The 144,179-nt window shown below is 42.1% G+C and overlaps 8 protein-coding genes across 8 annotated transcripts; 3 read left to right on the forward strand and 5 right to left on the reverse strand.

The window, feature by feature from the left end:
• Nucleotides 1–926: 926 nt before the first annotated feature.
• dync1li2 (dynein, cytoplasmic 1, light intermediate chain 2) lies at nt 927–16,261 on the forward strand. The gene is made up of 13 exons (XM_079216394.1): nt 927–1,029; nt 1,764–1,837; nt 2,389–2,505; nt 2,632–2,862; nt 5,729–5,892; nt 7,966–8,059; nt 8,256–8,391; nt 8,623–8,734; nt 9,795–9,854; nt 13,059–13,103; nt 13,251–13,368; nt 14,008–14,136; nt 15,710–16,261. The coding sequence occupies exons 1-13, from the start codon at nt 944–946 to the stop codon at nt 15,820–15,822; spliced, it is 1,479 nt and encodes a 492-aa protein (XP_079072520.1). The 5' UTR covers nt 927–943; the 3' UTR covers nt 15,823–16,261.
• A 4,435-nt stretch (nt 16,262–20,696) lies between these two features.
• On the forward strand, nt 20,697–36,539 carry cmtm4 (CKLF-like MARVEL transmembrane domain containing 4). The gene is made up of 4 exons (XM_079216944.1): nt 20,697–21,121; nt 28,058–28,234; nt 33,251–33,349; nt 33,968–36,539. The coding sequence occupies exons 1-4, from the start codon at nt 20,936–20,938 to the stop codon at nt 34,130–34,132; spliced, it is 627 nt and encodes a 208-aa protein (XP_079073070.1). The 5' UTR covers nt 20,697–20,935; the 3' UTR covers nt 34,133–36,539.
• A 1,478-nt stretch (nt 36,540–38,017) lies between these two features.
• On the reverse strand, nt 38,018–44,363 carry cmtm3 (CKLF-like MARVEL transmembrane domain containing 3; the record flags this gene model as incomplete). Its single annotated transcript, XM_079216437.1, has 5 exons — nt 38,018–38,089; nt 38,668–38,791; nt 38,901–38,996; nt 40,459–40,614; nt 44,247–44,363. 5 exons carry the CDS (start codon nt 44,361–44,363, stop codon nt 38,061–38,063), a joined length of 522 nt encoding a protein of 173 aa, XP_079072563.1. The 3' UTR covers nt 38,018–38,060.
• Nucleotides 44,364–44,751: 388 nt separating this feature from the next.
• On the reverse strand, nt 44,752–46,122 carry cklf (chemokine like factor). The gene is made up of 4 exons (XM_079216513.1): nt 46,014–46,122; nt 45,413–45,568; nt 45,229–45,324; nt 44,752–44,967 (listed from the first exon to the last, which is right to left on the reverse strand). The coding sequence occupies exons 1-4, from the start codon at nt 46,101–46,103 to the stop codon at nt 44,857–44,859; spliced, it is 453 nt and encodes a 150-aa protein (XP_079072639.1). The 5' UTR covers nt 46,104–46,122; the 3' UTR covers nt 44,752–44,856.
• Nucleotides 46,123–46,424: 302 nt separating this feature from the next.
• On the reverse strand, nt 46,425–62,291 carry galns (galactosamine (N-acetyl)-6-sulfatase; the record flags this gene model as incomplete). The annotated part of the gene is made up of 14 exons (XM_079217020.1): nt 46,425–46,867; nt 47,578–47,695; nt 51,482–51,603; nt 54,320–54,422; nt 54,906–55,048; nt 58,138–58,241; nt 58,334–58,473; nt 58,588–58,715; nt 59,357–59,423; nt 60,215–60,358; nt 60,679–60,781; nt 60,928–61,002; nt 61,777–61,900; nt 62,184–62,291. The coding sequence occupies 14 exons, from the start codon at nt 62,289–62,291 to the stop codon at nt 46,781–46,783; spliced, it is 1,566 nt and encodes a 521-aa protein (XP_079073146.1). The 3' UTR covers nt 46,425–46,780.
• Nucleotides 62,292–62,818: 527 nt separating this feature from the next.
• On the forward strand, nt 62,819–64,578 carry trappc2l (trafficking protein particle complex subunit 2L). The gene is made up of 5 exons (XM_079216426.1): nt 62,819–62,858; nt 63,140–63,312; nt 63,679–63,766; nt 64,241–64,320; nt 64,410–64,578. The coding sequence occupies exons 1-5, from the start codon at nt 62,826–62,828 to the stop codon at nt 64,453–64,455; spliced, it is 420 nt and encodes a 139-aa protein (XP_079072552.1). The 5' UTR covers nt 62,819–62,825; the 3' UTR covers nt 64,456–64,578.
• Nucleotides 64,579–64,901: 323 nt separating this feature from the next.
• Nucleotides 64,902–67,898, reverse strand: pabpn1l (PABPN1 like, cytoplasmic; the record flags this gene model as incomplete). Its single annotated transcript, XM_079217299.1, has 6 exons — nt 64,902–65,231; nt 65,777–65,864; nt 65,997–66,103; nt 66,195–66,262; nt 66,795–66,918; nt 67,827–67,898. 6 exons carry the CDS (start codon nt 67,896–67,898, stop codon nt 64,902–64,904), a joined length of 789 nt encoding a protein of 262 aa, XP_079073425.1.
• A 6,558-nt stretch (nt 67,899–74,456) lies between these two features.
• Nucleotides 74,457–88,849, reverse strand: cbfa2t3 (CBFA2/RUNX1 partner transcriptional co-repressor 3; the record flags this gene model as incomplete). Its single annotated transcript, XM_079217057.1, has 10 exons — nt 74,457–74,831; nt 75,356–75,546; nt 78,108–78,176; nt 78,782–78,971; nt 80,010–80,095; nt 80,744–81,027; nt 83,501–83,682; nt 85,752–85,841; nt 86,231–86,472; nt 88,729–88,849. The coding sequence occupies 10 exons, from the start codon at nt 88,847–88,849 to the stop codon at nt 74,457–74,459; spliced, it is 1,830 nt and encodes a 609-aa protein (XP_079073183.1).
• Nucleotides 88,850–144,179: the final 55,330 nt, after the last annotated feature.

Genomic DNA, 144,179 nt, shown 5'->3' on the forward strand with positions numbered 1-144,179 from the left:
ATTTGGATTGATAGTGGCACTAGTGCAATTGTTGTGAGAGGATCTGGGCTGGTGGGCAATCTCGCCCTTGCAATTACTTTGAATAAAAGTGAATAGCCATAACATGCCATACATGGACAATGAATATTTTTAATTGTGTACAATCGCTTTGCTAATCCTCTTAATATTGTTCATGAAAAATCAACATCCTGTGACATGGTCTTGAATCAGTGTGTTCAACTGTATCTATGATACCATCATGGTATGTGTTTATTGTACTGCTGGGCAACCATGATGCCGCCTCAAAGCCCACTGTCTTGCTTTTTATTGCATGCAGTGAAGACTAGTAGAGGATGTGGCCTACAAACGTGCTTTAAGAAAGGAAGAAACCCTCGGAAGAACACCCTAATTAGCTGCACTTGAGGTTGGACCCATTGGGACCAGTGTAACTGGTTGGTAAAATGATGTTTCGAGGGTCAAAGATTTAAGGTATATCCACACTGGACCACGCACTAGTGAAAACTGCTATAGGCTAAATATGACATTGGCTTTACATGTTGAATCTCTGGCCACAAGTCAATTATTGATGACACACAATGTTCTCTATCAGCTGGTAAAAAACCTGCAATGACATCACTTATTGGCATGTGGCCAGAGCGCTTGACGCTATGAACCCACGTTTGAACCACAACGAATAGTCAAATACTTTATTCGCATATCCCTATCACATTTGTATAAATGTATGTTTATACACATATAGTAATCATCAAGGCGATAAATAATGACACTTCATTGCTACTTTAGAAACGTCAGTTTGATGTGCAAGAGGCGCGCACCCACCCACCCCGTCGCGGCAGAGCAGTCAATGAATGCAACGCACCCTTAGCTACTTGGATGAGGGCGGTGCTAGTGGTGGTGCCCAAGCAGCAGCAGGGCCTTGCCTTTGTGGTTATAGAAAGAGAAGATGGCTCCCGTTCTGGAGAAGCAGCTCTCGGGCGCAGCCGGGGCAGGCGACAACAACAACGAAGAGGAAGAAGGACAAAACCTATGGCAAGTTGTGTTATTGTTTTTACCGACTTCGTGTCTGCCGGGGCCTTCTTAGAGGAACACAACCCGCTGTGGTTCTGCCTTGTCACTGACGGCAGTCAGACACCGGCCCGGCTAGCAGTGACATTAGCACCGAGCGAACAGGGCGGTCAGTGAGCTGACGGCTGCTAGCTGCTAGCTGCTCGGCTCCTTCTCACTACACACATTGACGTGAGCCAGGACTGTCATGTCCACTCATACAATAACTGGGTTTTGAATCCACGGGAGGTTTTGAGGGAGCCCTTCATAGTAGCCGGGCTTTGACACGTCCACGTCCAGACAACACCTCAATACTAGCTAGCTTCTTAATGCAGGATGCCACAAGCTAACAGGAACCTAACAAGCTAACCATGAACGACGTAATGCAGAAACATCCTTTTGTCTTTCGGCATCGCGGGTCACAAGGGCTCGTATTGTCACTGTCGTGAGGCTCAAGCTGCTCAGGTTTCATGTTTTCACAACCCTCGCTAACGTTTTTATTGGTCAGTTGAAATGACTTATCATTTCCTGATAGTGTTGTGGTGGATACATCACTGAGCTATAGCTGACTGAATAATCATCCTGAACCATAAACGTGGTAGTTACGACATGTGACGTGAATTGACCAATGTCAATTAACGTTGTCATTGTGTCCCGTGAATGTCAATGTAACGGTCATCTCTGTTGTTCTCAATATCTGTCTTGTTGTTTTCTTGTAGGACCTCTATTCTGAGTGAAGTTTCAACTACAACGAGTTCAAAGTTGCCGTCAGGAAAAAATATCCTGATATTTGGTCAGTACAACTTATTGCACATGTGTGAAAGTCTATGCTTTTGCAGTGTTTGCAGTGTATCTTTAGTGGTCAACCCTGAAGGGTGGGGAGGCCCCGCCAACTACACAACCACACCAGTCTCACAAACGCTAATGATTGCAACTCAATCTGACTTTTCAAACAGTCTGCACTTTCAGCTGTGTTTTCCCCCCCAACACTCTTGAAAGGAAGACATAATAAACACACAATACAGAGAGGTCTTCTTGTGTACGGATGTACTTATTTGAGTTGGCCTTGCACAAATGTGAGAAATACTGCTGTTGCCCAAAATATGTGTGTGAGCCTCTGACAGTAATGAGAACACAAGGGCAGTCCCTTTGCATTTGAGGTGGAAAGGTTGTAAAATCAAGATATGTTTGTGTATAAGCAGGAATACAGAGTGACGCTTTCTCAGCAAATCACATACATTATCATTGTAAAATGTCTATAATGATATAATGAACAATATTACCACTTTTACTAATAATAATGAATAAAATCATATGTAAGCTGATGAATAAAATGTCTTACAGGTGAGGATGGATCAGGAAAAACAGCTCTCATGGCTAAACTTCAAGGATCGGATCACAACAAGAGAGGCAGGGGACTGGAGTATCTGTACTTAAATGTCCATGATGAAGACAGAGATGGTGAGTTTACCTGCTGTAGCTTTACTTGTGGTTGTTTTACAGCAGGAGCCTTTATAAAAAAACAGTAGTTTAGAACAATGTGAAGATTGCTTGTATTAAACTCGTATTTTGTTTTCCTTTTTGAAGATCTGACTCGCTGCAATGTGTGGATCCTGGATGGAGACCTATACCACAAAGGCCTACTTAAGTTTGCTGTTTCAGCTCAGTCACTACCTGACTGTCTAGCTGTATTTGTTGCGGATATGTCACGTCCCTGGACCATTATGGAGTCGCTGCAGAAGTGGGCTAGTGTGCTACGTGACCACCTGGACAAGCTAAAGCTCTCTCCAGAGGACATGAGAGAAATGGAGCAGAAGAGTAAGTAACGTTTTACCTAATCTACTCTCGTGACTTGTATCCTGGATGTTATCAAAAGGAAACATCAACAAGGCTTTTATTTTAAAAATGTATTTGTTTATTGTAGAGGGTCAATTTTTACTGGTGGAATATTTGGCCAGCGTAAAATGAAGATGGACGTAATAAGATGAAGAAGCTTGAATTTGATTGACGAAGTGTTCAAATGTTATGAATCTCTTAATTCCAAACGGGTCTTTCTCTTGCTAAAGCAGTCAGTTTGTTAAGATTGACATAATTTGGTTATTTGTTACGGGGTAGTCATCTTATGTCTCAACATGCAAAAAAAAAAAAAAAGCATACATATTGTTGAATTGTATGTCTAAAGGACACTGCACTGTCTGAAGCACCTCAGGGTGGAATCAATGGGATGCTTCAATAATAAGAGCCACTATCCTTGCTGACTGGCTCCAAGGAAAAAAATAGACATTGGTAGCATAGAAGGCAAGCACGGTATAACATTGCACATTATCATGGATGTTTCTAGGTCATCATCAGAGGGGCCCATGATCCTCAGCTGTGTGTTCTGGCTGGAGGCGAGTTCTGCAGATCAATGTGTGTGATGCTCTCACGTTAATTTTAGAACTGGTTCTCTCTCACTTATGAACAGTTCTTTTGTGTTTCAGGAAAATGCTTTTAAAGGTTTCAAGTTGGTTCAGCCTGCTGGGTTTTACAGAATTTTCTTGTCCGCCACCAAATGTTGCTTGCTGCTGTTGCTCTTACAAGTCTGAAATGACTTATCACAACAACTGTCAAACTGTTTAATGGTTTCAGAGGAGTTTGACAGAACAGGTCTAAAAATGTTCCCAACATTTAACATGCTAATATAGTGACAAGTGGTAACAAGTCTGCTGGTAAACGTGACAAAGAAAAGGGAAGCTGGTAGCCAAGTGATGACTAAAGCACATTGTTAATTACAAACAAAAGTGAAATAATTACTTTTATTGGGGCCACATTTTCAACTTGCTTGACTGACTTCATTAAGTTCAAGTGGCTTCTTAGTGAAGCATAGTTGACATTGATTATAAAATGCAGTAGAAAGGACATATGTATATATTATAACTAAGATGTTTGCTTAATCACACATTAAAGTTGTAAGTTTGCTATGGTTGTGTTTACTGTAGAAATCTTCACAATTTGATACATATTTTTTTAGACTAAACTTACATTGTTTTTTCAGATTTCTTTTTTTTTTTTTTTATTTGTAAAAAATGTTTTTAGAGTTCCCTTCAACTTACTCTGTTTTTGGCTTTTGGACATTGTCAGATTTCCAGTTCAGCTGAAGCATATCATCAACAGAGAGTATCTTCCAGCATGTCATTTGTGATGTCAGCAGCAGATTGGTAAACCCTGGTCAGATACATATTTGTAGATATGACTGTGGTGTGAGAGTGAGACAAACAGTCTGACTGGACAGACTAGATGTGTGTGCGTGCTCTTGTCCAGGGAGTCTTGCAGGCGTCTTGCATCATGGTTCCCTCCCCTCCAACTGCAGCGTCAGAGAAAACTGAGTGGGTCTGAATTCAGTCAGTGGGCCAGACGTTCTGACTCCCGTTATGCTGTAGCTGAAGTAGTCTGGCTGCTGGAGTTGAATTACAGGATCAAGCTATTGCTGCCTGGACAACACCTTGAAAATAAAAATAATAATAAAGACAGGACCTTTTCTTTCCTCCCGTATCTGGGAATGGTGTGAAGGCAAACCTTGAGGGTATTTTGTTTTCTCTATAGGTTTGTTTCACTTTTTTATGAAAGGAAACAAGTATTCTGACAGCTGTAAAAACATTTTAGTCATGAGCCAACAGCATTAACTAGGGGACGGAGACTGATGTAAAACTTGGGCTTGTCTTACAATAGCTAGTTAGTCCAAATAAGCTTATTTGACATTTAGTTGACCAGAAATTAAACCTTTTATTCATAACTAAACTTGAGCTTTGAGCTCTGACATATTTCAAGAAATGGATATACCTTGGATCTCAATGATTTTAATGCTTGTTTTTTTTCTGTGAGGTACAGTGTCAGTACTTAGTGAAGGCTTAGCAATCCTCGATAATGTGTGCCGATGTATTTTGACCCCACCTTTATTTGTGGACAGATAGACTTTGTCTCTTTCACTTTTATTTTTTTGCTAGTAGCTTAGTAGTTTCTTTTCTCTTGTCTGTTTTTCTTTCAACAAATCTCCTGCCATGTCTTGGCTCAGCAGACCCCCTGTAAAGCTGAATGTTTCTGCATTAGAAAAGGATTAGATGAAAGTATGACATTTTTAGCTGTCATTCAAATCTTTGTCAAAATAGGTTTTGTTGTTCTCTGTTTATACACTTTAACTGGAAAATGTAAAACTTTGGTTGGTGTCAAAATAGCATGGTAAATTCTGGGTGTACAGATTATATTTGTGCTATGCACTGGATTTGTGTAATCCAGGAGGGTTTCCCCTTTAGATTGCTTGTAACACCAGTCCTCTCCCCATCCACTAAATCCCATGTTTGGAAGTGAAGGAGGTGGCTCAAAACAGCAAGTCAATCTGGCTTTGTGGCCTGTCCCCAACTACATTTCTGAGGCTCCTGAGGAAGTAGGCCAAAGCTTCCTGCATATACCCCCCCTCCCCTACACACACTCACACACTCCACCTCATACAGCGCTGCAATTGTCTGGACAGGATGAGCACATCAATTAACATTATTCTAACGAAACAAAACTTTACCAACAGTCCCACCAGAGATGATGGGTACCTTACATGTTGGGGCTTCAGAGATACTATGTGGAGACCACCATAACTTGTTCAGCTTTCAGCTGTCTGACCTCCTATCGTTTGCTCCCTTTGTCTCTACACTAGTGGTGAAAGCGTTCCAAGAGTACACAGAACCGGAGGATGCCACCCTGTCCTCCCCACAGAGACGTGCCCCAACAGCAGGCGAAGACGAGGCTGTTGTGCTACCACTCGGGGACAACACACTCACACACAACCTGGGCATTCCAGTGCTAATAGTTTGCACAAAGGTAAATAACTCCTACAGCCCCAAATGTCTTATGTGAAGCCATAGACTCTTATCTAGAGACAACTGTTTTTGTGTCACAATAATATATATATATATATTTTTTTTTTATTTTTTTTTAAATGAAGGTTTTTCAGAGGTTCTTCTATCTAACGTAGGACATTTGCTAATTCTCTAGATAATACTACAAACATACTTATGGCAGTTGTCATAAAGCGGTGAACCATGCTGACTACTTGGAAATTACAACTTCCCTGTAAATCCCACATACAGCCTCCACAATTAAATATTTAGAATCTATTTAGGTTGGATATTTATTTACGCCTAATGAGCCATGGTGTCCAACTTCAAATCATGAAGACTAAGACTAAATAAATAAATAAAATAAAACAAATTAAAATTGGTTTAAATAAGGTACCACTAAGTTGCTGCTGGGAAATGTAAATACACAGATGCAATATTGGACTTAACATTTGGATTTAACAATGTCATGGACATTCATGACCAATTTGAGCTCAAACACTTTATAGTTATCCATAACCTTTTTCGGACCATCTTTTTTGAGCCACCTGCGGCCATGACATAACTACTTTAAACCTTTCTAGCTTTTGCAGCCACTCGTTTGCAGTATGGGGGGCGGTATATGGTTTCATCGTGATCTGATTCACACTGATTCGTCCACAACAGGGATTTTGGAATATACTTTATTGCTGAGATACAGGTTGTTCAGCAGTGCAGTTCACTCGCAACTCAAAACAGCAGCAACAACATAGCTGTTACTAGACTACTGAATGAATTAATCTATCCCTCATTTTCATTCTTATTTGGAGCCAATAAACACAAAGGTTTTTAAAATATGTTTTGCTTTCCTAAGCTTACACTGCAAATGGGGTGAACATTTATAGATTTCTGTTTTGCGTCATATCCTCTTCAAATTTTGTAATGCCATGATAGAAAAAATGAGCGCTATATATTTTAAGTCATCCTAATCAGTGAAAATTATTATTGGGTGAACGCAAATATAACGTTCCTATGTGTTTAAAATGTAATCTTGTAAAATGTAGTTTTGAGGAGAAACTTGAATAAATCCAATAGTTTAAAGGTGTTTTCACAGCAATACAAAGTAGATATTGGAGAAGGAATTATATCCCGTCTATCTTTGAAGCAGCTTATAATACACCATTTAAAACTACTAATTTTCTTGCAAAAAACACTGTAGAAGACTAACAAAGTAAAAGGATAACATTGATCTATTTAAATTTATTCATATCTGATCCGTGACTCCAATCCGTGACACGATCTGAACTGTAAGGTGCACCCGTAACAGAGTCTCCTTTTAATGCCGTCCTCACTGCTGGTGGGTTCTTTATTTGCCTCCTTGATGAGCAGTAATAATAAAGTAATAAAAAGCTGTCATTATACTTACTTGTTAACCCTCCAGGCACAGACTAGTGCTGAGAAACACAGAGCTTCACATGCTACCCGTGACAAGAAAATGGAGAATGTGCCTTTTTTTTTTTAATCAGTGGGGCCTCTGTCTAGCCCGTGTCAGAGGAAAAAAAGTGGCACAAAAAGTTATTGTTCAAGACTATACTTTTATGTTTAAAACTATTCAAACTGCTGTCTGTCTTCTTTTGAACATGACTAATCATGGAAGCTTCACTGCTGACCCAGGGAAAGAAAGGACTGTATTTCAGTGCACGGAAATGTATGCTCCGGGTAGAAATTGTTGTGAATCCTTTCAATCACCACCAACTCATCTGCTGTCGCTGTCCTCGGTACCAGCTATAATTTCTGTGGGTGGCCAAATGGTTATCACGAGGCAGACTAGTATCAAAACCAACAACAACAAAACAACTGGTCTGTTAAAATGTTGATGGAACGTGAGCCCTTGAAGGAGAGCATGTGGGTTTGTGTATTGCACCCTCTGTCTCTCTCAGCCAGTGTGGTATGACAAAGAGAGAAGACGCCTCCATTATAGAATTGACTGATGCAGAGAGAGCAGTAACCTTGTTCATGTTCGTGAATACCATTAAAATATGCATCTCTTTCCCTCTCTCAATCTTGTATCCTTCAGTGTGACGCAATCGGCGTGCTAGAGAAGGAGCACGACTACAGAGAAGAGCACTTCGATTTCATCCAGTCCCACATTCGGCAATTTTGCTTGCAGTGTATCCTTTTTTTTTTTATGAATAATTGTTAGTTATTCTCTCACAGTGGTCATTATATTTTAAACATTGACAAATGTTTTTTTTTTTTTTTCTTTTTAGAAATGGCCCATATTTCATTCATTATCAATGAATTAATCATTCATTCAATCATCTATGTGATTACCACAATAAATGTTGCCTTAACTGAATTAAACAGATGGAGCTGGCCTGATCTACACTTCAGTCAAAGAGGAGAAGAACATGGATCTGCTTTACAAATATATAGTGCATAAGATGTATGAGTTCCAGTTCACCACACCTGCCTTAGTGGTGGAAAAGGATGCAGTGTTCATGTAAGTGGAGATGCACTAGTTTATTTAGTTCATTGCAACTCTGTTTTTTTTGGTCTGTCTGACATAATTGTAGCATTTGGGTAATTTTGATAATAACTGCCATTTTCCTTTCTGTATCTGTTGTGAATCATATACGATAAATCATTTTTCTTCCAAAGAACTAGTCCAACTCTGAGAGTCTACATCATTTCATCATTGCTGTAATTGGAACGGTCTTTTCTTTCCTTTCAGTCCCTCTGGATGGGATAATGAGAAGAAAATTGGGATTTTGCATGAAAACTTATCAACAGTCAGACCCGAGGATCCGTTTGAAGAATTTATCACGAAGCCTCCAGTACGAAAGGTAATGGCAATGCAGTGTACGGAGGAAATGTGAACTTTAGGTCAGTGTTTTTCAACCTTTTTTGAGCCGCGGCACATTTTCTACAATAAAAAAAATCTCGCAGCACACCAATAACCCAAAAAGTTACAAAATGTCACATTGTAACATAATACAGCATATATGGTAGGTCATTATTGCGCTACCTACTGGCATGGAAGAGTATTCAGTGTTTCAAGTAAACCAGATTGCTCCATCAGACAAAAAATAAAAATATATATAATAAGTAGCTTATTGTGGAAAATCGACAAGTCGCGCAAGCGTGACCTACTAACGGTGAACATTTCAAACCAGCATTTCCTCTTGCGCCCCACATGTAATAAATACCGCCCCAGTTTGATGAATACTGACTTAAAGGAAACATGGTGTTAATTTGAATGACAACCACAAAGTGTGCAGGCTTTGTCACTCAGTGTGTTTTTTGGGCTTTGGAAGAATATTTCCTGAGCCTCTCGATATGCGAAGTCAGAAACGTCATTGATGGAGCTGCGCAGGCTGTTTGTCTTGACCTGCAAATACATGAACTGTTGGGCTTTAAAAGTGAGAGCTCATAGCTTAAAATAGTGATAGCTTCAGCAGCAAATCCCATTGTGAAAAGCACATGAGACATATTTTTCCTCTCTGCCTCTCACCTGTGTGCAGGGCATCGGGGCGGAACTCCGCCGTGCGCAACACAGAGCGGAGAAGAGTTGTAGACGCGACCCAGAAATGACATGCTGTCTTGTAGATAAGATCAATAACATACATCTGTTTAGTTTGTTTAATAGCAGAACAAGGTGTAGACCTGTTCTATATTACTCTGCCAGCCACTATATTGCAGGCTCAGACGCTCAACAATAAAAAATATTTGCGGCAGCAAAATAATATTTTTTGGGACCAATTAAGTGAAATTGAACATTTTCCCACGGCATACCTGACGATCTCTCATGGCACACTGGTGTGCCGCGGCACAGTGGTTGACAATCACTGCTTTAGGTAAACCAATTACATAACTGCATGCCTTCTCCTTTGCTCTTCTGCACAGCTGGTTCATGAAAAAGAGATAAATGCAGAGGATGAACAGGTATTCCTGATGAAACAGCAGGTAAGTGTCAGTCTGTCCTACATATTTCATGATTTCTGTCACCAGCTGCTGAGATTGACAGTGTGTCGGAAAATGGCCGATGTTGAGTTTGAAGTCAAGCTGTCATGATAAAAATAAGTGTGTTATTGGTAGGATGAGAAAATCCAGTTATAAAGAGGACATTTTATCTGAGTTACAAAGATGCCTAAAAATAATTTAAAGTATTTGGCAGAAATTGTGTGAACCAGCTAGAACCAGTCCTTTGTAAATATATACTGTGGCTTGCAAAAGTATTCATACCCCTTGAACGTTTCCACATTTTGTCACATTACACGGCACAAACATAAATATATTTTATGTGAAAGACCAGCACAAAGTGTCACACAATTGTGAAGTACAAAGAAAATTATACATGATTTTAAAAAAAAATTCACAAATAAAAAACTGAAAAGTGCAGTGTGCAAAATTATTCAGCCCCCTTTTCTCTGAGTGCAACCAATTGCCTTCAGAAGTTGCCTGATGACTGCTGAATGATTGAATGTTGACCGAATGACTAAATAGTCCACCATGTGTAATCTAATCTCAGTACAAATACAGCTGTTCTGTGATGGCCTCAAAGGTTTGTTAAGAGAATATTGGGGAGCAAACAGGACCATGAAGTCCAAGGAACCCACCAGACAGGTCAGAGATAAAGTTGTGGAGAAGTTTCTCTTCAGCAAGGACAGGGAAGTCAGAGTTGATGGGACGATGGATGGAGCCAAATACAGGGCAATCTTGGAAGAAAACCTGTTGGAGTCTGCAAAAGACTTGAGACTGGGGCGGAGATTAACCTTCCAGCAGGACAACGACCCTAAACATAAAGCCAGGGCTACAATGGAATGGTTTACAACAAAACATATTCATGTGTTAGAATGGCCCAGTCAAAGTCCAGACCTAAATCCCATCGAGAATCTGTGGCAAGATCTGAAAACCGCCGTTCACAAACGCTCTCCATCTAATCTAACTGACCTTGAGCTGTTTTGCAAAGAAGAATGGGCAAAAATCTCAGTCTCTAGATGTGCAAAGCTGGTAGAGACATACCCCAAAAGACTTGCAGCTGTATTGCAGCAAAAGGCGGTTCCACAAAGTATTGACTCAGGGGGGCTGAATAATTTTTCACACTGCACTTTTCAGTTTTTTATTTGTGAAAATGTAAAAACATGTATAATTTTCTTTGTACTTCACAATTGTGTTGGTCTTTCACATACAATTCCAATAAAATATATTTATGTTTGTGGCGTGTAATGTGACAAATTGTGGAAACGTTCAAGGGGTATGAATTCTTTTGCAAGCCACTGTAAGTGACATCCTGAACTGGTATTTTCACTAAGACACATTTCTATTCTGAAACTTCCACATGGCAAGTAATTTAGCCTTCACTTCCTATTTTGTAGACAAACCTCTAATCCAGGAAGGCAATTGAAAAAAAGAGAAACACTCAACTGAGGCTTCAGTTTTGCAAGTTCGATAATTGTTTGTTGACGTTTCTTTCTTCCAAATTCCTTATCTGCACTGACTGCCCCTCTTTATATGGCTATTTTAATACATGTCTGTACAGAAGCTGTAGTTTTCAAAAATGTCACAAGAAAAAACAAACAAAACCAGTGCATTTCTTTAATTTTGCATCAGGAATGCAACAAAACACTGAGTATAACTAGAAATTGCATTTCCTGCTGAAAATGCGTTGGAAGCTTAAAGCTGAAATATTTGAAAAGATAGCTGAATATATTATTGAAAAGTGCTGGAAAAAAAACGGTTTCAAATTGAACCGGTATACCGCACAGCCCTGTGTAATGTTCTGGTCAAAAAATCGTATTGGTTCAAATAAATTCATTGCATATGAGTTCATACAAACTTTCCAAATAAGTTTAAATAATGAATATTTTTTAAGTTCAATACAAAGAATGGAATTGGTACTATTCATTTACTTAAGTATACCTAACAATAAATACTTGAGTTAGGAATCCTCGATTTAAGCATTTTTTTCCACTGAAAGGATTTGAGTTATTTAACTTAAATGGTTCAAGGCAATCGTTCAATTCCTTAAACTATTTGACTTGACGTTACTCATCAAGTTTTGCAGTGTGTTTTTGTCCATTTGTGTCTGTCTTTGTGTGTGAGTGTGTATTAGGGCTGTGCAGTACACAGGTTTCAGATTTCCATAAAACATGAATTTTTCACATATCGTCATACCAGTACTTAGAAATAACAACTGTTGTTGCTGTACAGCAGGCAGCATAATTTTTCACAGGTCAATGCTGAGAGCGCAGCGAAGCTACTTACCTGTCAGGTATGCAAGCTTCAGTCATGGTTCAAAATTACGCCGCCGAAGTGCATGCTGGGACAGGCCAGTTGTAGCAGGTTGAGCGGCGAATAGCTGTTTGTGTAGCGTGTCTTCTGGTCTGTTTCTTCCTATTTTGTGTGCGAGCTCTACCTAGCATGCCCGCGGTGTAATTTTATAACCACGAATAAAGTTTGAACCATGACTGAAGTTAGAACCCTGACAGATACGTAGCTCCACTGCGCTCTTAGCATTAAGTTGTGAAAATTAAATGTTGCTCTCTGCAGTAGTGATGGCTCGCTGACGGCACCGCTGTCTAGCGTTACTCGGTAAACAAATACTGTGATACTGCCAGAATCTTACAAAATACCGTCATATGAATTATTGGCCATACCACCCAGCCCTAGTGCGTGTGTGTGTCCTCTCTTTGTATGATATAGCAGTTTGAGTGTGTGAAGCTGCACTGATTAGCTAATTTGATGCACCTGTGTGATGAATGACAGACTGAGTTTTTGCTTTGAAGATGACCTCCATAGACTCCAATGCATTTTTTTTTCTTCATAAAAAGCTTAATATTTCAAGAATGTCAAAGGCCTGACGCCAAAATAAGGATACTTCCTAACCATGCTCACGATATACAAGTGTAACTGTTTACGTTTTAGCTCAACAAATAATAGCATTGCTATTAATGTAACTGTTGCATGTGTTTCTCAAAGAGGCTACCGGTAAAAGCAGGAAAGCTAAGACGTTATCTTGCTCATTGTGTGGTTTATTCGGGGACAGAACACAGGCTACTATAGGCCGTATACTTATAGCATTCCAACTAATTAGTTATTTCAGAAATACAAAATGAGTCAACCATTTTTGTTGGAATCATAAACGGTTTGAACTTTTTTTCTCTCCAGTCTTTGTTATCAAAGCAGCCGGCCACACCAACAAGAGGAGCAACAGTAAGTGTCTTAACATCCCTCAATGTGGGTTCTTGATCATGGATGGATTTATTAGATTGTTTTTGCACAGAATACTTTTTTCTCCTGGCCAGACAAACCAGGCTATTTGTTTGTGTCCACAGTTTTGACCTGGTTTCTGTGTTGCAGGAGTCTCCAGGACGGGCAGCCTCAGGGTCTCCCAGGCCTGCGGGTCGCACCGGCCAACCCAACGTGATCAGCGGCTCACCAATGGCTGCTGTCAAAAAGCCTGACCCAAACATGAAAGGTAGGAGCTCTATACACTGCTTTTTCATATCCGACCATTGATAATTCAACTTTGCGCCCTAGTTTGTTTAGGTTGTCACAGGGGCCTTAAGTTTAAAAAATATATATATATATATATATATATATATATATATATATATATATTATCCACATTTATTAAAACTAATGTTTTGTCCCTTGCAAGAAACTGCTCTGACTGCTGCAATATTGCCCCCAAGAGGTAACATCTAAAATGAATCGCATAACAACAGATTCCTGAGCTGACCTCGCTAAAACAGAAATGTTGACTTTCTCGTGGCTTTATTTTGTAACAAAGTCATTTATACGCGACAGGAGCAAAAGATATTAAGACCTCTATCTATTAACTAAAGATACCCAGCCTGCTAATCTGCAATCATAACATTATAAGATGTTGGGCATTAAAGCAAGATGATCTGTTAATAATCAGCATGTGTTCTCTGTCGGTGTTGAGAAGGTGACTAGAAACTCAATGTATAAGTATGGTGGCTGATGGCTATTATTATATATATTAACCTACTAAGAACTCCTCTTTATATTGTTATATTGGACTTGAATGTTTACCATCAAAGGGGGTTTCCTTAATGCAGATGTGATTTAAAACTCCATGTTTCTCCTGCAGCGGGGGCTGCCAATGAAGGAGTGCTGGCTAACTTCTTCAACAGCCTGTTGAGTAAAAAGACTGGAGCCCCAGGGAGCCCAGGAAGTGGAGCAGTAGGAGCTGGAGTCCAAGGGTCCGCCAAGAAAACAGGTACAATCTCTCATTCCAGTGCTCTCAGCTCTGATCTCGGCAGTATTTATACCTCTGTGCAGGCGACCGCCTTGGCCCTAGGCATTATTATTTCTTATTGTCCGTCCGGTCCATTCCCATAAACACATTATTATAATATCAAATTTGGCATAAGCATCCACCTGGAGGATTGAATCTCAAACCATGGCGTGACCCTGCAAATGTAACTGTTCCTTTTTGTAATTATTAATTAAGTTGTAGTTATTTAAGATGATCGAACTTTCTGATAGCCATAGCTTGTGTAGCACTTCGTAAGGCTCTGGTCGAACGGCACTCCTGAATGACATTTCCCCTTTATCACTCATGTTGTTATTATTGAATGTAGGCAACACCTGATTCAAGGAAGTGCTGTGCTTGTGTGTGTTAATAATGTCTGACATCTGTACATTCTTGACATATTATGCATTTAATTAAAAGTAAATATATAGGTTGTCATGAACATTGTTATGCTGAGTTCATCAAATTTGACAGTTCATCAAATACAGCGGCATAACAACACAATGAACAGCTGATGTAGCTGGTGACGGTTATAGAGCATCTTTGATGCAGCTGTGCCACGTGTCTCATTTAATTTACGTTGCTTAAAAATGCCGACTCTGAGCGAAGGAGGTCTCATTTGTGGGGCTAAGATGAGGAAAGGAACTGAGGATCTGCAAACTGCGTAACGTGAAAGGCATTTGGACTCAAAGGCTAAACTGATTAGATTTTGGAGGTCAAAGGTCAAGGTCACTGCGACTTTATTTGATCAAATCAATAATAAGGCACTACTGTTGGCTTTATCATCCTTAGTATTTGGCTATACCTCAGAGTATTGGCTTCAGGTACACTTAAGTCAAGACAGGTGGAGAGTTAGAAACGGGGCCTTTTGTTGACCACTTTGCTGTCTGGAGTTTCATCATCAGCCAGAGAGAGTGTTAAAGGAGAAAAAGAGAGGTTTTTCTTTGACTGAACTACTGACATCTGAAGAAACTTGTGACAGGCCTGTATGCACCAACCCTTCTATCACAAGTGCCCCTACACAACTAATGTCTCTCACTCCATGTCACACCTCTTTGCTCTCTTGCTCAACTAATTTATTTTTGCTTGAGTAACCGCAGCAGTTTTGCATGTCAACTGCTCTTGTATCTTGTATAAGCATATGCTTTTTTATTTTACTTTGTTATATCAGGTAAATATAACAAAGTCAAATACTGTTTGTTTAGTAAAATGACTGAATGTAACTGGTGAGACATTGAGGGAATCATCGCATAACTCATCTTTCCGTCTGGGACCACTTTCTCTCCCCGTGCTGAGCACTGTTAAGATTTATTTGAGACCCAGCTGAAGGGATAATGCATGAGTACATGTTCCTCACGTCTTATGATTAGTTTTGCATGAGTGTTAACTTTGGCAGTGAGCTGCCAAACTCCAGCATGGGACCTCTTCAGCATCAATCCCCACCCATCTGCTTGCTGGCCATAGAACAACAGTTTAATGAATACACACAGAGGCTACAGGAGATTACTTTTGGACTTTGTCTCCTGTTTTTCCCAAGGGCAGAAGCCGGGTTTGACTGATGTCCAGGCGGAGTTGGACCGGATGACTCGCAAACAAGACTCCATGGTTTCAACGAACAACATACCAGCGCCAACCGAGAACGAAGCGTGAAGGCAACAAAAACAGCTGCATCGCCCACTGCGTTAATACTCTGGAAATATACATGTACATGTGAGCATAAAACATTGACCAAATTCCCAACGTCTATATCAGTCAGCGCACACAGTGGTTTCACCAAAATGAGTTTATCAGAGCTATCAGATATTTTGGTGAAATGGGAGGAGAGACAGATAACGGAGATGGAGGTGTTAATGAGATGATATGTGCTGACGGCTTGGCTTTATTTCTGTCCTCTCTTCCACTGTAAATGTTATTCTGTGAGGGATGTCAGTTTACAGAAATGAGTGCACACTCCCGGCAGGCCCCCCAGTTTCTGGGGTCAAACGCCCTCTCCTCATGGGTTAAAGAGTGGAAATATACTGGTTCAGATTATCTCACTGAAGGAATTTGGTTATGATTTGACAGGTATTTCCTTTTTACATATATTCATTGATAAAAGTGATTGAAATACTTTCAAACACTTGTAGTATGTACAACATTTGGAATATGATACTGATGTATTCATACAAAGCTTCTTTTTATTTTATTTTGTGCACCATTTATCTGGTTAAGGAAGCATTCATCTGTATCACATAAAATGCCACTGACGTCATGACACTAATACGACAAGTCCAAGTCGCTGATATCATATCATTTGCCCTATTCATCTCGACTGATTCTGTAAATATAAATACAAAAAAAAACTATTCAGGTTAACTTTGATTTTGTATAAAATGCAATTCTGTCCAAATTCTTAAGTAGCTTGTTTGACTAAATGAGACTGGTTGGGATTTGATGGGCTTAAAAGTTGCAAAGGAACCTTTCGCTACAGATGTGTATATTTGGGGATGGGGGTTGGGCAGCATCTTTCCTACTATAACTCCTAAGTGCCTCGCACAGTTAGCGGTTTGTGTCATAGTGGAGGTGCTCGTCTACAAGAGAAAATGCACTGTAGCACCATCGGCTAAAAGGTTTTTGTCCATTTCTTGTCATCCAAATAATTTATTTAATTTTACATTTTTGTTAAAGTACAACAAGCCTATGGTCTGTTTTAGATTTCTGTGGCCTAGTTGATAGTATTCAGTAGAGCGATAGATTGAATGCCTCCATATAAACTGTAAAGGCTGCTGATATTAAGAAGAAACCACATGATGGAACTTTTGGATCCCCAGAAGATCGCTTACTGTGGTTTAAACCACTCGCTTTTCAGTCAAGACCCAATGCTTTGCTGTGGTTTGAACAAAATCAGATATTGTTTCCTTCGGTGGTTGACGGCACTGTCCTCCTTTTTTGGTTTCACATGTTTTATTCACACTGTGCTTCGCATGTCGGTTAAAACATTCCCAGTTTCTACATGAAGTAGTTGTAGAAACACATCCCTATGGTGACACCGGTTTGTCCAGTCAGGACCTATTTGTTAAGTCTTTCAGTGCCCATTTCACATAACAACCTTTGCCTTCAATTTACAGCTAACAGTCACACTGGGCACCCTGCCTTCACAGGAATGCTCCTAATTCATTTGTGTGTCCTTAAGGGGTTGCTTAATTGTGTTCTGTTGTTTTTCTCCTTTAAAATGAAACCATTATACTGTACCATATCAAATCTAATATTTGATGGTTTCATGACACAATCTAATCAAAATAATATTTTATGGTTTCATGACACAATCTAATCAAAATGATATAAGTGTACATTATCAACAACTCAAGGCCCTACTTAATCTTATGGAAAGTGTTCATCAGTAGCATTCACAGAATTAATGGCAAGTGTGACGAGAGCAGCCGTTTGCTATTCAAACGATGGCAAAAAAGGAAAACTGGAGTGAATTGGGACATGGAACCAAAGATGCATATTAGTCACTATTTTCTGCTTTTATAGTTGATATTTATCCATAAGATTAACCAGTGGCCATGTTCTGTCCTGCCCTTGCAATTCAAACGTCAGACCTGCCTATGAACTCTTGTTTTGAGTAACCGCCTCTAAAAATGGTAGAAATGGAAAACAAATACCATAACTCTAAACCGGTCTGTCTACAAATGCAATGCAATTAGGGTTTCACTTTTAAATTAGCTCTGTAAAGGAATAACCACCAGACCATATTGGTGTACAGTTAACTTGATGCACAATTTGATTTGTAAGCAAACTGATGCTACACATCTGTTCTGGATTTACTTTGGATTATGTTGAAGCTGTTCTTGTTTTTCCTTTTTAGTTATCTTTTTTGTGAGTGGGTGGGTGCGCCTGAGGGTCTGTTGCCCAAGTGGATGAAGCACAATTTAACGACGGCCAGGAGCAGTACCGCCACATGTTGAAATAAGCACTTTTCCTTGGACACTTGTATCAATTCCCTGTTGCTACAGTTTAAGATACAGAATGCATATGTTTCTTTTTGCCTTGCCTTTTTAGAACATGTAGTAATTCACCTAGAAATTAATCTACACAGTAAAACTGCATTATGTATCTGCATTTGCTGCTTAAGTTATGGAAGGTGCCCCTTGTGGTTAACTATGGAATGATCGCTTTCTGCTGGTGATTTTGTAAATTGAATCAATGCTTTTGAAATCAGTCATTACACCTTTTTCTAGGGATGTTTTAAAGACGTCGTTAAATAGATAAACCAAATAAATGTCTTCATTTTCAGGTTTTACCTTTTTTGCCCATGAAACTTCCCCTTGTTTATGTTTACATCTGAATTAGGCATGTTTTGTTTGTTGTCGTCAAATAAGGTTTTGCCCATAGACACTTTCTGTTTAAAAATGCCGACCTGACTGACCATACTGATATTTCATATCATTATATATCATACTTCGTGTAACATGGCCATACTTGTTAAATTCGGCATTTAGCTGCGTGGAATTAAGTGCTCTCATACTGCTTGGTTTCAAAGTTGCACTCGCTCTATGTTGCTCCCAATATTGAATAATGAACAGTTGTAACTTTTGTACTCAAACGTCAGTTGAAAGCAACTGCCTCCTCACATCCTAACTGAATTGCCTTCGACCACTATTGACAGTACATCTATACGAGACTCTGGGCTTCTGCTTCCAGTCCTTTTGTATTCCGGATAGCAAGACATTGTAATAAGCACATGGCTGGCTGCATTCTTGTGTCCTGAATTAATTCAGAAGTTTGATTGTATGACTTAACACAATTCTGTAGCCTTTGAGCTGCCATGTGGATTCTCGCTTCTTACGCCGACAAAGATAAGGAAAATGTTTATCAGACCCCTGGCTTCAATAAACCAAGAATCCAAACGTTGGTTGTCGTTCACATTTGTGTGTCTTTTTATACAATGTTCATTGATTTGATTGACTTTAATTAGTCCACAAACCCTAACTCCACCCTGCACGACAGCACAAAACTATATGGAATAGTGACGTTACTAATTAATGACAACCATTTTTCTCCCAATGCACTGTAACAAATGCAGTCAAACACTGAAATATCACAAGCATCACCAAAGATAAAAATGTTGTATAGATATTCATTTTGTAGTTTTACAAATGTGCTAATGGACCGTTTTTGATGGAATTGCATTGCAGCGTGGGTCTATGTTTACGTCTTGTTCGCTGATGTCATTCACTTTAACCGGAAATAAACTGGGACACATATGCTCCGTTTACATTTACAACTGTGAAATAGTCTACAGCCAGAAGAATTCCCTCCTGTATGCATCACATATTATGAAAGATGAAATTACTACAATCCCAATTAATGCCACCAGAATTGATTTTTCATAATTTTTCTGATTCAAGTCCTAAAAATGAAGCTTCCTCAAATCTTTTTTGTTTGAACTGAACTTGTTTCGTCTTTGTTTTAAAGCTAGTCATTCTGCTTAAATGTCCTTTATCCATCCTACGACTCCAAAATCCCCTGGTTTAAGCCTTAACAATTTGCGACACTGTACATTTCATAGGCACAGTCTTTATTCTTTGTCGTTGCCTAGCCGTTCAAGAGAGCTGAACTGAAAACACCGATTCACCACTTTATATAAAATGTCTGTTTGGATTCATCTCTAGCCATCTGCAATCAACTAGGCAACCTAATACCGCTAACTACCACAAGGGGGCAGTAAGGCACAGGGATTCTCTGTTCATTCAATTTCAAGAAAGTTAGGCCTAGCCCTGAAATCTGAAAGTTTACTTGACCTGACATCTGATGAAGAAGAAAACAATCCAGAATGTTTTGTTGTCGCACCTGCATCAATCAATTTAGAGCAGTTAGCTGGAGCAAACCAGTTATTTGTATCTCTCGTTATATTTTAATATTTAAGCTTTTGTTTTTAGAGTGATAGCTTAAATAACACAGCCCAAAAGATGTAACCCCGCAGGATAAAGTAGCTCCAGCTAAAGTCCATACTTCACTTCATCCACACTGTAATCCTGTGGCGAACATAAATGTCACCAGGCCTGTCTGGAGGCATTAACCAGCAGCGCTGTAGAAACAGAAGAGACGAGAGAAATCAAGCAGCAGAGCTCGGTCCCCTCGGCGTGGTTCCGGCTGGATTCGTTTCGCAGGCTGTTTGGGAACACTGAACACGGGCGCAGAGCCGAACACAAGAATGTGCCGTTTTCAGAGGGGCGGAGACAAGCTGGCCCCGCGTCCATAGCGAGCATAGCGGCGCACGGGCACAAGCCTCGCCGCGGGCTGCCGTAGAAACCAGCCGAAGTTCACAATAGGGAACAATACGGTTTTCTCGGTTCTTCTGGGCCACAATGATTGGGTGTTTTTTCGGCCGCGGAGAGGAGTCGCACCGCCGGGAGTCTCGGTGCTGCTGAACTAACCAGAACCGTCCACGGCGAAAGTGACGCTGGGATTCGAACAAGTGACCCCGGCTAACATAGTTAGAAGCGCGGCTATTTCAGAGAGACGCAGCATTGCACGCAGGAGGAAACGGCGCAGGGTTACATAAAAACAAAACGGATCCCAGTCGGGTATTTTAAAGAGCACCCCGTCGGGTGGCCATGAAGAGTGGTCCGCCTGCTTTTCTTTCCTCCATCCACGTCCAGGCTGCGTGGGACAAAGTGTGCTTTCTGAAACGTGACCTGCGCCCGTGAGGTGGATCCCAGGCGGGTTTGTGCGTCGTAACGTTGTCCAGCTTCTCCCGACGACCATCATCATCATCATGAGGACCACCGAGGAGGCAGAGGGCTTTGACGGCGAGGCCTCCAACACCTCCATGATCTCCGGGGCCAGCAGTCCGTACCAGCCCACCACCGAGCCCGTCCACTCACGCAACGTGTTGGGGGGCATACGGTGCGACACGGAGTACCTCAAGTCGTACTTTGGGATTTTAAAGATGGTTGAAGTGGTAAGTTTGATCGCATTACTGCAACGTTCATAGATGGTAGCTACAGCTAGCCTGCACATAAAAGTGAGTAAAACTAAACTATGATGACGCACCGCTGGTGGATCACATCCACCGAGCAGCCACTAACATATGGACAGCAGGACTGCGGGGAAAGTGCTTTTCTTCTTTAAAGCAATACTCCCCAAGGTTGACTAAAGTCTATCTCTGAAGTAGTAAGTCCCACTGTGTTAATTCAAATAGATGTGGCTCCACAGGTCCTGGTTTACTCTGCGCCACATCCCCTTTTGTGGTTAGTCAGGTTCCATAAGTGGTGCGTCTGCCACCTCCATGGCACGAAGAGGCACCCGGCTGAGGTTGCTGGGATCACAACTGTCAATTTAGAAAACTGCTTTGCTCAGCACACTTTGTCAGGATGTATAGTGGTTACTGTGGGGGGGAAATAAACACATTTTCACTGTTCTGTCAAATCAATATGTCTGAACTGGGACAGAGGAAACCAGCAAAGTGAGATGAGGGCTGCTCAATAAGCTGTGGCAAATCACCAGAGGAGGAAATATCTATGAGCCAGAGCCATTCCTTCTCTTGTGGTGCCAAACAACACAGGCCTGTGTGCTCGTGATGCAGTGTCCCCACAACAGGGAAAAACCAGGGAGTTGAGGAAGCTAGCAATTACATCTAACAATGTTTGTGGACAGCCTAGCAAACTAGGAGCCCAAACTGCAGAGTTCAGGCTTCACTTTTTTCTAAGTTGTGTTTAAACATTTGAAGAAAAAGGCTTGTGACTGACTTGAGTTTCCCACTTTTCTAACAGCAGTGCACACAGTCGTCCTGTGCAGTTGCACACACCTGTGATGTTTACCTCTGCGTACATGGGAAGGAAGGGTAGGAAGCCATCTGTCAACCGTGTGGGAGAAGTTTGGAGCAGGCAGAGATGAAGAAGAATATTCATATTCGCAGTCTTCATCAAACAATGTCACATTGTCTTTAACTTGCCTGCTGAATGACGGCACATTACTTATATTTTTCTGTATTTCTTACACATCCCCAAAGCTGTGTCTAAATGCAATACAATCTCAAATTGGTAACATGGTTTGAGGTTCTAAATCAGATTACAAGCTGACGAGACATTTGATGCAATTTGCGTCACAACCTGATACAAACAGAATGCAAATGCTGCAGCCAAACCAGCACAGCGTAGCACAGAAAGGTAGAGTGCCATGCACATATTGCAACTCTTCTAGTTACTTATTATTAGTACTTTTTACAGCAACGATGAACAAAACAAGTGCGCAGCCATCTCTCTTTGTTCCTGGAAGATCCAACAGATGTCTCATATGTGCAGTCAAACCTACTATGCTGCTATCTACTGCTATGGCACAGCTGAGGTAAATACATTTGTATAAGCATTATCTTAGTTCTTTCTGTTTGTACCTTACTATCTACTTGAATGGTTTGTTCAGCGCTAATACTGACTTTCCAGCGAAGCAAATCTCCTTCTCGCCAAAGACAGGACCACTGAAAGTCATCCAAGTTTACATTCTGTAGCTAAGAGGAGGCCTACGAGGCTGCTGTCAAGCGTTAATAGCTTCACTGGCTTGCATTTTTATTGTTCTGTCCTTCTAATTGTTTAGCTCTGTCCGACTCCCAGGTGAGGCTGTGTGACGATCTTTGAGAACTGATCGATGACTATACAAAGCCGGCTGCATGTGATGTACTTAAACGAGGACCGAACGCGGGACAGTTTCTGCTTAATCTGGAAACACTGCGAGGGCGGTTTGGTGCCTGTTATTCACATCACTGCGTTCACGGAAAGTTGCTCCGTGGCTGAAAGGGCGGTAGTCATTGTTAATGGATCATCTTTGTGAGTAATGATTAGCGTCAATGCACAATTGACTGGCACATTACATGCTGCATTGTAGCACATACTTCTGAAAAGTGGAGTTTCGCTGTATGAAATACAGGTTGAGTGTAAAGCTTTTGTGCTCTCAATACCTCACACAGCTTCTCAGGGAACGTCCATACTCAATGTGACTTTGCCAAGGAACTTTTTGCTGACACAGAATAAGGTGCTGAATAGAGCTGCGTAGTTATTGTTGTTTTTTACAGCGGAGCACTAAAATGCTTTTGCACAAGATTTTCTAGAGCCAGTCAACTTGTCATTCCTTGGATGAATATACAGATCAGGAACCGCCCCCAGTAGGATGTAACCTGAGCGAGGTGTGCCCATCTTTGTCTCTCTGCTGTGACTGGGTCAACAAAGACCAACTGATATTCAGCGTATGCTCCTCTACACTGAGAGGAATCTGATACCTTGTCAGACCCGACAGAACACCAATGAAACTCTCATTGTTTGTATGTCTTCATGATGAATAGCAGTTCACTCATCATGGTATGTGAACCCACACTTTTCTATTCTAACAAGTGGTAATTAAATATTATGGTAAGGTGGGTTTTCTTTTTCTTTTTTTCAATCTGTGGATGTTTTGTAATGAAGTTACCAGATGCTCCCAAATGTCAGCGAGCACTTCCTGCTCTGAGAAAGATGCCATATGCTCAATTTTCTTCTGGTCGAAACATTACTTACTCTCTGAGCTTGTTGGGAGACATGAAGACAACAAGGACATTGTGCTGTTGCCTGCACACACAGCAACACACGTTTACCTTATTCCCTGGGGGGAAATGGAAGCTGCATTCAGGCTGCTTTTTCCATCACATACATGATTGTGGGCGGCTGCTGAAGCATATTCAACAATTGTGGGCCATTTATTTTTGTGCATGAGTTCTCACAGCACTTGGAGTGCGACATATAACGTTGCGTAGTCTTCGCAGCGAGGCCTATTTTCTCCTCCGTTCATTGTCTGTCCAGAACAGATGGTGTATAAGCAGGGGATCTGACTTCTAGAGGCCTTTAAAGGCAACTAATAATATGCATAATCCTTAAAGATAAGGATTTGTGTGCATGAGGGGGAGAGAGAAGAGAAAGAGTTGATGAACAGGTTGTGCAGGGGTGAAGGATGACATAAAATCATTACTTATGAGATTATCCTGTAGTGCTTTGTGATCCCCTGCCTCCTCCCCTGTGGCTGCCTGACACCTGCTGCACAGGGACCTGGGAAAAGCAATATGATTTCTTCAAGAGATATGACATCACCCCGAGGCCCGTGCAGCCCTTCACTTCCATTTGGGTGTAACCTTTTTGGTTGTTACACACTCTAATTTGCCTTCAGCAGCTGCACAAAAGGGAACATTTGCCATAATGCTAGCCGGACAGCGGATCGGCCTTCGCTTGTCTTTGCTGTAGTGTGTCATTGGTAATGTGAAAGCTGGACTTGTTCTGTACATCTTGAGGTGTTTCCTGTGAGGTGGTGTCTTAGCCAGAGATTTGGGAGATTGGACCAAGAGTCTGTCACAAACAGGAGGGTCAGAAAGCGTAGACTCTGCTCATTAATCTGGATAAACAGGCTTGACTATTGAGCTGCTGAGAGGCGGGCTCTTCTGCTAATGAGACCGTTTTGGTTTGTTTGCTAAAGGGATTTGTCGAGCAAAGCAACTAGCTGTGGTGGATTTTAGATCGGAAGAAAATCTATATTGGGTTTCAGTGTCGTGGGTTCAAGCCCCACGTTGGGCGTCAGTATTTAGCAATACACCTGCAAGTTAAGGAAACCAACGTCTGCGGGTCGTTACTGCGGACGTTACAATATCAAAGTTTACACGAACATGTTTGGTAGCTGTCAAGCTTGAAATGACAACTAACGGTCGCGCAATTTAAATCTACCTGTTGTTTTTAAGTGCGCACTGATATGGAACGCTCTAAATGTAAACAGGCTGTACAGTACTTTATGGCTGAATAAACTACACCTCGTGACTCACTCTCAACCAATCAGAATGCTTGATTTGATCTACCCGTATTATAAAGATGTAATAAAGCACATTTGATCTGGTGGACATTCCGGAACAGAACTCAGACATCCCAGAACACGGACATTCCGGAACCAGTGCATTTTAGAACTTGGCAATTCCGGACATTCTGGAACCCAGAAGTAGGGACATTCCGGAACAGAACCCGGACATTCCAGTCATCAGTCACAGCTCTGTTGAGCCGTGTATTCCTATAGACCAGTAGTAATGACTTCATGAACTTCTTCAATGATAAGATTCCAACTATTAGAGACAAGAGTAATAATCTCCTGCCCTCAACCAGTACCAATGTATCCTTGAATTAAGTAACTTTTTTAACAGCTTTTAACCCTGATATATATATATATATATATATATATATATATATATATATATATATATATATATATATATATATATAGATGTGTGTGTATGTATGTATGTGTATGTATGTGTGTGTGTGTGTGTGTATTTTTTTATTTAGATGACTTTTCTTCCATCAACCTACACCAATTCACTGCAGCACTCCTGACATGTAGCATCACTACAGTATGATTCCTTGTGATGATATACATTACATATTCAGTATGATTACTTATATAATTCATTTAACTATTTAGTATGATTCCTTATATCATATGGCAGTATAATACACATTTAGCAGCACCCACTGCTTCTGAAGTAGGTTACATAGATATACTAACATAATACAGGAATATAATACAAGTTGTATGACTACTACTCTGTAGGGCCGAGCAAAGGATAAAGCATCTGACTACTATCTGAACATTCTAGGTTGAACTTTTGGCAAACTTGTAAATCACTTGCTGCTAATTTTCAAAGTTCCTGCTCTACTAACTGTTAAATCAAGTAAATATAGAGCTGGAAAGGGGCCCAATGATGTGTAAGCTGCCTTTTCATTATGCACTAAAGAGTCTGAAAACCTTTGCTTTCAGTCAGCCTCAGCTGTCATGAAGCAAGTGTTACTTGCAAATCAAGTTTCTTTGAAAAACAAAATTGTACATGAAGGACATAATCAGCATTACCAGAAAGCCACTGGTAGAACTGTCATTTGTCACAGGTCATTTACTAAAAACATTCCCAGTTTTAAAAAGTCTTTAACTTTTAAGCATGATAGACACTTTGGAGCCAGATTAGTGCCTTAATAAAGAAGTTTCCAAGTTATATATACGAGCGCTTCTGAGAATGTTTGACTTTTTTCTGCAAAAGAAATGTGACAAATGTCTTATCTCCAGAAAAGGCTGTAGAATTGGTGAAATTCAAATACTTTCAAAAGCGTTCTTCCAAAGATAGCTCGAGTTATCCCAAATAGGCACACCAAAAACTGGAGAAATATAAATGAGATAATAACATTCCCCTTAATTCAGTTTTTCACTTCTCAATAATGAACTTTGAGATTTGTGACCAGACCAGTCGCCATTGGCACAAATCATTGCCCTTCTTACATTTATAATTACTTTTATAAATGCAGCCTATTTTAATTATATACAAACAGTCGGTGGTGTCTCTCATTTCATCTTCATATCAGTAATGTTCAGAACGGAGCGTTGCATGGAGACCGTATAGGCCAATTATGTGTGTGTCTGTACGTTTATGCTTGTGTGACTGTATTATCGACTATTGTCAAGTCCTTTTTTATGGTGGCAAAACATTTGTAAAGATTTTCAAATTAATTTGAGATGGGGCTCATGTTGGAGCCTTCAGCGGCCCCATTTATGTCAAATCACAGTGTAATGTCATGTGTTAATGGGATTTATGGAATAATGTCTTGTATTGATTACCATTGGTGTTAAACAAAAAATGCATGGCATAGTTTTAGTCCATGGCCTTTATGCGTCTCAGTTTTCCTCTCCCCTTCTGGGTTAGCCGACCATGCTGATATTGCCTTCAGTTGCTCTTCCTCGTTGCTATGTCCATTCTACTGACACATGCAGCAGCCATGTGATCATCGTTGCCCCAAAGAGGTTGGTGCCCTTGTTTACCCCTGATTTGCTTGCTATAAGCTTGAGTGTAAATAGTGCTTATCCAAGCCAGAAGTTCCTATTTATCCAAAACTAATATGTGAAAAATATATACAACCCAAAATTACTCTTTGAGACTACAGCAAACCACAGACCAACCCCATATAATCCATATGCTAATGACTTTATGATCTTTATTTTTCAATAGCCATTTCATCAGAGACAGTATCAAGTCATCAAAGCAAATTGGAGTGTCTTGCGACATGAGAAGAAGCAGTTTATGAAGCCATAGTTCAGTCAACTCCGCCCTGTGCCTTAAGTGTATAGAGAAATAAACACAGATAAGACACAAGGCAAGCCGTAGTTGACATCTTGTGGGCACAAGTACAAAGTGTATTTGATACAAGGTCTAAAATAAAAATGAAAATATTATGCCAATTGTAAAAGCTCAAAATGTTGCCGTGGACTATTTTCTTGATCATACCCTTTTATTATACAATATATTGTATCAACATTTAATACAAAATGTCAAACCTGCTCTGGTAGACGAAGCAGATCTGGTCTAAACTGGTTTGAATTTGGCTGCTTCAGGTCGGTAATATGTTGCAGTGGCATTCTCCTGGTTCTGTTATGTCTCTGAGCCAATCGGTAATCTGTGTGTGGTTTTGTCGGAGGCTAGATGGCAAGAGGAACACCTCAATAGCAGAATTCTTCCCATACTGCGGTTTGTTGATGGATGTTGGCTGGAGGGAGGCCTCTTCTCCGGCTGCCAGGAGTGAGACATTAGAGATGGGCTCACGACCTCTGGTCTATTCATAGAACAATCCCTTCATCATCTGGAAAGACACTCACTTAAAGTTGCAGAAATGGCGAGAGTACCCCTTCATCCTCAAGAGCAGTATAACCAGGAATCATTTATTGTATGGCTGGACAGATTCCTGCCATACAAAGCTAACGTGTGGTGTCATTGTGAAAGGGTTTATGGGTTTGACTGATATTTAACATGCACATAAACGGTCTATTCAACATGACCTTCTCCTGTTATTCTTCACTTTAGGTCCTATCACTCATCGGATTCATCTGCATAGAGACGATCATGATGTGTTCTCCCTGTGGAGGAGTGTACTTCTTTGAGTTTGTCAGCTGCAGTGCTGTTGTGGTGACAGGAGTGCTCCTCCTCATCTTCAGCCTCAACCTGCACACCAAGGTGCCCCACGTCAACTGGAGCCTCACGGTAGGTACATGCAGACCTGATGTGTCATAGGACCAGACTCATGATATGTGTCTGTCTTAGACTAGAACAAAAGCTTCTTGATGAGGACTGTGACAAAAGTCTGAGACAAATAGGACATTCTGTGTATGCCGAGACTGCGTGAGAGGTTCCCTCAGCAGAACACATAGAACCTCTATGATGACGACGGCGGAAGTATGTTCGACATTTCCACGCTCAATTTTATATCGCGTAAGTTGTCGCAGCATTTTTTAGGTTGATACACAGATTGGATGCTAAATTTAACAATAATATTTACCGTACGATAATTGTATAATGATAAAAAAGTCACTCCATAAACCACTAAGACACCAGGACCTTCAGGAACTCCATACGCAAATCCATGCTGCGCTCAGAAACCCTGTATTGTCCATGTACCTAAAGCCATACATCCTCTGAAGGCCATAGGTCTGTAGTTTATGGTTGTAAAGTTCCATACGGCTGTGATTATCCTAGAGGTCACAACAGGTCATTGATTTAGCTTTTCACTTGGTGAAGTTTATTAATACTAAATGCGGCACGTGCCCAAATTGCACAACATTTTAATATAAAAAATATGCAACTCTACCGCATAGCTCCTTACTGTGTCCTTCTACTTCAGGGTAAAGCTTTGTAGTGTTAAATTAACCTGATGGTTAAGTTTCAGATTCACGTTTGACTCACAAAATGTAACTGTTAAAATATGATGCATTATTATTCATTACACTGTGCAGCATCATATTAGCGCTGCTCCTGTAGGCTATGTGCTCGTGCTCGTTGACTCCAGGGAAGTGAAGAATAGTTTGATTGTAACGTCATCCCACATTCGTAAGCACGCTATATCCAGCATCTGAACTGCAATCCATGAGCTGCTCGCTGTGGACGACATGCTGGCTTATGGTTAGGGTCAACCCCAACCCTGAGGCTCCGCCCCCGCTGCTGCACAGAGTGCTGTGTGCTTGTTTATTCAAAGTTTATCAAATAGGAAATCTTGCATGTCCAAATTGCACCAAATTCATACATCCGTAGTGTGCCATAAAAAGTCATAAAAAACGTCATAGCACCATACCCTTGTGTCTTGTGTATATTTCAGTTATTGTGGAGTCTTTACAGTTTTTTTTGTTTTTATTGACTTTTTGCTTATTTATAATACTTGTTTATTTTTTTATATGTCTCTATGTCTTTATTAGTCCCCGCTGCCGGACTAATAAAGACTTATCTTGTCTCTTGTTATCAGGCTTCACACAAGCTCATTCTACCAGCAAAACTGTAAAACGTTAGTGAGTATAGAGCCTGTTGGAAGTGCCTCCAGTGGCGGCAGTAGGTAAATGAGCTGGTAGGCGTTCTCCAGCAGATACTGGTAGCCTGTCAGTACTTGGCTACACACACTCGTTGTTGTGTTCTGAGCTAGTATCCTTTACAGAGAGGAGTGGGGAAAAAAATGACTTCAACTGTATTTCCAGAGGCCACACAGTGTACATACCGTAGTAAAGCTGTTGATGTTCAGCCAGATGTCCAAATCCAACCATAGCTATCAGATTGCTTCATGGCATCCTTAATACAGTATTCCACCTCACACATGAAGGGAGGGGAGAGGGTGCCTTTGGCTCATACTTTTGGTGGAATGACACCGAATTAAACCGCTTTATAGTCTCGGAGGCGGAGTCCTTTATAATCTGAAATCCTACCGTTGGCTCTTTTTCTTAGACGTTCTGTTCATTTTCTCCTGAGGCTCACCGCCATTTCTCATGTCAGCCCTCACAAGTTAATTATTTTCCCTCTCCAGTTATTAATTGTCAAGAAATGTGCATTTGTCAACATGTATTATTTGTGTGCACAGGCCTGTGCAGAAGTACGTTTGGTTGTCTGTTGCCATGAGACTCAGAGGAGGTTATTCTTCCAAGTTAGTTCAAGTTAGACTGGTGGGCTGCGGTTTGGCTCATTGTTATTGCTGGAAACATGCTGTTATGCAAGATATTGAGTCTTTCATATTTTGTAAAGAACATGAAATATATTTGGATGACAACAAATTCTGTGTTCCAACACAAAAACCCTGTTAACTTTTTGCTGAGTGAAAGACCGACTTGCAGTTTGATCTCACAGTCGGAGCCCTGACTCCAAACAGTTGTAATTAACAAGCACATGATGCTCAGCTCCACTCCACAGTTGTAGGCGATCCCCCACACTGTTTGTGCCTATCAAGTTCAAAGCTGCTCCAGTCACATTAGGCCTCTGGGAATTCCAATGTTAGAAAGCTTTTCAGAGTGTGAACCAAACGTTAACCCCTCTGCTGCCTCGCCCCGCTTCCAAACTCTAAACCGTGGACTGACGCTGCCTTTCCTCCTCTGTGAAGTCAGCTGTTTTATAATGCGGTCAAGGGAGGGTTTTGATCGTACAATTATGTGCTATGTGATCCCATCTCCTCCAATTCACCCTCTGTGATGACTTTGGCAGCACGGAGGGGGAAACACAGGTCCTGACCGCCGTTCCCTCCCCTTCAATGAGGAAATGAGTGCAGCCCTGGGATCGTGTTGGAAAGCCACTCTGTGACTTTTTAGTTTTTAAGTTGAACTTCGGGGTTTAGTTCACGTGAATAAACTATCTTTGCTCACATGGCTAGGAACATAAGGGCACACTACTCGGTTCATTGTTTTCCAAATAACTGTCGGCCACGCTGGTGGGGTTGTGTGACAGAAATGGGGCGACCCTTTAGGACACACACTGGGAAGAACATTCACAGCCTAAAGGGGAGGGACGGGGAGAGAGGGATAGTGTTGTTGTTGTTCTCTGATTTTAAAAGGAGAGCATCGGTTTGAAAACAGACAGTATCTCATCGCAGTTAATGCATGAATGAATTAGGAATAAATGACTGGACCTGTTGCAGCCTTATACACTAGGAAGTGTGACACAAAGCTGCTGTTTGCAGCTCTTTATGTTCCAAAAGTATCTCTATTAGCTGACGTTTTTAAATGTCGTCACATTTTCTGTTTTTAAATTCTAAGATATTATCTAAAGTCAGAGCTAAGAGCTAATTACCGAGTTTTATTTGGTCCCTTTTTTTGTAATTTCTAAACGTATTTATGGTTTATGTTTGTTTTTAATTATTCAAATGATGTATTTATATTATAGTATACATGTACATACCCACTACACACACCATCTACACAAAACATCCATCTGGACATATACTGGATAATGTTGCAACCTGTTTGGTTTTAACATGATAAAGTAAAAGTCCCAGTATGTTGTATGTTAATCCTTTCTCGGATGGCCCGTGCGATTCTGCCAGTAATGCGTCGACATCTGTCTGCTGAATCTGCACACACAGCTGAGGTTTGTGGTTATTATTAGCCGTAGTCATTAATCTATCATCAGTGCAGACCATCGACCACTTTGCTCATGTTGTATTTACTTTACCTACAAGCGGAATCCAATAAAAGCTTTCTTGGTTTTGACAGCTGAAGTTTGCCTCCCAAGCAGACAAAAAGCATGACATACTTCCCTACTATCTTTATTTGTCTTTCAAAAAGAGTCGGGCATAGATGTGAAAGCCGGAGAGACGTTGTGTTTTTGCATGAAGCTTTCTGGCTTTGTGGGACTTGCTTTTACTGTCGAGAGAATAGATGTCATAATTAGTCTTCTGCTGCGTCCTCCAGGGTTTCCATAGTCGCAGTCCAATGACTATTTCTAGCTTCTATCTTGAGAGCATAACAGAAACATAGAACCACATACATTTATATGGAACAATATTATAGGAACAAGCCCCCCAGGTGTAAAAACCTGATAGACAAGCGAAGAACAATATTATCATCAATATGATCACAGTCCTGATTCTGGTCTCTTCTGTAAGACAACTTTTTGAAGTTTATTATCAAAAAGACCACATGACACAGTTTAGGGTTTACAGAGGCACAAATGGGGTAAACATGTAGTTCAGTTTCCTGCTGCGGTGTGGATGCTGTCTTATTTCAAAATAAGCAACTGTTGTAGCTGGGATAAAAAAAAAAGAAGGTTTACACCGATAAAGTCATGGGGCTTTGTGCTTTGAGACAATGTAGACATAATTGGTCAAGGTTCCAGTTGAACAGGATTCAACTGGATTGTGGACAACTGGATCTTGAGAGAAAATGGGATCTGAAAACTGCAGAAAAGCCTTTATACACATGAGAATGGGACACTGGAATGTTAAACAGCATTTCCTGTCTAACCAGTTGGGCGAGATATATGGGAGCGTCGCGCCTGCGTCTGGTTCATCCTTTGCAACGCCGCTGTCGTACGAGCGCTGTGTGTCATACGAGAGACCACATCCTTCATGATCACTATCAGGCATCTGATCACGAGGGCCGTGGCCCAGTCATGCCAAGCGCCTCGTTATTAACCCTCCCCTAACGGCCTGTACTGCTGAGAACAAGAGAGTAAGACATCAAAGGGTAGAATGTCTTTCATTCCCCTTCTCATGTGTAAAAAAGGTGGGGGGTGGAGTTAGTTATGTGTGTTTGTGTGTAATATGAGGTGCTAGGTGGCTTTTAAGTATGTGCTGTTGGCTTCTTTGCCCTCCTGCCGTTTTAAAGTTGAAAGTCTAGCAGGATGTCCTACCTGGACGTGACCTTGTTGCTGAGACTAATACTGTGTCAAAAAAAAAGCTGCAAATGTGTGTGGAAAAAAATTTAAATCTTAAAAACAGGAGGACACTGTTATAACATTGTTGCTTTGAGGGCTTTAGGTACATTGAATTGAAGGGTTATGTTAAGGCTACTGAATTAATATATACTTTGTGTATATTATAGTTGAATTTGTGAGTTTAATTATGACATACTTTGTGTGGAGCTGGGGTTTGAACCATAAGACCATCTGTAAAAAAAAAAAATATATATATATATATATTATCTTCTCAGAAAAAATACATATGCATATTCTACAACGCATGTAAAAATACTTAACTAGTACTGCTGAACATCTGGTTTCTAATGTAATCCTGTTTGTTTCTGTGTCCCCCTGTAGGACCTGGTCAACACGGCTGCCAGCACCTTCTTTTTCTTCTTGTCGTCTCTCGTGTTGGCCTGCATCAACCACAACACTGGAGCTGAAATAGCAGCAGTGGTGAGTGGTCAAACCGTCCTCTCTTGCCAAGATATACAGATACAAAACATGACAGACACCTTTACAACCCTCCTCTTATCAGCCATGAAGTTTCGTATCAAGGCATATAATTAAGAATTCATACTGATGCATTGAAAAGTGCCAGCTAAGAGCTCGGCAAAGATCTCATTTAGGGACCTGACTCTTTAACTTATGTGTGTGGCCGAGCAGAGGAGAATGCAGGAACTGTTCCTGGGTCTGTTTTTGTTCTGAGCAGATCATTGAATTATCTGAGTGCTGCTGCCTGGTAGCTCCAGTTGCTATCTGATCCGAGTCACATGCTCCCTGCTTACTGAGCAGATGGCATGTGCTGCCAAAGCAAACCTGAATGCACATTTCTTTAGCAGCAGACCATTTCTGTGCATGAGTGTGTGTTTTCACTAAGCATGATTTAAAGTTATTGTTCTTTATGTCAATTCTTGCAATTTGCTTTTAAGCCTAATCGTATCAGTCTGTACATATTTCTGTGCCTAAATCAAGTTTGCATAGGATCTGTGTGGTCATGCAATCATTTAGTCCTTTGGTTCCCGTTCCAATTCAGACATTGTTATTGTACTTCCTGTTTCCACTTTTATGCAGATCTTTGGCTTCCTGGTGACAGGTGTGTATGGCATAAACACCTTCTTGGCGGTAAGACGGTGGCGCCTTGGCAATGGTTGTCAGGGGGCGGCGCAGACCAGCGAGTACATGCGAGCGCGCACCGCATCTCGTGGAGAAATGGAGGCAAGACCTGAGCTTGCGTGAGTGCTGGCAGACAGTGGGACTAAATGAAAGTATTCCATTCAAGTCTTGAGTGAAAGGGCCATCTCAAGCGCACCACATGCTTGTGACTTCTCCCGACATCATCTCAGCTGTGCTTTCTGCCGGCCCAGCCACTGTCGATGCCACAGTTGAGCTCTGATGCTTTGTTTAGCAGGCACCCTGTCTGCAGTGACATATAAAGACTCTGAAGTGAAGAGCTCCAGACCGAATTGAAGGTATTCTCTGTAAAACCTGTCATCTACATATCTTTCTAAGTCAGTATGAAGGATAACTTCCGAAGAAGAGCCAAAAGAAAGAAGAAGAAGAAAAAAAAAGACTGACTTCACTCCAACTGTGCACTAACTAGGTGTTGACTTTTCATAAGGTTTTGTGTTTCACTGTGAAAGAAGACGAGTTAAAGAAGGTCAACTTGTGTTTGCTTATTTCACGCCGCTGGCTGGGAAGTATGTGGTAATAGATGTGACCGTGGGTCCAGGAAACCTCTTGACCAGAAGCATACAGTTAACCTGCAGCACAACAGGAGCACCATAACTTTACTGTTCTTTCTTAGATACTGACATCAGCCTTTGGTTTGACTGTAAGCAAGGCTGTAGATATTCTAATCTCAAGATTACACGCGCTGATGTTTGTTTCTCCTACGTCTTGACTAACTTTACAAATGCCTTTAACATGTGACCTTTAGCCGCTATTAAGATCTCTCCTGCCAGCAGTTATACAGTAACAGTACAAGGTCATTCTTAACTGCAATAAAGACAGACGGCACAACAAAAGTTCAACATTTTGAAATGAGTTAGAAGGATCTACTTCTTTGCAGCACAATCCACTGGATTTGACACAATTTTGAGACCAAAATTAAAAATACCTCTTTCCATCTACTTTATCCCAGTATGTGTGTGTGTGTGTTAACTATCCCCAAAATATTCCCACTAGCATTCCTTACATTTTTATTTCAAGGTCTGTGTCCGGCAACACTGTGATGACGTCATTGGTAGCTTGTTACTTTTGCACATATCCACAGTTTCAGCTAACAGAAATGTTGACGGTGCATCAGTGAGATTAATTTTTAAATCAGTAGGTGACCTAAGACCAATGCCCTTAGCCTAATAGACTATTTCTCAGGTATTGACACACTCCTTCCGTCTTTGAAACCTTAAAAAAAAAAAGATTTGAAATGAAATCACAGGGTGCCTCGAACTGAACGCTGTATTTCTTAATGCCTTCCTAATTATTAGACATGATATGACTATCATAGAGAATAAAAATTACTGTAAATGATTCTTTCATTTAGTGAAAATTAATTTAAAAAGGACCAGTCAATTGAAGGTAGAGATGGTGGGATGAAAATGCGGTACTTTTAGCATTATTGTCACAGCTTTTATTCAAATGTGTGCATCTGTATTTACAGTATATTATCACACTTCATGTATTATGAAATGACTATCATTCCACATTGCAGCTGTTATAAAGCTCATACATGCAGAGCGCAAAACAGATTTTTAATGTCTTTCTGTTCGGCTAGTGTGCCTGACAAACTGAAGACGATGCTTTATCTTGAAAAATCACGTTTGTTTTTTACGAAGAAGGAAGAAATTTAAACTGAATTGTTGCTGTCTGATATCGTTTGAATGCATTGAATTTACACTACAGTTACACCTGTGTGCGGTTTCTTTGTTGTCTAAGACCTCTATGTAATTGGGCTGGGTTGAGTTTGTGCTGGGTCTAAATCGACTCAATGGCGCCACTTCCTGGTCGTCATCTAAAATGTTTTCTTGTGACTTTAGACGACTGTTGCAATACAGCCAGATAAGTGCAGTAGTGTGTGTACAAGAGAAGGACCAGAAATGTGTTTGACTGTGGGTTTAAATAAAAAAATAAAACATATGGCTTCTTAAACAGCCTCAGCAGTTTCCACATCACGCAGAATGTTTGATTAATCAGGCTTTTCTCATGTTTTTAGTAACTTGTCTTATCTACAACTGCTATTTGTCCTGGTATGGTGACCAAGCTACTTTTATGAATAGACCATAACATCTATTATATTTTCTCTGAGTGATGTGTAAATGTTCACACTTTGCAGGACAATCATGCAAGTGCATTATGCTATTTGATATCAATTGACCATCATATCAGTCAAACACTATCAAGCTGCAGCCGTGTATATACTTTTTGCTAGTGTGTTATGGTCTATTTCTAGAAGAGAATAAATGCTTTCCACTAGTTTCCCAATCACACTTTCAACAGTGAACATGCTCAGTCTGACTGTTTGGATTAAATTAGAGGTGAGATGCTCTTCTGTTTCCTTTTAATTATGTGTGCTTTGATTACATCAGGATGTCTTGAACAGCATGGAGCCGTACTAAGCTGTATTTTTTGCATTCAAAACATTTACAAAAGGCTTCACACAAATTTTATAGTGACAATTTAAATGAAGTAATTTAGACATTATTGAAAGTAGCAACATGTTTTTTATTCAAATTTTTTTTCTCATAAAATGGCAAAACAGTAAATAAAAACAAATCTTCATATTTCACCAACAATAGTTCAGCAAGGGACCTCCTTTACAACATGGTGCTTTGTTCATCTTTTTCAGAAATGTGTTTTTGAAAATGCATTTGTACAGCAAAAAAGTTTGGTTGAGTTTTGTAGCTGTCCAGTGGAAATCACAGATCTTCAGAGGAACTGAAGGGTTTTAGAATCAAGGATTCTTCCTGGGCACCATTCAAACAAAAAAAGCCACAGAAGCAACAAACTCCCGGAAAAAGCAAACCGTGGAAGTATTTTCTTAACCAATAATGTGCCAATTGCTCTCAACAAATGAAGTTCCACATGGAAGTTAGAGGCCACCGATGCATCCACTTTCATTCACAGTGCTGTTGTAGCACTCGTGCAGTGCCGTGTACATTACATAAACAGGCGCTGTGGCTAGTGCGGGTAATTCTTCAGTAGTGGCTGCAGAAGAACTGAAGACTCAAGGATACTTTTCAAAACAAAGCAAGATTCACATATCGGATATCACACATTTAACAGTATAATAATGCATCTACAATGCACTGTTATTGTCTCACACACACACACACACACACACAAACACACATACACATTGGTTGTAAGAAGCACATACAGAGAGCAAACTGAAACAAAAGAGCAGAGAGTCACTCAAACTCTGGGTTAGTTGAACAGTTTTTTGTAAATGGCAACATTTCAGTCACGTAGATTCATGACAGCTTTTAAACACGGGTCATCGGGTCATATTTAAAACTGTAACGATCCAGAAAAGGTTGTCATGTGGTACAGCAATTACAGGAATTCTGTTGAACCAAACGTCAAATTTATAGGAAGGTAGGTTAATATCATCCTCAAGCTATAGAACATGCTGTCTTGTAGAGTTTAGAGACAATTGGACAGAGGTTGTAACCAGCCAACCTGCCATCTTTCTGTTCTATGTCCTGGACATGTTTTTTTATAGTACTAAAAATGTATAAATGGTGATAATGCCCCACTTACATCCTTCATTATTGGCACACCATACAATTATTCAATAATGACATTAGTTTAGTGTTGTAGTTCAATATGTCTGTAAATATGGTCACAGTACATGCACAAAAGTCTATATGAATCATTATTTCAGGTTTACACATGCTCCCACAAGCAGATCATATAAACAGCGTCTGAGAATCCAATATCATGAGACCAAACAATGTTCCAGCCCCAATAAATGCACATAATAATTAGGATTAAACAACAAGCAATGTGACCTTGTGCTGCATAGAGTATCAAAGTAACCTTGAGATACAATGAAACACTTGTAGATTTTTGCAGATGCTAACTTAGAAGTGAAAAGCTCTCCTGCAAAGTTGTATGTTACATGATCTTCTCAGCTGGTGATCTCCTAGTGCTGGTGGTCCGCATCTCAGTCGGAATCAGAGTCTGAAAACTCATCTAAAATATGAAAATGTGTTACATTAACAAGTACAACTTTGGTTAGTCTACTGCTTTTTGTGCAAAGAAATTACAAAAACATTTAAAAAAATGATATATTGCATCTTCTGGCATGTATGATGTGCCAGAAGATGTAATACAAGTCAAACTATACTATGCCTTAAAATGTCATAGTATAGTATGCTATAACAATAAATGAACAGGACAAACAAAAAGTATAGATGTGGTTAAAAAAAATCTCTAAAAATGTCAAAGTATAATATGCCATAAAGAAAGTTGTTGTATAGTATGTCATGAATCTCATAAAATAGTCTGCCGTAAAAAAATGTAATTACAATGTCATTGTATAGCATGCCATAAAATATACATAATTTAACATATTATGTCATAAAGTCATTGATAAAGCCATAGTATAGTAGTCATACAAATGTCATAGTATATAGTATGCAAAAAAGTAGTGCTTCATGTCACAAAGAATGTCATAGTATAGTAGGTCATAAAAATGCAATTATAAAAGTCATAGTGTAGTATGACATAAAAGTCAGTATGCTATAATAATATCATAAAAAGGTCACAACCTTGGTTTCTTGATGGCTCCTCAGTGGACTCCCCTCCTCCTCCTTGCTTTAGGAAAGCGGCCAGCTCATTAAAAATTAGGTAAAAATCTAAAGCAAAAACGATGGTGGCAATGAACCCAAATATCTGTAAAAAAAAAAAAATGTAATCATGAAAGATGAAATCGTGAGATTTTGTTTGTGTTCTTCTTAATACATAAATAAGGGTGGTGTAGAATATGATGAGATGACTTTACCCCAGCAGCCTTAGAGGAACTGTCCACATATTTGGAGACAGAAATAATCGAGACGATGAAGAAGATAGTGGAGGCAGACACACATCTCAGGAAATCCTTTGAGAGAAAAGCAAGAAACACTGTAATTAATCCTCCTGTTATGTTCAGGTCAATTTGACCCGGCAGTGAAAGTGGAGGCTATAAGGGGTCAGAAGTGTCAAGTTTAGACCATTTCTTTCTTTGAAAATGTGAAAGACAGTCTTTCTTACTCCGTCCTACCATGTTTCACCACATTTCTCACGCACGCACGCACGCACGCACGCACACACACACACACACACACACACACACACACACACACACACACACACACACACACATACACACACACACACACACACACACACACACACACACACACACACACACACTTGTTCACAGCCCCATATATAAAGTTGTACACATTTCCAACTTCAAACAAAAAAATCATCTCTATCCTGCTTCATGTGCCCATCCCCCCACGTGAACCACACCTTCCAGACTAAACAATGTTTCTTATCTTCTCACTTTCCCCCTAAATACACCTTTATTGTACCGGGAACACTAAAGTAAGGGTTTCTTTCATGCCTCTTCTAATAAATATGGTACTATAGGATTTCTAATAGACTGACTGAGACACTGACTGAGAGTGACACACACCCTATTTCATCCCAATCTCAGACGCATGCACACTCTCTTTCTAACTACCCCACCTATGTGAAAAAATACAGATACTATTTTGATGGGAACCTTTTTTTTTCGATGGAAAACTCCGCCCACACTTAGCAGGGGAGGTGAAACATACAAAGGGGTTGCTTAGGAGTTCTACCAACTTTACACTGCAGATAGATACAACTCAGCAGCTTACTGTTGACAACATGAGCAACAGAAACAAAAGGATGGCAGCCCTGGAGGCTCTGGAGCACATCCTTAAACACAACAGTGAAATAGAGGAGTAAGTGTCTAAAGATGAAGACCATCTTAAGGTCAATTCAGATTTCTTAACACTATAAATAAACAGAAATAAAGTTGACTTTCAATATAAATCCTTATGACTCATTTGGCTTGATTTTGAGTGAACAGCAGAGGTTTCTCATCTCTATTTATCTACATCATCCCATGAAAAAAAAAGTTTCAAAATGCAAATCAAATTTAGGAAAAAATACATGTTATGGTAGACTAATGCAATTCATATCTAGGTTTTTCCAATGTACCAAAAAAATTGTTTGAACGTGTATTTTTCATTAAAATGAGTGAGTTAGCCTAATTGATCTATGGAGGGGTGAATAACTTCATTCCACTAAAAACTGATTGAATTGTTAGTAATGGTGTTGGTGATGAGGCAAAAACTATATTTATTGGGATTTTTTGGTTTCTGACAACTTTTTGATGATTCAACACGCACCGGGTCACATTGACCCGGGAACATCATTGCTGTAGAAACATAACAGGAGGGTTAAGTGGACACATCTAACTTCATATTACAACAGCATGTAAATCGACTTTAAAGTTTTGAATTGTATGTGAAGATTGCTCTCACCATCAGAGGCCAGAGGAAGCCTTTAAACCTCTCATTGAATTTGGTCGAGTAAGCGAACAACAAGAAGAGAGCAGCGAGGAACTCCAGCAGAGGAACGGTCGCAAAGGCTGCTACTGTGGAGGCCGCGAAGCACACAAAGGACACTAAGGACAGCGCCTGCAGAGACAATTAGAGAGACAAATATATGGAACATGTACAGTATGGGGACAGAAACAGTAACACTTAGCTCCTTTTAGCCCCTGCCATCAGTATATGGGTGAATGATACACAATACTGTACAAGTCCATTTACCATAGTATCATATTGTATGTCCAAATAGTCATGAAACAGTATGTAGAAACAAATATGTGAAAAGTCAAAGTATAGTATGTTGAAGAAAAGTCATAAACAATTCAATAGTATAGTATGTCGAAAGAACTCGTAATAAAGTCAAAGTATAGTAGGTACAAAGGTAATAAAAATACAAAGTAAAGTATGAAAATAAAAGTCATAACAAAGTCAAAGTATATTATGTCAAAAGATGATGTTATAATATAGCATGTCGATAAAGGTCTTAATTATACCACAGTATAGCATGTTGAAAAAAGTAATAATAGTATTTTCAAAAATGTCTTTAAAAAGTAGTATAGTATGTCGAAAAAAATAAAAAATGTCAGTTTAAAATGTCAGAAAAAGTTTGAAAAAGTCATAGTAGTATTTTGAAAAATGTCATGGTTTAGATAAATGAAGTATGAATTATTATTATCCAAGTGAGCTGTTTAAAGCCATGGGCAAATTGTTTTTTTAAACTCAACTGCCTAAATCAATAAAATGAATCTTCTCCTCCTGAGATAATGTAATACTGTCCCAAAATTGAAATCTGTGTGAAGTACAGTTCCAGGCTCACTTCCTATAACGAGATACAGCTGTTAAAAGACAATGTTTTTTCGGAGCAACTTGTACACTGTGACACTCTCATTCTCTCTCACACAAACATGCGTGTGCAAGCAAACCAAAACCATAAACTTGTTAAAATGAAAGAGGACGTTCAAAAGTGCTCTTTTTTTGCAACAAGAAGTCACGATGCGAGTAAATGAGGCCGCCCTGTGTTTGACGCTCTCCATTAGAAGTGCTGGACGGATTATATCAGTGCAAACGAAAGCAAGTCCCAACACTGTAATCTCAGGCAGGCCCGGCCATCTTGTCTTTGTCATAGTCAGTCATCCCACACTGGCCTGAGGCTAGGAACTCCCCCTGACTGAACCCAAACTGCTGCAGCTGCTATTACTTAAAAAAGCTGCTCCCGATGGAGAAAAGGGTCTGGGATGCCAGGAAAACAGATATGCTGGCATAGTTTTTTTACATTTTCTTGTACTGGACATAATCTGGAAGAAAAAAAATCTCACATCATATCAGAAAGGCAGATGCCTGGTAAGTGACACTGCATTAAGGCTGCACCTAACACTTATGTTTAGTTCCAATCATTTTTGAGGTGATAATGAAAATAGTGAAAATAGTGAAACATGTCCATCACAACTTCCCCAAGGGCCCAAGGTTACCTTTGAAAATCTCTTGTTTCATCCAAAAGCCAAAGATATATTATTTATAATAACATAAAACACAGAAGAAGCTGGAAACATTCATTATAATTGCAGTTTTGCTTGATAATAATTCCATCAAATGACTGATCATGTAATCATTTGTTTTGCAAACTCTATAAAAATGAACTGTACTATAACAAACTGTACAATGAAGTAGGGTCATACGGGGGAGAGCGTGTCTCCAAAGCTTTGCCCTTAGAAGGTATGCGATGAGTCTACTGAGTCTTGAAGGTAGTGAAACTTGCTGTGAGTGCATATGGGGGCTTTTAAACTCAAAAAAACATCATGAATCCTGAGGCCGCAAACACATTAGGCTGCACACTGAGCCCAGGATTCTGACAATCCAATCAGTTGCCACCACCTAGGCAGGAAGCACACTTTGCACACAGTTACCGCGCCATGCAGCCTTTATTAACAGCTTGTTTGCATTTTGAAAATATTTCAAACGCTACAAAAAAATTCTTTTTTCAGCAACATTAAGTTTACACCCTGTGATTTCACATTCCTTATTGGGCCTGTTGCTGGCTGGGACTGGGAATCCTAATGAGAAATATGCTGTGCTCTGACACTGTGTATAATAATGCATGCCCAGCAGGATCTGTGTCTGACTAATACTCCCAAGAATGGAAAAAAACTACGGGCTGTGTTCACTTCACTCACATCCAACAGTTGTGTTCATTAACTGTGAGCTTATATAGCACTACCTGTAAGCTTTAAACTGTATCAAAAATACAATATGTGATACTTTCAGGACACACAGTACAGTGAGGAGGTTGCAGTGCAAAACACATACCATACAATACAATACAGTACAATACCAGAGGTAAAAAGGCCATGGTTAAACTTGTGAATGCTTAAAGCTGAAACCAAATTAATAATAAAACCAAAATTTACAAGGCCACATATTACGATAGGTAAATTAAACATTATTTTTCGAATTTGGTATTCAAATCGACTCTTCATATCAAAGTTAAAAGTTCAACCAAACAAACCATACATTATGATACATAGGCCCTGTGCCACCTTACACTCTTACCACAAACACACAGCAGGATTTCCTCCAGAAATGACATTAGCAGGGGTGGTAAGACACACATGTACCTAACAACCACATTCATTTCAAATGATATATAGTTTGCAAATAACACCTCATCTCTGTTCCCTGAAGCCGAATGTCATCTTTCTAAACGTCTTTATGTTCTGTGGTTTTAACAGAGGTTTTGTCTGCAGTCACAAATGTCCTAAAGTGAGTCGTACCACTGTATTCAAGTTTAAACCAAGTGTACACTCTCACCCACACACACACACACACACACACACACACACACACACACACACACACACACACACACACTCTTCTGCTGTCTACTCTCAGTTAGAGGCCAATTGGCTTTTTAGGAGTGAAGATCGTGGTCTGTATTGTGTGTGTGTGTGTGTGTGTGTGTGTGTGTGTGTGTGTGTGTGTGTGTGTGTGTGTGTGTGTGTGTGTGTGTGTGTGTGTGTGTGTGTGTGTGTGTGTGTGTGTGTGTGTAGGGAGGACTGTGCTCCAGGCTACACGTTTAGGCAACAGAGTGAAGAATGTGACTGTGAGGGAGATGACTGCTCTCTCACATGATACTAATTTAAGGGGGCATGCAACAGTTAGTGCAGAGACACTTCCTGTGAGAAACGCATGATGCTGGTAATCCCCTCACCCTCACCACTAACACACCATCACACACAGTCAGTCCCCTACTTTGTTGAAACCTACTTGAAAAGTGAATACAAAAGTAACTCCTCTATGAACGTTAATAAAAGCAGAGTTTTAAGCGACACTGACTAACACAGACAGCCCGGCTCGATCTGTAAATGGACACGATGGTTAGAGTGGTCTTCCTCGGTGTGTCTATAATCCATCAGAAATGTTCGTTCCAAGTTCTAGACGTTTACCTCATAGTTGATCCTCACTGCTCCTCCCTTTACGAATGGAAACCCGGTGAAGGAAACTGACTGACCCATATTCAAAATGACAATTAAAACAGTGCATTGCAGTTATTTCCAAACGTGTATTAAAGCAACACATTGCTCCAGCTGCCATGACGCTTAGAAAAGTGCAAATAAAAGTATCCAAAACGTCGCGCGCTTTGGGGATTTGTGCGTATTTGGCGAAACAATGGCACAGTAAGAGTTCCATTTGTTTCCGACGTGATCCCTTTGGTCATTTCTTACCACTTCAGCAATGAGTAGCATTCCTTTCCTTGAGGAGGCGAACTCTTTGCTCGGGAGAACAGAGAGTAGGACATTCTGGTGCGGCCGATTCGAGTTGGGAGCCTCGATGTCCCCCATGGCTGGAAAAAGATAAAAACTCTCCTCAAACTCCAGATAGCTCAGACCACTATGCAGCGTAATGGATTCAAGGCAAAACAAAAAAAAAAGATATGCGGAGGCGTGAGGCTCCTCGTTGGTGGAAACGGAAACAATGACAGCGCGGAAACGCAGCTCCCAAAAAGTGCAGCATCTGCTTTCTCCAGATGTGAAATGCGATGCCCCCCAGCTGCATGCAACACAATCCTGAGCCACTCATTGGAAACATTCAACTCATGGTGTCACGAGGCAAAGGAACAATGTTTATTGAATTTGTTCAATTAAAAACATATTTAAAAACATCTTTCAGAAACAAGTTGCATTATCAATTTGAATTACTACAACTGGAATCATAGTATGCTGAAAACTGGTACAAGCTTTGAATCATGAAGTAAAATGGGAAATAATCAGAAGAAGCTTTGACCCCGTTAATGCTCACGTCACACACTGCATTACTTTACTGTAACTGATCAATTCATTGGTTGTCTTGACCCTGAGCTTCGCTTCTGGGCTTGTTGAATGTGATGTTCTTGAAAAGCATGAAGCAGTCCACACACAGCAGCCCAGCTGACATGAAAGCCACTATCTGCAAATAAAGAACAGATTTCAAAATAAATGAACAACAAGTTGGACATGTAGTTGTATGTACATGTCAACAATGATGTGTGAGAGAGAGAAGCTGAGTCTCCAAACTGGATATTGTGTGGTTTTAACACATGTATACATGCAAAATCAAAGCTTGGATATTTATCATATTGACAGTTTTCAGGGGAAAACTACAATCCACATATCAAAAATGGGCCACACAACTGAGATTGCAATTATAGATTAAAGAAATATGTCTCACCCCTCCAACCAGTGTGCCTGTGACAGTGTATGTAGTCATTGCCAGCAGGCTCAAGACAATAAAGAAGACTGCTGCAAACGCCGAGTTAAAAACATCCTGAAGAGAAGAACAGAACAAGAACTTTCACAATGCAACATTGTACAATAGGCTGGAACTTGTATGTGTGCCGTTAAACATCACCCACAACGAGAGGCCAAAAGAAGAAGGTCAGTCTTTTGTTGAGTTTGAACACATACAGCAACAGCAGGAGTGCAGTGATCACAAACTCCAACACTGTGGCTGTGATGTACTTTGGTGTCGATGCTGCAGCGAAACACACAAAGGCCACAAACAGAGTCACCTGCAGCCAAAAAAAGAGACACACCAGAAGTATATATTTTTTACTGCCACAATAGAGTCTAAAACCTTATACATTTAACTATGAGCACATTATTGAATTGTGATACCATGAGTTGAGATGTTTTCCTAAATGTCAAGCTCATTGCCTTCCTTCATACGAAACAGGAACTGAGTCTCAGCTCATGTTGCCACATCACATTTTTTTATCCAGTCTCTCTTTCAGCCTCTTAAAAGTCTCGGTATGCCAATGTGGGTCACTGCTATCAACAATCTAGTTCTAATGACTATGTTGACTAATGCTTAAAGCTAATTTGTGATGGTACTTTGTTATTGCCTCATGTTTCTGTTCCCCTTTTTGTGCATATACGACACATCCTAGCTCTTTCAGTACTTCTGTTGGAAACCAACAAATGCTCAAACTTTTAGAGATGTGCAAAATGTCTCACCATCTCCGCTACTTTCAGGATCCCCCTCTTGGATTTGATGAAAGCAGTGTTCAGCTCTATGGTTGTTATTCTATTTTGATCCTCTGCCATGATGGTACGCTTTCTTTTGCAAAAGACAGCTCGTTGTTTCCTGGAACAAGCAGTTTCCTTTTAGCTTTAGGAAATGACTGTAGAAATATGCGCAATAATTTCACACCAGCAGCTATACTTGGCCCATCTACTGAAAAAGCTAAACAAGACCTACAGAAGTAATTATGTGCTCTGACTTTTACAGGACACACAGGGCTGTTGAATAATCTCCATCAGGAGGAATAGTAATCAGTCAAACTGAACAGAGAGTTTTGTTAACAGTCCCAAAAATAGTCATGGTACAATGTATTAAAAATATTTTTATTTTTGCAGTGTGCATGTGACAAGGATACAAAACTAATCTAATAATTCAACACGGTATAATTCATTACATTCGTCATGATCAAAATAAATACATTTCCCTATCTGCTCTATGTCATTTAATGAGTCCTGACTTCAACCAGTGGCTCGTGATGCAGTTTTTCCCCCAGAACAGGTCAAACTTGTGTCGGCTCATTAAAATCACAAATGTAAAAGCTATTTTCATAGTTTATATAATGTTGTTATATCAACATTATTCCCTTAATGTGTCCAAATCCATGTCCATTTTAGCATCGCACATGACCCAAGACATCTTTTGACGGTTTGTTTGTTGTTCTGTAGAAAGGCACATCTTTAGGTTTTGGTTCCTCCTTGTCTCAGTGTGGCCAGTCACACTTCCAGGGCTCAGACTTGGGCACTTTGAGACACTTTCCTAAATTCTCACAGCCTGCAGGGGCCCAATTCTGTAACAGAGAGCGGCCATCACATAAGAACAACATTATGATGTTATCAAAGATATTTGTTATATAAAGTAAAACGGTTATTGGGTTATCAGGAGGCCACAGTTTACTGTTTTGTGCGCTTAATGCTTCTCTTCAAAGTCTTTTCTTCTGGCTTAGCAATAGCATGTATCCTGTGTCATTGAAAATGATATGTTCCCACCTTGTTGAAGATGTATGAAAAGACAAGGTTTGTCTTATACTGGAAACATAATGTAGAAAAACAATAGGTGTTTTAAAAGCGCCCAAACATAATTCATTCTAACTGGGCTCATTTTCTTCACCACTAGGGGTCAGTGCGATGCCACAAATGAATCCACAGCAGTGAAGCCTCCAATGTGTGGTGCGTCTGTTGACAAAGCCAGTGTTCAATTTAGCTCCTTTAAATAATCCTAAATTAGATTTGATTCTCAGTTATTAATGTACGCGTTATCAATGTATGTAGTAATACATCTGATGAGAACTGTGATGGAGAGAACAGAGTTAAGGTGGAAGCCCCAAAAATAAATGTACAGTATCTGCTGTGAAAACTGAATTAGCTTTGGTCCACTTCCTCTGGATTAATTGGGAAAATAATTAATGCGACACACGCAACAAAGCCTCTTTTCACAACATCATTATTATATTTTGCAGTTTCAAGAATAAAGTGCATTATGATGTTTGGTAAATCTCACCATCACCGCCAGGTCACACATGTTGAGCTGGGGAACACCCGGCACCAGAGTCTTCTTATGCTGCTCCACAACTGGAGAGATCCTGCTCAGCACATCCTGGTACTCCTTAGTCAGAACACTGCAAACACAAAATGCACAGACTCATAGGTCTACAACTAAGTTTCATCATCCATTGTTTGACAATGTCTTTTTTGGATCAATCAAAATAAAAAATGAAAAAGGTGAAAAAAATGCCCTATTACAATTTTCATCTTTAGATGTCTTGTCTTGTTCGACCAAAAGTATATATATTTTTTAAAGATTTTCAAATTAAAATGATACATGACAAAGACAGGCAGCAAATCCTCACATCGCATTTAAAAAAAAAACTATTAATTGGCAATTAAATAAATTTGTCTGTCAATCAATTAATAAACCAATTTTGAGATCAGAATTTCAAGTTTTTAATAAACAAGTGAAACAATGGCTTTACCGTCAACAAAGATGACAGTTAGTTTATGAATGTAAATAAACACACACACTATACACACACTTCCTCACATCGGTTTTTATTCTAGTGCCGTTTTGTCCAATTGTTTCAGTTGTTTTGTAGTATTGTTGTAAGTATTGTAGTAAACGCCCATTGCACATGTATCCAGTCTAAGCTTTACTCATTATATCAGAGAGGGGACATGATGTAGCTTTCAACAACAAAAACAAAAACGCTCACACACACACATGCTGTCCACTCAGGCACCCTTTGGGAAAGTGCACTCAGCAGGCTGAACTATATAACCTCTATCCCATCCCGTCTCTCAATTACTGCGGTTGGACACCAGAGAGCCTGAGCACCTCTGTGCATTATTATATTCATTGTGTAAAACACAGGGGCCCCGAAGGCTTTCAAAGGAACGCCGCTCTCAATAGGACCTGTAGGGTTAATGGGCTACGTGTGCTTGTGTGTGTGTGTGTGCGTGTGTGTGTGTGTGTGTGTGTGTTGGGGGAGTGGGCGTCTGGTGGCGTGACACAGATAGACAAATATCAGCAGTGCAATTACACCCCTGATACACTCGCCGGCAGCACCTGTGCCAGCCTTCCATCCTCCCTCCACTGCAAACCCAGCCCTCTGATTGGCCCCTGGGGAACATGTGCATGTGTGTGAGGTGAAGTGTCAATTAGAGTAATAACCCCAGGCCCTGTCCAGCTCACACCTACCCTCCCTCTTAGATCTCCCACAGGGCAGCAAGGCTTCCTCCATCAGCCAGCACCTGCTCCTTTCCTTGATACTCTCAGTCTTTACTTTCCCCTACAATTACTCGACTGGTAGTGCACTGGCTGCAATTAGTCTCTCTCCTGGTGCGCCTTTTCCGTCATGAGCTAACTATCTACGCATTGTGACCCCGGCTGGATTACTCCCCTCGGTTACAAATCAGATATTCAGATAAAATTGCTTCAGCTATCTAAAAATCCCAATACGATATTTCATTCCCCTCCTATCTGTGCCCGCTACTGATTGCTGCGATTCATTTTGTGATAAGTGACGAAACAACTTAATAGACGTAAATGTAGGGGAGATTTATCAGACCGCTATAAGAATTCAATTCCCCACACAAGTCTGCAGGCAAAGCATGCCATGTGCGGATAAACTTGCACGAGACATTACGTTTTCTTTTGTTTTGTCTATGCACTCAAAATCGCACACTGCAGACCTCTAAATCAAAAACTAATAATATCATTTGTTTATGCCCCCGCTGCAAACAAATAACAAAAAGCCCCCAGTCAGCACGGCTCATTATCATGATTATAACCCTTAGCTTACTGGTGTGGAGACAAAAATCTGGAATAATAAGCAGGCTCTATGCAAATGGAGTCTTTTGATTTATAATGTATGGCACCCACGGGGGATGGGGGCATTGCTCAGGTGTGTCACCACTCTGATTACTGATTCATAACACTATTGCTGGAACACACACACACAGTAGCAGAAGGTGGGGGAATTGAGGAGACAATCAAATACATCTGTCCTGCCTACCCCTCCCCTCCACCACCTTCTCCACCCCAGTGGAAATTGAGCACTTCAGTAAGGACTATTGATTGGGGACACAAGAGCTTGGTGGCAGGCAGCAGATGAGGCCAGACTGTGCAGGGCGGCCTGCAGTGTTGGAGCTGGGACTACACTCTGGATGGCCGAGGCTCTGGGGACGTGAGCTGAGGTTGGTGGTGTGAAAGAAGGATGTGTTAACCTCGGGGCCTGAGGTCACAGATATGGAGGGCAAAGTGGAAGGCAGCAAAAAGGCTTTGAACGAATCCAGTGGGGGTCCAGAGTCGCTGAGCTGTGAGGGTGCAGATCTGGCTGGGTTTGTGCTGCATCATGGAATGATGGGCCATCAACGCAGGACCTCCAACTCCAATCAAATGGGTCTAGGCCTCTGTATTTTTGTTAGTACATCCTCTCCTGGATTGCATAATTATGATCTACTGATTTCATGGTTGACTGTTCTGGACTGGGGACTGTGTGCGAGTGTGCTCTTTGCTATATCACATCCTGCGACAGTAGTGAAGGTATGTGTGCAGACAGGCCCTACATCATCTTAAGTGGCTCTTTAGGTGTAGACAGAGATTAATGACGGCCAGGCAGCCAGTCCAGCTGGGGGACCGAGGAGCACACGGACAAAACGCACACATACACATGTGTACACACAAACACACACTTAACTAGGATGGAAGAGAACGGTCCCAGTGGATGCAGAGGGACAGCAGCTGACTGGTGAGAAGTGAGTTGAGGTGCACAGCAGTAGGTGGAGAGAGAGAAGTAACAAGGGAAAAGGTAAGACAAAAGTTTGGAGAGGAAGGGGAACGTATAGTGCTGATTAGAAAGAAGAAGAACAGTGAAGAGGTCATGCAGCTGGGGTGGGGGGTGACCTTGAAGACAAACGCTGCTGCAGAGGTGAAAAATGAGTGGGCATTTTTGGTTGGTTGTGTGTGCACATCTAACACTCCGCCCAACACATGGCTGCGTACTGATTGCTTTTTGCTTCTTTCTTCTTTCTTTTTTTTATTCTTTCAAGTGAATAGCAAGGCTAAAAGGTGAGCAATTGAAAAACAACATTAATGTTTTATCATCCAATCTCACTACAGAGCTGAACGAAGTTGGAGCAGGAGGCAAAGAGGAGATGAGTCCAGAGCAGAATGCGAGAGGCAGAGCTGCAGAAGGCAGAACAGAAAGGTCAATCGGCGAGGTTTTGTAGTGGGAGGGAGCCAAAGCGAACCCTAAGCACAGGAGAATATTCTCTAATTAAAGCGCTTTTTAGATTATCTTAATGTATTAGTCATGATGTCATATTTTCTAAAAGATCACATCAATATTCTGCACTGATGGTACGCAGTAAAAAGACGACGCTCATCTATCTCTGCACCCTTATTTAGTAATGGTCTGAGTTCAGCCTCGGTCGCCTGTGTTCCTGGTGTCACTCTCTCCTCTCGGTGATTCTTAACTCTCCTTTGGGCAAAGGCAGAGACATACAAAACTCTATTAAACAGCACTCACCCTCAATTTAGACCTGGACAATTTATCTTACAATTTTAACCTGCAGCGGTGCACTGGAGTGTTGAGAGCCAGATAGCGATCTTTAAGGAGCTGTTTGCAATCACAAAGAGAGAGGGTGTAATCAGGTGTGCTCTGGCTGAGCGGATCAATCCAAACACCTTCTTTTTCATGCCACTGAGCATTGATCTCATACACATACAGCTCGACCAACAGACAAACTGCTTTCCTATTCTCACTCCTCCAGTTCTTTTTGCAGCACCTCTTCATTTGCTCCTGTATGGCTGACTCCCTTCTCACCCCACTGCTCTCAATTGTTTTGTCTCCCCTCTCCTACTGGAAATCAGCTGGAAGCAGGGTTGAAGTTTTTAGGGAACCAACCTGATGGGGTACTTTTCCCCAGGATCCCGCCCCAGGTGGAAAATGATTGGCTCCAGTGTGTGCTCTTTCTGGTCGTGAGTAGTCACACCCGGGACCTCTTGACCTGGACAGAAGTTGATGCCCTGTAAGACACAAAAAGAGAGAAAAAAACCTTTGCCTCAATTGCACAATACAGGTGTGTACAATATTTGTTATGATGTAACTCAAGCAGAGTATGAATTAGGTTTGTGACTGGTAATACAGTATACTGAGAGTAAAATCTGGCATGTGAGGAGGAACGAATGAATCCTTCAGATCAGAGAGAAGCATTTCTTTCTCTCCATGTTTCTATATTATCTGATGTTATGCTACATGCCTGCTCTGGTTTATTTTTATACACCACTGAGAGCCTTTCACCACTCAGCCTGAGCCCTGTGGCCCGGTCTTCTGTATGTATGCTGGTACTTGTATAGTCCATTTATATATTATAGTCTCCCCCCATCTCTCCTTCGCTCCAACTCCATTCTCGTGAGTCTGGCAGTGATTGCAGCTGAATTGAGTCACACTCACTCCTCCAGAACTCCCTGGAGATCTGTCCCCTTCTTACACACACAAACAAACAAACAAACAAACACACAAACATTTTGATGAGCACAACTAATATTGAGAAAGCATTCATCTGTAAGGCATTGTTGCTGCCCCCCTCTGAGATCGCTCAACAGAGCACCTCAAAAATACATGAAGAAGAGCGAGAAAGTGAAAAGGATAGATGCCCCCCCCCCCCGCCCTGCACAGCCTCCTCTGATCAAAACTTGCCCTGTCTTTTGAAGCCAGAAGCTTAGCAATGCAGAAAAGAATGAAATAAATCCCAAAGGAGCAGCCAGAAAGGCCTGCTGTGTTGGTCTCTCTGTCTCTTATACATAAGACATAACAGCAAGGACTCCATATCTCCTCTAACATTAATGCTATAGATACAACTCGGCTGCTTTCAAACCGGAGCAGAGCAGTCGCTATTACAAGATAAGGTGCAGGAGCATCCAGCGGTGGCAGGATGGATCTTGGAAAAGGAAGTATTTTGTGCCTTTTTGATCAAAAAAGGAAAAAGTATGATTTGAAAGAATATTCACTTTACATAGCTTGTGGCTGATTATTCAAAACTATATATATGCTATCTATGTTCTACTTCATGGATAAAAAAAAGCAGTTTATTTATGGATGCTCCTTTCAAACTTCAGTAATGTACGTTGGCCCTTTTTGCCATGAAGTCAGTGAATCTGTGTCTCTGTATCTCGTGCCAATTCCTGCAACACAATGCATGCATAATGTTATGACACAACAAGTGTTGGACTAACAGGGGTCTGGGGAAAAAGTCGTTTTTCATTCATCCAACAAGGTTAAAAAAGCTACCCCTGGTGCCATAAAGCTCCTAATGTATCGGAGGTTACTCAACAATACAGATACAAAGGAGCCACAGCTACGACAAACTATATTTTTGCAATATTAACATCACAACGCCGCCTCAAGAGAGTTTGATGAGGGCAATTTAAGCCTGTGAAATTTCTCATTTTCCTCATGGCTGAGCTGAACACAACCCAGACGGAGCGATATGTCCCTCGACTATTAACCTGTAATTTTGTTCTTCTTCACAGACACACATCTTCCCTTGTTTATTTTCCAACCATGGGGAAAACAATCAGATTTTAAAGTATTACCAAAGCTGAAGAATAAGCAGGAAAACATTACTTTTATTTCAGTAAAAAGAGGAGTGATGTATTTATGCTGCAAGGCAGATTAAAATGAAGCCTCTGTTTATTGGAGTTTTGAGGGTCCAGATGATTCAATAATTGCTGCAATTCCATCATTGCTGCAAGTGTAGGCCTAAATAGGGACCTTGAACCTTCTGAAGCTAATTTTCCAAACATGTCATGTGTAGTTTGACCAATAAGTCAGTTTGTTTACATTTCTCATGCTTATAAAATGTACTATGGGTTACATGAGATGGACAGTTTAAGCATTCAACCATAATGACACCAAGCATATTGAGAATTTAACTTTCCCTCGAAAGAACTCAACAGTCACTCCATAAAACACACACAGACATCTACGAACAACCGAACATTCATGTACACCTCTCTCTCTCTCTCTCTAATATACAATATACAAACGCACACACACCCGCACAAATCGATAGGCAACTCACAGGCAATCAGACGCCATTATTTGTGAAGTTCCACTTCAGTTCACATGAGTTGATAAAGGAGGCTGCTATTGATTCAGTGGCCCTGAAGGAGAGAGCAATTTAAGCGACCGATGGGGCATAAAACAAACTGGAAAACAGGAAAAGCAGAGCCATGATGGGAGGACAGGAGGACATGGTTTTCTGGACAGAGGAGAGGAAGAAGGACCACACTATCCTGCTTCTCAAGTGTCAGATTTCCCATCTTTCCTGATGCATTTAATCAGCATTGAGTTGATGTAATTACGGCCGAGACATACTGCTGACATCTGCCTTTCTTTCTTCCTTTTGAGCTCCTTGGTGCCAAGAGAACAAGTCTACAGCAGGGAATGTAGCTATGTAAATGGAGAGGAAGAAACTCTCCATGGAGTCAGAACAAACAAGTCAACTGGTTGATGAATGATGTAAGTTCGCTGATGTGGGGGTTCTTCATTAATATTCATTACGCTCTGATGTACACAGCAGTCAACTGATGAGCCATTTTCGAGATAACACCAACAGTGAAAGTGTTTGTGTGTTTGAGTAAGATTAGGAGAGACAAAGAGGGAGGATGTAGCAGTGCAAATCAAGAACTGAGGGAACAGAGACGGGGACAGAGTTGCTGTGATACAGAGGAGTCTTACGTGGTTAAACTCTTCCCATGAGTTGCTCCAGGTCCAGTAGTGTGCCTTGTATTGTCCGAGCCTCACAGCCATCAGCTCATTCCCACGGTAATAGAAGATCGGCCTGTTGAGGGTGAGACGAGGGAGTTTAAAAAAAAAGTGTTTTTATCTTGGCACGCTTACACTTGAGTCCACTCTCACTGTTTTATACCCATTCTCGCAATTTTTTAACAATCCAGCAACATGGATAGATAGATAGATACTTTATTTATCCCCAAGGGGAAATTAGTTTGTCACAGTAGCAGCAACTTACATAGACACACAAAAAAGACTATCAGAAATGCAAAATACTCTCAAAAAAAATCAGCGGAATTTTAAAATGATCTTCACTTACATGAAACAAAAAGGTTAAGCGTCTACAGCCATACTAATGGCTCTGTGGGGCTGTACTTTTAGGCAAAGTAGAGCTTTGAGCTGTACAGTAAGTACAATGTGAATGCTAACATCCGCATGCTTTAATGCTCAAAACTTAAGAAGATCTGGGCTCCAAAGTAAAGGCCACAAACACCAAACATCTCAAAGCAACAGCTAGTGTGCGTGTACTCACCTGCTTTGGAGTCCGTGTAAGCGGTTTAGCAGGACTGGTGTCAAGTCCAGTCCATCCAGGGCTCGGTCATCAGGAGGGCTGATGTCGGCCAGAGCCAGACTGGTGGTGAACAGGTCCATCACATTGGCCAACTGGTAATTCACCTGGAAAAGGAATTGAAATCCACAATCACTGTCTGGACGATGACAAGCAATTTCACACAAGCGTTAGGATTGGGGGGAAAAGTGAAGACCTTTGAAGAAATAAGGACTGGCCAAATGTCCTCTCAAGGACTAAAACATAAATTGTTCCTCATTGGTTCTTGGTTGTTTGCCATTGGTCGCAAATAATGACATACTCACAAATCAAGAAATAACTGTTTTATGGTTCAGGAATACCAAAAGCATGCTCTTTTATGCTGCATTTGCTTCGAGGCAACAATGCATAGTCATGATAGGATGTTTGTATGTGTCGTAGTGTGTACACATGTAGGAAAGAGGTGCATTTCTTCAGTCTCCTCTCTAATCTCTGCTTGCAGGTTTACTATAGAGCCTCCGAAATGCCTCTCGTTCTAAATTAGTTTTTTTTGGGGGGGGAGAAAGGAGGAGCGAAGAAAAAGAAGAGAGAAAGTAGGGAGAGGACGAGGCCCGGGCAAGCAGACGGCTGGAGTGAGCTGCTGTTTTATCTCTTTCTCCCAGTCCCAGTGAAAAGCTTTATTTTATTTATAAACTTTGAACTATTTTCAGATAAAATGACATTTTTTCGTTGTCATCCTTGATCTTCCCTTCCATTCTCTCCTGAGCGAGCCTTAGAGGGAGACGGCACGCTCACAATCAGATAGCGCTATCAGGCCTCTGCAGCTGCACCGCCATGTGCCGCTGTGCTCATATCGGCAACCAGCACACATATAGACACAGACACACACTCACACAAGCTCCTTAGCACTGAAATGAATTCCCCTTTCTTCTGTATCCACAGAACCAGCCACAGAAAAGGCTTTGCAATGCATTCCATGATCTATCTGCACATCCAGACACTCACCCTCTCTCTCTTTCTCTCTCACACACACAACAGATTTAGTCCTTCACTTCATTTTTTTAAGTAGCCCTCACACAGACACACACAAACCATTAAAAGAAGACAGGACAAAAGGACACAAGAAGAGGCAAAACTGACATTTACTTAGTAATAACTTGCACGACCAAAAAAGCAAAACTTTTAGACTCAGACTGCTCTGACAGGAATTTATCTAAGGAGTTGGCATCTTTTATTTCTGTCCTTCATTGGCTCTGCCCCCTTTTGCAGTCAACGCTGAACTTCCGTCTTTCTTCACCCTTTATTCTTTTCTTTTTCATTTTGACTGACTCATCCCTCTCTATTAATGTCACATTATTTTTCTTGCATTCCTCTCTGTGTTGTGAGTGGTGCTGTTGGTTATCTGAGGAGGCAGTTCTTCTATACCTCTCCCTGCCATTCTGCCTGTGTGTCTGCGGCCTGATAAAACACAACAAAGGGGATTGTGACCCTCGACAACATTGTCGGGCCCACACCCCACCCGCCTGCCAATCTTTATTCCTCCATCGTCCTGGCCCCTCGGCCCCCCACCGGCACCAGAAGAATGCTGAATCTGCACCTGCTTCAGACTGGCCATGCTCCTTCATTCCAGTACACCTCCAGCTACCCTCCTAAACACCAGTGAAGGAAAACGCTTTCCTGCACATTCAAACAAGTCAGTTAAATTAAGGTTAATCAAGACAAAGTCATCTTTCTATCATAAACTCCCCCAAAAGCGTATCTCTTCATCTCAATATTGTAAAGATGCATCTGTTCTCAGTCGCTACAATAAACCTGCTGAAATCGCCCCGAGCAAAGGCTTGCGTGACTGTTGTCTGCAGCATTTTGCTCAAAGAGCTTATGGACCTTTCAATGCACAGATCAACAGAGATTTCAGAAGACTACAAAACAAGAAGAGGCATCCCTGTGCCCGGTCTGCCCTCCTTTCCAGAGATGTAGAGTACTAGAGTATAGTAGCTCCAACAAAGCAGCATTGTCACCACAACCCCAAAGAGCTATATATATATATATATAGAAAATATATATGCAGGCATGTAGAATGAAACAAAAATGACAGAGACTTGATCTGCACACACAGACACAGACACACTGGTCAATTATGAAGTGGCACAGGTGCAGCAAAGCCCTGCGAACACAGCAACATTCCTAGCAGTGTGGCAGTGCCAGCGTCTTTAGCACTCTTCCTTTTCTCTTCTCTACACCAGCCACCTCTTTTACTTCTTCCTTGCTTCCTTCCCTGTACCCCCCCACCCCTCCCGTTCCTTTATCCTGAGCGCCTGGCATATTCAGATACTGAAGTCCTCATTACGGCTCAATCCAACCTCAGCAAACACACAAACAGATTAGCCGCTTAAGACGCTCCCAATCCCCCTCTCCCTCGCTACTCTGCTGTGCTATCAGGCCCCAGCACACCCCTGTGAGATGAGCCAGGGGCAAGGCTTACTGCAGACTGCAGCCTCCGCTCGCTCCTCCACCAAATCCCTCTGCGTCACAGCCCCGTGTCACAGCTGCCCCTAATACAATTAAAAGTCATTTGCAGAACGCACAGGCTTAGAGGATCACGGTGTGGGTGGGGGGTTAAATTGGGGAGGGGGAGGAAAGAGAGAGTTTGGAGCATTAATTCAAGCCCAAAAATATTTGAGGAAACAGTGGAAAAAGCACCCACACACTTTGTGGCCGCAATCACACAGTTCATCTCTACAGTTTCTGCGGTTTAATCACTCGATAGAAGTTGAACATATTCCAACTGGTTATAGCGCCACTAGGTCTGTGTGTGTGTGTGTGTGTGTGTGTGTGTGTGTGTGTGTGTGTGTGTGTGTGTGTCTGTGTGTCTGTGTGTCTGTGCGTGTGTCTGTGCATGTTAAAGTGGTAAATGATACACAAATTAAACAAAAAAGCAACAATCATTCAAAAGAGAGGATTAGTGAAATTATTATTCCTTTACTCTCAACCCTGTTTTGCAGTCCTCTCCATCCCCTGCAGCTTCACAGAGAACATATCAGCTCCTGGTACCTGTTGATAGGCAGAACATTAAGGCGCTTGGGGAAAAACTCGGCTCGGGATCCTGGGTCTAGTCTAGTCTCTAGAGAAGATGGTAGGGATTAAGTGAATGATCGTCTTGGATTTTCTTGTGGTGGCTTTATTTGGTAAAAGCTTTAAATCACAGGGGTATTCTCACCGTGCCTCCTTTGATGTGTCCAGGCCACCAGGCAATGGCTGGCTCCCTCATGCCCCCTTCAAAGGTGGTCTCCTTCCCGCAGAGGAATGGCCCATTGCTCCCGCCTGAGGAATCAGATGCACAAAACTAAAATTACACAAATACAGTCCAGAAGAGTGTGTGTGTGTGTGTGTGTGTGTGTGTGTGTGGCGCCCACCTTCGTTTGGACTAGATATCAAAGCAGCTCCGTTGTCCGAGGTGAAGAAGACAAAGGTATTATTTTTGATACCCTGACTCTGCAGCAAGGACAGGATCTGACCGATGCTGTAGTCTAGCTCCATCACTGCATCACCATACCTACACAACACAGACAACCACAGCTTGTATCATTCCCCACATGAAATAAATTAAGTTACAACCCCATGCAGCTGATAGACAACAATAAAGTCAGTAAGGTAGGATATAATGTACCGGCCTCGCTGGCTCCTCCCTAGGAAGCGTTTGGAGGCATAAACGGGGGCGTGAGTGGCGTCCGCGGCCCAGTAGAGGAAAAAGGGACGCTGGGCCTCAGTCTGACGGACTATGAAGTCAAGACCTTCCTGTAGAGGTGGGAGGTGTGAGAGAGTGTTACAACACTGGCAGTGCAGATGTCAAATGACTTACTGGAGCTTGATTTACAGTACTGATGCCCATTGATCCAAAGTAACCACTTTCTCGTTATCCTACCACACACAAATTCTACATTTTGTCTTTATTTAATTTTCCTAACAATCAGCCATATAAAGTATAACGCCACTGAAACCAGTCTAGTTCCATAACGCATTCTAATATGAGCTCTACTTGACCGATCTGGCTCTTGTGACGGCAGAGTACACCTTTCAAGCATGCAGTGCGTCTCTGCACGCTGCTTTTCATCCATTCAGGAACTGAACGGGAGGGACTGACGTAGGCAGCAGATAAAATCAAGAGTGTGCGCAAACGTCAACAATCCACTTCTGGCCAAAATTAGGCTTAAATTGTGCTTTTGATTTGTTAAATAGATGATTTATGTTTATGTCCTATTGTGTTTTGGTGAGCCAAAGACAATTTTCCACTCTGGCGAACAATATAATTGTATTATATTTCCTTATATTCTATTAATTGCTTTACAAGCTAAACTGTGAAACACAACGGGTGTGCCTGGCATACTCTGCTCCACTGAAAGGGTTGTATCATCTGAGCTAAGTGTGCCTTCACTTACCAGCAAGTACATCTGTGTGAGGTTGGACTCTCCAGTCTTCTTGTCAATCTTAAACTCCTCATAGTATCTGGAAAACAAGTAGGTTGACATGATTTATTAAATAAGCCTTCATTATTAGTTATCTATCATCCCATCTGAATACCTGCTGACCTCACATCATTCAATTTCTCCTCTGCTTATTCAACCGCATGAAATGATTTTTTTCACAACGACCTGATTGTATTGTCAGGGCTTTCAATTTCCCTCTCAATTGACTGGAACTACTGCAAACTAAATCATTAAGACAATGGAGGAAAATGTCCCTCTTGCGGACTGTGTTTGCAGCAGATTTGGTAAAAGATATATTCGGGAAGTCTCAGCAGAGCTGAGCAGAGGGAACTGTTATGAGGTGTTGCTGAAGCGTGGCGCGGCGAGCAGAGAAGCAGTGACAGGCATCTCCTTTTCTTACGCTTCACTTCCTCCAGGTGTCCTTGCACACAGACAACGCAACCTGCCGTCTCTTGAGGGTGAAAGTGTGTCTCTGTGTGTATATGTGTCTATGTGTGTGTGTGTCTGTCCAGGGCCCAGGTATGCAGCGCTGATTAAACCCACGGCTAAGCGAAAAACACGCCCGGCTGCCAGTTCCAATGACCCTGAATACACATATGGCTGTTTTGGGGAAAACAAATGGGCGGAAAATGGAATACACAAGCACAGCTGGTACAGAGAAGGAAGAGGAGGGGAGACACTCAAATCATCCAGAGAAGCAGCCTGACTAACTATTCCACTGAGTCACCAGGGAAAGAATATTTTTATAGATTTTCAGGCTCTGTTTCTGTCTGCTGTTATGTATATCTGAGTGCCTGTGTGCGATACTACCTGCCAAGCATCTCAGAGTTGTTGTAGACAGGGATGTTGGGTCTGGTGCTGCTGTTGTAAGGGCCAAAGTGGCAGTCCGGTGCACCAAACCATTCATCAAAACCCTTCTCCAGAGGCAAGTACTTAGGTCTGTGGCCCAGATGCCTGTAGTGACAAACAAAGTGCACTCACACATTGTAAGATCAATGTGACTGAAGGATCACTCTGCAGGTTTAAATTCAGATCATTACTACAAATCAAATGTACTTGTGCCAAGAAAACATAAAAAAGCTGGTATAAAATCAGCGTATCTTTCAAATTACCATCAGTAATACATCATTTGTAATTAATTGACTATAGCATGCAAACATGATTTTCTATTTGTTGAATTTATTCGACTAATTTATTTCACAGGCACCATCACCTGTCGTCCTCAACATACAGTAACCTCTGAAACAAAGATGACAGAAAGATATAGAGCTCACCATTTTCCAACTATCTTGCTGACATAGCCTTTTTTCTTCAACATCTGGGGTATCAAAATCTCATCCTTAGAAATTCCTCCCACTATCTCCTGTGGTGTGTATGCTACAGGAAACATCAAAATATTTAGTGTACAAGACTTCCCATGACTTTATTGCACATTGTACATTATAGACTAAGTAATCAGAAAGCTTTCAAGAAATTATTTGCAGCTGGATAATTTGCACATTAAGGATATATTGAGAGTGTACCGTTTCTGGCGTGGGCATTCGTGGTGTAGAAACCGTTTCTGATAGGCAGCCTCCCGGTGAGAAGAGCAGCTCTGGCTGTTGTTAAAATGATCAAAATTAATATATTATGATAATATATTATTATTATTATATTATAACTGTCTTCCACATGTTTTTTTGTTGTTGCTGGCAATCAAATAGTCACGCGTGCTCTATTCTTTGCAACAATGTCTCACAAATGAATTTGTCTAATTAGTGGAGAACTTTGGTTGAATACTTCAATCAAATATAACATTTGTACTTTAGTGTCATAGTAATAATAGTAATAAATATATGGATTTTACTGATATGAATCAGAGTTTTGACATACAGAATAGAATTGTGAAAATTAGTTTTCTGTAACTACCAAGACCAATACCTTTAATTGATCGACTGCTATGGATGGATGTGATTAATGTACACACACTAAGCACTGCTGTACCTCCACATTTCAACTCAAAAAGATACAAATCAGCTTTTCAGCTTGACTACCCGGCAATTCTAAGGTTATCCACAAGGTTTGTATAATTTCTGAATCCATAGCATTTTACAAGGAGACCTTCAGTGAAGCATGGAAATAATCAAGCTGGTGTTTGAAGGTTTCACACAACCGTAATGTGACAATAAATACCTTATATGTGATCTGTTTTGCATATCGTATTTAAATGAGGAAATGTGCAAATCACCCAATTGAGTTGGGTCAATTTTATTAAGTTTAATAAATTATCGATTCGTCAATAAGAACACTAGAGCTAGAAGGCTGTGATGAGAGACTAAAATTAGCCTAAAATCTTGCGAAACGTGAACTGCCGGTTATGGTTCTGTACGTACATGGGGAACAGAGTGGGTTTGCGGTGTAGAAATTTGGGAACAGCATGCCCTGAGCAGCCATGACATCCAGGTTAGGGGTCTCTTTAGAAGGCTGGCCAAACACCCCCAAGTCCCCCCAACCCATCTGAGTACCAGAGGGGAAGAATTGAGAGTTTATACATATGCATTCACACCAAGAAAGGTAAAACACAGAAACATTGTGAAAGCTGCAATGTTCAATGACATGTATAGTGACAGAGGGTGCTCCTCATAACCAACAGACAAAGAAAACCAGGACTGGGAGAAAGAAAGAGAGAAGGAGCCATGTTTTGAACTGTGAAACTGATTCAGTGCTCAAACTAAATTGTGCTGCTGATGTGATGAACTAAAGTCACAAGGACGCATATACTAAACAGGAAATAACTTACGTCATCCATGAGCATGATGATAATGTTTGGAGATGAAACATTTGACGTATTTTCTGTCACGGTGCAACATATTAATGCATAAAAGAGAGTCAGAGTTACAGTAGACATCAGTCGCATTGCTGTGCTGGAGCTTGCTCAAGTCACATGAGCATCGACTTCGGGAAGTGGTTTGTTTGCCTTCATGCGGGTCATCAGCGCAAAGGTTACGCATACACAGCAGAACGATTGTTTTAGTGTGTTTTTGCTTGGAATTTAGGTAGTACATTATTTTAGAGTAATGTTTTTTATTCATTTAAAATATGAATGTGTGTGATAGCGTAATGAATAATGTGTTCAACTGTGAGTAACTCCAACATTGTTCCTTGATAGCTGGTGGATTCAGGGACTTCTTATAAATGTAGGACGTACGATATAACATTCTAAATCGGTCGGAAGTTATAAAAAAAATGCACCATATATGTGAAAAAAAATCCTTTTGGTCAATAAAAGTACAACACACTAATACTTTTTATGAACAACACATGGCTTAAAAACACGTGCGTAATGAACTCGTGAATCGTCTCTGTTGCCACTTTTTCCAACGGCGTATGAATGCAGCGTGTCACGTGACAGCGTCTGACAGCTCAGAGGAGGAACACCAACATGGCGGTGTGCATAGCAGTGATCGCAAAAGAGGTAATGATTGCTGCCGTTAAACGTGCCAGTTTATCGTGGCCTGATTTTAATGGTTAACATTGTTTTCCCTTTTCTTATAATCGCCTCTCAGCAAATGTCAGCGTTCTCTGTTCGCCTGGAGGCCCGTGAGGTTTTAACACTTTAACAGCTAGCGTTAGAGAGCTAACAACATTAGCATACTTAGCTGCTGTTACAATGTGCTGCAACTATGTTGACATGTTGTGCAAGTGGTGAACATGTGATGCGTTTAAAGGGCTCATCCATTGTGTGTCCTGTCCCAGAACTACCCGCTGTACATCCGCAGTGTGCCCACTCAAAATGAGCTGAAGTTTCACTACACCGTGCACACCTCCCTGGATGTGGTGGAGGAGAAGATCTCAGCAGTGGGCAAATCTCTGGGAGACCAGAGAGAGCTGTACCTGGGTCTGCTCTACCCCACTGAAGACTACAAAGTGTATCCTTGTTTTTTAAAGGTTAAGGATCAGGACAATCCCACAAGAGAAGTACTCCAAGCGCCTGATTTATCTATTAATTAGATCATGCATCTTTGACAGGGTTTAGACTGATTTACGGTGCATTATCTTTTGATTGCCACCATATCTTTATTGCATCTGAAGAACTTAAATGTACACGCCTCTGCTCAAGAAATACCTCTAAAATCCATAGATTATACACACTATTGTATTTATATCCTATTGTTGTAGAATGGTTTATATCTGGATGTACAGTGTATAATTAATACTATAAAAAGTAAAATGGTATCTCTGCACATACTGTAAAGTCTTACGGGGAAACGGATTATCCTTGACTGGTGAACAAGATATGGGTATGTAACCAACTCCAAGGTGAAGTTTGTCATCGTTGTGGACTCGTCAAACACATCATTGCGGGACAATGAAATTAGAAGTGTAAGTTAAGCCGACATTGATCCTGTTGCATGTGTAATCACCAAATACATCCCTGCTGGTATAATTCTCAAAGCCAAATGTTTATGAAACATCTACAAATGTTGTTCGGTCAGGATGTTGATCTATTTATACAGCATAGGTGCAAGTGCTGAAATAAATCTTGTCGCCTTTTGCCTCGGCATACATTTTATGAACCAGTAAAAGTTCCGTCTCCCACAATGCGTTTCACTGTAATGATCCGATGGCTAAATGTAAACTTCTCAGAAAAAAAAAATAAATAAATAAATAAATCACAGAATTACAGTATTGCCAATGAGTCTTGCATCAGAGCTTTAGTTAGTTATGACACGAGTGCAGAATCTTTACATTTCGTACATGCACACATACATGACCCGAACCACAGTTGTTGATGTGCTTGTTAATGATTTTTTTTGGAAGAGTTTAATATCTCGTTTGCTTTTCCCCCCGCCCCAGATGTTCAGAAAATTACACAACTCTTTTACCGATGTAATGTGCAATCCATTTCACAATCCCGGGGACACCATTCAGTCCAAGTGAGTTCTTTACATGGTATTCAAAAAGATTTTATCCCTGAAATGTTCTTAATCTAGCAGTGTTTAAATTGACAAATCATATTCTCCAGGGCCTTCGATGGCATCGTATCTGGAATGATGGTGCAAACTGGCTGACTTCTTCCACCCTGTCTTCTGAGCCTTTACTGTACAGAACCCCCACCCTATTGTTGTTTACATGATGCCTTGATTAAATGCATAAGTAATAAAGCTTAATTGTTGCTGCACAATGGATCAGCAGATCATTGTTTTTATTTATTCACTTACATAGCAAAAGGCTTTATACAAGACATTGCGGGCAGCAACACAATACATTCGCATCAGTTTGTAAAAACAGTAAGAGATGCAACTGCATAACAATTTGAGGATTGTCCCATGCATTCACAGCAACATAAGCTTATAATGCAACACCTCTGGCCTTAGTCTTCATCCTCTTGAAGCACTGATGCAACTTAGAAAGTCATCTCTTCTGTCCATTCTGCTCAACTCAGTGTAATGCCTGGAAACTTCTTTAAAATGATCAGTTCCATTTGCCCACTTTAGTATGTATGCTGTGGGTAGTGCTAGCGCTGATGAGGGTAGTGCTGTCCACTCGCCCCCGCCCCCAACTCATCCGACGGTGGGGTGATGAGAAGAAGACACGGGTAACGTTTAGGCATCTGTTCCTGGTAGTCCATGTGTCCCCACTGTCTCTTCCCCACTGAGGGGCCTCCATAGTAAGGGTGGGGCGTTTGGTGTTGTGGCCTGATCGACTGGTACCGGAACCTACCTCGAGAGCTGTTCTGGTAGCGAGGTGGGCGGTAACCACGGCCTCTGCCTCTGGTGTGGCCGCCTCTGTGTCCTCCCCTGTCTGTGGTGCTGATACCTGGCATGTTGGTCCTTTTGGGCATTACCTGCAAGCCAAAGAACACCATTTTTTGGTGTACAGAAGAATGATCAGAGTTTGTTGAAAGCAAACATGGCATTTCCTTAACGATAATCTGGATGCAGAGACAAACAAGTTACATGTATTCAAATCTAAGAGACCAGCTCAAAACAAAGAACATTTTAACTTAACTGGTCTGGTGACTGGTTCACTTTAAAAAGAGGAACATTGGAGTGAAAATTAAGTGAAGCCCAAATGTTATGACCTTTTGAGTGAGGCTACAGGACATAGGACCAACTAGCGTGGTTTGAGAAAGTGTTCGATTACAGTTTACAAACAGTATGGGCATAAACTGAGCTCCACCAAGCAAAGTCTAGATAGATATTTGAAAATAAATAAACACTCCCATCCTTAAAAAAAAAAAAAAAAAAAAAACTCAACACATGCCCATACCTGCCATCCATCGTAAACTTCAGTGTCACTAGTACTGTAGGCTGTGTGGACTCCTATAATTTGACTGATAGTTGTGAGTAGTCAACTATTTTGATGGTTCAGTAGTGCAACGCTCCTCACCTTGAGGACTCTTCCTCTGAACAAGGTCTCATGCAGATCAATAGCACTCTGCACAGAGTCTCGATCGGTGAACTCAATGTAAGCAAAGCTGTAAAAGGGGAAGAATTTTTATTTTTAAAGACTTTGATGCCAAGATGTATAAGAGTTGTATTTTATGATCAAACAGTGTCAAGTAGAGAAGAAAAACAAATGATAAACTGTATGCACGAGCTGCACCCACCCTTTGGGATGGCCAGAGAACCGATCACACAGGATGGTAACTCTGTTGACAGGACCACAGCCGTTGAAATGGAGCTCCAGCTCATCCGCAGTAGCTCCATAGTCTACCTGGGATTTGTTCAGTGTGTCAGAACAGGAATGTGGAAAAACCAATAAAAGAAAACATGCTCAGTATAAGGAAAAGACAAACAAGTCTTACATTTCCCACATAGACGGATCTGTTGTCTGCATCTATCCTCTCTTCAGGAGTCATATTGTAGAAAGGGCCTGTGGAGGAAACAAAACAAACTGTATACACGGTTGTTGTGGATGCAATATGAAATAAATACTGCCTACACTGGGGTTCACTCCAGGTGAAATGAACACACTGATTATTTCATGTCTTTGTTAACACATCTCTCAGACTATGGCTCCCCTCTTATTACATCTCTGTTCTGAGGAGGAACCAAAAGGGAGGAAGCGGAAAGTGAAAGGGACGAGGACACGCGCACACAGGCAGAAACTAGCCACAGGCAGCAAGGAGGACCCTTCTGGTTCTCTGGAGCTCACTGCTTCGTCTCATTGGGCAGTGATGAGGCACATGCGAACACTGTTGTGACCACAGTGAAGAGTCCCAGGTGTTAGCCAGATGGTGAAGGATGCAGCTACCTCACCTGCCTGGAGGCTGTGATGCTACACAGACACACCTGGCTAAAAATACGCTGTCGAGGCGTCCCAAATGCATTATCAGTCTTTAACTGTACACCAATGTGACACTGTAACAAACCATGAGACAGATAAAACGCACGTGCAGTCTCACCAAGCCGAGGCCCGCTGGTCAGTAGCTGCATGTCTACTGCATCAAACCTCTCCTCTTCCCTCATTCTCTCAGTCTCTTCTTCCATCTCCAGCTCCTGAACTCTGGCCTTGATGGCCGCCAGCTCCTGAGACAAAGACACACGCAAGGAAATTTGAACATTGAAGCCACTGTGGCTTATACATAGAACTGACACTGAAAACCAGACTGGAGGAGACAAGTTAAAAAGGGAATAAATAAGTGCTGAAACAGAATAGATAAAGACGCTTCCACACAGGGAATACACTGATTTGGGAATGAAAATTATATGAATTGTATACTGTGGCCTTTATAGTGACAAAATCAACGCAATTGGATACTTAAGATATTGTTTTGTATCATCAAAACACACAAAAAAGAATCATGTTTCACATGAGCAGATGGAGTCTGACGAGGAGCATTAAAGCTGTTCTGGTGGCCCAACATCTTATGTATTGTAGACTTTTCCCCTTTTTTATTTGTCATCCAAGTGGGTATAGATTGTGATAAGATACAGACTGATATTGTATTTTTATTTTCTGGTTTACAATAAAACAAAAGTACGAGTTGGATATGAGAAAATGAACTGACTAGATTGGTATGGACAGCATTTACATAGCCAAATTAGCATTTACAATGTTAAATACCTAATGAAAGCACCAAATGGACTTATTGTGGGTTTAGCTGTCAGGACAGCATCTACACAGGAACGAGGGTTTCACCAGCAGTCATTTCAGCTTCAATACTTTAACCAGGTCAGGCGGTGCACCGGCTTGTTTCCCAAGACGAAGGAGTCACCCGGCATGTGGTACCGTTTCGGGCTGTGGCTCAATGAGGTCGTTCGTTGTACACCACGGACGTTCAGGGAAATAACGACCACCACATAGCATAGCTTTGCACCTGCTTGCCCAACGTCACAGCCCTCGTTTTTTATCCGCCCTACTGTAATGTTACGCGCGCGCAGACAAACAAAACGTGACGGCACCCTTTTCATTCACGTTAAACGATCATACCCACCGGGTCCTCGGCGTAATGCTGCCCGATGGACTCGCCCTCCAGGTAGCCGTACTCCAGATGATTTTCCGCCATGCTCACTGCTCAAACATGGCATCTGCAAGGCGGACTGCAGCTTGCCAAAAACCGCCACAAAAAAAGATCTCCCACAGGAAGGAGACGGTTTGATGGTCGACGGGCCACCTGACAGCATATGAGGTTAAGCTAATAGATATCACCTGTGAATGAGACCCATGACGCGCTAGATTGATTGACAGCGGCGCGCACGTGAGAAAGACGCTGGATGATGTCTTCCTCCCATTGGCGCATCGACACGGGGCCATCCCCCTCTCTGCCCCCTCCTCACCCCCACCATTACAGTAAATGGTATCATTCTTCAAAAATAAAACGGAAAATCTTGGATTGATTTGGTGGTGTTTGATTACAATTACACGATATTTCTAAGATACATTATAGGTGTTGCAGTGATCCCTGAGTGTCATTAAACAAATTGTAAAATGTAAAATTTAAAGCCAGAAGAATAAGGAAACGAGTAAAGGCTATACTTTATCACTGAGCAAGGTGTATTCACCGGTCCATTTCCTCCAGTTTTAGGATATCTGACAATATCTCATATATATTCAGTTGTTCATAGGGGCTATATGATGAGTATCACTCACAACACAACAGTTTCACGGCTGCACTATCCATTAAATGGAAATATTCTAGACATTTTCTACAAATTCAGTCTGACACTTTGGGATCTCCACAAAAATGTAAAACATCAGTCTGTGCATGAATAAAGTCCTGACTCTGTGAAGGCTTACCAGGCAGGTTAAAGGACCTGGCCAAAATGTTAAATGGATGTGATTACATTTATTTATAAAATGTGTGAACTTGCTTGATATACACTATGAATGTATGTTTTGAAGCATATACATACTTGTGACAATGGAGTGAGCTTGTTTGAGATTTGTATGTGTGGTATATATGTTTAGTAATGTTTTTGTAGAAATGTATAGGCCTGTTGTAATATCTATTTTCTTCTTTTCAGTATGTCATTAAGATATGCTGCATCATATTTCCAATGAGGGAATGAAGTTTACATAATACCTTTGAATGAGTATTGATTCTATAACAATGGATAATTTTCCTGTTCTGGGGACGTAGTCTGAGAATAAGACTGCACTTAAAGAAGAAAAGCAACAAGAGTGATGAATACTTCATTTCATGTTTTAATTACACAGTTACATTGTTCAACACAGACAATAACCTGAATTAGAATGTTTTACAGCTTCACACATCCAACAGAGCGAACAGTTAAAGAGCAGTATTAGCAACAGGGAGGAAAGCATGCAAGAAATAAATACAAATCAGAATTAAATTCTTCTGGCACAGTTAACTTCATCTAAAAACGGCAACAGGACCTTCTTGAAGAGGGAAATAAAACAAAAGGAGAAATATCTTCAAAGCGCCAAACTTTCCTACAGAAACATGTTTTTTTCTGTAATAATGTATTGCACAATACAGTATAGAATGCTTCCTTACACATAAAAAAAAAAAAAAACATAAACCTTTTTTTCAATTTATGTAAAGGTAAAATCAGGACCATCCTGAGCCATGGCTTTGGGGAAAACAAGTGCTGTTTGCCACTTTAGCTTTCTACTGTAGCTATTCATCAGTGCCTGTTTCACAGGAAGGACGTGTCACCATCACATCGGATGAGCGTTGAAATTTCATTGGTAGAGTTACTGGTTGGGATAGGGAGAGACAAATGCCAACTTGCTAATATTTGCCTTTTTTCTAAACATGCGTTTTGCCCATATCATGTACATAGTTAAAGAAACAGAAAAGTGGCTGACGTAAAGTGTTCGGAGACCCCTTGGATGATATTCACAACAGCAGAGCCCTTATGCGTTTGCCATCTATGATATCTTCACAGAGAAAAGTATATGACACCTCGGCACAAATATCATTTGACTTAATGAAGCTTGTGCCCAGCGTAACAGAACGTGTCTTTTGTGTCCTGTCTAATGAAATCAGGAGGGAGAATTTCAGTGAGAGACAACTGGATCTGTCCTGTACAGACTGCAGCCTCATGTCCCACACAATCGACCATGTTGACATTCTCTAATGCCGGGAATTAGGACAAAAAAAACATAACCAAAGTGAAATCAGAAAAGAAAGTTGTAAGTTTTGGTTGCATTTTGGTAATTTATACATGGTCTGCTGGGTTTGGCTTTGTTATAGTTTATCTGAGGGCTTACTTGCAGACAAGGAGACACACGCAAAGCATTAAAGAGTTGAATGGAACTGTCATTATGATGTTTTGATGTGGGTAGTGTGCGCAAACGTGGTATTTTACTGCACAAAAGCTGTTGCTACATATTGTGAATTGATCTGCCACTATAGTCTGTCTGGGATGTTTCATTAAAGCTCTGAAAGTTTCAAGTAGTTTGTACAGAGACAAGAAGAAAAAGGTATGATTTTTCTTCTATGTTTTTTTTTACAAAAGCACACACACCACCAGTCACACGCACACAAACACACACACCATGCATTCTATTTTTTTTTTGTTTTTATCTCTGCAAGGCTTTGTAACTGTAAGAACAGGCAATCAGTAGGCTTTTCTAACAAAGTTGCTTCTATTATTTTACAGAAGCAGTATTCAATATGTAGACAACAAGCGCTTTGATTGCTTGAATAAAAATTCTACACATTTGAAACTCAGCGAGTTCATTAAACATGCTCTTCACTCTTGTGCCCTGATTGTGTGTATTTCAGACACTTTGGTTAACTGGTGTAGTGGAGCTCTAACCTTATTATTTATGGTCTGTCAATACACACTGTGTCAAAGCCTATTATGGCAATAGAGTACTTTGGTCTGTGCTTTTATTGGTTTTGGACAACAAATGACATGTCATGGTTGATTCTGTGTTCAGTTTGGTAGTATGCAAGCTTCACTGTACAGTACGTGTACCTACTACTAAATTCTGGCAGTATCAGTTTGGTTAGTGGGATGTGATCAAAACTATGGATCAAACAGCTGAGGTCTGGTGAGGATATACTTTTCTACATCATAAGTAATGGCAATTCCTTTCAACAATTTAGTTTTTATGATTTTCAGACAGAATTATAAGATCACGTTTGAATGTGCGCCACCATGTCTGCTCTCAGCCCAGCTTTTCAAAGTCCAGGTCAACCTCTCCTGGTGGTTAGCTGTATGGTCACAGGAGGTAGCTAGTGTGAACAATGGTCTGGGGTAGTAGTGGAGGAGCTAGACATCAGGGGGAACAGAGGAAATGACAGAAAAAGGCTGAGGTCAACACAAATGACATATTACAATGATCATAACATACATACATAAATGTTACACACAGAGGCAGGGGCACCTCATAGCTTATCCCATTTGAATTATGTGTCTCAGATAGTCCAAATAAATGATTCACTTCATCCATCTGTTGATGAACATTTCATTCCAAGTTTGGTCCAAGTGTGTATGAGGCCAACTTTGTAGCGTTTACAATGATCAAACATAAATTGGGGTGAGCATGGCTGCTACAGGCCTTCTTAAAGGCCTGGGGACTGTTTAGTATTCATGTGTTGAGCAGAGGCGAGCATAGTGCTGGAGCATGTTGGGAAGGCTGTGGGAAAGAAAATGTGACACTACTCTCTTGGCCTGGAAATAGATCTTTAGCTCATGCTCAACCTGCAGCTTTACAAATAAACAGTAATCTGTAAAAAATAAGAAAAGATTGGGTAACAAAATTATTTTTTAGGTTTACTTCAGTTTAACACGGGCATATCACTTAATCCTACATTAATGGCTCACCCTGTACCTTGGGGGAAACAAATACTCCTAACCTCACACACACTCTCACGCGCGCACACACACACACACACACACACACACACACACACACACACACACACACACACACACGCACACACACACAGGTTGATGAGAGAGAGAGAGGGTCACTACAGTGGCAGAAACAGAACACTTGACATGATATATCAAGTTTGACAATTCTTGAATATGGTGTGGATGAGCTAAATTTGAAACTGAGCCACGACTTTTTCCTTTTTTTTTCAAACCTTTGAATATATTTGGGATTTTCTTTGTCAATACACACTGTTGAGTCCCCTCCTGCAGGATATACACTGACCTTCGGTGAATGAAGCACATGACACAATTTTGAGTCCCAATTGCACCATTGTATACTAATTAGAAAAGATTAAAGTGAAACATAAAAGTATTTTCTTGGTGTAATACAATGTGTATTTTGAAATATTGTAAATTAAGATCTAATTCATTATTTAGAAGTCCTGTAGTGTCCATCCACCTTTGATCTGTTTTCATCCATTTTCAGCTATGCATTGTATGAAGCCACTTTACCGCTGTTACCAACAGTCCCCTCCGCTCAGGGCCACATGACACTTTGATTTGAGTACAAATTGAAATTGATTAAGTTGTGTGAGAGAAAAAAAAAGGTTGATAAATTTGAGAAATAAAAGGTACTTTGAAAAAATCATAATCTGGACATTAAACTTTAACGGTTTCTGTTATTTGGCAAACACATTTTTGGACCTCTTTAAATACTATGTACATTCACATTAAGTTACTGATGTTACTTTAAATATATTTATATGTATCTATATTATATGACACCCTATGGGCAGTTGCTGAGGTTCCATTCAGTAGCTGAATTCTCTTCATATTGCACCTCCGTCCTCTCACTGTCTTACAATGCGAGCAATACAAAATATTCTACAAGAGGGGTTTCATCTCATTAATATAGATACAACAAATCAAACAATAAGTACAATGCTGGGCTTCCTCTCATAAGCGACTGTCCTCCTTGGTCTGACCTCACTGCTCAGCCCAAACTTAAAGGAGGAAAATTAAAGGAAACAAAACCAAAACAAAGTCCATCTTTCTGGATATACACAAGGGCGGCACATGTGGACATCGGCGACAAGAGACATTATTGAAATTTGAAAGAGGAACAATATCTACAAGCAGGTTCCGAACCCTTCCCACGAGACTGCTCCGCGGCTCTGTCCGAAGGGGCAGACTTGAGTCAAGTCATTGGGGAAGAGCACTAGAAGGGAGGTGTGGGGTGAGGGGAGGTAGAAAGAGAGAGGAGAACCAAGTCTACACCGCCCTTCACAAGGCTCTTTTTTTATCTGTTTGTCATGCTTTGGAAAAGGAGAGAGTGAATGTAAAGGTAACATCAATTCCTTGAAATATCCCCTTGTTGTGGAGCTTTACAAAACGTCATAGTATGCAATGTCTTCTTGGACAATGTTTTCAAGCTTGTTTTGAGGTTTTTGGCAGCTCCTTTGCCATTTATGTATCATCATCTCCGCCGTGTAGCTTTTACTTTCCTCTTTTTTCCTCACTGTCCTCTGGTACCATTCACTAAAACAAAAACAAAATCACACTGTGGCAGGGTTTCCATCCATTTCATGAAGTCTTTCTTGTAGGCAAGTTCACAGCATTGTCCTTATTCACTAGTCTGGGCCATCACTGAGGAATCACTGTAGTTTTGTGCAGACTACAGGAGGCAGCTGCAGGTCACAGGTTGTTTTTTTTTAAGTTTGACTATCTCAGGGTCCCGTTCTGCAGCTTCTCTGCAGCCTGGTCCTCTCAGGGTTGGCTTATCTGCTGAGGAGGTGATGTTGCTTTGCGTTTGGTTATAAGATGAGTGCTTCTCCTTATCGCTTACTTACTCACTTTGGCAGTGTAATACAAAGGTTTGGATCATGTTATTTTTCATTCATCTTTGAATTCATTTGGGTTCACAATGGTGCAGAGAGGTGAGTCCGGTGTAGATTTTCTTGGCTCGCTAGCAAGGTAGGTAGCAGTTTAAAATTAATTCATTTTCATATCATTATTATCGTTATTATCATCATCCGCATCATCACCACTACTATTCTTTAATTAGAATATTTGGACTTGTCTTTATTTTCCCTTAAAGCCAGAAAGAAACATTTCATAAATACTAAGGTGTGTTTATGAGGAATTAATCGCGTCACAGGTTTTTCCCTTTCCCTCATCCGTTTGAAAAAAAAGTATATTTTGTCCTTGCCTGTCCCCATTAGGACACTGTAAATTAAGTGCCACATCAGTGAATGCACTCGCATTGGTGCTAAATTAAAGGGAAATCCAATACAAGTGCTATTCAGCCTAGTCATCCCCCATCACTGTTGCCTACCACATCCCTGTCTTGTGTCCTCATGCAGACAGTATTTAACGTGCCTACATTACTGAGGACACATCTTCAAGTCAAAGCTCATGTTTTCAGCAAAACACATGTGACATGTTTCTGTGACTGAACACAGAGATAGGACACATGTTTTATGCTTTCCACTACACTGAGCCCCAGGCAGGAATCTTTGTATTTGTGGCTGTGATTGTAAAGGAGACAAAGACAGAACAAGTATTTTTGGGGGAGGGTGACCAGTTGAGTCAGTCTATCATCAGGTAGTGAGAAGATTTTCATAAGAGCTTAGGATAAGAGGGAAATAAGGACTGAAATATGGGAAGGAGGAAAGGGAGCAGTGTGCAATGAAGATTCCTCAGTTTGGTTTTGTGTTGAGTGTGGGCACCGTCGCATCAGTATGCAGGGAAGGGACAAGGTTCCGACGTCAGCGAGAGGTGGCCTCCAGTAAGGCGGGGGTAGCTGGAGTTGTGGAGCGAGAGGCACTGCTGGAACTGCTCTCCTTGGGGCTGACAGAGACACTTCCACTGCCGCTGCCAGCCCCTCCCGCAATACTGCTCTGGCCTGCCAAGGACAAGGCTCCTGGAGGAGTGCTCTCCGAGTGGGTGGGGGGCGCACCGGAGGACGCTGAGGAAGGGGGGCCTAGAGGGACACTGCTGCCCCCTGGCATCCCCTGCAGGCCTTGACCACAGACATGGTGGTGCTTCTCCCAGTCTTTGTGTTGGCAGAAGGAGCCGCAGTAGCGAGCCGTGTTGCAGCCGCTGCATGTCTCACTGGCTTTCCTCCCACAATTCCAGCAGCTCTGTTGAGACAGTGGGGAGAGAGTGGGTTGATAAAAATAAGTCTCTTTTTTGTCCCAGGAAAGTCTTCTCTTTCTTACATGAATATATTATTGAACCTAACATAAGTATTTTTTTTATAAACTTTTACAATATTAGCCTGATCACAATTTGTTACTCTTTGGACAAGGATTTGATTTGAAAGCTTTAAGTCCTGGTCCAAGGCCATTGGTTTGTGTTACCAGCAGGTGGTGGTCAACTGCTCAGTAATGACCTCAGCCTGGCACTCTGCTCCAACCATCTGGGTCCGTCTGCTTTTATTCACACAGACAACTGGATTGCTTCTACTAATAATGATGACAACATGACCAAGAGCAGCCAGCTGTATGGATTACACATTACAGCATAACTTGGAGGCTAAGGGGGACAAAGTGAAGGGTGATGGATGGAGAAAACGAGCATTGAAGAGTGATAGACAGAGTGAGGTATTAGAGAACAAGTGAGAGGAGAATTAAGCAACATGTTGTGGGGGGTCTGTGATACTCACTTCACTGGAGTCCTCCTGCTGGTTGATTACTGTTAGTGCCTCCTCAGAGGCTTGTCTCTTAGCCTCGGCCAGCGCCCTCTCCATTTTAGAGCGTTCTACTGAAATCATCTCATGGGCTTTCCTCTCAGCGTCTGACACTGCCTTCTGCAGCTCTGACATTGCCTGTCGCTTAACCTCATTCACTGCCTCCTCTGAGAAAAAAAAAGAGAGAGAGGTGTTAGTGCTGACGACCATCGTCCCGTCCTGCTTTGACATCCTTTGAGGCTCTTTAAGCTGCCATCTTGTTGTATCTCAGCGAACAGATGTACATCATCCAAGATTTAAAACTTTCTGCTAGAAAAGGGAAACAGCCAGACTTCAATAATTAATTAAAACACGTCTAGCCACAATAATTTCCAGTGCTGACAACAACAGATGTCTCCAAAGTTCTGTCTATAACTTGGTTGTTCAAACAACATCCTGGGATTCCCTGTTTGCCTGATTGTCATCTTGTCAGAAGAAGAATTTTAATAGAATTTGTAAGACAGATTTCACAGTGAAGAGAGAATAATTTCTCCACCGGTCGCCATCCGTATCCCCACTGCAGGGCTTCCTACGATGTAGATTTTATCATGGGGCCGTTTGTTCTTCCAGCAGAAGCACAAACTGTATGAGTGAGGAGGCCGTGTTTTTACAACAGACAGGTGTGTAGACTCTTTTCCAGATGGTAGTCAAAAAATAGAAACTTCCCGCAGTCTCCTCTCAGTAAGAGGCAGAAGTGATTACATTTTGCCATCTTTCATTATTGGCCTCACGGTGCACAACATATGTACAGTGCATGTTTTCTTGTTGATTTATAAATCACTTGAGATACAGGTTTCCAAATACACGTGTATACCACATAAAATGCTAATGTATTATCTTGTGATCACAACGACATGAATTCCTCTAAAATGTCAATTTTGTCTGCAATCAGATTTTTTTTCCAGAGAAAATGACTTTTAACCTCCTGCTCCATCTCTTCCAGATATGGATAGTTGACGCACTAAGACACACATATCACACATAGCTATCCAGGTGTGTCAGGCCAACCAAGTAGGAGGTGAGACTGACACTGTTCTCTCCACTGCTCCCTATTTCCTCCAGTCAATGTTTGTTTGAGTGGGAACTCATCAATAACTGTCACTTTTCCTTGCCGCTCCACTCAAACTACTGTGCAAAAAGATAGGCGGCGGAGGGAGCCTTATCCAACACTTTGCTGTGTATGTGCACATGGCTGCATGTGTATGTATGTCTGAGTGCTTGTGTGCATGTCTGAGCTTGATTCCTATGCTAAAAAGTTAATATTCTATCAATCCTGTCAACATACAGTCACACTCAGACACATGTCTTAGTGGTTTCCTTCATTCCATCATTCCCTCTCTACCTTTATCCTTCATTTCATTTCTGCTCCTTTTTCTTCTTATACCCCTCCTCCTCTTCTTTCTTCTCTTCGTTGCAAAACACTATCTGCATTATCCCGAGTTTCTCAATTATCTGGCCTAATGCATGCACAACTAAGATTAGTTTGCAAATTTAATTAATTCTTATCAAGGAGACTGCATAGCAGATGCTGGGGCAATTAGCACTTAATGGAAAACACGGGGACAGCAATATTAACGTTTTAATTCCACAGGGATTTGGCAAGTCCCTGAGACGTGTTATTCCTGCCTGCTTTTTCACACTTCAGATCTTATTTTTCAAAGGCACTGCAGTCTCTCAACCTGAACCAGACCAGAGAATACGTGTCTGGTTTTAATTAAAAGCAAGAGGTGCTGCAGCTACATCAGGCAGACTACCTGGCTGCTGAGATAGAGGTGACACATGCTCACACACACACACACACACACACACACACACACACACACACACACAGACACACACACACACACACACACACACACACACACACACACACACACACACACACACCAAGGTGAGATGCTGGGAGAAAGATATGTTTCTCACCCTGCCTGTTTTGGAGGTGCTTTAGTGCTGGGGAGAGCGGGATGCTTGTAGTACCTGTATGAAAAACAACTGCAATTAAAAGAGCTTTTTCTGCTGGTGAAAATGCAGCACGGTATTTTGCCGACAGCAGCAGCCAGCATATTTGCTCTGCAGGATATTGGAGTATGACTGCAACACAATAGTGCTGGGACTGGGGTGGAACAAGGGCTGAGCCAGATGACTCCTGGGATGGGCTCTATCTAACATGCAGTGTACAAGAAGGCCTATGCAATGCAACACCCCCGCCTGCTTCCCTTTGGCCTCAAACTGGGCCAAAAAATAATAACCATGGTCAAGATTATTTTGTCTGTATATCTAAATGTCTGTATTTGATTTACTTCAGTAATACATTACTTAACTGTGCATGAGGCTAGAAAACAAGCACAATAAAGTGTCTGTGTTTCTCAGGTCAATAGAGACCAGTTAAACTCTAATCTGTGGTGTGCTGCCACAACCTGCTTTGGGCCAGGTGACTGCATTTTCCCTGCAGCTGTAACTGCAGGGGCCTTTCATAGTGGTGACAGATGGAGAGCATTTAGCCCTAATGACACAGAGGGCCTCCAAGCCTCTGCCCTGATGGACCTACGGCTGTAAGGCCTCTGCTCTGTCTGTCTCTGTGGCCAGGGTGAGGGCCGTGAAGACTGATGACGCTGACTGTGTGTGTTTTGTTAGTCTGTGTGAGGTCAATCATGAAGACAATAGAGAGAAGGGGATGCTTGGCTCTTACCAGCTTTCCTCCAGATTTCTTCTGGCAGGTATCCTGAGGGAGGCCTGTGTAAGAAGTCTCTGTGGATCTCTGAAACACACAAGCAGGAGCACATTCAGTCTCAATTACACACACACACACACACACACACACACACACACACACACACACACACACACACACACACACACACACAGGTCTTTCCAATTCTTTTTTTTGGACCAATACACACGATACGTGTGGCATTATCAGTAAATAAGCTGTTGTCAATTTACTAAATTCTTAAGAATTTGTTTTTCTATTCTAATTACTGGGAAGCAATGAGAATATGAGAGTTAGATGTGAATACAAGTCTTGATTATGAATGACGTGCCGGTAGCATAAGGGTGCAGTAAGTTAGTTAAAGATCCAGGATGTTGCAACCAGATTTGTATTGCCTCGCAGTATGACCTTACATTTGTCCATTTGCAGAAGAATGAGATAATCTAAGTTACTTGTTGTGTCTAAATTGATAAATTTAAACATTTTCAGCATTTTAAAAAAGCCCTACCTTGCTGTGAGTGTTTTGTTTTACCAAGCATACCCTGTGTGCATTTGTCTACCTGTCTGTCTGCCTGTCTGCCTTTCAGCAGTCGAGGAAGTTCCTATGGGCAGTGACTCGCTGCTGCTAGCTGTGTTGGAGGAGGAGTTGTGGTGAGGAGTAGGAGGAGGAAGAGGAGGAGGAAGGCAGTGCTGTCCGTTGCTCCCACCTTTTTTCATCTCCTCCACGTCGCTGTAGCGCCGAATCCAGTGATTCATCTCTTCCCGGTCAGCTTCCTGGCAGCGGCGCAGCACCGTCAGAGAGCGGCGCGTCTTCTCCACCATATCCATGATGCAGTTCAGGAGCTGCAACGTTACAGGGTTGAGGATGAGTTAAACAGTGACTTTGTGATGAATCAACAGGAGACATTCAATAGTGCAATATTAAACAATTAGTTTTAAATGTAAATCTTTATGACTCAAACACATGACCAGGACAGTTCCCAAGAAAAGTAGAAAATAAACTTGATAATCTTCACAATACAGTAGTAGAGTTCTTTTTTAAATGAACCGAAATTGATAAATCCATTTGTACGCAATTCTGTGTTTCTGTCGCGGCCTTGTGTGCTTGTCAGTTAATTTCAATGTCTAAGAGCATTACAACAGCGATAATGTAACAGCTGGGCTGCTGATACAAAAGTTGAGCCAATTCCTTCCACCCTTCTGCTCCGTTCCCTGCCAACTCAACAGATTTCCACTCTTTTCTCCCCCCCACCTCTGTTGTAAACAGTGTCACTTTTTTCCACGGTGTCCAGTGTTTCCAGAGCCAGCCCGGTCTGCTAAATGGGTTTAGCATGGTTGACATTCAATCCATATCATTATTCCCATTCATCTTTCCCTGCCTTCTTTCCCCTGACTCTCCGCCCCCTCCCTCCCCTCTGAGTTAGCTATATTTATTTCAGTGAAGTGTTTCTAATTTGGCAGGGGTCCAGGCCTGGCCGGTTCTCTCCATGACTGCAGCTCTTGTCTCAGCTGCTCTCCCCAGCTGGAGCTGCGCTCTACTGGGTCCTGAGCTCCATCTGGGGCCCTGTTTCTGTGTGTGCGTGTCTGTCTGTGCGTGTCTGTGTGTCTAGTCAACGTGATTTTGTCTTCATGGAGTTGGGTGCCTCGAAGCCAGATAGGTGTCTGTTTGTTGTTAATTCAGCACACTGACACAGACCTCTTATTGTCAGATGTCCGTCAACTGCACACTCTGATGGGGTTGAGGTTTTTCTGTCTGTCAACAGTTCCCGTTTCACTAAAATTAACTTAAATCACCTGCTTTATTTCCCACTGCTCCACAATGTTTATGAATAAAACGAAGAGGTGGTCAGCTTTAAACTCGGCCACCATGCTGATACTTACATTATCTAGGTGCTTCCATTCCTCTGCCCACTCTCGATCTGTAAGACGATGGTCAATCACCTCCTCTTGGCGTGCTCCATGTACTGCTAAAAGACAAACAGATGGGTGAGATTCTGCACATACACACAATTCTGTATTATGCCTCCAAGCAGCAAAACACTCCAGTGCAGGGTGGATACTTAACTAGCTATGTTCATCTTTGACTAACTCTATATCCAGTCCATACTAATAAACAATATTAATCCTGAAAATGTTTCCATTTTCTGCCCATATTTGTGTTGGAGCAGATGACACTTCATTAATATCTTGTGATGGGTGCGATGGACTTTTTCCTCTTCTCCTCTACTTTGTTATTGTTTTATTGTATTTTTCTTTATTAATCGTCAAGTTAGTTACCAAAGTTGCATTTTAAAATAAAATAAAAGTCTGTCATGTGCCTATGCTATTACCTCGTATCTAATCAGTAAGACAACTTGGCGAAGAATTCTTTTTTTGGGAAAGCAGGAGGAAGGCATATATGGTTGCCACAGTTGTAGTCGCATATAAGCATGTATGGATGTGGTCTTTATATAGAAGCACTGCCACAAGGATTATCACACTAGACTGACAACTGGCCTTTGTTCTCTACGACAGCCCACAGCCCACATACATATATACCAGTCTATCATCTGACCATATAACTGAGGACCGTAGATCTATGGATGTATCTGACAATGTAAATGCAGTCGTCCTACCTGTCGGCCGGAGCCTGTCCCGGGTGTCGCGGTGTTCATTGTGTCTGTAAGCGTCTCTGTACTGGTGCGCCAGGGCCATGTCTTCTAAGCGATAGTGTTGGGGTCCCACTTGGGGGTTGGGTGGGTGGGGCAGGCCGTTGGGAGGGTGTGTGGGGAGGCCGTTGGCTGGTGGGTGAGCAGGAAGACCCGTGCTGGGGCTGAAGCGTTGACTCGGGCTGATGGTGCACGGCCTCTTGGCCATGTGCTCCGGGTGCAACCCATCTCTCTCTGAGCTGTCTTTGGTCCTGTAGAGGAGGACAGAGGAGTTGGTTAAAACAATAGTGAATGTTAAAACATTCAGTAATCATATGTAGTATATGGCATCATGGCTTACCATGATACTATATCATTTTGCGTTTTTAATAATGAGCAGTTTGTAGGAGCTTCTACGACTGATATATTTAAGAATATTAAGTCAGGCAGTAGATAATGTCAGCACTACGGAATTATTAGAATACAGTATCAGAAAGTAGACCCCGAGCCAACTGCTATGTTAATTCATGAAACATCCAGAATTCAAAAACATGGGATTAAAGTTGTACTGTTTAATCACAGGCTAAGGCCTGCAGTGCAGGGGGATGTTATGTGGTGTATTATGATCGACAACAACAACAGATCTTTGTTGTAAAATCCAGTGTTTATTTGCCCATATGCAATGCCCCTGCACAGGCAGACTGTATCTCTTAAGCTCCGTTTCCTACTACCACATGTACCCTTATTCCACAAATGTCAAACCAAGAATCCATTCAGCTGCTTCAGATGAACTCTGGGCCACTCCAAAATTGTGTTGATGCTAGCATGACTACCCTCATTAGTAAAACAAATCTGCCACTTCATGGCTCATTTCTCACCTCACTTGTGTTCAGAAACAGATTTGTGACACCATATTAAAGTCTGAAGAGAGAGAAATAACTTTTGTGCTGGCTACTTCATCTTTCTCCAGCTAGTCTATGGCCTTGCCAGACCACAATGAGTAATGTGAAAACCGTGCGATGGCTTTGCCAGGCTAAATATGCATTCCCAGTGTTTTACTTCATAGTTCAGGAAAACATACCCAAGCAAAGACCAGAATGCCCTTGAAATCAGATCAAGGGGCAAACAATTGCCCTGAGTAAAAATATGTCAAAGATTTTCATGATGTCTGATTGGTTGTGTTTGAGTTTGAGTTTGTCATAAACTGTCAGAACAATGTGTCTAGCAACATCTCCCACATGGTGTATGCAAACACACACACACGCACGCACGCACGCACGCACGCGCGCGCCCACACACACATGCACACACACACACACACACACACACACACATATCCCTGCTGAGTTACAGTAAGGCAATGCTCCTCCAAACAAAGCTTTTGCACAGCTGTACGCCATATGTATCAAACAAAGCCAAGTCCAACTGTACACTCTGAGTCTCAAACTCTTAATCTGAATAAGTATTTTTCCCTCCCACCCTTCTCTCTGTCTTAAGGGGCAATGTGGGCTGGACACTGTGTGTTTGACAGATGTTTAGTGGAACTCATTTGTGTCTGTGTGTACTTTTAGTGAGCGTGTGTGTATGTGTGTGTGTGTATGTGTGTGTGTGTGTGTGTGTGTGTGTGTGTGTGTGTGTGTGTGTGTGTGTGTGTGTGTGTGTGTGTGTGTGAGAGAGAGGCTGTTTTTTCAAGCCATCTGGACAGTTTAAATGGGAGTGTTGATATTAATCTGTTTAGCTGGATGGCAATAGCCAGGCATTCCGATGCAAATCACTCTTTTATCATCCAGGGGATCACAGACAAATAAATGCAACGCTGCCCTATGTAGATGCAGTGTTTATGCATTTGTGTGCAGTGTGCTCAGTTATCCATGTGTATATTTGTGTACGTCTGCTATACTCATCCCTGGCTCTATCTGACAACTCAGAGGAAAAGCTGGCACGATGTAGGCCCTGCTCCAGCCTGAACCGCCCTCCCCCTCCTCCACCGAACCTCTCCTGCTGTGTATAAACCACAGGTCAGGAGGCGGAGGTGTGCGGATTACAGTGGGATTGCACAGCTCCAACCCCTAGTACCATCTAAACCACCACCGCCCACCTCTCCACACCCCACTCAGGATGTGCTCAGTGTTACGGTCAGCACATCACCATCTGGACACATCCCTGACATATGGACAGCTGCTGGGAGCCCGTAGGGCCGGCAGCCGCAGAGAGAGAGAGAGAGAGAGAGAGAGAGAAAGAGAGAGAGAGAGAGAGAGAGAGAGAGAGAGAGAGAGAGATGAAGAAATTATCAGAAAAGAAAAAGGAGTATAGAAAAGAGAAATGCCAGCTAATAATGTCCTATGGATAAATGTTGGTCAATTGCAAACCATAGCTTTACTGTTGATCTTTCTGTCCGTCTTTGTTGTGCTGAGGACATTTACTGTACTTAACTCCCTCTTCTCTTCTGTATGTGTGTCTCTCTTTCTTTTCCTACAGTGCATTTATCTCACCCCTCCCTCTCAGACAGCTGGCAGAGCCAGCCTGGCATTGGGTTTGTCCAGACTTCCGCCTCCTGCACAGAGGATTTAAAGCCTTAACTTGGCATTCTGAAATACTCTGAAATAATTCATCTACAGTGTGTGTGTAAGAAAGAGAAAGAGAGAGAGAGAGAGAGAGAGAGAAAGAGAGAGAGAGAGAGAGAGAGAGAGAGAGAAATAGTCTGCCTATGTATATGCGTTCTTGTGTTATTTGGAGTTGTGCTACCTGTCAGGGGTCCTTCTTTTGCCGTGCTCATTCATCTCCAGCATGATCTCGGAGGAGTCGAGGGGCGAACTAGCATTGGCGTCCAGGAGGAGCTGCTCGTGTTGGGCCAGATACTGAGCTGGAGTCTGCTTGGCCAACCTGGCACAGTGGAGCAACTCTCTCTGCAGCAGGGGCAGGTTTGCCTTCAGTGGTAAAGAGAGGGAAGACAGACATGATTGGATTAGGAATAAAATAAACTGTTGCAGGAAGGTAATAGATTTATTGAGCTGATGTAAATGTAAAGGGTGTTAAGTGGACAAGAAGTGAGCTAGAGGCTCATGGTGGAATGACAGATAGATGTGGTGAGATAAAAATAATGCCAGATTAGGGCAAGAATAAAAACAAAGTAATAGATGAAGAGACAGGAGGAGATAAGACAATGCCCTTGACACCTTTCTCTGCCATGTCTCTCTCTCTCTCTTTCTCTTTCTTTCTCTCTCTCTTGCTCTTGCTCGCTCTCTGAGTGAGCTGATGTGTATGTTGTGTATGTGTGTGTGAGTGTCAATGCTGTCAAATAGCTCTCTCAGACCTGTTTGATTGATATAACACAGCCATTGCTGCAATGTCCCAGATGTGGAGGATCATCGCTTGCCAGTAGGTCACACACACAACACTTTTAACGAGCATTCACAAGCACAGCCAACCATTTGCTAGCACTACAAGCACAGTTAATACAGTATCACACACCTACAGGTTTCCAATCAAAACAAGGTTTCCCTGTGCGCCTCTCAGTGAACCCTTTCTGCTTGGAGGCAGACAGGGAAGGAGCACATAGGTAAGGTATACACAGAGGTGTCAAAAGTATTCACATTCATTACTCAAGTAGAAGTATAGATACTAGGGTTTAAAAATACTTCTGTAAAAGTTGAAGTATCAACTCAAGCTTTTTACTTAAGTAAAAGTACTGGTTTAAAAACTACTTAAAAGTATAAAAGTAATGTAAGGGGAATGTTTTTTTTCCATTAAGGACAAACTCTTAAGCCGCGTCTCAGGGGCCTATAGTGCACTACCCCACCTCCCCCCAAAACAATCATTTTTATAAAGGCCATAATGACTATAATGTTTTAAAATGTTATGTTGAAAAAAGTGGGATGCACTAGGCTACCCGTTTCAGCTGCATATATGCCCATTTAAAATGATCACATTTTATTACAATGCAAATACATTAAAGTACCATATGTGTACTACTGAGCATTAACATGCATTTCATGGAGCGGAAGACATGATAACTAGTTGCCTATAAGTATTGTAATAGTGCAAAATAGGCGGCGGCGGCGACTCCGACACAAACACTCAAAGCTGTGGTTCTCAAACTTTTTCTGTAAATAACATAATTGTGTGACTCATCTGTGCTTTTATAAATAACAGAATAAAGAAAATTGCAATCACTTTCAAGTAAATCAGATTGCCCCATCAGACAATGTTTTGTGTAAGTTCTATCTGTGCAAAAAAATTACTCATATTTAGTTACTACTAAATAGCTCATTGTGGAAAACAATAAGCTTTTAATTTTTTTTGCCAAACAAAACAGAATGAGTGCAGATATGTGAGCCATCAGGTTGTATCAGTATTAGTGGCTGCAGTGAACTGCTTTCCTCGACACATATGTTATAAACGGGGTTGTAGATTTGATACGGCCTCTCTCAATTCATGCTCAATATTGAGCTTAGATCTGTTTTTTTACTTTGAGAAACGCAACAGCAAGAAAAGACGAGCTCACTGAGCTCACGGCGTCGCGTCAAATCGCGCATGCGCAAGCATAACCTGTTAGCGGGTACCGTAACCATTTACCCGAAAGTACAGGCATTTGTTCATGGATTTATTAATGACTTAGTTTTATATCCGTGTACTTTGTACTTTTGTAATATGTGAAGCCAGCAGCTCATTGTTGGTAGAAGACACGAGCACCGTGGCTCGTTTCACCTGGAGCAGGAGAGCTGCTCCGGGTTCAGAGAGCTGCTCCGGTGCGAGGAGAACTCCGGTTGCTCCTCACATGAGAGCTGCTGTTGCATCTTCACCCTGGGAGCGTTTAAAACGCAGATATAGCGGTCTACTTTTCACGCGACATATTTTTCTACGCTCCTGTCCGCTGGTGTGTGTGCTCAGCGCTCACCTGTGTGCGCGCGCACGTATCTGTGGGCAACGGGGCGGAGAGGTTTTTTGGGTGTGTGTGTTTTTGAATCTTACATCAAATCTGTGCACAAGTATTTACCTTCAGGAAGGGAATGACGAACGGCCTCAGAGGGAAGTTGGTGGCCTCGTGAAGTTTGGAGTGAAACTCTTCGATGGTGAGAGTGGAGTTCTGCCCAAGACAACAGGGAGTTAGACAAAGAATCGCTAAGAGACACACTTTTATAACACTCTCTTTCGAAGTCCTGAAAGATGAGGTTTAATAAATAATATTTGTCTTATCTTGTTTGTATCTAGTTTGTATCTTGTATCACATGAGAACAAGATCAAGTTGCGAGCACATTTTTTATTTTTTTACTTTCGGGACTTGAAGGGGATCGTACTTTCTGATTGTTGCACAATTTACAATATGTAAAATTCCCTGCATCACAATATTTAACTATCATCAGGTATAATACGTAGACACAAAGTTAAATAACGTCTGGATGAATGAATGGATATAGAGTAGTGTTGTTGGAAAGATTCCTTACAATACTTCAGCAGTCTATAATCATGACTTACCACCAGCCCCAGCACAAGGCTGCGTACTCTCTCCCCAATCTCAGGCGATATGTCGTTGCCAAACTGCTGCAGCGTGGTCAGGAAGCGCTTCAGTTTGCAGAGTTGTCGGGCACCACAAGCTGGCGGGAGCTGCTGGTTGGAAAGCGAGGCCGTCGACGACATTGCCGGCCCATTACTGAAGCCGTTGGGAGTGGACGGAGCACCGTTCAGCGATGTAGGAGAGTGGCTGCTCCCATTCAGCACTGCAGATGAACAGACAGAAGGAAGAGACAACGTGAATTGGGTCAGTAGTTTTGGAGAGGCCTGGGGGGTATCTGACAGATCTGGGGGCGTGATGTGGGCAGAAGCACTTATTTCCTGCTGATAGAGAAGTGTGTGGTTAAGATTAAATATAAGTAAGGCACACAATAGACTCTAATTTGACACCATGCCTGCAGCATATAATGCACATTGTGACTTCGGTGGTGCAATTTTCTGCCAGTTTGGCTGAGCGCTGTCAGTGTGTGTGTTAGCTTCAGCTGTCTCACAAGTGGCACCATCTGACCCTCTCATCTCCCCCTGTATCAATCTATTTCACCCTCTCCCCCTCACTCACTTACTAGAACACAACTATAAGAGGAACTTGTTAAAGAGGGGCCAAAAATAGTCCTGTGGCCTGTGTTACTTTTATTCCAATAGCAGGTGTGTAGCTAAATCTGGCCCTACACATGTCCACCAGCTGAAAGTAGATTTGCAGCTTTAAGGTTCAGAATAGCATCAGCATTCATACACATATATAATCACTCATGTATTCCTTGCAATACCGGCACAAACAAACTCACAAATAGCTCGCAAACACACGTTTGAACTTTCCCCTGTTTTCATATTTTCATACTCTAGTCGGATAAAATTGCATGCAGAGTACATTTAATTGTGATTTAAGTGTCAGAACATAAAGTTATTTTATGAAATGCTCAAATCCAGTCTTGTCAGTGTGTCATTAAAAAAATGTATGTACATCATATCTGTGTTTGAATAACTAATGATGACAAAATATAACATCTTTTTTTCTTAGATTAAACAAATAGTGTAGCCTGTGTATGAAATGCAGAGTTAAAGGATTGTTTTTCATTATAGCAGCATATGCAAGCACTTACACTCAGCACGACATCCAAACTATAATTTAATAACCGCTGCAGTAACTTCATCTTTTCAAAATATATTCAGGACTCTGCAGTTAGCCATTGTGTAATGTAACACGACTACATCTTGTACACATTCTTCAAAACAAGACTATATGTACAGTTTAGTGTTCAGTAGTCTAGTTCCTGTGGCTCCTTTGAGGCATGCTTGCTGTTCTAATCTGTGGGTCGAGGGCCTGAACACATATGGACTAACCCATGTGATCCCAACAGGCAGCACTTGTGTTCTGATTTTAGAGAGAGGTGCAAGGAGAGAGCTACACTGCTGACCGTCCGCCACAACAGGTGAAACAACATGGCCTGTCAATGCTATATAGGGAAGAAAATAGTCTACACACTGCTACGCCGCCCAACCAGCTGGTAAACAACATGGACACGAATGCACACACAATGCCACAGCCGCACTCGCACATGCGCTCACCCTTGTCCCACTAGCAAGGGCATTCTGCACACCAAAAGACAAACACACACACACACACACACACACACACACACACACACACACACACACACACACACACACACACACACACACTCAAATAGATGCTTGCAACACACACCTGACACCCAAGTGACACTTGTTCACCAGAACAGGGAAGAAACACATATTTGAGATTTCTCTCCCTTTACACAAGCATATGAAGTGTCCATGACAGTTGAGCTCGGAGGGACAAGTGGCCATGTTGTCAATTGTAGATGCCTTGAAGTTGCAGAAGCTTATTTATTTGTGTAATTTATAACAGACTGATCGGTAAATAATTTTATTTTAACATGTAGCAGGTCTTAACAACACGCTGACACATCATCAGTGAAATCCTACTGTCACAAGAATAAACTACATATTACTCCTACAAATTTTTTCGGGGGCAGTGGATAGTTACAAATTGACATGAAACAAAAGAGAAAGAGAGACCGGGTATTTGATGCATCTTAACCTCTCGGCCACTGGTTGCCCTAATTTATAGTAAAGTTTTGATTTGGAGGCCAAATGGCATTTGAACTACAAATTACAAAATATATGACTCGATGGGCATGTCAGATCTATAGAGAATTTGCAATGAACCAGCTCACATGTCTATGGCTGTCTTCTCCAGTGCTTACTGTGAAATGAAGAGGCTGTTCAGCACGCCGAGCAGCTCACTGTTTTTCTCACACCTGCCTGTTTAATTGCTTGCTGACATGATGCCTCACAAACGGAAGTCAAGTCAAAGAAAACATAAATCTCACAGTACATAAACTGTGGGTCTTGTACAGCTAAATAGTTTCAGGTTAGGATTTTTAAACTAAAATAATAGAAAGGGTCCTTACTTGATTTACTGGTAGCCGGGGTGAATGAAGCATTGCGATTGGTTGCTTGGCTGACAGCCGGGGGTGGAGGAGGCATGGTGGGTGGGGTGGACCTGGGCTGGGTTTTCACATCCGCAGGTGAATCTGGCATTGTTCCAAACGTCTGCACTCTGCTACCTGTGATTTGAAAGAAGAAGAAAAAAAAACAAGAAGGTCATCAAGATGGAGCTCCAGAATGAGTAAAAAACATACTTTCAGTGGAGTGGAGATAGCTGGTTAAGGAGGAGACCACTGACATTTTCACCTGGGAAGCATCGTTTGTTTCCTGAACCCATAAGAGACCAAATAAATCAATGCAGGGAGTGGAAATGAATCCAAACTTGTATTGTGTCTCTCTTGTTGGAGATTCATGGGCCTGGGAGACATACAGTAACACCTGCTCACTCGCTCAGCTGCTGCTGCTGACTGAGAGCCTCCCCTCCCCCCATCTCTTCCCTCTCTCCCTTTCTCTGACATCCCAATCAGTGCCCCTGCACTGTAACCTCCAACCCCCAGACACACACACATATATTCACATGCACACACTCCTCACTCCTCTCCGCCTGTCCCCTCTCGTCCCCTAGTTCAGACAGCCGGCTTGACAGCCAGTGACAAGTGCAGCTGGATCTGCTGCTGTCCATCACTGGACTTTCAGCAGAGCTCCGTCCTGCGACCAGAAGTCTCACTGTCCTCTGCCAGCACCCTGCCAGCACCAAACAAGGCAAGACCAGGCTCTGGAGGGTAAAGGGAATGGATGGTACGACAAGGGACATGAGAAGAAAACATGACACGCGGTGGATGTTCCACACGTGTGTGAAGACTGTTGCTTTACGCTCTGTATTCGTGGCAAAGAGCCTTCAACAAAAACACCGTCATGCACACAACTGCATACACGAGTCAGACTATGTATATATATATATATATATATATATATATATATATATATATATATATATATATATATATATAATGAATAAATAAACAGCAGGTCTGTTTTTTAGTGCTTTATCTGTGGCATGTTGACTGTCTTTTCGTCTATGCGTCCGTCTGTCACTGCAGCTGCTGGAACCAGATCTTCCTGTAATGTAAACCTGAGCTAAGAGGTGTGATGACTTGAGAGAAGATAGTTTTAGAGTATATGTACATGTGTGCAACTGGCAGGGGGGTGCAATAAATGTGCAGTATGCAGTGAAAAACAATTAAATAAATATGCAGCACAGTTTATGTATTAGAACATAAATGTGTGTATTTCTGCACTATTACTACACACCACCAATATGTGTAGTAAACACATGCATTCATAATGAAAGAGGGAGGACAGAAGATCCTTGTCTATGTTCAAAGCAGATGCAAACCACATTGTAGACTTTATTGATTCTTAATAATGCTCTGTTTTTCTTAATGTATTATTGGATTAAAACAGTAATTTGGTCTGTTCTCTCAGACCTGGAACCCAAACAAAAGCCTTATTTCACATTTCACATCCTTATGAGGATAGAGTAGAGGTCATTGCTAGGGTGGTCCTGTCATGAGACACAGGGAAAGAGGTTATTATAGGCAGTGATTACTCCTTGTTATCCTACTAATAACAAAAACAATACCAAACCAAACAGCCGAAGGCCTTTCATACAACTGAACCTCTTTTGCAGCTGCAAATGTATTGTAGTCACAAACTAACATGTTAAATCACTTTCAAATAATGTGTTTTGTCATTTCACTCCTCGTGAGCCAACTGTGAACCCTTTGTTTTCCTCCACAAGACTCCTGCCTCAGTTGGCCTCAGTCCTTGGTGTTAGCCTATTTCTGAGAGCTCATGTAGACGCATTCAACAGCTGGTGTCTGTATTTAAAGAGTGCCACTCTGGAGTGTGCTGTACGAGGGCCATTGACACAGTGATCCTCAAGAACACGAGGGGCACTCTGCTGTTTTCCCCATGCCAGACGCACTGAACATAAACACACAAGGTTGTAGATAGAGGCAGATGGGGAGGGCTGGTATAAATAGATGCAGCCATTCTCTTCTAAAGAACCCTAAACACACAAACAGACTATCTCTGCCAATTTGGTGGGCTGCTTCCTGTAGCAAGGCGGCCATATGTTTCAGTAAACATCCTCTTTGATCAATTGTACTGTGCCACTATATGCAGTGTGCGTTAAAGGACTTACATGCCGTATACATCATAATATGCATTTTAATAAGCAATCCTTCTGTCCCCACATTGAGAAATCTGAAGTTGCACTCAACTGAACAAGAGCTGGGTCCACATATGATCTTTTAGGAGGAGAGGAGATGAGATGAGATGAGATGAGATGAGAGGAGAGGAGAGGAGAGGAGAGGAGAGGAGAGGAGAGGAGGATAAGGGGGCGTCCTGTCTTTCTGTCTGCTCCCAACGTGGGATTATAGACAGCTGTTTAATCTGACCAGCTACAGGCACAGGGCACACACATACGCATCATGCTCTGGATTCCACTTTTAATACATTAGGAAGTCTGCTTGGTCTGCAACCCCATCTGTGGCCATCTGTGCTCCCATTGTGCTTTGTGCTGAAGGACAAAACACTCAAACCGAGAGAAGTAGAAAAGAAGAGAGAGTGCGAGGTGGCACACCAGGTAAAACAGACCTGTGGTTAAAGGTCCAGGTCTGGTCCATGCTCATGCTCCTGTCTGCAAGCTGCTCTATTTCCCCCCACAGGTTTTTATCTGGCTCTCTGAGAGGAGCCACTTTGGGATCAATACAGCTGAGAATAGATCTGCTCAGGATACAGATACCTTGCCGTCCGTTCCAAACAGTCACTATTGAATATTAGGCTGAAAATAAAACAATAGGATGCAGTCATTACCTCCCTTTCGGCCGCTGTTTGCCTCTATTTCTACGACTCTCTGAACAGCTGTATGTCTGCACGTTTGACGTAATTTGGGTTTAAAGATTGCACACCAAAGAAACAGTCTGCGAGCTGAGTTCTAAAAATGTTCTCTCTCTTCTACTCTCCCCTTGTGCCATGATGAAACAAGATGAAAAACAATTACGTACTGAACACACATATCACAGTGGGTTGTCTAACTTTCTAAAAACCTTTTAAGGTCTTATTATAGAGTAATGGACATCTCGATTAAACCCCTTAAGAACATACACAAATAGTACCATGACAAGCCATTAAACGCCAGATACATTTTTGGTCTCATTTCACATTGGCTTATTGTTGACTGTATGCATATATGCGTGTTTGTGCATGTGAGCTTGTGCTTCCACTGGAAATACAGCTGCAACGTATTAGCTTTAGCTAACCACTGCACAACAGTCCCCTTAAATCCCGCCTGTCTATTCAATCTCTCGTATTCCACAGAGACTCTCACCAGTGACCACATTGCCCTAAAACTCTCCCTCTGTCTTTCGCTCCTTACATCCCTCCCTCCCTCCATCCCTCCCACTGTAATTCCCCATGTCTCCAGGAATGCTGTTGTTTTTAATTTCTCCCAGCTGCTCTGGCTGGCTGCCCGGCCGCCTGCCTTCCCACATCTGTTCCCTATCAGGCCGCTGAGGAGTCCACACAAACAGAGCCTGAGCCCCTGGCCCCCAGCCTCCCACCAGGCCTTCGTATCAAAACATGGGGATTGTAGCCCTGTGCCCTGGACCTAAGACTTGGGGATACAGCATGTACAGAACCCTCCACAGAACCAGCCCAAAAGCCAATCAAAAGAAAATGACTGCTGGCATCAGTAGCACACGCCCAATAAATTGTCTTCCTCTAACCCAGAGCAATATACATTTGTAAAAAAGTTATATTTTCTTACATACGCCTTGTTATCTGTGTGAAGTTGGAACTGTGTCATAGGTAAGATGGGAGTGTGTGTGTTTGCGTGTCAGCACTCAGGCTGCTTCTACAGACAGATCCCAGACTCCACTTCATCTTGAGCTGATTTAGAGTTCAGAGGCTTTAAAGCCTTCACTAATGACAGGGTGGGAGACAAGCCTTTGCAGTGCCTACACACACAAAACACACACACACACACACACACACACACACACACACACACACACACACACACACAGATGTATGCACACATGCTCACAAGTTTGCTGAATGCATATGCTCACGCTGCGGACACAAACACATATTTTACCCTATGTTACTTGAGAATCCCTGTGATAGTACACATGCAGTGCCGGCTGAACAAACATGTTGAACAAAAAAACAAACTGGATGAGGGGGGTGATTCTCCTTAATAAGCACTGACAAAAGCTCTCCTGTCTTTGATCAGATCACCATGAGCAAGTCATTGACAAGTCACAGTTTGTCCAAGTCAAAAGCTTCATCATTTACTTTAAAATGTCTAAACAGGCCAGAAAAAAACAAGGATAACTTGAGGACAGGCAGAGAGTGAGAATGGATTAAAGACAATCTATCCAGGGCTAAGGGGGCTAAGGGTAGAGGAGTTGTACGTCTGTCTCTCTGAGCTGCAGGGATCCTGTCATACAGTGCTTATATCTGTGAAAGCTGTTATTGATGTAATTGTATTGAAGTTCTAGCAACCATCTGTTCTCCTTTGGGAGGGCCTGGCTCCTCTCGTCGGCAGTGAAGTGGTTATGTGCAGCACATCACTGCTGCCGACGTGCTTGCAGAGAAAAAACTTCCTTTTCAGATTTTCCCAACGGCTGCTAATAAAATCCAGATGCTAGACTGGAGCTGTTTCTGCCTCGCTCCCTCGCCGCTCTACTCCCTCCTCCTTCCCTCCTCCCTCTCCATCTTCTGCCCTTCAACATCTCTTCTCTTAGCCCCCCCTCCCAACCTCTCTCCCTCCTTCCCCCCTTTCCTTCTACATTGCTAATCATTTATTTTGCTCTTTTCATCTACCTCTCCTCTTTTCTCTCCCTCCATCCTCCCCCCACGATCCAACCATTCTCGCCTTCCTCCAGCCACTAACCCAGAGCCATTCCTAAATAAAGGAAAGTATTTGTGACATTCAGCCGAGGCAGCCGTGCCAAGAACAACTCCCCGGCTAGCCAGACACATCTGGAGTGTGTTAGGACTGCAGTGGGCGCTGGTACCAACACTGGCTATCCCACCACACATACACATAGAAAGTGGTCACAAAGACTGGACCCTAGGAATCATATACAACCTAAACTGCATACATTTTCACAGTGACTAGCTTGTTGTTTTCATCTCACAACTGTAATTCTTGTTACTCGCCAGACAGCCCAGCAGCTGTATGCATGAGTTCTCTGTTGTACTTGTGACTATGTTGTTTACTCTTCCTCAGCAGCAATAGAGGAATACACAGTTTAAATGCATAATTGTGCAAGTGCATGACTACTTTTATGTACTGTGTATATTCTGTATTCTGTGTATGCACATGAACTACTTTGGAGCGCATGCATGTGTATTGTGCTTCTGCTTGTATCTGTGTGTGTGTGTGTGTGTATGTGTGTGTGTGTGTGTGTGTGTGTGTGTGTGTGTGTGTGTGTGTTGCTCCAGGGTCTCTGTGTGAGAGGAGTTGAACACCTGAACATCAATAACTGTCATGTGGGCCACCTGGGACCCCACAGCCAGCTTGCACCATGGGCACACAGCCATCACCAGCACAGCTGCCACAGAGCGAGAGAGATATGGGAGAGGAAGTAGGAGACACGAAGGGGATGCACACACACACACCGCTATATGAGGAGGTGACTGTGCATGTACATCTGAGAATGGGTCAGAGAGACAGAAAAGAAGACGGAGAGAACGATTTACATATAGGCTCTGCTCTGAATGATAACTCTCCTTTGTTCCTTCTCACGTCTTTCTTTCTTTTCCTCGTCCTGTCAGCCATGTGCCTAATTTTGCCAGCTGACAGCTCAGCCTCAGGCTGCCATGTTTCGATATCAGATCAGGATTTTTTTCGTCATTCCGCTTTCGGTTGAGATGCGCTAGTGGGCTCCATCAGACATACAGTAACATAATTGATTTTAATATCCAGTACGCTGTTGCTACAGGTATGAAATAGAGCTATGCACGAGTCTAAAACTTTGCCTGTGTCTTTAAGACCTGAGATGACTTAAGCTGATTGGTGTTTCATCCATTACTCACTGTCAGCTCACAATCTAATGCTACGCTTTGGCTACACTTTTGCTGTTTCCTTCTTCCCAGTGAGCATTGCATATCTACCTGCAACACACGGCATGCAGGGGCCCAGATGATTTTCACAGTAAAAGAGAGAAAGATGAATTTCTTAATGCATTACAGTTGAAAATAACCATAAACACATGCATAATGAATAGCAATAAAAGAATAAAACCCTTTTGAAAACTGCCTCTGTCATCAGCTGTTGGAGGATGTTTACAATAAGTGCACTTACATAAATGAGCTTCCCGATCCAAACACCTGCAGCCTCACCCAGCACCAATTAGCTCATCAGGCTTTTAATTACACTGTTAATTGCATACAAGGCAGCATGAAGGGCAGCCTGGGAATAGGGCAAGGGGGGCCTCCTGAGGACCCAGCCTGACAAGTCTGACAAACAAAGAAGAGGTTTTCTACCAACAGCAGCGACAACAGAGCAACTCTGGAGGCCGAGAGGAGAAACAAAACAGGAGACGAGAGCTTCAAGTGCCTTATCAGCAGTACTGTGACTATGAGTGATATCACTTCCTGCTCTGATCAGTTCGACGTGGAGACTGTGAGCTGAGTGGCGAGAGAGGCTGGGGAAGCACAAACATAGAGGAGGAGGAGGTATTGAGAGGACCGGAGCCATGTAACGAAAATTACACGTACATCTTGTGAGCCGCTACTTTACATCTGGATTAGATCATATTGGTCACTGGAGGGAGGGGGGAGCCGGGTGGGTTGAGGTTTGGAGTGGGGTGGTTGAGAGGAGCAAGCGTGGGAATGTCCCACTGTTAAGTTTAGGGCATGTGGGCTTATTGTATTTGTGGGAGTCTCCTCAGAGTGACCTGTCCGTCGTAGAGCTCTGTGATAACACAAACATCCTCTTGACTGTGCGTAATCTGGACACACATTTGCATGCAAACAGGACCACAAGGCTGCTGACGTGAGAACGGCAACACCGGCATGGGAAACTCAGTATTTTAACTCTTAATATTTGGCATTTATTCCTCATCCTTATCAAATGTCTCTATTGATCTGTTTGTGTATCAGTCTCGCTGGCTGTCTGTCTCCCCCTCGCAGCAGATGTCCTCCCTCCATTTCTTCCAGGAGCAGTGTTTGAGGAGGTGTATCCAGGAAACAGTGGCCGGAGCTCACTTCCTGTGTGACAGGTGTGCGATGGAGGCCTGACAGCTGCTGTCCTGCTCTCTCTTTCCCTCTCTGTATTCCTCTCTCCTGTTTCTCCCTCTTTCCAACCAGCTGCAGCAGAGAGCAGCTCTGTTTGTTCTTACGTCACCGCTGCTGCCTGCTGATTTATGGAGCACAAAAGACTTAGATTTGACCCTGGCAACACACCACGGCAACTGCAGCATCTCTGTCCTTCCTCCTCATAAACCCAAACCCCTTGTGTGTGTGTGTTAAACGGAATGTGTGAATTGTGGCTGCCTATTTTTCCCCATGTCTCTAGCTCATGCGCTTTGTGCACCGTTAAAAACCTGACACTGAGCTGCCACTTACAGCTAAGATAGGAAAACAAACAGCAGATTAGTCATTCTCCTGCTTGATGTCATGTATTTCAATTCATTCAGTGTTAAATGTCTGCTCTGTCACTATGGAGCTGTCAGCGCTGACAAAACTGTCTTGAACTGCTCCCAAGTCTGCCAGCACTCTCATACCTCTTCATTTGGCCTGCAGGCACGGTAACAATAGCTCCTGACATTAGCCAGGTATGGGTAGGGTGTTTTGCATTATCCTGCAGGACCCCATAGGTTTCACACATACACACACACATTGACACACACAAACCGGTGGGAAACAGAATGTGGCGGAGGAGGATGGGTGGGGGGGCAGGCACTCATGTGACAGGTTAGAGAGAAGCTTGACAGTTTCTCCATTTAGCCTACAGCCAGCTCATGCTGGAAGCTGCTGAAATAAATACCAGCTCCTCCTCTGGGACGCGAGCCGACTACGGGACGCCGCCACAAAAACTGTGGAGCGAGCGGTGGAAGGAGGAGAGTGACTGCGGTGCCAATAACATGCTGATTATGTGAGCTAATTGGCAAATTAGGATGACCCGCTGTCATGTCATGGTCAAAGTAAGTGGACAGCAAACAGTGATACTATAAAGGAACTGTCCCTTTTTGGATCATAAGGAGTTTGAGAGAATCTATTAGAATATGTAAGTGTATGAACAGTTTAATTAATTCCCAAATTGTGCATTGGCATTGCCACTAAGTATAAATGTAAATTAGTGACAGTTCTATAATTTTGACAGGAGTGGACTCAATCCTGCATACAATACTGGTGAGATCTTCTGAGACATGATGTAGTTTTAATGACATATGTCAGGAGCTAAATTTTTAAATGACAGGGCAATAGGGATATTTTTAACTTTACTCCCATCCTTAGAATATCTGCTGTACACAATAGCACTGCTCTTTAGAAAGGTCCCTGACAAACCTGTAATTGATACTGTCTACAGACTCAAATATAACCACAACACTTATGATAATCTGAAAGTCTGTAGAGAGACCTCTTGTTAAATGATAACTCTCAGAGGTCAGACACATTACTAATGGGATGATTTTTCTCCGAGGTAGCACTTGAAAGACTGTGGAAACCATCAAACACAACCCCTACAGCCTGCCGAGGCTCCTTTTTTAAATGCCAGGCGATGACTCTCTCCTCAAAGTGACCACTGCTCTTTGACACATCAAGTAAATCTCTGACCTTCTTCTCTCTGCACTTCAAATACCTCTGAGACGGTAAAATATCCATTTTCCTAGAGAAATTAGTACTTTACACTGGCAATACTTTTATCTGTGTGTGTGTGTGTGTGTGTGTGTGTGTGTGTGTGTGTGTGTGTGTGTGTGTGTGTGTGTGTGTGTGTGTGTGTGTGTGTGTAGAGAGACAGGGAGGCAGAGGAAGGAAGGCTGGAGCCAAGATTAAGGTCTGTACAACTAACTGGTAACACAACGGCCCTCAGTTGCTCAGCTTCCCATTTGAAGAGAGACGGAACCATCTGTGTGGCACAGGATCTGTTTCCAGGAGATAACGGCTTTTTTTAATTTCACAAATACTGTACACGGAGAGAGAGAGAGATGCCTTCCTTCCCAATCTCTGCACACATGCTCCGGTGTTACAGCACTTCCCCAGACGTCCAGAGAGGACCGCTTTAGAGTAGAGGCCTTAATAACTCCAGTCTGTGTTCCTTTGTGCTTGTTTACTCCACGCCTGTGCTAAAGGACTCGGTGTGGGGCAGAAGGAAAGGGAGGGATTCATTATATCAGGTAGCGTTGGCGATATGAACTTCCTATTTTCTCTGTTGGCCTGTCCATTTGGTTTGATTAAAACTGAGATCAGCGCTACTGTAGATTAGCCCAGCTGCTTCCTCTGTCTGACTCTGATCTGAACACACTTCCTACCGTGAAGCAGAAGGCGCCGCTGAGAGAATTGGACAAGGCAGAGAGGAAGGTCAAAAGAAGGTTAGAGGTCAGTGAGGAAGTGAAAGGTGAGGAGGGAGAGCAGGAGGTGAAATAGGCACAAGACAAGGAAGGGAGGAGGAGGAAGTCCTTTTCTTTCTATAGCTATCAATTCAGCTAGGTACTTTACGTGTGAATTCATCAATGTTGTGACATTTGTTTCATTTGCATTCATGATTGAGCATTTCTGAGCACTGGAAATGTGCCTCTCTTTTGCAAATGCATAATTGAGGGTGCAATTTGTCAGTGCTGTATGTGCTGAAGTAATTTTAGTAAAATGAGTCAATTCAAAAAATAATTTCCCAAAATGCTCGACAATAAATGGTGAGTTTTCATGCTTGAATGCCAAGGTAGTGAGGATAATTTCAACTGCTCAGCATACAGGGAAATATGGAGAAAAGATGGAGACCTGACCATTCCAGTGGATGCAAAACAGAGTAATGACCAGCCTCGCGGAGAATAAATGATGAGCGTGTATTTGTTTGTGTGTTATATATTATTCTTGAGAATCTGAGAGGATATGGGGACATGCCGGGAAGCGAACAGGGAAAAAAGAGGAAGAGTGATATTTCACACACATATTGAGGGTTTTACTTGGCCTCCACCCTCTGCTCTGCTCCCACGCTGTGGCGTCATCAGGCCAGCCAACCAGTGAGTGTGTTTCTCATTCCATCAGATGTTGGGAAGCTGTTTGCTCCTCCGCTCTAGTCTTCTAGTCTCTGACATTCTCCATCTCCCCAGAGAGGCTGGGCAGCCTTGTCACAGTAATGTCAAACACATGTGGAGCAGACCAGGGCAGACCAGAACACACACACACACACACACACACACACACACACACACACACACACACACACACACACACACACACACACACACACACAGGACAGAGGACAGAGCAGGAGGCGGACAGAACCACACTTGTCCTTCCAACTGTGTATTAGGATAAACAACAGTGAAACCATAGAGATTCAACGCCGGGAACGTTACTTCATCATGCCTTAAGTTACTTACTTAACCCCATATCTACACAAAACACACACATTTACACACTGATCTCATTAAACTCGCTTTAACTATACAATAAGTACACTGAGTTTCTGCACGAGGCTGCCATTAATTTGTCATCCTGAACAAACCAAAGAATAATTAACAAAGTCATATAACCTTCATAACGTGTCGCTGTCTCCTCTTTAACAAGCATAATAATTTAGTGTACTTTTTGTGCTCCTATCATGAACACACACAATCACAGGGCGGCAATGGTAAGACTAATTTAACCAACAATTATGGCTCACTCACTTTCTGCGGTTCTCATCTTACTGTAGCCATTTGTTCTCTGATACACAAACTTAACGGAGGATTTCATTTTCCCTCTTATTTTTAAAGTACCTTTATCTATTGGAGGCTAATGTGCTGATCCTGGAGGTAAAGCTATGTAACTGTCTATAATCAGCTAATCTTAGAAAAGGATAGTCCCCTTGAGTGGTTCTGAAATTGAAGTCACAAATAAATAAAAATGTTGAGTACAGAAGCACAAACAACACTCCGAATTGAGGGATGAAACATATTTGCACAAACCACCTTGTTTTGAAGCGTCTGGTGTACTCTACTGTATGTGCAATAACACAGTTTTAGAGGCAGATATTAGGCTCTTAATACAACATGAACACACAAACATAAACATAAATAGGCTGCAAGCACACTGTGCAGCTTAGTGTCACCCTGGTGTAAAAGGAGACGCTGTATAGCAATGCTTTCTAACTTAGGGATTGTGTTCGAGATTGACTGAAGAGAAAGCAGAAGAAGAAAAAAAAATGTTTAAACCACTGTTCTCTAATGTTTCCCTGTTTCTATTACCTGTATAGTTTAATATCTTAAACCTCTTTCACAACTAATGCATGTACAAGTATACTGCTCCTTTTCAAGGGGTCACCTAATCAGATACAAAACTATATCTGTTTGTTGACTTTCAGGAGGACCGTGCATACACAGACACGTAAACACACACACACACACACACACACACACACACACACACACACACACACACAAACACACACACACAGGCCAGATGTCTTCGGCTTGTGTCAACCGCTTGGCTTGTCTTGTTTGTGATGGCCCAGGTGTCTGTGTTGTGCTGACCACCTGACTAGCTTGCTGTGGGCTCGCAGCTCCCACCCACCCGAGGCCATCTGCTCTACTCATTAATGAGGACACAGCCAGTTTCACCTGCACTGCCCGCATTTAGATCACAATAATTACCACACACGCACACAACGAGCACACGCAACGAGCCCACACACTAATACAGTAAACGCATAAGCAGTACAAAGATCCTAGAGCATCAAGTCAAGGATATCGAACGAGTCGCGTCACCTGCACCAGATGACACAGAGATGATAAACAGCACTGACTCTCAACCGCTCCTGATAAACTAGTTGGCAAGTGCTAGAAAGGGTACAAACATCATTGGACCTTTGATACCTTGAAGGTAAAACATAAGACATGATGTGGCTGAAATAGCAGCAATGAATCATAGACTAATGAAACAAGAAAGCAAAATCCCAGCGTGAATAAATGGCAGTGAAGTATGTAGCGCTTCTTTTAGTCATTAAATAGCAGACTTTATGCTGACTCTCCACTGGCCTGTGAATTAGCCTGCTGCCGTTTCTTTTAAAGTCCTGTGGTATGTTTCCTTTTGCATATGAAACAGAGGACGTCCCATCAATGCACCTGTGGTACACGGGAACTGAATAAACACTCGGCAGACTGGGGTCATAATGAATGGCCTGCCTTTTAAGAGAGCTACTTAATGATGAAGTGGGGACATCTGCCTTAGCAGGCGGCTGACCGGGCCCAGCTGAGCGACGGGGCGGCCAGCGTTGGAAGGAGAGAGCCTGTGACGCTCACTGGTGGTGATGGAGGTATAATGTGCGGTGAGGCAGGGTGTCTGCACTGCGGTTTCACCCCTGCAACCTCCCATCCATTGTTCAAGACTATTATTAACTGTTCAATTATTCAGATGATATTTACCAGGGCCAATTATACAGGGCCGTGTCCTGCAGAGAAAATGGCCTGAGTGTTTTACTGTTGCACTCACAGGCACAGGAGTGTGCTGCTGAGGCTGTTCAAGTGGGGGTAGAAACCTTTGGCTGATCTTGTTTCTTCTCAGGGAGTGTCCCTACAGTCACAAAGGCTTACTATATATTATCCACCATGATTTCAGCTTTTTCAGTCCCTTTGCGGTTGCATTTATTTTCTGTGGTTGCCATAGTATTCCTGTTAAACACTTCCTCTATACCTCCTCCTTTAATGTCTCCACAAGTTGGTACAGTAATACAAACACCCTGCCCTCTCCAGAAAGGATTGCTCTTCGTTTTGTTCACACGAAAGTGGACACTGGTGATGCACCACAGTATCATTACAGTGGGGGTTGCAATCTGAGGCCCCATGGAGTTCAGGTCAGAGTAAATGTCTAAGTGTATCCCTTCACACCTATCGCCTCCAACCAGTCTGGGAGGACTCCAAGTTCATAGAGACCAAAGAATTGACTTTGATGTGCAGCACAGACTGATGTGCAAACAACACATGAACCCCCTTCAGTCTTTCTGTCTCCGCCTCAGCTCTCTCACCACGTTTCGCTCAAGAGACACAAAAGCAAATGAAAGGATATAAGCGCATCTCTTGTTAATGATAATTATGATATAATAATTAATATCAGACTCACTTTTTTTCTGGCCATTCTACTTTGCTCTTCAGTCTGCATGTCCCAATCTCTACACCTTCCACATTATAAGCAACAATTAAATAATAATAAGAAATTTGCTTTTTCCCTCACACAGGATTCAATACATCCCCCTATATATCCTAAACCCGTTGAAGACATATTCTTATGTATAATTATTAAATTAAAGTAAATATAATTCCAGAAAAAAATATAAATATAGCAAAAAGGCATTTCAAGTAAATAGATCTATGAACGGTAGCCTGGTTTGTCTTCATCTTGACATTAACACGCAGCTCTAACAGCTGCAATCATGTTGACCAGAATGTGAGAGTTTAAACTTGAGATATTTCAGCCATCTGAGCCTTTGAATGTGAAACACTACTTGCATTGTATCATGTCCTGATAAATTATTTAAAACAAACAAAGACCTAGTGCATTGAAACACAATTCACACCAATAACAAAATGATTGTTTCCATTGATTTGCTTCAACACAGTTGAGTTTGCAGGTTGTACTTACTTGGTGAAGGTCGAGGTCAAGCTGAGGTAATTGTAGCGGTGATCATCCACATCAGATAACTTCTAAAACAGGTTTTATATCATCTCAATCCTCATTAGTTGGGGAAAATGACAAAGCCTTGGCTAGGTAGTGCAGGAATAGTTGATATTCCTTTCATATATATATTGAGAGGAAAAAGAGACAAAAAATGTTTAACTTTCCTTTGGGAGGTCAAACGGGGCTTTGACTTTACAGGTATAATAAATTATGAGGTATTTCTCTCGCCAAGTCTCTTGGATCCTTAAGCACATTGATGTCTTTGGTTTTGCAGGAACTGTGTGTTTTAAAGCAAACAGCTTTTTGTGTTGACGGTGAAAAAAAAATCACAACTTGTCCCAGTCATGTAAATCCGCTCTCTTGCTCATTTTAACCGCACCACATAGAAGAAGAAAAAAATCATATAAAAAAAAGTGCTTTCTGGTCGTTTCTGGCAGCCAAAAGTATAACCGGGTTTCTACTTTGTCCACAAATCCTCGCGTATCCCGTGTAAAACCGCAAATGATTAAGATGCGGATCCTGTTGTCTGTAGGGTGCGATTGTTATTCCTCATGTGACAACTTTAAACCCTCTTCTTTAGTTCACAGCCCAGCCACAGTCCATGGTGTCAGGAGCAAGTCCTTATACATCCGATAAATTCTGTTCCTTTTTTCTTGAAAAACAACACGGTTTCTTGACAGCCCGTGAGCGGCTACTCTACCACCACGTTTCTCTGTGCGGTCCTTCTCCTCCGCCGACGCGCCGATCCTCTGTCGACCTGTCTTCAGATGGCTGTGTGAAAGAGAACCACTTCTCCCGCAGAAAACACTCACAGTCAGCTGAACATAATTGACTGTTTCTTTTCCCAACTCACAATTTTGGGGGGTTTGCAGACTTGTTTTGTCTTCACTGATGAACGGGGCTGACGAGCTCACTGTACGCAGTAACCGCGGCTCTCTCCTCCTCCTATCTCTGTCCTCGCTATAGCCTTCTGTCTGCGTTTAAACACCATCTGGAGCTCCTAACCCCTCTCTCGTCTCTCTCTCTCTCTCTCTCTCTCTCGCTCCCCCCCCCCCCCCCCCCCCCCCCCCCCCCCCCCATCAGAGGCGCGAGCTGGCAGCTATGTACAGGAATCCTTTCTAAATTGAAACTCATCCAAATTGCAGCCTACAAATATCCCATATTGGATACAAAAGTATGCCATTGTAGGCTAATATATTAAATTACAAAACGATACGAACGCATATTAATCCGCGATTATAGATTACCCTTGGCAAAAACATATTTTTTTGCCAAGGGTAATCAATTGCATTGAAAAATATATAAATAATATGAATTATGTGAATGTATGACTTGAAGAGAGCACCCTAAAACTAATTATTTCAGACGCTACCACAGCGGTGAAATCAGAAAGCAAGAGAGAGTGAATACAACTGTCTGAGTCCCGCTGTCAGCCCGTGGGTGCCGCTGTTTCCTCATAACAGGACGACGAGGACAACAAGGAGAGCACAATTGAGTTCACGAGACTGCATACTTTATTTATTTAAAAAATGCAAGAACAGATTTCAAAGAACTGAACTAGAAAAAAATGTATGTATATATATATATATATATATATATATATATATATATATATATATATATATATATATATATATATATATCTCTGTCTGCATGTGAACACGAGACAGTAAATGCATAACTTGTACTATATTGTTGTCTCTGTGTAGTATTAGTTAGTCAGTTGATTGGATTGATGTGAAGATGGACAGACTAAATATTACTATTATCACTGTCATAATTTTGCCATTTTTACCACTCTAGTTTACGCTTCTGTGTTGCATTTTTAAAATTAGAACCTGATGATGAGTATTTGTCCTATCGTTTATAGCACATATTACTACATTCCCATTTTAAGTATTGCTGCATGTTTATATCCTATGTAATAGTTATAAACGTTTTATATTGCTTTTAAGATGGCTATCTCTGTCTAAGTAGGCTATAGATTAGGCTGCAAAAATAATATTTGGATTAATTGATTAGTCATAGAACTGGAAATAGTCCAAAAATAAAGAAACATACCAAAAGTTTCCAGAGGCAAGGTCAAAAACTGAAGGTATTCAACAAACAATGTTATAAAACAGAAGAAAGCAGCAAACTCTGTACTTCATTAGACTTAGATAAAAAAAAAAAGCTTTACTATAGATGACAAATAAACCTTTGGCTGACTTTGGTGCATTTACAGTAATGTTTATGAATGTAAACTACCAATAAATAAATACACACATATATTAGATGAGCAATAATTACTCAGAGAGAGCCTGAGAAAAAGGTACTTCTAGTTCCCATTGTGAGAATCCTCCACCTGTCCACACTGGGTTGTTACTCCCTTTGCCTCACCCACCTGACCTCTCTCTCCCTGTGCCGGACACACACACACGCACACACACACACACACACACACACACACACACACACACACACACACACACACACACACACACCTACACACGCACACAGCCGTAGAGGGGGACAGAAGACAAAGCTGACACCCTTCTGACCCCTCCTGTGTCTACAGAACAAACAGGACCAGCTTGTAAAGTACACACAGACAGCTGTTCTGCCCCGACTCCATCTCACCAGCCTCGCCCGCCCCCAACACAAGCGCTGCCTTTATATGGAGCCAGGAGGACTTTTTTCAAAACTGCTCCAGTCCTGATTAAATAATGTGAACAAGCAAGCAGGGGGAAGCCCCACAGCGCTAGCAACATAACTCCCCCACCGCACCCGGGAATGAATAATTTCAGGTAACCTCAGGTCCAGTGCCAGTGTTGTAGTTCACACCACAATATGCCAATTTATTGTAAGTTTGCAGGTCATACAGATACACACACACACACACACACACACACACACACACACACACACACACACACACACACACACACACACACACACACACACACACTGAAACCCACTAACATTACAACCATAAACCGATGCAAAGACTATGCATAACAAGCTGGATCTGTGTACAGTACCACGGTGGAAGTACAGTTGTCAAGGAGATGGATGGAGTGTTTATGAAACTCACTCTCTATATTTCTCTCTTTCAGAGTTATTAGTTGTTAGTTAGGCCCTAGGGGGCTCTGTACACATGCAGCATTGTGTGTGTGGGGCTTATTTGTTTCCCATGCAGAATACTGAAAAGGGAAGAGGTATGTATGTGTGTGTGTGTGTGTGTGTGTGTGTGTGTGTGTGTGTGTGTGTGTGTGTGTGTGTGTGTGTGTGTGTGTGTGGCTTTGAGTGACAGAAAGGTTGGCGATGGGGGTTGCATCCAAAGAAAGGATTCCTGTCAAGGTGACAGCTCCAAGATTGACAGGATGCTATTCTCCTTGGGAACGGCGTCCGTCAACCTGTCAGCCTCCCTGTTCGACAGCCTCTCACTCCTCTTAATTTGGCCTTTTGTTGAGCGGTCACTGGGTTAGCTCTGACACTCCATGTGGCTGGCCTGATAAACTGCACAATGAAACACACGCAGGGAAGGTGGGAACTCGCTTCGATGAACCCTCAGCGCCATAAAACTGCAACTGGAAATCTCTTTGATGGCATTAATGGCGAAAACGGCTTTGTCTCTCCCTTTCTTTCGATCCACTATCGCTCCGTCACCTCACTAACACATTATGTGGACTCTGTTATGTTGACAGCATCTCCTGGATGGTTGAGCTCTCACTGAGATACAAGAACCAGGTTTGGTCATTGTGCGGGTATGGAGATGACTATTTATCTCCCTCTCTTTCTTTGTGTGTGTGTGTGTGTGTGTGTGTGTGTGTGTGTGTGTGTGTGTGTGTGTGTGTGTGTGTGTGTGTGTGTGTGTGTGTGTGTGTGTCAGAGTAAAGGAAAGAGAGAAGTTTGCAGCATTTCCTCCGCTCACATATTGTAAATCCTTTCCTATAGCGGCAGTCACAGGCTAGTGTGTTGACGGGAGATAAGGCCCTGAGCCGACTGAAAGGAACGCTAGACCCATTGTGTTCCTGCGCTCTTCTCTCTTCTCCTATCCTCTCCTCTCTCGCGCACATTCAACAGACCACACTCTTATGGGGGGCCATTAAAGTCACCATTGTAGGTTCCAGGCAGTCATGAAGGGAGAGAGAGAGAGAGAGAGAGAGAGAGAGAGAGAGAGAGAGAGAGAACATCTCACTTGGTCAAAGCAGGAAAAAAAGTTGTAAATGTAATGCTGATAGAAACTCTGATAATTTCGTTTATTGGATTTGTGTTGAGAAATCTCCCTTTGAGTCACACACACTTTTCTCCATTGATGTGCTTAAGAGGATGTTGTTCTCTCACTTTGTACGTTAATATCTTTAATTTGCGCACGTCCTCAAGCTGCTCCATAATGTTATGAAAGAGGATGAGACAGAGAGACAGAGAGAGAGAGAGAGAGAGTCTATCTGTGATACGGCGCAGTGTAACGGGTCATTGACCCGCCCACTCAAGCACGTATGCTGGAATGCTGCTTTTACAAATTGCACACAGACCCTCTGACATTTTGTTTGCAATCGCGCAGCAAAGTGTAGAGTTGTTTGAATCATCCAGACATGATGTGAATTTAAAATTCAATCCATGTACTTTGGAAACAATAATGTCCTTTGAAATACTTGACTTACAGGGTTGTTTTCTGCCACAAAACAACCCAGAACACTACACAATGCATTACTGTGGCTGTTCTGGGCCTTGTTTTTCCTATTTCATGTACGTTTTCAGATAATTCAGGTTTAGGGCTTTTCATTTCTAAGCCAAGCAAAACAGTAGAGATGAAGAAAAAGAATATACTTGCAGATTGATTTTACCTAAATGCCTTCATAGGCATTCATAGCTATATTGTATGCCAACGACTAATCAGGAAATAGGAAGTGAAAAGTCTGAGACACTTTGATTAGATTATGTTTATCTGCAGGGGGATTTTAGGATGACTCTTCTACAAGCGTGTGGCCTTTAACTTCTACATGTATACAGGTACAGTAAGTGCATGCATCTGTGTGTTTTCTTTGGCCAGACTGCCAGGCTGAGTTAGAGCGCCGGCCGGGGTCACAGCTGACCAACAGATGTGCAAACTGACAAAAGAGGAAGTGACACCTGATTATATCAAGTGTTGACTCAAGAACAGGATATGCAGCCTGCGCCAGAGAGAGAGGCGAAACAGGCAGTAAAAAACAATCCTCAGTATGCAGGTGAATACGCCCTCAAACACTTACATGAGAAAGTCACTGCTATATATGACTGTGTTTCCCAAGAGACAATATGTGTGTGCGCTTGTGTGAGTGCGCGTTTGTGCGTGTGCAGACAGTTGGTGGTGCTGGCACTGGAGATAGAGAGTAGAGGGGGATGAGGCACTGTATCAAGTTGTGAACATCTGTTCCTCATAGAAACCACAAAGCTGGTGCTGAGGAAACAGAGAGGATAACTTCTCTCTCACACACACACCTCATCACCACCTTGCCTCTCCTCCCACACATACCTCTCACTTTTTTTTCCATTCCTTATCATCAAGATATATCTTTTCCCACACTTTTTAATGATCTCTGCCACATTTATTTGCTTGAATCTGGGGCAGAGATGCGTTGATGCAATCGTTAAGCAATGGTTCAGTGAAAAAGTTACATTTTCACGTGTACAGTAACGTCATGCAATTGTATTGCAAAATGTCTCTAATATGGTGACATGGCAAACTGCAAGACAATCCAACCCACAGAAAGGTTATGAAAAGGGTGAAATCTTCTACAAAAGCATTAAAACGTGTGTTCACAAAAACCTACAGTAGAGGATGCATCAAACTTCAAGTTTACAAAATACATCAGGTACAAAATGTTTGTGAGATTGTAAATAAAAGAGTGTGAAGATGAAAAGGACACTGATACCAAAATCAATTTCATCTAAAAAATAATTTTAGGGAAAGTTGAGTACTTTATCTCCACAAAAACTGTAAAGAATAGCCTATTCATAGCCGATAGAGGATTAGGATTGGCACAAAATTATGAAGTCCATGATACAGCAGACATGAGCCAAAGCTTTGTTAGGGATTCAGTGCACCTTTTCCCTCAAAGTCCCTTGATTTAGTCCTTTCTCCTTTTCTGCCTCTCTCCATCTCTCTCATTGCCTTCCTCCCTCTATATCTGGGCTTGCTGTAAGGGTGTGCTAGTGCTGGGTGGCAGTTCCTTATTGTAGAGTGTCTATATGTATGTGTGTGTGTGTGTGTGTGTGCGTGTGTGTGTGTGTGTGTGTGTGTGTGTGTGTGTGTGTCTGTAGGCTGTGCACGGCTGATAAGACCCAGGGAGAAGAGCCAGCATGCCGACATATTCTTGCCACCACGGTTATCGCCCGTCGCAGCTGTGCCTGAGCTCTGCGACATCTGCTCCCTCACAGGAAGCCTATGCTGCAGCTCACAACACCTCTCACACACACACACACACACGCGCGCACACGCGCGCACGCATACACGCACACACGCACACACACACATTATTGACTCTTTTACATACAGTGTAAACATATCGCCGGACAAACACACACACACACACACACACACACACACACACACACACACACACACACACACACACACACACACACACACACACACACAGGTTACATCAGGTTAACTACTTGATACAAAAAGCTGTGTCTACAGTTCACATTGACACATTTTGATTTCCTCAGTGTATGCGTGTGTGTGTGTGTGTGTGTGTGTGTGTGTGTGTGTGTGTGTATGTGTGTGTGTGCATGTGCGAGAGAGAGAGAGAGCGAGAGAGAGAGAGAGAGAGAGAGAGAGAGAGAGAGAGAGAGAGAGACGAATGGGTTGGAGCGCCGACACCACAGTTCTACTGGGTTTTTATCACAGAATTACAGGGGGGATGCTTATGACTAAGCCTAATTATAAAGGTCTTATCGCTACAACGTTCACAAAGCTCATTACTGCCAAGAGACGGCAGGCGCTGCAGGTAATTCACTACGTTGGGTATTAGTCCTTGCTCTGGCTTACAGTTTCTACATTTTTATAGTCTATAAAATCGGGCCTTTAATGTCTGATTCTTAATGCATCTCTCTTTCCCCGAACCTTTGCTGAATAAAGTGAAGGTTTTCTTTTTTCACCTAAAGGCGCTACTTCAGTGTTTTCAGTGCTTTGAGAATCAATTACGTTTTTTCTTCTCTTTCTTTTTTTCCTGGATATATTTCAAGAATCGCGCATCTGTACATTCTCACTCTGTCATTCATTCCCTCTGATGCACCCACATGACCTGCATGTGTCTAGTATGAAGCCATTGAAGCTGAACAGTAAAACTGAAGAATCTAGGTCTGTTCCTTGCAGCTGTATGGGGATGCCCAGAGGAAGACCCCCCACCCACCAATGCTCTAGGAACCTTTTAGCCTCTTCAGTGCCACGGGACAAACGTGCTCCACTGGGCTTGTTAACAATAATGACAAGTGTATTTGTGCTTGACAGCTCATGTGAAGAACATAATGCGTGACAATAAGAGGATGCTGTTGAGAAAAATTGCTCGTGGCAGCCAATTTGATCCCGATTTATGATTCAATTTGATCTCAAAAGCAGTTTTGTTTTATATAAATGTCCAAAATACAGTAAATGCACTGAGAAAAATTCACACATAATCACTGAGGAGAAGACTCATTTACTCATAACTCATTTAGATGGTAATATTTGATGTAATTCTAACCTTGAAACCTCAGTTTCAATCATCAAATAACAGGTCTACTAGCAAGATGAAGAAACCTCACATTGCGGCGCTAAGTCAACACAAACTGATTATCCGTCAATCACTCCAACTTAATGAGCAGACCTGACAGCTGCGGGACCCTCCATCACTCATCACTGTAACACACTGCCAAAAGATTTCATAAAACAGGTCCTTTAAGATAACAAGCTCCTACCTTCGCTGCATTTGTAGTAGCTCCTGGTTGCCAGGTTAAGATTAAGGCTTCCAGGCTGGAGTCTGTTGGCAGTGTGTTTATCCCTCAGCTCTCTGTGGCTGATCAGCGTGACCGTGGGGACACGTGGAGCAAACGCTGGAGCAGAGGAAGCACTGGCTCTCAGGTCGGCCTTCTTCTGCCGCTCCAAATTGACTTTGGCAGACATGCTCGGATCTTCAAATCGCAACGGCTAAGGTCTCTACTTTTCAATTTCTTTGCGGGGTGAGGGGCTACAAGGTTCGGTGACGCACTGTCCGTGTACAGCACAATACCCAAGAAGTGTAGCAACTGACAATGAATGCAAACAAATTCTATGAGCTCCAAAATGCTACAAGGCTTTTCTGGTTGACCTTCTTCTCCATATGTCCTTGAGGCTATGCGTTTTGTTCCTCATAACATCCAGCCAGTTTGCCTTTAAGGTCCCTGTAGATCATTGTATGACCCACTGTCGTGCAAGGACAAGGACGTAGTGTTAAAGCTCCACACAGAGAAAAACAAGAAACAGCCAGTGGTTGCTTCCTCTTCCTCCTTTCACCTTTTAATTAAAGACTGTGATCCTTGTTGTATTATTCCTGGATTCCTCTGGTAAGTTTTCTTTGCTACATGGCTGCACACAACTTTGCGTTTGAAAAAATGCACTCAATGCTAATCAGTAACAGTCTTTGTCCTCAGCTCCAATTCTCTTTTGCTCTCCAATTTAGATCTTGTGTGTCCATCTACCTTTCTTTCTTGTTTTCCATTTATCTGGTTCGTTCTCGGTCTCTCTTCCAGCAGAGTGTGTGTGAGAGTGTGTGACTATGTCAGTGGCAGGTCAGCTTGTCTCGTGGCTCTGGCTGAGGGGCTGTGCTCTCATCTGAGCCCTCCTCCTGCCCTGTCTGCCACTGCAGCTCAAAGAAGAAGTGTGTATCAGTTTGTTACAGTTTGTGTGTGTTTCTGCATGTTGCCCTAGGGAGGCCAGGCAGCAGAACTGGCTGCAGTGATAGCAGCCGGAGCAGACAACAGGACCTGGGCCTCCATCTGGGCTTCCGCTGTCAGGAACCAGCTGTGTCTGCGGCCGGCAGCCACTCCTTCCCTCCTTGCATCCCCTGTTCTAGGTTAACCCCCTTTCCTCTTTCCCAGGAACCTTTGCTTCTGTGCACCTTGCTCCTCAGTGGCTAAAATTACACTTGTCCATCCATCTGCCCATCCTTAGTTGTTGTGTGTGTGTGTGTGTGTGTGTGTGTGTGTGTGTGTGTGTGTGTGTGTGTGTGTGTGTGTGTGTGTGTGTGTGTGTGTGTGTGTGTGTAACTAGTCTTTCTCAACCTCAAAATAGTTGCACATACATTCAACTTGTTGTTTTGCATTTCTTAAATTCGATTCAGAACATAAATATAGCAGCAAGCAAGTGTTTGCCCTCCTCTAACAGCACTTTTGCCATTTACCTAATCTAGTATTTGGCATCTTTAATTGCCAGCCCTTTGCCAGCATGCATCTTAATGTTTTTTGTATGTTCTTTCTTTTGCATTTTTGTGTGCTATGATAATTCTCAGTAAAGTGCAAAAGGAAAAAAAAGTTATCATGATTTATTGATCATTTATGATAATTGCTTGTCACAGTTCACAGTAAACTACCTGGATCCCCAATGTTTAATCGGTTGATGTTGTGTTAGACAGTAAGCTGGTTGAAACTACATCAAAGTTTGATATGCTGTGGATGATGAAAGCCGGGAGACTCAACCTTTTAGTCTATAGAAGCTAGAAATCAAAACAACTACCTAAAAGAGTCCAAACGCTTCAAATAACCGCAAAGCTGACTATTCATTCTGCCTGTGTTGTACACTAATAGTGCACAATAATTGCAACTATGAAGAAATGTGCACAGCTTTTCAATGTCTTTAATAATAAATAAAAAAGCAGCAAAGCTTTGGGATCAGGAACAATGTAACTAATCTCACCAGCAAAATGTCAAAATGTATGTTCATTGAAACAATGTCCTCCTATAAACATTCAAATATAATTCCCATTTATAATTTCACGAGAAATTCGCGTCACAATTTTGTTTTAAAGTTCGCTGTGAACTGTTCTTCCCATTAACTCAATGTTTACTTCTCATTTCTTGCATTCCAGATAAACAGAACTTTTCCCCTTGAAAGTTGTCAGACAAGAATTAGGGTCCAAGCTAGTTTCTTTGATCATGATAGTTTTACACCATGCGGGAGACCGTAACTCGTCACCTCTGATTGAGAAAAAGCACGCCGGTTCTGGGAAAAGACACATGCTGAAACACTGCTATCTCACATTTAGAATCAAAGATGCCAAAGTAAACTACACAACTACAAGCTTGGACAGCTGAAAGGGGCTCACATGTGAAACTCTAGCAACATTGTAGCCATCACCTTGACCTCTAACCCTTCGGAACTCATTAACCCCTAACCCAGATGGAGTGGTCTGTGCGTATGACAGCACTCCCACACGCACACACACTACCACATATTTTTGTTGGAGCAAGTGTGCCGATGAGAGAAGTGAGAGGGGATGTGAGCACAGATGTGCCAATTGCCTGACTGAAACCAACACACACATGGTCATCAGCAGAGAGGAAGTGAGAGAAACCTATGTTGCTGTCTTTGGCCTCATAGGGGTATGGGGGGGGGGGGGGAGAAGTGATTTTTAACCACAGTAGCACATAAAATGTAGGTGCTTTTTTAACTTTTCAACAGCTAAAACCAATGGGGTTTTCCACATGCAAGTGATTACAAGTGTTCGTGCATATAACATCAACATTTTGTATTAAAGTCAATGTAAATCTCAAGAAAAAATCAAAGTGCAAATTACATTTCATACAAGATTTGAATTTCCAGAGCAACTGATTAAATTTTGGCACAGACTCTTTTGAGGTTAAGTAGGAGAGCGCTGTAGCTCCAGTTGCAGGCAGCGAAATGAGAATGAAAACATACATATTGCAGAATGTGAGCTACGTGAGAATATAATCAGGTGGTAGGTTTGGGAACAGATGGCAAGATACAGGTGCAAATGATGGGGCAAGTCAGAAAAAGGGCAGAAATGGAGGGCAAACTTACTAGAGGACAGAATGTTTTAGCCTCACTTGATTTGATGATGTGAGCCAAGAGGGATTTGGTTCTACAGTCTTAAACTGATTAGATAATTGTGGGTGGAGGGAACAAAGTATGAACGGAAAGAGCAGAGAGGCGTAGTTAAGATAATCAATGAGAGCAAAGAATGGCAGTAGTAAAAGCAACAGATTTGGAAATGAAGGAGTGAATGCATGTTTAGTCTCATACAAGCAACAAATGAATTCATCAAATCTCAAAAGAGTTCCCCTCACTATACTTACATGTGGATCTAGTTTATCGTCAGTCAGTTACCATCACTCTTTTGCTCATAGTGGAGGTTATGTAGACATAGATAACGCATTTACAGGCTGAAAACAGATGATCAACCGTCATCCCATGTAATCTTAATCTTATCACATTTATTTTGAATTCAAATCCTACATTGCAAAAAAGGCAGGATGTTTTGCTGCACGTATTTTTTAGCCTATGTCCACGGACTTTCTCGCCTGATACACAAACGCGAACACACACAATTTCCCTGTGTTACCTGTTATAGAAGCCTTTGCTCCTCTCCCCCACCCCCCCCCCCCCCCACCCCCCCCCTCCTCCCCTCAGATGTTGGCAGGTATAAAATGAGTTTTTGGGGAGAGAAAGATAATGATTCCCCCCATAATCACCAGAGGCCAGCTCTGGTTCTGGCAGGTGGTATCACAGCAGCGACCCAGTGGTGCCTTCTCCCCTGAGATAAGGTCAGGAGGATGACGGGAGGGAGGGTGGGTGTAGGGAGGAGCAGAGGAGGAGAGGAGAACGGGGCAGAGGGGGGCAAAACGTGTGTTGCAGTCGAGCGGCTAGCCTTGCCTTATCTCCCCCCGGCGGCTGCCGCTACTGGCTCCCAGATGCAGCGGGCCAGAGCAGCCGTGTCAGAGAGATCCCTCTATCAGCGACACACAGGCACCCCTCGCCAAATACAAACCCAGCAGGAGGACACACCAGGACTTCATTACCTCTTTAAAACTCCAATCAGCATGCAGGAAAGAAGCACAAATAATCTGCAACTTTGTTGTATCGCAAATGCATCAAATCTTTCTTTCTTGCTTTCTAGCCAGGTCATTAATTGTCATACGAGTACACTTTTCCTCACACTGATGGAACAAGTTTCCTTCCTTTATCAATGCAAACACCTACAAAGTGTTTTCAGCGCGTTGGTCACTGGAAAAAATTTAACTTTTCATCTTGTACAAGCGTGTGAAAGTCAATGGTTGGGATGGCTGGCGTCTGGTGGCGAGGAGCAGCCATATGGTGAAGCGTCTTGACTGTCTGCGAGACACATGGCCACCACTAACCGGCTGAATTTTTCAACTCCGCAGCCGTCCTCATAGCAGTTTGAGCCAACACATACTCCAGTGTTGTACAACATTTAAATCTTGTGAAATGTTTTGCTCCTAATACAGAAGAAGTGATTGTTGCTTGACTGTAGGTGTTTACAGACCGGCACGACTATGGAAAAAGCTTAATCCTTAATACTACCATAGGTGTGAAGGTGATTCACTTTTTATCATAGTCAAAACTTCACAAATGTTTCCCTACTAAATAAACAAAATGATGTCACATCTGGATTGTTTGAATTATTTGGAATTACTACTACTACTCTTTGGACTAGAGTAAAACTAAATGAAGAAAGAACAGTATTATAAGAGCTTGAAGCTAAAATACTACACATACTACAATATGTTTCTGTTTGGATGCTGCAAACTACAATGATGTTACAGGCCCCAGAACTGACAATTTCAGTAATAATGTTTCATACTAAAACCTCACTTAACTAGTTTCTTTGTGAGCTTCAACAGCAGGTCATGGGTTTCTTCACCATAGCATATGGATGTGACAAGAGTTTGAATGGGTCTCCATTTGCCCACAGTGAGACAGAATGAATGAGAACACCCTAGTGCCTCTTCCAGAGGGAGTTACTGCAATGAATTTGAACCCACATAAAGACGAAGAAAAAACACAGTGGCAACCTCCTTCTATCAGTAGAAACCAGACAAATAAGTCAGTCGAGGCTTGTTCACCTTCTCTCTCTGTGGTGTTTTTAGAATACACACCTGTTTGCCACAGACAGCATCAGAAAAACCTCCAGATCTTAACAGAACTCTATAAGTTAAACCGTCCCCATCTGTCACAGTCGAGCTCCACACAGAGGCACATTGAGCACCTCCTCTCTCTTATCCTTCATACAGCAGACTTGGCACTCATTCAAGAACTGTCAAAGCACACCTGCTAAATTAAGCCCGTTCTCATACTTACACACACACACACACACACACACACACACACACACACACACACACACACACACACACACACACACACAACACACACACACACACACACACACACACACACACACACACACACACACACACACACAGATGCTGACATGCTTACAGTAATATTAAACTGATACAATTATATTTTGAATTGCATGGTATACATGTGTTTTTAAAGCCAAACAAATACCCATGACTGCATAAATTATGTTGTTTGGCTGCAGAAAAGTATAAACGTGTTTGGGTTGTGTTTTTCCAGCTTTATAAAGATCTGTTTCTTTCATGCCTCTCTGGAAAAAGACATCTGACGGTTGTTGACAAACTGATTAGATCAGATATTAAATACAAATGCGTAGAAGCTGATGCATTAATATGATCAAGTCGTACATGACAGGCTAAATATCTTTATTATGCCTCTGTCAAATATAACCCCATAATTGTACTGCTCTAAACTCCGATCTGTTGATACCCACCGCTCTTGACCACCCTAAACCCAGCCTCTCCCCTCGCTCGTGGCTCCTGGCATGCACAGCCGCTGAGCTGCTCTAAATAGGTGCCACTGTGAATTGGAGACAGATGGAAACGAAGGTTCCCTGCAGAGTGGTTCCCCTGCAGCTGTGCTGTGCACCCGGTGCCAGGGAGTGATGACAGCTCAGTAAGGGGGCACCCAGAGACACATAAGACAGCGCCATCTCCGTCGCACTCCCTCCCTCACACACACACGCAAACACACACACTCGCAGGCTGTGCAAAGGTGCAAAGAGGAGGGGTGTTAGCTCCAATACCAGCCTCCAGGAATGTGAAAGTAGAGATTTAAGTGAGGAGACAAGCGATAGACTGCTATAACACAACACATTTCCACTGCTCTATAGCAACCAAACAATCAGACACACTAACACATGCCTACAGACTCATACATTAAACATTAGCCCACTGCCCCGCAGGAAATAATAATCAAATGGGAAATTAAATGAGGTGTACAGTGCTGGTCTCCCATTTTGACTAGCAATAATATTAAAGTAGTAATAGTAGTAATAGTTTCCAACAATTATTTAAAACTGTCCATCTCACTCAACATTTAAAGCAATAGTTAGATGGGGGATGTATGCTTATTCTCAAAAATATGCTGTCTTGATGATATTTATGAGACATTTCATAACACTGTCTTATCTGTGTACAGCCAGCAGCTGGTTAGCTTAGCTTAGCATAAAGACTAGGAACAGGGAGAAACAGCTAGTCTGGATCTGTGGCATCCGTCAGGACTATTTCTTGGCCTGCCAAAAGATTTAAATATTTGTTTCCAATACCACAACAGTTTTTTTGCAAAGGTTAGAAGTAAGCTCCTGACACATAAAAAACCCCTGAAACAATTGAAACTACAATGGGACCATTCATTGGCAAGATATTTAGTCACATCTTTGAGACACATTTTCTTGCCAAGGTGGCAGTTTAGTAGAAAACTGCCACTAAAATGTGGTGAAGTCAACACTCCTTGAGACATAGTGACACTTAGTGCAGAGGCAACATGTGCTTTGAATGAGGTGTGTGTGTGTGTGTGTGTGTGTGTGTGTGTGTGTGTGTGTGTGTGTGTGTGTGTGTGTGTGTGTGTGTGTGTGTGTGTGTGTGCGCGCGTGTGTGCGTGTGTGTCATAGAGCAAAAGAGCGAGCGAGGCCTTCAGAATGTACCTGCAGCTAATTAGCCTTGTCTAGCAGTCTGACATATTGTGTTCAGGGTCATGTATATTTCATGAGAGGAGGATTCCTATAAAGGTCATTGTGGAATTTTCAAATGAAGAGACACCTGCTTTATTCATCACATATAATTGTATGAATTATCAACTCTTTGCCTAAGTTTCAACTCTCTCTAGGGAGAAATACAACAGTGGTTGGTTTGGAGCACAATCATTCTTAGCAATTACAGTGCACTGAAAAGTATTATTCGTGTAACACTGTTGGAATCATCAGAGTGGTTTTCTTGCAATAATTACTGCCGCTGCTGATACGTTGAATTGTTTTGTGTGTGTGCGAGTGTGTCCACGTGTGTCACTTTGTGCTGAAAGGGAGAATTAGGGGGAGAACGGGGTGAGATACAGAAAGTGTCAGGGTGCTCCTGCTCATTAGAGCTGTATTTTACACATAGAAGGGGAGTCCAGGGAGTACTTCTGTTTGATCTGCTTTGCATAAACCAATCCAATCTAACCCTGCTTGTGAAGAAAAATCAATTAAATTCCCCCTTAATTGGACTGACAGTGCACTCCAAAATAGAACAGCAATCAATATTAAAGATGAAAAATGAAGCCAAAGGCCATCTCACTCCATTGATTTACACTGAGAGGAGGATGGATTTATATATTATTGCCACATAGGAATATGAGCTATTGAGCTCCATAATGTTGTTATTGTCTCAGTATTGAAATGGTAGACGGGTAGTGAGCATAGGCTGACAGCGCCAATTAAGATTCACTGATGTGTAAACAGACCTGGGTCAAATAGTGTTTGCAAATTCTTTCTAAGCTTTGTTTATGCCTCTTGAGAACCATATGGTTGAGGTTTACGTAGTTATATAAAATGCAGATTACATGTTCATGCCCTAAAATGTATTCTATACTCACTTTTGGGAAACTCATTTGCCGTGTTGGACAAGTGACATGAAAAATTAAAGTTACTTACTTTCACACATACTCATTGAAATGATAATTTCATTACTTTGCAAATTACTCAACAGCAGAATTAATTAGTTGTTACTTGTTCAATTGTGTTTTACTTGTATGGCTTGTTCATTTATCAACCCAGCTCCATCAAAGGTGCCTACAACTTCAGAGTCACAACAACCACAGCTTACATGTACATCTTGTGTTTTTGAAGTGTGACAAAATAGACAGCCTGAATGTAATTCATTCATCAACCACAGAACAAAAGCTAGGTCATTTCTGATTGTATGCTTCCCAGTGTAGACACACTAACCAAAAACAACTTTAGTTAGCGGCCCCCTATTTCGAAGGCAAGCTGTGTCTGCCCTTGCACGTGCTGGCTTCCAGCAGTAGGTCCTCTTCAAATAAACATAGTGTTCAGGTGCCATCTAATACTTTTTATTTGCTTTCTTCCTCACTATCCTCACCCCCCACTGCTGTATCACATGATAGCAATGTTGCTCATGTACCCCACACATTGGCTCCAAAATCTGGCAGAAGAATAGACAGACAGATGTGTACTAATCAGCAGACGGATTGACCAACCATCAAAAGACAGGCAGCTGTTCAGATAGTTAGACAGTGAGATGAAAGTAGACTTTTGGGTTGTGGAGGATACAAAACATAAAACATAAACATGTCCTGTAATACCTATGGGAGGTACACTACATGATGTGTATCACTCTGGGGCTATTGGGTGTACACATGCATGCAGTATTGCATTCAGGCTAAATCCAAGTAATAAGAGGAAGGAATAATCTCACCTTGTTTCACCTGCATGCTCGTAAAATGCTGTCTTGTTTTGAGAAGTTTTTATGTCCAGAAAATAGAGACTAGGTGGAGCAGATACCTCAACATGTTCAGTGCAGTAGAGTATAAATTCAAGGGTCTATGGGAGGGTCTATTCTAATTTTCTGAGGCAGACGCCAAAAGAGAAGGAGGTAGGAAACAACAATGTAAGTTGGTGTGTTGCAGAGTAGCGAGAAACTCCTTTGGTTAGAACTGCAAAGGACAATCAATAGTAACCTTCGTCCCTGAAGTAATTTGGGTCAGTGTCTTTTTGAGATTATATGTTAACCCAAATGAACTGAAACAGAGAGCTGTGAGCTGTGAGCTGTGGCGATGCAAGAGGATGCTGGGCTGACACTAACTATGTTGGGATCTGTACAGTAAGGTATAGCTGCAAGGCCGAGAGTTAATTAATTCCCCGAGACTCAACAACAAGTTTCCCAGACTGCTCCCTGTGCAGTGACAAAAGATGTAACTGGATCCAATCAATATACAGTCATTGTGAAAAAATAAAGAGAGACAGTAAAAACACTCAATGGTCTGGGCAAATAAAGAAAGATGAACATTTTCTTATTGACTGCAACTTAAAAAAATATACTTTCCTCTGAGATTGTGTGTCAGACACTCATGAGTTTGCGTCTGTGTTTTCCAGAGTTTAATTTTTTGTTATCGGGGGCCGTCATGATATTCATGGCCTATTAGTACTAAGAGAGGGAGAGTGTCCTTCAATGTCAACAGCCATACATCCCCACAACCACCACCCACTCCTTGCACCTCTCACTGTCCTCTCCTGCCTGTCAGCTTATCAGGACCCTGGCAGACACTTTGATCAGGGTTGCTAAGCGCTGCCCGTATGTTTGTTTGCTCCTTATCCCACCTTGTGGCATGGCATGCGGCACATTGCGCCCCAAGCCCCTCAGTGTACCCTGCATGGAGGAGAGAGATAAAACACACAAAAAACTGCCACGAAGATTGCAGTCAGAGAAGAGGCAGTCATCACTGGAGGAATCTGAGTGCCCTTCCCGGAGGAGAGGAGAGGTGAGGAGAGGAGAAGAAAGGAGAGGAGAGGTGAGGAGAGGAGAAGAGAGGAGAGGAGAGGAGAGGAGAGGAGGGAGAGGAGAGGAGACTTTTAGACAATTAAATGTCACTCTAAAAAGTTGTTGAGCTACAGTATGTCACTGATATTCTTGTCACAGGTGTGCCAGTTAATTGTCTGAAAGCTTTAACTGACTGATTGGCTGCCAAACCAAGTTCCTTTCGGTTTTAGTTGTATTTGCCTGAAGGTGTGGATGCAGTTAAAAGCTGCTGTGCACAGCTGCCTGGTAAGAAGAGTAAGGTACAGCAGTAGGAGAGAGTATAACTTGTTTAAGGGAATCATCCCTTTGGGGCTTGCACCACATCTGGTGCCTTTTGGCTACTAACATTTTTACAATATGATTTCTCTTAAATTCTTTATTGCCTGATGTTGCAGAGACATTTACATCTCTAAGTGCTCTAAAACAGTTGTTCTCAAACTGTTGTACATGTAACACTCAGCGCTTAGCAGAGCAGATTGGTTTGATTTCCGCTAACCAAGCACCACAGACCAACGTATCCGCCTGAATTCATAATTTAAGGTCGACAGGTGATATGTTGCTATGACAACTTTTTTGACTGGAGCAGAGAGAGTTAAAAGTGCAATAAATAAAAAATCATGTCGGGCAATTTTGAGAAGTAAAATTGTAAAATCAACGTTTTAATCAAGGGGTCATATCAAATTTGATATTCAGGAGTCCAAACGGGCAAGAGATTCAGAGATGTCACCTTCGTTTCTATCCTATCATCAAGTACAAAGCATGCTACTGTACAGACTCTACACTGTGCAAACAGACTAGTTAGGAAACTAAAATCAGAAGAGGTGACCTTGAGGTTTCAGCACTTGGGAAAAGACAGCTCGCTGAAGCTTGTGGTGTTCAGTGATTCCTCGATGGGAAACCTTCCAGACGGAGGCACTCAAGGTGGACACCTGGTCATGCTTATGGGAGAGAATGGACGGTTTTCACCTATAATTCTCCTGTATAGACCCCAGATCTGCTCTTGGTGGTTACGCATAAATGTTTTAGAGATTCAGAATGTAAAGTGGTGGCTGTCGTAGCTTAACGTGACAGTTACGGACATAAATAAGGAAAAGAGCCGAGAAGATGCAAAGCACCAAAAAATCTCCCCTTTGAATGAAATCAAAGCATCGAATGAAAACAGCATTGATAGCAGCCTCAATGTTGTCTGTAGCGGTCTCCACTGTTATCATTACTCCTCGGTTACTGTGCATAGCTGACAACGCTTGACATTAGCTTGAAAACAGTTTGACAACAGCGTTAGTCCCGCCCATGTTGCTGAATGGCTAATTGTTAGTCGTCGTTCCGGGTGCTGATTGGCAAGTACATTTTATTTAAAATAACGCTGTTTCATGTCACGATGCCAGATGAATCAGTCGACTCAAAGCTCTGCCACCAGGCAAAAACTATGCACATCTTTCTGAACACTCAGCTTATGAATCGGCAAAAAACTCTAGACTTCTAAACTCTAAACGCTATTCCATTGTTTTAACTCTATATCAACAGGGACAAAAATCTTATGGATTGCCACTTTAGAATCAAATTGTCAATGTTAAATGTATGGAAGATAACGTTATTTCTGGCAGAGCACTGAAGTTGTGTTTTCATTCGCTGATAGTATCTGCTCCTTGATTCATACTTCACCGTCACCGGCTCATTCAGCAACTTCTCGAACAAAGCTGACTACTAACATTCAAGTGTATACACTCAGTGCTTTAAACCTGCTTTCGTGCAAATGACCAAAACAGGCGGCTCTACTAGCTGCAAAAAAAAAGTCTGATTGTATGGAAGTCTATGAGAAAATAACCCATCTTCTCGGTATTACCTCTGTAAACAATGGAACAATTGGTTTCTGCTCTCATTTGCTACGTTTAAGTCTTCTTCAATACAGCATGATGTTCATTTAATAAAGGATAATCCCATTTTGAGTAAAATAGACAAATGTTAAGGTGACTCCATCCAAATCTTATAAACAGTCTATGAGCTGTACACAGCGTCCTTGATAACTTATATACACTTGGCCACTCAAGATGAAATCAAAATGCCTGTTTAAACACGGCTAACCTTTTCAATTAAATAATAAATGCCTAGTTGATTTTAGTTTTGTGAGTATGTGTCTCAGCGAGATCAATTATATTATAGTTAAGAGTATGTTTGTGTATGTGCGTCATTGAGTTTTAGTAAAATGGAGGTGGTATTGGGATGCTTCAGAGGCAGTACTTTGTATTTGCTCTCCTGTCACCATAAAGCAGAGGCAGGGTGAAAACTAGAAAGTAGACCTGTCTTAGCAAAGTTTGGAAATATCCCTTGCAGCAAGTTCTCACACCTAGACGATGAAATAAGTGCCTGCTAGTTTCTTCCAAAACAACCCATACGATTATTAAAAGACTCATCTGAGTGTTTTCTAATCTGGCACTTCAATACTAGAGATTTGGTTACATTTAGAAAGAAATGTTCACCGTCATTGAGATGGGACATGAAGTGCAAACTTCAATGTTTAAGCCACAGATTTTTCATAGTTTAGGAAATGTGTTAACACATAACCAATGTTTTTTTTTTTTTTTGGTGAGGCCAGCTTCCTGCTGTGGTGTCAAGCAATCTCCCTCATTATGTATGTAATGTATGTGCTCCCCTACTTTTTAGCTATTTACTTGGAAAGCAAAGCCATGTCCAGAACTTTATGTCATGGTGAAGGTCAGAAGCAGTAAAGAGAAAGGCAGTAAAAAAAAAGCTAGATATGCGTAGCCAAACAGAGCAAGGGAAATAGAAAGAGGAAGAGATGAGAGACAGCACAGTGCCCGGTGGAGGAAGAGGAGGAGGAGGAGGAAGCGAGTAAATAGTCAGCGGCTCTAATAGGAATATCAAGCCAGTGAAAGGTAAACAGGCTTCTCCAGGCAGATACAAAGGGAATGTGGCGGCTTTGAGAGCGCTGGAGTGCCGGCACGCCACTGTGGCACTGCGATAACGGCTCCAGGCCTGCCTGCATCCCAGAGATAAGGCCGAGCACTGGCATGTGTCGCCCCTGATCCCAATTTCACAGTCAATATTCATCCAGCTCGACAAACAAGCAACATTTAAGATAAAAAATAAATATAGAGTCCTTCTGCTATTACCTCCTGTTTATTAATCTGCACACAGCACCCACTGCCTTTTAAACAGTGGTAAACACCCAGCCCACCCCACCACACCCCCTCTCTCCCTCCTCCCTTCATCAGATCCCGCCCCCACCCTCTTTCCAGGCAGCTCAAACCTCCTCCCAAACCTCTCGTCCTCATCTTTCCCCTGTCTTCCTGCACATCTGGGGATTTGCATGGCTTCACTTATTTTTCTGCAATTGCCGTAGGCGTGTGTGTCTCTGGGTGTGAGACTGAGCACACCTGTGTATGCATGTTAACATGATATTGTTCCCAGATATCTGTCAGATATAAGCGTGCGTAGATGTGCATGTTCTCACTTTCTATGCTTGCTGCAATAGTTTTTTTTTATGAGAGTGTTTTAAGCTTATTTTCGTGCAACGTTTTTGTACTTGCATGTTAACACATGGAGTCAAGCTCCAGCTGTAAACTCGAATCATCCTCTGTCTACCTCTTAACGTTCTCCTTCCCTCACCTGGCACCCACACAGCGAGAAAAAGTGATTATCACAAGTTATTGACGTTGGTGTTCCCTTTCCAAATCATCCGTTTCTCAGCAAAATATTAGCAAAAATGTAAAATTGTTGAATTGGAGAAAACTCAAATTATCTTCTTCTTTTTGAAATCTTCCAACTAAAACTAAAGTAAAATACGATCTTAAATGGCTTGTTAAGACTGTTTTTGAAATGCAGGCCTTAAACTGCAGCTGACAGGCCAGCTGGGCTTTGATTACCATCTGAACAATCACAGAGAGGAGTAAACCAAAACCTAAGCAGAGCTGCTTGGCCTACAGCTTGTTTTATTTCCTTTGGTGGAGTAAGCACAGAGCACCCTCTTCAATTAGCTTCATTTGTTTTGTGACACAAAACGGTGAGTAGCGAGAGAGCGGTGAATGACAGAGATACATGTGAGGCACATTACAGCAGCCAGTACAAACCTGGACAGTAGTTTTCAGAGTTAAAAGCAGCAACATTACATTGAGCATGTTCCATTATTTGTTGGCAGCTGGACTATAATCATTCTTATCAGCTCTCTTTATTGCTCCCTGACCACCAATCCTCAGCTCCCCTATCATGCTCGCCATTACACCTGACCTGCTTCATCACAGCTCACTCACTCATCCCCTCCCTTCTCTGTGGCCTTCTCCTGCCCTTCCTTTCTCTCCCTGGTACAGACCTGCCCATGCCTGGCCAGCTGGCCATATCCCTTTAAATCTGGCCAGGGTCGAGCCGCTGTCTCCTGGAGATTACTGCACACTCTCTTAGGCTCCACAGATGGGAGAGACAGGCTGCCAGCTGGCAAAGGGACACCCACTATCCCCACTGGAGACTGGCCAACAGGCCTGGTTCTCTGCTCAAAACTCTGCCCATTCACACTCCTGATAGCTAGCCACTTCCTGCTCTTATATTTCTCTGTCCCTCTCCCCCCACGCTCTCTCTGCCCAATCTCTCCTGTTCGTTCTCGACACCACAGTGAAGCAGGAAGTAATCAGTATAGCAATACCAACACGTAAACTCAAACAAGTTAAGTAATTTCTGCATTTTGATTTTATTTTAACGAGACTTCATGATCATTATAATGTGGGTCTTCTTCTTGTCGTTTTGGCCATAATTACACCACAACAGTACTGTACTTTATGCGCATCCCTCCAGATACTGTACCATTGTTCTGTTTGATTTGCAGAGATTACCGCATCCTTGTGCAATGTATCTCTCTGAAATGTATGTAAGATAAACCATAAAATGGTTAAATTTAAGTACAGTAAAATGAACTCGACAGACACACTTGGATAAATATATTTTCCACCGCTGCTCAGGTTCTCACAAGATGTTGCATCTGACTTTCCTCTTTCTTTCAATCACTTTTTCTCCCCTCTTCTCTCTCTTTCCAGCACACACTTTTTCGTTCTCTCCCACTAACTGTCTCACACTCGCGAACATACATGCAAACGGACACTCCTTATCTCCCTTGCCCCCAATTTTACAGAGAAGTGGAGAGAAAGATGGGGACGGAGGTTTATTGAAAGGTGTCAGATGTGATAAGGGTGTCAGGTAGAGATAACCAAGCGCCCTTCATCACTATGTAACAACACACAGGCTGTCCTCTTGAGGTAAAACAGAACACACACACATGCACCCACACACACTGACATGTATATAATGTACCGGGATAGGACAAGTTCATTATCCCTGTGTGCGGTGGCATGATAAGGCCTAGATCTCCTGAAATAGCTATGCTATTGAGCTAAGACCTTCCACTGCTAAATAGAAGAAAATAGGATCCCAAGGTAGAATATATTTTATTATCCTTTCTGCTCTGTTATCTGTCACCTTCCATTACAGGAGAATGAGGCGCTTTCGTCCCAGAGGTAAACAGCTATCGGGAAATATGTTTTCTGATGTAGTGAGGACACAGTGTTGTACCTCATGCCATAATAATGCTGTTGTCCCTGCTTACATGCACCTCCTGCTGTATTTCCTGCTATCCTTTTGCCACTGTTGGCACTTTCCACATGTAGACCAGCCCAGGGGAATGTGTCAAGTGCACCAAAGCCGGGGACAGCACTGTCAACACGGCCTTCTCACTGCTGCAGACAGTAATATGATATGAAAATCTATCTTTAGTTACACATGATTCTTTCCTTTTTGACCTAAGATTTTGATTGACTTATTCTCTCTTTAACACACACACACAGAGTTGTGTTTTGGTCCAGTTTGTTTTCACAAGAAGCTGTATCATGAATACTTAAATCTAATGTTCAGCATATATGCCCATAGCTCTATATTGCAGAATGATGGCCTGAGCTGCCTAAGAGGAAATGTGCAGAAACTTCTCTCCCCAGCCTTCTGCCGGACCACCTGCTGAGCACTGAGATGATTACAGTGCGAGATTGCTGTGCCAGATTACTGTGACCCCAAAGACCCTTCCAGATGGACACACATACACACACACACGCATACGCACACACTGCACCGACACACAGACAACACCTGGCACCTCATTTTAGGACACTATCTTGCAACCATAGCTGATTGTGTTGATTATGCACCCATTGCATACAGTACATACTTACAAATACTCAGTCATCTGTCACGGTCCCTCACCATGTGCTTGAGCAAATGGTAATGTGTCAGCATTAGGAAGCGCTCTACAGGAACTAATGCTAGTGTGACTATGGGGCAAATGTGAGCTGTCAGAGGATCATATATATTTTGAAGGCCAACTGTTAAACTCTTTATTTGGAGGTACCATGTAAGATGAGAGTCTCTGAAATGTTTGTAATAATTCCTCATTCCACAGGGAAACTTTGCACACAACGACAACAAGTACAGGGGGTCAAACCCTTTGAATACCAAAACCTGCTGGCTGGATTATATTATTGACGGTCACATCATGTGTGAAATAAATAAAAAAGCAACCAAATTGAAGCATACAATTGTGATATTTTACCAAAAATACTTTATTACAAATGGCTCAAATTTTCACCGCAAGTACAGTTTGCATTACCAGATCTAGTAAAAAAAATATGAAACGCTGCACAACTGGGAATCCATTATTGAATCGCCTAAATCACATGACAAAAACTCTGTGAAACTTGGACGGAATTGCAGGCTGCTGAACACAGAGCAGAGAGGTGAGGTTGGAAGTGAAAATTGTAAATATGTAAATAGTTTAATATATATATATATAACACATGGAGGTTTATTTTGTATTTATTCCCAACTTTACTAACACTTGTGGGCACTTCAAAACATGTTGGATACTGTATATAGATTTTATTGTTTTCAATTTTTTGTAAAATAAACTAACAAAGAAATTTAACTGACATTTTGATTATTTTTCATTATTTATTAACTGTGTTATGCTGCACAAAAGACATGTTTGAGTTCTCTCTACTTCTAACCATTATTGGGCTGTTTCCATAGTGCAGGAGTTAAACATTGCGGTGAAAAAGAAGGCCACAGAAAGTAAAATGTGACAGAAGCAAAAAACAGCCCTCTTCAGAGCAAGTTAGGCTGATCCTCTGATTGCTTGTCTTCCTTGTCGTGACTTCTTCTCCTTGTTGATAATCTTCTTCTCCTTGTTTGATAATGGCCAGAGTTGTCATGTAGGGCAGTGGTCCCCAACCACCAGCTCGCGGCCCGGTACCGGTCCGTGGGTCCCTTGGTACCAGGCCGCACAGAAAGAATGAATGGCATGTGTCAAGAGGTTTACGTGATGAATGCAACATATTTCTAACCTTGATAAATTACCCCAAAAATGAAACTTAAAAGTCTGTTTCAACTCTGCCGGTGTTCTGGATTAAAATCTAGGCGGCCATCAAGGCAGGCCAAAAAATCTCTGAAAACCTGTTTCCATTTCCAACATCCTGTCTTTGTGAAGCGGGTTTAAGTTTCGGAGAAGAGTCAGTAGACTGGACATAAAGGTTTAAGTTACGGAGTAGACTGGACATACAGAACACACGTCAGATGTCGTTGTCTCCCATCACCCCGAGATGGGACCGGCTGGTAGCAGAGAAATAAGCTCAGGGCTCCCACTAATTCGGTGTAATGGTGAGTTGTTTTTTATGCACTGTATTATTGTCTTCATGCGGGTCGTATCATTTTATTCCGTCATATTTATTACGTCATATTTATCGCCCACACCGTGAAGGCCGGTCTGTGAAAATATTGTCTTACACGAAACCGGTCCGTGGCGCAATAAAGGTTGGGCACCACTGATGTGGGGAAATCACAGGTGTTGCTCATAACATTACCTATGGCTCTGTTCTATTCAAGAGTCCCAGTAAGCAATAACTTTGTGACAGTGAATGAGCCAGCGTGCACAATATTAGCAACCTGAAACTGAAGCAGCGAAATATAATTCAGCTATCATTAATTTGGTTATTTACTCCTGTGCCGTTCCTACTGTGAGATGTCAAAATATCATAACATATTTTTCACAGTTAAAAAGCAGCAGTATAAAGTTATGACAACAACTACAGAAAAAGCTGATAAATCAACATGTGATACTTCTTTCAATAGCACTAAAGACAACACATCTTCAGCTCTGTGGCTCTCCTCTTCCACTATATATAGAATGAACTAATTAACACAGGTGAGGCACGGCACCCAGGTGTTCCCATTGGCATGACAATAACAACATTCCTTATGTCAAGGCACAATTTTCACAACACGTAAATCAACATGCTGTTCCGGACAACAATGGTGTGACACCAAGGACCAAACATCTGACCAAAAGAGTCAGTTATTGTCTATTTGGAGGTGTTTAGCTTTTTCTAACGATGTTACAATCATCATTAAAATGTATCTAATTTCGGAACAAAAAAGATGGAATCTCAGACATTTCCACCAACTCTTCGCCGCTTGATTGTGCCAGTCACGGACGAAGGGCACGAAACAGCAGAAAATTCACAGAAAAAACAAAACAAAGCCTATATGTAAAATGAATAGAGGGAGAAGAGAAACTGAAGAAGAGGTCTATGTTAACTGACATGGCAGTGCATCACTTAGCATCATGTGTGATGGACTGTCATTACGCTTCACATCCAACTGCACATCTCTCTTTACCAGATTGTGGACGTCGCATGGTATCAGTGAAATGGAGAAGTTAACTGGAGGCTCTGTGCCCTTCCCCTTCCTCTCCATATATGCTGCCCCTCCATACAGCGCCCCCAACCCCCTTCCCCCGCCTCTCCACCCTCACCCCATACACCACCCCTCTCCTCTCCTGCCATGTTTGCAAGAGCGAGGGCTTTGGAGGGTGGCACTCTGATGGCGTGAAGCCAGATGGCAGCCACAAGGCAGGCGACGTGGCGCGGAGCAACGAAGGGTGCACACATACGCACACACCCATACACAATCACTCACTCACACTTTCTCTCCTTAATGAACACCCATGAATTATTCATCACACACACACACACACACACACACACACACACACACACACACACACACACACACACACACACACACACACACACACACACACACACACACACACACACATCTTCCAGGGCACATACACAGCTCTTGTCAGCAACAGAAGGCACTGTGACTTCTCTCTATTTTATTATCATTTCTCGAGGCATTTTCAGTGGTTGTAAAGGAATACCAGGTGGTGCTCGACCCCTCAAACTATCAACTCCTCCTTCTTCCTCCCTTCCTCCATGCACCCTGTCCCTCGTTCTCCCTCTCCATCTAAGCCTTTGTCCTCTCACTGTTTTTCAGTTTTTCCTATTGCCTCTTCTTTTCTCTCCTGCACTTACTTCCCCTCTTTTAAGCTCATCGGGAGTAGGCTGCCAGTCCATACAGAGCAGGAGAGAGGAGGAAGACAAACCAGAGAGAGGAATCTTGGAGGATTGTCTTCCAAGAGATCTGAGAAAAATGCACAGGGGAGAAATGCTTGCAAGGATTCTGCACATTTCCTCTCATCCAGCCACAGCAGCTCCCAGATGTCATGAACTGACTCAGTCGATAGTTCAATTAAATTTGGGTAAATAAAGGTTGAAGATTGAGAAGTTAATTGTCCCAAAAACAAGTTTGCATGAACTGATTGACTTTTCATCGACTAAAATTGTTAGAACACACCACTGACCACCAGTGACTCTGACAGATATGACGGATGGATAGATGAAAACTTGCCCTGGCTGTCAAAGAGGTTCAAGGTATAAGCGGTAGATGTGAAGGGGAAGAGGTGGGTTTGGTGGAACAGAGGGAGGAGCAGATCTCCCTGGGGAGCGAGAGGGATGAGGAAGTCTGATAAGGTGTAGACGAAGGGATGGAGGAAGAAGCAAAAAAGGAGAGGGGAGAGATGGACAGAGCTATTGAGTGACGGGAGGAAAGGGACAAGCTGCACTACTACGGTAAAGGTCGCCAGCCTCCCCTGTGAGGTTGAGTGGTATTTGAACCTCACTTCTATGGTTACAATGTCTATTCATTGTCATGGTGTGTGTGTGCGTGCGTGTGTGTGGTGTGTGTGTGTGTGTGTGTGTGTGTGTGTGTGTGTGTGTGTGTGTGTGTGTGTGTTTGTCTGTCTGTCTGGTAGGGGGCACAAACAAGAGTTTAATTGTCTGTCACAAAGACCCGACTTCTTTAGGATCCCTTGATGTGCCGTGCATCATTTGGGAGGCCGCAATACACACACACACACACGCACACACACACACACACACACACACACACAGTAAAGCACAAAGGAACCGTGTTCACCATTAACACTAGAGGTAGTGTCTCAGTGAGTAAACAAGCAAAGTTGTGAATTACGGGTAAGAGTAAAAAGAAAGCCTACTCTCCAAAGTGAGGAAACATCACAGCAGACCCTTCACACCCCGGACCCAACCTGTGTCAACGTCTCCTCGCGCTGCGAAACTCTGTACGCCAAAACAACCGGACACAAGAACAGTTTTTGTCATATAGGGCCGATCACACCAGATGCGACTTTTAAATGTGCAGCCGCTTAAAAAACGCCTTGACAAAAACACGCCAGGCAAAGCAGCCCGGTGCGTTTGTGGAACGGGCCTGTGTGCGCAACCGGGTGATACACACTGACATTGATGAGCTGTGTGACTCCACGCCTTGTACTTAAAATTTGAGAATATTTAATCTTTTATGTTCGCCTAAAAAACGCTAGAAAAACGCGAACTGCGGCATTTAAAAGGTGCGCATGAAAGGTGCGCCGTACCATAGGAAAACAATTGTTTTGCTAGCGACATGTTTTTTAAAGTCACGTCTGGTGTGATCGGCCCCATATAGTGCAACCATCATTTATCACTATAAACATAAATACAAGAGAGATTATAGCTGCCACAAATGTGAAACCTCTCTCCAGAGCTATTGCCAACCGAAACTCGGGGACCAGAGAAAGTGGAGCAACTCCCTCACTTAGTTTCTTAGTATACAAATAGCTGGGGGGTACATCTATATTTCTATGAACAAAAATATTTCTATTTTTGTTTATCTGAAACCATGGAACTCTGCACTAATCTTATCTTGTTAACCAAAATGAATTCCTCATCATCTTGTCATTCATTCCATTAATTGTGGTTTAAGAGATTGTGCTTGCTTGCATCAAACTTAATATTTAATTCCATGATATTTTCAAAAGAGAAAAGAGGAATCCAGAGAGAGAACACAGAGAACAAGTTGGTTCAACTCATCTCTGGCGGCTTTTTCATGCAAACTCATCTGGCATGCAGTGACAGATACAAGAAAATACTTTTTCCCCAGCAAAGAAGGGTATTGTACTGTATGTGAAGTCTATTGTAATAAAAAGTGTCAAGTAATATTAGGAACATCTCTGGATGTGGCTTAAAATACAGTACGTGTGCTACATATAAAACATGAGACGAACTATCACATTGTGTGGTTCCTTATTACATTTGAGAGACATTACAGCCTTTGTTATTTTGGTATTTGTCTGTTCATTTGTATCTTTATTTGAATCGGGTGGAATCATGATGCGATCTAAAAACACAGCAATCTGATTATAAAGGATTAGAACGTCATTGTTCTTGGTGTTTTATTTCTGTGAAAGTAAGTGTGACTAATTTTGAGAGACATGAAGACAGTGTGTGTGTGTGTGTGTGTGTGTGTGTGTGTGTGTGTGTGTGTGTGTGTGTGTATGTGTGTGTGTGTGTGTGTGTGTGTGTGTGTGTGTGCGTGTGTGTGTGTGTGTGTGTGTGTGTGTGTGTGTGTGTGTGTATGAATGAGTGTGTGTTTATCTGAGACGGAGAGAGCGATAGAGTGAGAAAGCAGCAGGAGGCCTGGGGAAGATGTTTAAAGGCCAGTGTGATTGTGATGAAGCAAGACGAGGAGGGAGGGCAGAGGAGGCTGCAGTCATTATCACCTGGGATTTTTCCTCTCCCTTGCCTCTGCACACGTCTCACCACCAGCACCTCATTTTCTTACCCCGCTAATCAATAGATCTTTGCTCTGATTGGTTCCCATTGAGTCTTGAAGAGGAGTAGGTGGCTGTGGAGAAGTTGATGACCTGCTCATTTCATCAACCAACCTCACATCGATATCCCTCTGCCTTTGCACCCACACACTTATATGAAGAACAAAAGGGGATTGAGTGAGTATGTGTGTGAGGCAAAAAGAGAAACATGATTTAGATAGTTTGAGATGCCAAAGTCAATCTTTTTTATCTTTAACTCCTATCTCTTTAGTTCTCTTTTATTATGTTGTAATCAATGATACCATGTTTTTCTCAATAGTTACAGATCCCATATCACCTAATCCTGACAATATGAGGTATTATTATACTATGATCATCGATAATGCAAGTTCATCAAACAGTACTTTCTAGCATGCAGATGAACACCTCTGATCCAGTGAATAGTTATCCGACAACAGAAATAGAAAAACGTGAGTGATTAAACTCAAACTGTAAAATCTAAATTTAAGCACAAAATTATTCAGGGTTTGTCGGTGAAAAAAAGCAGAATTACGTCGGCCATGTTTGTAAGAGGTTTATCACATGACAATCAGGACGAGCTCAATGCTGCTGGTGAGTCAGTCTTTAGTGCCAGTTTACCCCAGTGACCAACTGCAGCTCAGTGAAAAAAAGATCCCCTGCGGCCCAGAAAAGCATTTTCCCTAAGAATTGCTACGTTTGTTAAAGTGCTGACAGGACACCTTAAACTGCAAACAGGTCAGTTGGTAAAATGAATTTCAAACCATTAAGACTCCACATTTGTAAAAATTTCCCAGAGCTTGGAAAATTTATTTTTATGTACATGATATCACCTCAGTGTTGGGGTGTGGGACAAGTGGGTCATGATAAGATGAAAAATAATAAATGTATATGAATGAAAACAATATTTATATTATTTATGCAAAGAAATTCCAGAAATGAATGTGAGACGTGAGAAACCATTCATGCATGTATTTATAGTTTGGTTATGTTTCATCATGTTTGGGGTTCAAGCCACGCTTTCAGTGTCAAATCCAGCTTTACATCTAAAATCGTGTCTTTCAAACGTATAAAACGTTCGGCTGAAGCCCTAGTTGGAAAGCTTTAAGGGGTTGGGGCTTCCCTCCCCCTGTGTCTGTCTTAAATGGCTATGTAATTACAGGGCTGCTGTTCGTGGGCTCCTGCTGGGTAGAGATGAGAGCTTGACTGCTTCAATTCTGACCCCTTGATCCCACCTCTCATTCTGTCTTTTTCACTCTCTCTCCCTCGTCTTCTGTCTATCTGACTCTTATTTTACCATCTCTTTCTCTCCCCCTGTGTGAGTGTGTGTTCCCCACAAATAGAGTGAAGCATGCGTACTGACCATAAGCAGATACATTTCTCTCTGTGGTAAATAGTCAATGTCCGGCCCAGCAGGGAGGTGGGCACACGCAGGCCAGGGCCAGGTTTTGTTAATGCACAGAGGTGTGGGGGGCTTGCAGGTGCAATCTTTAAAGCCTTAACAGTGACATAGAGATAAAGAGAAGAGCACACTGAATCCATTGTTGTCACTGCATGAGGCTCCTCCCTCATCTGATTCAGTAGCCCTCTCTGTAGAGATCATAAAATAATGTGATGAAGAGATAATTGTAATGCATACATTTGTTATTTCATGCAGTCATTTTAAGTTATATTATAAAAATACATTTGTTTATTTTTTTTAATAAAAAATCTGGAATCTGATATGACTTAAATCTTGTCCTCGTTATTTTAGATTTTCTTTTGCATCACGAGGGCTTTCAATAAAGACCAATCTACTCTAAAGTTTCAATGTTCAGTGGTTGACAGACAGATGGATGAACAGATGGATCGAGGGGACAGTCTTGTAGTTTTGTGAGACTAAAGCAGGGGATACTTAATGATCAAGTTCCTTTTCCCTCCTGAACACCAAATCCTTGCAAGCTCATAACAGAAATATTGCCATAATGTTTTTCTCTCTAAAGTTCAGAGGGATTTAAAAGAAACAGCCATTAAAATTCATGTGTGCAGCTTGGTTTCACAGCAGCTGTTGACATAATTACAGAGGGAAAAAAAAGTGTGAAATTAATTTCAAATTTAATGTAAATTATAGTGATTGGCAGACCTGCGCTAATCGCCATTCATGTACAAAGAAAATATGCATGCCTCGAGCTTGTGCAAATGCACGGGGAGCAGTTCAGATAAACAGACCATCAGAAAACGGACCAGATAGAGAGGCGCACAAAGATGAATGTAAAATGCATGAAAAAACACACAGGCCTTGAGAAACAAAAATTAAACTCCACAAAACATAGTGTATGACAGACGCACTAAAACAATAAAATGGCATGAAATAACATTAAGTTCATTGCAATGTTTTCATGTAATTTTAACTTGCAGTCCTTTCATGTGGCCTCAAATGTGCATTTTCATATGTTTTCATTTATTTGACGTGTGTTTCTCAGATGTCCTTACTTGCCTATTGTCCATCTATACAATGAAATTATACCCAAAAAAAATCATTTTATTATAAGCAGAAATAAGGAAATCTTAAGTGTTTATTAAAATACAGTATTTTCAACAATTATAACTCCTGAATGAACACATATTTTACATTATTGTTGTGTTTTCATTCAAGTGATCAATTGTAGATATTTCACAGGATGAAACTGGTTGACAAATGCACGAATAAAGACCTCACCTTTATGTCTGCCTACAACAACATTACACGTTTTTTTATTAGTATTTGTTTATTCACTGCTCAATAATGCTATGGATACAGTATTACATCGTTTTCACATAATTATTATTTCAGAGCTATTCTATTTTGTTTTAACTGTATTATGGTTATTTGTCATTGTCACCACCAATTTATTTAGTTTGAGTATTAAATGACTTTTGTTTTATAGCTCCTTATCACATTTCTCTTTGTAGGACAATAGAGTTTTTTTACATGATATATTGAATTAGTTTCCCATTCATCCCCAGAAGGGAAAGATGGAGTTGCTTATTTCACAGAGTAAAAGTGACACTGCAGATGTATTACAAATGAATTATATAAAAGCTTAACATTTAATTTCAGAAGTTGTAAGGATACTGACTTATTGTTTCAGCCTGTTTGTGTGTGTGTGTGTGTGTGTGTGTGTGTGTGTGTGTGTGTGTGTGTGTGTGTGTGTGTGTGTGTGTGTGTGTGTGTGTGTGTGTGTGTGTGTGTGTGTGTGATTTAAATGACAATACAACATCAAAAACAAATCCGGTTTTATTCAGTGTCTAATAAAAACGTCTAATGAATAAATGTCTTTGAAATATTTTCAAAACATCTGCAGGCACATTTTATGCTAACATCTGCTACGTCTGCAGTGAAAAGCCACCAACACACATATTCTGCCTTCTTGAGCTGGTCCGACTCATTGCACACATCAAACAAAATCATCCTGTTTAGATGATAATATTAAAAAGCCTCTCTCACAACTGTTATAACAACTGTTGATTGTCTTCTGTTGGGAACATATTCATGTGAAAAAGTTACGTGGGAACTGTTATGTGTTAGTTAGCCGTCAGATTAATCAAGGTCATTGCCAAAGGTCATGTTACATACTCTTCTTATTTACTGTGCTTGCATCGTTATTTCTTAATACAGCAGTTAGGTATTTCAATTTTAATAACATAAATTCTGAGTACCTGTTTTCAAGGTAATGTCATTTGAATCTGGCTTAGATTAAGCTTTCCAAGATTCAGTCTGGAGGTTGCACATTGTCAAAATATAAAAATATATGAGTTAACATTCCAACTTAATATTACAGTGAAAACATTTACTTTAGTTAATACAAAAATGTGTGAATATGTTTGACATTACGATAATACCTACAGTATTTAGCAATATCATCACACGTGTGTGGGATTTTTAAACCATGTCAATATGTATCGTTATGTAGGGCCTGTGAATGATGCAGACATGTCTTGTGCCAGTCAGTATTGAGGTGCATCATCTGGCATCAAAATTACGTTAATCTTGAATTATGCACCAGAATGCAATCAATTCATATTCTCTCTGCTGGCCATGAGAAAGAAAACAAGTTTAAGGCACTTCCACATTGGCTTCACTTTATAGACTCAGGGGTTGCCGCCTGATTCCACTACTGTCCTTCAGTCACATCCAGAATCTCAAACAGCTTTCTTCCTTTAACAGAACTCAGTGTTTGGCCCATAAACACTTGTGCTGAGGGTTTAGCCGTGATCAGGTCAAAGGGTAAGTGGCCAGAGGCAGAGTGTGTGCGAGTGTGTCTGTGTTTTCTTAGAAAGAAGAAAGGAAGGGGAGAGAAGATGGGGAAAGAAACCTTAGTGGTTGTGGTTTTCTGAGTTGTGATTTATATGCCAACTGAATACTTCATATAGACTAATGCATGCATGTATACATGTGCTTGCTTGTACGTTGTGTAAGCGTTTGTAAAGAGGGGAGCTTCCAGTCAGGCAGATGAGGTTGAACTCGTTTCACTTAAACGAACAGTGGGAAACATTTAGGTGGGGTTATATGCAGATATTGAAGATAATATTCAGAACTATGTTTTATTCAGTGTATAAATGACCTGAAATTAAGAAAAGTAGTGTTTTTGTTCATTTATATCCACATTGCGGTGAGCGGGTCATCTTACACACAGCCATGTTGCACCGCCATGTTTCTCCCGCAGCTCAGAACGGACACTGGCTCTAAAGAGAGCCTTTTGAGTTTGACGTTATCCAAAGGTAGGGATGCGTTCCAAAACTAGGTATTAAACGGGTCCTGCTGCTAAATTATTAAAGATAGTAGTCTTGATAAGCCTCAATGTTACTTGTGCTTTTAATTAGCAAAATAACTCAATGTTCTTTATATGTCAGTTGCTCTGGCTGTCTTACAAAGACACAGATGGGTTTACATAGGAGTTAGTTGAAAGCCCAATGTGTCTCGCAATTGCTAAAGGATGCATTGACCAAGCATCAGTATTTGACAAGTTGGGGGTGAGAATGGGTTGCCACAATACAAAAACCTGTTCATCTTGCTGAAATGTGTATCTTAATTCATTGACATTGCTACATTTAGAGAGTACATGAAATAGGTATGTTCATGAAAATATTTAGACAAAATGCACACAAATTACTTTAATATCTCACTGTTTATACATATCCTATGGCCTGTCACTCTGAATATCCCTCTAGCATCTGGAGTATACCCACCACCACCTAACTTAAAACAAGGAGGGCAAAAATATATTTTCCAATTCAGCAGATGTGAGTCATTTTATCTTGTGATTCAAATGAGTTTGGTGTTTTGTGTGAACAGATGTCCGTACCCCGCCTCCTTTATCAGCATTAGCTGATTGGGTTTTAGCATGCAGCTTGCCGTGCCTCTGCCTCACAGGTACTAACACACTAATCTGCCTCTGCACAGCTGTGCAGCACTGTGGAGGAGGGAGGAGGGGGGAAAGCAAGAGAGCAAGGGCAGAATGTAGAAATGGAGGAGGGCTGGGAGGGATGGAGAAAGAGATGGAGAGGGGAGATGGAAGGAAGGTGGGTGAGACGAAGAGCCAGAGGGCGGCCTGGAGAGAGGATGTTGCTGAGACAAAGAGAAGACTAGAGAAACACAGATGCTGGTGGATGGAAGAGAATGAACGAGAGGGAAACAAAGGAGAGGTGGAGTGAGAAAGTGTGAATAGAAAAATAAATGTCAAAAAAACTTTCAGCCAAAAATCCTGACGGCACAAAGTTTGCGTGTGTGTGTGTGTGTGTGTGTGTGTGTGTGTGTGTGTGTGTGTGTGTGTGTGTGTGTGTGTGTGTGTGTGTGTGTGGTCAGGCCAGCGGCTTTCAGATAACCCCTCAGCAGCTTCTTGGCCTGTAGCAGTTCACACAGAGAGCACCTGCAGCACAGCGAGGGTCACACTATAGTGACACACTTTCTCTAACACCGTGTGTGTCTGTGTGTGTCGCTTCATCATTGTAATCCAGCTTTGTGTTGCCCCCCCCCCCCCCCCCCCCCCTCCAGCGATGTTAACTCCATTCTGCACTCCTACTCCTCTGAACTGAGATGTTAGAAATCTGTGGATGTGCATCTGATTGGTGAATTTGTGTGTGTGTGTGTGGGAGGGGGGGGGGGGGGATGACAATATGGAATAGACCTCTGGTGCGTTTGTTTACCCAGCCGTCCTGCCACAACAACGGGGCTCTTTCTGTCTGCGCACCTGTTCAGCAGCCCTGACATCAGCAGCACTCAGCGCACAAAGACCACCTCTGCACCCCAGAGGGGAGCAGCAGGAGGGAGAATGAATTAGGGCTTTGGGGGGAAGCCGACTGTAGGGAGGGAAAGCGCAACGGTAAGAGAGGGAGGTAAGAATGAGTGAGAAGTGGCGGAGTGATGTTGAAAGGCTGGATGTGAGTCATGTGGAGACAGAGGGTAAGAAAAGAAATAAGGATTGGGGGAGACACAAAGATTCTGATAACAGGTTTAGGGTGCGGTCGGAAACACAAATTTGGTTTCAAGCATAGAGTGGGTGGTGGTAAAAATTAGAAAAGTGATTGGAAGGAGGGGTGGTGACAGAGAGTTGAGGTGGTTGGGTGCCGTGTCTCTTGCGTCATTCTCCTCCACCCCGGGAGTTGTTCGGGTGCACTCAGCTTGTGAGCTCATTAAAAAGCACCCATTATCCCAACATTTGCACGCATCGCATGCAAAACTAATTTACTTGTAAGAAATTAAAAGTTCATTTTAATTGAGCTCGCGCTGCAGTATGCAAATTAGGAGTACATAATGTACATCGATGCGGAGCAGACAACACACTGAAAATGGACTTAACCCTTTCGTAACAATACGGGAAATCCTTAAGTCAAAATGATCAACAAATTCCAAACAATACATTACAATGTACGATACATTACAACGTACGATAGAGATAATGTGTGTATTTGTCACATAAAAGATGGTGTATAACTGTAGCAGCATTACATTGGCACACTCATACACCTTGATGAGATCTGCAATCTGCCGTGTTTGCTCGATCATACAAGAATATATCATATTACAGTCCATTATCAGTAATGTCACCAGCAACATCTAAACTTGTGCTTATATTTGTTTAATTAATGTGTATTTCTGAGCCAGAGCTGCTAATTTAAATTCCTCTTAAAATTAGAAGTCTGTATCACTTGTGTGTGAGTGTGTGGGGTTATGTCTGCATAATTAAGTGTCCAAAGTTTGGCAGGCATGTTTTCCGCTCAATAAGTCAGCGAAGCAGTGAAGATACATGCGGATATTGCCCATGTAGAGGTGAGAGGTGAGAGACAAAGATTGGGGTCGAGCAGTAAATAAGATGGAACTGAGCTGTGTGTTTGTGTTTCCTCCCAAGAGTGTGCCAGCTCAACCTGAACCCTGTGACCTTTGTGACCCCGCCTCCCACCCCGTCAATAGTCAATAACACGTCAATAAAACAGTCACCTGGAAGAGGGGGTGTGTGTAAGCATCTGTGCTTTGCGCACTGGTATGTGGGAGTCTTCGGTGAGTGTGAAACACATTTATTTTGTGTCATTTTGCTACAGTTCTTCTACAATACAGGTCAATTTGAGCATTTGTTAAATTCAAAGCAGAATCGGAAAAACATTTTTTTATTATAATGTACTAGGCCCTCTGCATTTCTGTCTGCTGAAGATTATTGCATTCATAAGAAGCAAACAACTGTTTGCTATGTAACAACATAGTGGAGTAATGCCTACCTGAGCAGAGAAAGAGTCCCTCTCCCTCTCTGTATGCTGTTTTCAGAACTTCTCCTTGCTTTGTTTACATAGTCTGGCCGCTGTGCTTTTAGTGCATTGTTGTGTGTGCCATGCTGGCTAGCTCATGGTCTTCCTCCTAGACAGGTCTGATTTGGCGGTTACAGGTAATAATGTCGTGGAAGAGTAGAGCCCACACTCCAATTTCCTTCTTAGGTAAACACCATTAGCTCTGTCAGCACTTTTGCCGTAGTTTGTAGCATGTTTGCTGTTAGCACCGTTAGCTACGAGCTGCCGGCTCAGCCGTGGTCATGTTGATAGACATTGAGAGGCAATCAAAATGCTCCCAATCTCGTATTTGGCACCTTTAATCCTCTAGCCTTTTCCAATATGAATATGTTTTTACACAAATACCAAAAAAATGTTGTTAAACTGTGTGACTTAAAGTCTGTTGAGTCAGCACTGACTCTGCAAAGTGTTTCCTCCATGCTGCTGTGTTTCCCAGTGACGACAGGTGAGTCTGGCATACAGAGCATGGCTGGTTGGCACAGAGGGTCGGCATGGAAGGCGGGCGCGTTGTTAGCTGGCGTGTGCAGGCCCTTAATGAGCAAAGTGTTGATTTGGCGCTGATCCTAATAGGATCAAAGCTGTCATTTGGCTCCCCCGATGGCTGACAGGAGGCCAGGCCTGGCACACCACCAAGAAAGACAAGAGAGACAACATCACTTTCACAGGCTACGTAAGTACATAGTCAAGCACAGCCTCTTTTATTTTCGCTGCGTCTTGCTCGTTCCCACTAGGTCTCCCTACTTTGCTTTTGATGTCTTCCTTTTTCTGTCTCCCAGTCCTTCCTTCTCTTTAACAGACACATACATTCACACACAACACACAAAAGAGCTAATGGAGCTCCAGTGTGTTATGGGAATGTAAGTCAGGAATATAATATAGGCCTGATGCATGTTCATTTATCTTTGAATATCCCGTTATTTCTAACAAACGGAAGTCACCCACAGTGAGGGCAATAGGAACGATGTTTATTGAATGTAGATGATATTGTAATGCACTAAGGAGCGTCTCAGCTGGCTTCAGCTCATTGAGAAGAATGATTTATTGTGCAGGAGTAAGTGGGGTTTATTTTGGCTTGGGAGCGCTGCATGCCCTGAGGGCTGGTGATGGATTCACTCACTCACACACATGCATGCATTGTCATTTAGAAATATGCACACACACACACACACACACACACACACACACACACACACACACACACACACACACACACATTAAAGAAAAACTTAAAGGGAGATGAAGTCACATTGAAATACTGAGAAACGGTATAAAGAAGAAAATAAACTGTAAAATTCCAAATGTAGATACGATGGATAGAGCAAGTACAAGAGCAAGGAGACAAAGACAAAGAAAAATATCCTGATTGAAAAAAAGCAGTCCCCCCTCCACTCCCAAATTAAAATGCAAATATTTTTTTCTTCGTTTTTTTTTATCATTATTTGCCTCATCCTCTTCATCCCACATGCCACCCCCACCCTTTCGCCCTCCACCCCCACCACCCATCCCCATCGTCTCCTCCATCCTTTTGTCTCAAAATTAGTGAAGCAGAGTGCTCGGGCGGCTAATTATGTATTCAAATGAAAGAGGCTCGTTAATGTTGCACTGGGGAGAGGCAAGATGATTGGGAGAGGGTGATGGAATTGAAATGAGTGCTGGGGTGTCGTTCGCTCGCTCACTCACTCGGGTGGCGGTGGTGGAAGAGGCGGTGGTGCATCTGGAACCAGCCGAGCACATCCCGGCAGATGTCACCTCCCGGGGGGTGATTGGAAGGCAGGGTGGGAAAGAGAGGGAGAGAGAGAGGGAGAGAGAGAGGGAGAGAGGGGGAGAGGGAGAGAGAGAGAAAGAGGGAGAGAGAGGGAGAGAGAGAGAGAGAGAGAGGTGGGGTGTGGAAGGAGGTGTGAGGCGTGGGTAAGGAGAGGGGGGAGTACGGTCAGACAGGAGACGCACACTTTACAATGACAGGATGGGTGGGGAGTAGGGATGGGAAGCGAGAGGCGGGGAGGGAGGAAAGGGTGATGTGAAGGAGGGGTGTGTGTGTGTCGGGGGGGGGGGCACTGCTTTGTCTCTGCAGAGGACACACAAAGAAGAGAAGTGGGATGGTTAATTTAGCTCAGCAGAGAAAGAGGAAAAAAAATGAGCTAATGAGCATGTTGTTGTTCTCGTTGTCGCTCTATATGGTCGCTTTGCTATGTGACCTCCGTCAGCTCGTGTCTGTGAGGAATCATGTGACGTGGACGACAATGAGGATAATTCTGTCTAATAGACCATACACCTGCACCGAGAACATTGTTAACCAGGCATGCATCTGTGCATATATCTCAGGGCTTTATCACTGAGTGAAAAGGTGTAAATATTTAACCCCAGGGTACAAAAATGGCAGTGTATGACACAGGATGTGCTCTGTGTGTGTTTACTGGAGGTAGATTCAGGGTTGTGTGGTGTTGAGGTGAGTGAGCAGCGAGGTACATTGAGTCATGCTGCAGAGGAAAAAGTCCAGGCTGAATGATGCAGGGAGAGATGAGGTGTTCATACAGCTCCAACCAGCCATCTGCTCTCTGTGTCCTTCATCTGACATACTTCTCACCCATATTGGCCCGTACAGACGTATGCACATGCACAGAGACACACTCGATCTGTACACACACACACACACACACACACACACACACACACACACACACACACACACACACACACACACAGTCCTTTCCTGTATTCATGAGGGCTGTCCTGCCAGCTCGGTACCCTGAGGCCCCTGGCCCTGTGGCCTGCAGCTATCATTAGAGAGAGCCTGTACTCTCATTATTGATCCCCTGCCTGATAATGCTATGCATGCTCAGTCTCTAGGGGGCACCACTGGGACCGGTAGCCCCCACCAGACCTGCACCGCTGCTGTAAGGGCGCTTCATCAACGACACATAAGTACACACATGCACACACATATATATATATATATATATACTTTCAAACCAGCCAGCAGAGATGATGGATATTCTGCAGGTAGTGTTACATTGGAGAGAGACAAAGGGATGAAAGAGGATTAAAGGTTGCTTATGGGATCTATAAATCTTTGAATTGTACAGTCCTATCTGTCTATATGTCTATCTGTCTATCTGTCTATCTGTCTATCTATCTATCTATCTATCTATATGTCTGTCTTTCTGTTTCTTTCTTTTTCCCTCCATCCCCTCCCTATTTTTTTTTTGTGAATCTCTGACGGAGATGCATGGTGTTTCTAATTTGGCATGCAGACATTAATTCCAGCACAGCTGCTGCCTCTTCCTCCTCCTCCTCCCTCCATCCTCTCCCCCCTCCTTCCACCACCCCCACCCACCCCCTCAACCCCACGTCTCCTCCTCCCTCCCTCTCTCCCTGAAGGCTTCTCTCTAATGTGCAGCTTCAGAGAGGCGCGGCAAATTAACACCATTTGTTCTGCGGAGCATGGCTTCTTCTCAACACTACAAGCATATCTTATGAGGTTTGTCTAAATGTGAGAGGGAGCAGGAAAGAGAAATGTTGCAATGTTGTTTCCTCCCCCCTCCCCCCATTGAAATCCACAGCAGATACAAGCCCAAAACACATTTCAGCAAGACCTGTTTTGTGTTTTTACACAAGAGATTGCAAACCTTGCTTCTTTCTTATCTCTTCAGAGTTGTGCCTTCAGCAATAGACATTCTTTTGTGTCTACTCACCAGCAATGACAGAGATCAAACTGGGAAAATTGTCTCTGTTACAGCAGCCAACATCTGTGCAACTGCTGTGATATATGTCACCTTAGACAAAATTCTGCGGCCGTACTATTCACCTATTAGCCCACATCAAAAC

This window comes from Taurulus bubalis, assembly GCF_910589615.1.
Source record: "Taurulus bubalis genome assembly, chromosome: 4".
In the NCBI taxonomy this organism is placed as follows: Eukaryota; Metazoa; Chordata; class Actinopteri; order Perciformes; family Cottidae; genus Taurulus; species Taurulus bubalis.

Bases quoted from the DNA above. Each gene is read 5' to 3' on its own strand.
- dync1li2 (XM_079216394.1), top strand. From the start codon at position 944: ATGGCTCCCGTTCTGGAGAAGCAGCTCTCGGGCGCAGCCGGGGCAGGC. The intron at 2,863-5,728 runs GTAAGTAACGTT...TCTCTACACTAG, and splicing joins GAGAGAAATGGAGCAGAAGA to TGGTGAAAGCGTTCCAAGAG. The intron at 8,060-8,255 runs GTATCCTTTTTT...TGAATTAAACAG, and splicing joins TCGGCAATTTTGCTTGCAGT to ATGGAGCTGGCCTGATCTAC.
- cmtm4 (XM_079216944.1), top strand. From the start codon at position 20,936: ATGAGGACCACCGAGGAGGCAGAGGGCTTTGACGGCGAGGCCTCCAAC. The intron at 28,235-33,250 runs GTAGGTACATGC...GTCCCCCTGTAG, and splicing joins ACGTCAACTGGAGCCTCACG to GACCTGGTCAACACGGCTGC. The intron at 33,350-33,967 runs GTGAGTGGTCAA...ACTTTTATGCAG, and splicing joins GAGCTGAAATAGCAGCAGTG to ATCTTTGGCTTCCTGGTGAC.
- cklf (XM_079216513.1), bottom strand. From the start codon at position 46,103: ATGGCAGAGGATCAAAATAGAATAACAACCATAGAGCTGAACACTGCT. The intron at 45,569-46,013 runs GTGAGACATTTT...TTTTGGCTGCAG, and splicing joins TCCTGAAAGTAGCGGAGATG to GTGACTCTGTTTGTGGCCTT. The intron at 45,325-45,412 runs GTGGGTGATGTT...TCTTCTCTTCAG, and splicing joins TCTTCTTTTGGCCTCTCGTT to GATGTTTTTAACTCGGCGTT.
- trappc2l (XM_079216426.1), top strand. From the start codon at position 62,826: ATGGCGGTGTGCATAGCAGTGATCGCAAAAGAG. The intron at 62,859-63,139 runs GTAATGATTGCT...GTCCTGTCCCAG, and splicing joins TAGCAGTGATCGCAAAAGAG to AACTACCCGCTGTACATCCG. The intron at 63,767-64,240 runs GTAAGTTAAGCC...CCCCCGCCCCAG, and splicing joins GGGACAATGAAATTAGAAGT to ATGTTCAGAAAATTACACAA.